Source organism: Cuculus canorus, chromosome 15, assembly GCF_017976375.1.
Source record: "Cuculus canorus isolate bCucCan1 chromosome 15, bCucCan1.pri, whole genome shotgun sequence".
Taxonomy (NCBI): Eukaryota; Metazoa; Chordata; class Aves; order Cuculiformes; family Cuculidae; genus Cuculus; species Cuculus canorus.
In genome coordinates this window covers 8,548,855-8,670,984 of record NC_071415.1, presented here as the reverse complement: position 1 = coordinate 8,670,984, position 122,130 = coordinate 8,548,855, and the positions used below count along the sequence as shown (strand labels likewise).

The following is a 122,130-nucleotide window of genomic DNA, read 5'->3' as shown; positions in this document are numbered from 1 at the left end:
CCAACAGCCACTCGTGGGCAACTCTTCTTGGCTTTGCTGCAAAAATATCAGTTACCAAAGCATATACTCTTGCATCAAACTCTTATCTCAGCCCCAAAGCCAGTTTCTGAGAAGGTCCCCAGTCAGGGACCAGAGTAATTTACAGGAGAGCAATAGAGTTGCCCCGGGGTGGATTTTGTGCACTGGTCCTCCTGTGGTACCTGGCTGGGTGACACTGCACACACTGCAGCCCCTTTGGTGGCACCTGCAGTGTCCTCATGTCCTCTGCAGGGGCCCTGCGTCTTGCAGCGTCCCCTCACTCTGATGCATGACAGCAGCAACAAAGCTGCTGCAATAACATTTCCAGCAATGCTACGAAATCTGGCCATTCCAGTTCATCTCAGGGCAGCGTTCCTGAGCAGGGTGATACACAGCACAGCACAGCACAAAAGGGTGCTTTTATCAACTCTGCTGTTTTGTAAGCTGGAGCAAGCATGACAACCTGACTGCCTCTCACCAGGAGACAACTCCTTCCAATTTAGCTGGTCACTGCTCCAAAGAGGGTCAGCACAGTCTGAGACACCCTGGAGACCAAACTGGGATCCCCAGCTCCAGGCAGCAAAAGTTGGATAGCTCTGCCTACAGCCAAGCCCTCCGCTTTGCTCCACTGCCTGCACACACCAGAGCCTTTTGCTTTCCCAGGCTCTCCCGAAATATCCTCTGGCTCCACAGAGTGAGATAGCAGCAGATGACCACTGACCCCATTTCCCAAATCACCAGCACCTGCCCTTTTCTTCCACTAAGGAACCTCTCACAGCCCTGAGTGGCTGCAACGTTTTCCACCTCCTGCAAAATACCCCAACTCCCTTCCAGGGCTGAAGCCACAAGTCCGTGCTCCTGGGCTTGCTCCCATGCACCCACCAGTGGCTGGGAGGTAGGGGAGACGAGCTCCCGCTGCGCTCCCCAGCACCCCAAACTCCACAGATACTGAGCAGAGCCACTTCACCTTGGCCCAATGCCTGGGCTGAGCTGGTTGCCAAACTCAAACTTGGATCTAGTGATAGATTTTTGTGCTTTGGCTCATGGGTTCTGAAAACGAGAGCTTTAATCATTGCTTGCTTTTATGTGCCGAGAGCCAAAATTGTCTTGTTAAATACAGTAAGTGATCAGTGCTCGGAGTAAAGAACATTTCAATGCCTGCTTGTTTGGGTAATTATTTCAGGCTTGCCTCTCTTTCCCTCTAGAGAAAAATTACAGAATGTGGAAATTATTGCAAAGCCTCTCTGGACATGGAGCATTTTCTGCCGGTTATGGGCGCTTTCTCTGAGCAGCAATTCAGCCTGTGCCTGCATTTTGCTGCCTGGTTGTGCCCTGTCCTGCTCATTGACAGGCACCAGTCCCTCAGCAGACCGTGTCAGGATCACATCCTCCACAAAGCAGGTACAGGACCGGCCTTTAGCTCAGACAGCTCCAGGTAATCCTGATACCTATCCTGGAGGCAACAGGAATCTCTGCTCTGCCAGCCTTGGGGTGAACCTATTCTCCCCCTGCCTGAGCACAGCAGATCAGCACGCATCAGCCCAGACCAGAAAATGATTTTAAGGGTTTCTCTCTCCATTTCTGCATTCCTGAGTGGCAGCTGTGGAACTGTGCTTGGGAGCTCCAGCTGTGCCACAGCCACCATCCAAGGCAGAAACCCTTTTCTAGCAGTGTTTCTCTTCCAGCCCTCTCAATATTACACAAGTAAAATTGCCTTTTAGCTTTTATTGTAACTTGTTTCAAAGATAAAAGAGCACTGTAGAAGCAGAGCAAGCTCCAGCACTGGCCGTGTCACTGCAGTTGACAGAGTGGGAAGTGGGAGTGCTGTGACGATGCTGAGGTACACAAGGGAAGAGGACGGTGCTCAGCCATGCCATCACTCAGCCCCAACTTTGACGAAGGGACCAGGAGAGCAGACTGCAGTGATACTGCTTGCTCTAGCAGTTGGGGGATGTCTTGTTGGAAAAGGAGGATTTTCCCTTTCTGAGCAGTACGCCCTCACATCCTACTCGCAGCCAGGTTTGCATCACCTCCTGCTCTGCAAACACAGCTCCTGGCTGAGAACTTGGCACAAGAAGGAGGAAACCCCTAGACAAGGGATGACTGTCTGTTAACACTAATTATTTCTCTAGACAGAAAGGTTTAGGGTTAGAGATATACACAAAACTAGCTTTTAAACACAGACAGCTCTGCACACAGCAGTTTGGCACCCACAGGTTTCCACTGAGCCTGGAAAGATTGGGAAAGCCCAGCCCATGGAGGAACTGGAGCAAAGGGAATAATCCCCATGCACAAATACATCATTTCCCCTGCGGGCAGCTCTGGCCTCGGTGAGGAGGGGCAATAGAGCACCCCTGCCCACACCCCCATCCTTGGCTGCCAGAAGCTTCAACCCCATGAAAGAGGGGAGGCAAAGTTGGGGGCACCTCTGCAGCCTCCCACACTCGCTGGAGCAGACCACCCCGCTGATACCAGCTCCCTGCATTGTTTATAGAGCATCGCAATGTCCTGGTGTGACTGTGATTCATGGAGCACTTTCCTCCCTTTCATTACACTAATAAATCTTCTGACAAAGCGGGGCCAGCATATCACAGCACGCAGCCGTACCATCCGCGCAGCCAGCAGGCATCCCTGCTCTCACATCCAAGAGATTCTGTACATGGCAATTTTAGTGCTCATGTGTGGGATGGAAGGAAAGGCTTCAGGAAGATTTGGGTGAGTGGATGAAGCTTAAAAAGGCAGAGCAAATCCCTGAGTATTTTCAGCATAAACACCTCTGTGTAGGTTTATGTGCAAAGCAAAATCCATCCCCAGCTGGCCGGTGAGCAAATACTTTCACTCCAAAGCTCATTTCTGTGAATTTATTGCATTAGGAGAAACAAGGCAGAGCCATGAGCTCCACTGGATGCCTGGGTGCCCCACGGAACTCTCATCATCCCTGCCCCGAGGTCCTACAGGTGTGGGCAGAAGGGGCTGGGCAGCACAGCTGGACACAGCAAGAGAGGCAGCACCTCATGGGTGGGAAACAGCATGAGAATTGCAGCAGGAAGGGCCACAATGATACCTTCCCACTGCACCTAGAGGAAAAGCAGAGCAGAAACCTCTCAGGGGGGATTTTTATATATTGCTATATGTAAAACTTACCATAAAGACTGACCTGAAGGCAGCACAGTCCTATCCAGCACCAAGGCATGAAGGACAGGACACTTGCAGAGTGAATCTAAGAACCATCAGCAGACAATGCAGACACATCGCATGGTAAGTGCGGCTCCACAGCACCAAACCAAAAGCAGCCAGGCACAAACAAGAATTTGAAGAGGAGCAAGCAGCTTCAGAAATGCTCCCAACCCTTAGCAAGTTGTGAGGCAGCTCCACAGCACCAGCTCAGTCACACTCATGAAGATTGCTCCAGACTGACCCTGCTGACTTGGGTGTTTTATGTGTTTTGGGTTTTGTTTTAGTTGCAATACAAAAAGCATCAATGCAGCCACAGGTACAGCACAGAGCAGTGTGCTGTACCTTCTTTGCGTGCCTTCTTTGATAGATACTGCACTCACATACATTTGCCATGCCCACCTTGCCAGACAGGACCTCCTGCAGTTCAGGTGTAGCTTTGACCCTCCCCACCTGTCCCCAGGCCTCGCCACAGCCACAGGGCTGGTTCCTGGCACCAATATCCACCACAGAGCTGGATCTGATGCTCCTAATCCAGTGTTTGCATGATGGGCTCAAGACCATGCAGTCCCCTCCTAGCACCCGGTGATGCCACCAGCATGCTTCTCCCACAAACCACCCCAGCTGCTGCAGAAGCTGCTTTAAAGATACTTGTGTGCTACAACCAGGTCTGAGAAACAGGCTTCTTCCCTGCCATGAGAATGGAGGCCTCCGCATCCTCTCCACCAGGGCATGGCCTCGTTTTCCTCTGCCCCATTTTTTCAGAAGGTGGGGGGTACCCATCACCCACACGCATGGACAGAGGGAAAGGAGTCGTTCCCGAAGAGCATTGCTTCTAAACCACTCCAATCTGGCAAGGCAATGTTAACCAGCTGGGAAAATGCTTTAAAGACCCTTAATTAAAGGCTGACTGTTGCACAAGCCCCTTTCCCATCCCCACCAGAAACATTCCCCAGTCTCCCGGCCTCTCCTGCGCTGCCCTACATCCCTCGCACTTTCTTTCCCGCTGGCATCTGCTGGCAGCATGCGGCAGCAGCCGTGGGGCGCCTCTCCAGCAATCAGCTCCTGCTGTCAGATGGAAGTTTGCACTCAAAGCAAAAGGGAATAAAAGTGAAAATTTCTCTCCCAGTTGACTTCCAAGCATAGTTGGTGTCAGCAGCTGCCAGGACTGGGGCACAGCCAGCATAGCCATGCCGGTTTGCTCTTTCCCATGTGCTGGGAGCATCAGCTTCATCACCCAGCTGTGGTCTGTACCAGTCCTCACTGACCACAGCAAATCAGGAGAAACAGTGCTCAATCAGACTCTCTAGTGTCATCACTCACCTCTAACACTGACCCTCACGTAATGAGCCACAGCATCACTCACTGCCCTGGCCACTTCCCTTCTCCTGCCTGCTTTGTGTCTTGAGGAAGGAGAGGTGACCCCACATCTCCCTCCACCCCACATCCACGGGGGTACATGATGAAGGCCTGGGGCTCACCTCCTGCCAGGGGAAAGCCTGCCAGAAAGGCACCAATTTATTCTTTCTATTGATATAAATTGATTAACCATGCAAGGCAACATGTTGCTGTTTCTAATCAAACAAGAATCCAGGGCTCTCCCATTAGCTGTGGGAAGCGCCCAGCCTGTGCAAGGGTGCACAGCCCAACAGGATCTGTCCCCTTCACACAACCAACATCTCCGAGTGGGAAAAGGCTGCTGTTGAGTTAGACCCACACAGGAGGAGGGTGAGCCTGGCACCTTCCTCCTCCTGAAACCACGGCTGTTTAAATACACAGACAAGATTTAAACTTCGCACGGAGCAGCAGCTCGCATTTCCAAAACAGCTCTAAACAATACTTTTCTTGTTTCAAGAAATCCAAATAAACTTAGCGGAGCTCGTTTCCTCCCAGCAGCCACTCCACTTGCACGTCTTTCACTTTTGCTGTCAGGAGCCACCGGGTTTGGAGGCAGCAGGGAGCACCCAGGGTAGTGGCAGAGAGGACTGGGCTGAGAAATCCAGCCCTCGCCTGCAGCAGGACCCCTGGGGACAACCTTGCCCTGGGGACACGCCAGCAGCACACCCTGGCCCAGTTTGGACCAGCACCAGTTCCAGCATCACAGATAAATAATTTTGTTAATTATTTCAGTAAATAACTATTTTCCTAAAACCATCTCGCTGCTTGCAGGCTCTCCAGGAGTGCTGAGCCCATGAGCTGTGCTCAGTTCACCCCAACTCCAGTTAAACCAGTGAACAACCTCACCCAGCAGCAGGGCAGAGATGAACCAAGACAGCTTAGCCTGCTCCTGGATTAGATACAAACACCACATACTTCATTTTCTTCATTACATTCCCATACCCTGGAGCTGCCTACACCTGATGGTGCTTATTTGTGCCCACATGTGGGATCCAGCCTGTGCTCCACATGACTTGGAAGCCACTGCTGGGCACCTGGTTGCAATTACAGTGGCCTCTCTCTCGGCATGGGCATTTTCTTGTCTGTTGGGGAATATGGCACGAGTTTATTCTGTGTATTGAGATCAAGTCAAGATCAAAACCAGAGCAGAAGCCGGTGGAGTTGGCAGCCCCAGATGTTGTTCAAGGCCTGGCTGCGGTGCCGGGGGGGCTTTGCAGGAAGGCAGGACACCGCAAAGGGACCCGCAACTTCCCTCCCAAGAGCTCTCTTCTGTGCTGGTCAGGAAGGGAGGACACCGCAGTGTGCCCTGCGGCAAGAAACAACAGAGCCCCAGGCACCCTCACGGGCCAGTACAGAGGTTTGCAGGCAATGCCATCCACACTACCACTCATTTCATTGGGAAGCCCAGCTGTGTCCTGTGGGGACAACCCCAGCCCTGGCTGCATCCCTCCCATGGAGCCGCTGGGCTCTCATCTTGGGCCAAAGAAGCACCATAGGCCCTAGGGCAAGCACTCAAACACTCAGGGAGGGAGATGCAAGGCTACACCATGGAACAGACAAAGCTCTTCTTGGAGACCCCAAGCACAAACACTGGAAAGCCCGAGATGCACCAGCACCAGTCTGAGCACTGCTGCATGCTGCCATGCCACTCCATCCCCAAACACTACGCCTTCAAACAGCACAAAGGACACCCAACTTCCCCAGCAGCAGCTCCCCCTCATCCTTACCAGCCAGATCCTACTCCCCACAGCAGGACAATCCTCTGCACCCTCCACAGCCTGAGCGGGTCCTCACCCTGCCTGTATTTATAGACTACAGGTGCCCCATTGCCCTGGCATCATGAGCCCCACCTGGGAATTGTGATGTGGGATGGGTGCAGGCACAGAGGCTGTAGCAGGCAGGGAACATGGATGGATGCAGCACTTTTGGGGAAAAGCATGACTTCTCCTGTTATAAACATTCCCAGGGAACGTCAGGATGGAAAGTGTGATTGCAAATCAGCCCCACTGCTGTCTTGCATCTCCACATCTACACAAAGGCAGGGAAGTTTTAATTTCTTCCTTTTGGAGCTGCTTTTTCCCTCCAGCCCCTATTTTTGCTCTTTCTCTTCTGTCCTCCTAAATACTGTATAACAGAAGAAGAATAAATAAAAGTTTTGGAAAGCACTTGCAACTCCGCTCTTCCTGGCTTATGCAGTGGTTGGGATGGAAGAGATGCAAGAGGAGGCCCAGAGCACAGAAACCACAACGTTTCGGATAGCTGGGTTTTCAAAACAAAAATGAGGCTAGAAATGGAAACTGGTTAACTGAGATGGGGATGAAAACTTCATTTCACACTTGGCAGCAAAGCTGGATCTCAATTGCCCTCTTGCTCTGGCTCTTCCCCCATTTAACCTGGTGCCTAAAAGACACTCCTGCAGCGCTGGCAGTGTGGAGCACCTTTCCACCATCCTGTGAGCAAGCAAATGTGGGCACGTCACTACCCAAATGCTCTTGAGAGGTCATTTAGAAATGGAAGTGCCACTATGCACTATGGAAGTGCCAGTGGTGTGCTGCAATGTCAATAGAGAATTGGGTGCTCACCTGAGTTTTCAAGCACCTGCTGTCCTGGGGGAAAACATCACCTTCCAGGTTTCTGGATCTTCAGCAGTCTGAGAAAGGTATAAGAAGGGGAGAAGTCACAAGAGCAGCCAGGTGGGACTGTGTCCCTTGCCCAGCGGTGCACGACAGAGGGCACACAGAAGCACTCAGCACACCTCAGTATCGTATTGATATAAATTTATTTCCAGAGGTCTTGTGAAGGAAGATGCAACAGCGATATCTGGTCCTAAGCTGCTGCTGGAGTTTCTGGGAGGTATTTCTGAACGATTCCTGACTCTGCGGCACCTCCTGTGTGGGGATCACCATCTGCTAGGGTGAGCTGTCAGCCCCCCACTGCCCTGGCTGGATGGTGGTCCCAGCTTCCCACCCAGTTTATCCCACTGGGTGAGACCCCCCCCCACCTCCCGCACAAACCCAGCAGCAGCCTCGAAGTTAGGATCCACACACTGATACCAACTACTACAAAAGACACCGCAATGCGGGTTTCAGCTTAGATTTCGCTGAGAACCCACTGCCTGTTACCAGGGAAAGGGCTCCCAAAAGAGCTCCACCAAAGCACCTACAATAAAGAGGTGGAGTATCTTCTTCCCAGTAGTCCTCAGCTGTTGGCGAGACGGTGCAATAGCTGTGCTGTGCCTCCACCAAGGTGCAAGCTGACACCTTCAGAGAATCAGCTGCTTTTTTTTTAATTAGAGGGTGAGGCAGTGAGGACAAAGGTGGTTTCTCCTCTGGAGAGACAGAAGAAGCACTTGTTGCACTAGCACATGATGGGTTTCCCATCCTTCTGCAGAAGGGAACCACCCCAACCCTGTGGAATGAACCATCACAGTGGAGAACTGCTTGATGAGCACACTGAATGCTGAGCAATCACTGCTTAAGTGATGTCCCAGTCCTTCCCTTGTAGATCTGATGATCCTTGTGGGTCCCTTCCAACTCAGAACATTCTATGATGATGCTACGACAGACTCACTTTTCCAGCAAGAATCCCCATGACACTGGATGGTCCTATACTACAAGGCAGTACAAGTGGGACCTGGGTGTGCTGCATCCCCACGTGCTGCAGATGGCCAGGGAGCAACTCAACACAGATGTCAGCAGAGCCACCAGCCCAGCTGTGGTCCTGCACTGGACGCAGCTGGAAACTCCTCACTCCATTGGGCTCTTTCACTTGAAAGCAACAGAAATGACCAAAAACGCTGCTGCGGAGCACGGCTTTGGTGGACATAGGCGAGCAAGAGCAGGGAGATTTCATCCCTTCCTACCCAAAGCCGCTTTTATTGTCTTGATCTAATAAAGTGCAGACTTCACCTGGACAGACCCATAAGTGGCTCCTCTCGGAGGCAATGAATACAAATACTTGACCTCATGAGCTGCAGGGCAGCAATTAGTTTAAGCAGGGGGTTTGTGTAACACTTCAAAAGTCTTAATCCCTGTGGTCAGCCCTGGCACGGTATTTGCCAGAACCTATTGAGTAGTCTTAATGAGTCTGCAAAGCAAGCTTTCAATACATTTTGGGTCGCTTCAGATGCTTTAAATGGCATAGTCTATATGGTATTGTGCAGCTTTAGAAAGGCCCAGTCTTTAAAAAAGTATGGTTCCCTTTCACAGGGCAGACAGAAACCATCTTTGGAGCTGGGACCCTAACGTTTTGCATATCAATATGCCTGGGGCTGAATGCAGTCACTCAGCTGAGAAATAGGATCACTATCAGCGTTTCCAGGCTTTCACAGGCACTTGGGAAACTTTAAAGCCCTTCGTGAAGAATAATTTGGTCGAATGTCGTGGCTGGAAACAAAACCTAAACAAGCAGAGCGCAGTCCATCATGCGGAGCTGCCAGTGTGGCTGACAACAGGCTCCAGCCGCTCCGACATCCACCCCAGCGGGTCGGTGGCCCGGGAGACCCCACTGGGTGTAGAGTCCCATGGGGCAATGGCCACAGCACTTTGAGGGCTCAGGGATCTTAACCAGCAGAAAGAGTCCTCATTTCAGCTCTTCGTACTATTCTTTTACAATATCCCAGTTCCTTCACACTGGCCGTAAAGCCTCAGGTTTTGGCAGCACAGTGGTGGCATCTGCATCCGTTCCCAGTGCCACTCACACAGCAACACCGCGATGCTCCTGTTTGCACAGAGCAGACAATGGTTGCATTTAGCTCTGACATCACGTTAAGCCCATCCCGCACACATCACTCATCACAGCAGCCACCAGAAGAGCCCAGAGGCTGAACGGGGTGAAGGTGCTGAACCTCAACCACAACCCAGAGCGTTTTCCAACCTTGTGATTCTATGATTCTATTATGATTCAGCAGTGGACAGGTATGGTTCGGCTTGATGATCTCAAAGGTCTTTTCCAACCTAGGCATTCCATGATCAGTAAGGAAAATACATCACCTTCAAGGGGCACAAAGGAGGTGCCAGCTGCCAGGATGCAGGAGTGGGTAGAGCCCTGTGAGGTAAAGCAACACGTGCCAGTCTAAAACTGCTCCAGAGCTGGGAGGATAGGGGCCAGTGCATCCCGGGAGAAGCAGTACCTGCTGCCTCCATCGCCCCAGCCAGCAGCAGCGAGGAGGGGAGGCGATGGCCCGCCTGGCAGGACAGTCAGCTCTGGGATGCTGAGCGATGGAAGAAACCACAGCCAAAGCATATTTGCAAACAATGCAGGGCCTGAGGGCCCTTGAAAAAACATAATTAGCTCATTAAAGAGACAAACACAAGTCACTAATAAGATATCATTAGAGGTTAATTAAATGTTTTCCCCATCTTTAATTAAGGGAAAACTAGTTAATTCTGATTAAACTCATTTCTGCAGCCTCCCATGATTGCCCTCTATGGCTGCAGATTTGAAAATCCATTGAGATCTTTGAACTGAAAGGTCAGAGTTTGGGGCTTTTGTCTGCTTCGCTTGGGCGAATGTGGAGGAAGCAGGGATTTTCATCTGAAGGGTTAGAAACGTCCTGCTTTATCATCTATGTTAATCCAAGAAGATAATGAGCTATGTGATACGCAACTCTCTCTCCCTAACCCTGGACTGGGCATTTATTCAAACACTGCTGCTGTTAGTTGTTCTTCTTAAGGAGGAAACTCCTACAGAATGCTTTCTCTCTGCAAAATACCCCACATTTGGGGGCTGCAGCTCGTCCGGCAATGTCCATCACCTCACGGCAGTCGGTGCCTGCACTCAGCACCAGCATTCGATTTAGCAATCCCCACCACCCCCCCAGCCGCACAGCCCAAAGGCCAACTGGTTTCCAAAGCTTTTATTGTGATGGCAGTGCCATCGTCCCCACCCACACACCCATCCACGCACTCACACGCTCCCACTTGCCACCCGGAATGGTCCCAGTTAATATAGATTAGCAAGATTTATATGGAAGAATATTTAATCTGATCAGGGAGGGGAGAGGGGTCATCTGTGGTTTTTATTTCTTAAATATTTCTCTCTACTCCAGGAGGGTCCATTTCTCACCAGAAAAGGTCCAATATAAATTAGAACGAAGGCAGGCAGTTGCTGGTGGGGTGGCCACAGGCATCCCTGGACCATGGTGGCCACAAGCATCCCTGGACCGCAAGTCCTGGTTCCAGGCACCGCCGAGCAGAGCAAGTCCCAGCACAGCAGCGTGCCCTGTGGATGGCTCAGTCCCATCCAAAGTCCTGCCCTGTCATCTGATAAAACTTCATGTTGAAGGGTCTGTAAAACTCCCGCAGGCGCTGGACCACCTGCATGTCGATTTTGGGGTGCGGCCGCCCCTTGGATTTCCCCAGGCAGCGGGGCTTGCTGCCACCCTCCGGCTTCTTCAGGCAAGGAAAGCCCTTCGTCTCATTAAAATAGAAATGTTTGTCCGTCACCACCCTCTCAAGACCCAAAAAGTCCTGGACGCGGCCCATCTCTCCGGCTGGGTCGCTGACGAGCCTCTCCCCACTGACGAAGAGGAATTTGGAGAGGGGGAAGTACTGCAGCCAGTTGTCCAGGTGCTTGGCGTAGATCCCGATCCTCACTGCACTCCAGCTCGTGTCGATCAGTCCCGTACTGATGTTTTTGAAGGCCAGGGCCTGGAAGCTCGGGATGGTAGGGTTTTTGGAGAGCGTCTGCGTGTAGTCCGAGATGGCGCGGGTGATGGGGTTGCGCACCACCACGATCAGCTTCGTGTCCCGAGACATGTTGTAGATGCGCCGGGGAGCCTCCTTGGTGACAAAGTAGCTGGGGGTCTTCTCCATTGTGATCTGCCCCTCCAGCGTCCGCGGCATCAGGCTCCTGGGGAGAGAAAGGGAAACGGTCAGGGCTCAAGGCACATCTGCTCCAACCTGATGCCATGATAGGGATGAGTCCAAGCCCCAAACCCAGCCAGAAATGCCCAGGGGCTTCTCTCTTCTTCCTCTCCTGCCTTGTCACACCCCACCGGTCACCTCATCTTCAAAAGCCTTCCTAGGAGCCCCTCTGCCCAGGTCTCTCCTTTCTGCTCGCCTCATTTGAGTCTCTCCTTCATCCACCCCAGATCTGTCCGTGGGAAGGGACCACTCGTCACTCTGCTCTGCCAGCAGCACCATCCAGAGGACACTTGCAGGCTGTTGGTCCCACTCAGAGGTCCCTCATGACTCCCTTCCCAGCCTTGGAAATTCCTCCTCCACTCCAGTGATGGGATGGGGCTGGTTTTCATCCCACTCTCCAGACGGATTACATGTCCCAGATGTGCCTCATCACAGGGGTGAGGGTAACCCCAAGCAGGTAGCCCCCATAGCGGGTAACCCCAAGCGGTGGCTGGGGATGCAGACGCCCACCAAGACTCCCACGTCCTCTCCCTCCAGCCAGGAAGCAGTTAAGGCCAGAAAAAGACTGTTTCCTTTTTGGAAAAAGAAAAAGGCAGAAAACCTCTCAGGGCCCAGCCATTGTGCTTTGGAAAATTCACTGCCCTGATTGTTCCCTTGTGCACTTTAATGAAGCATTAATTGCCAGAAAAATTATCCAGCCGTGTCACCCCGTGACTGCAGGGAGCCAGGGGCTGCGGAATGGGTCCCCTCTGCCACCAGCCCCAGAGCCCTTCATGTCCCCCATCCTGGAGGTGGGCACATCCCTTCTGGCCATCCTGGTGAAAAGGGGACTTGGTTTCCCCAGCGCTGGAGTCCCCTGAGCCAGGAGCTCGGTGCGGAGCGCCCAGCTGGGAGGCAGCTCAGGGCTCCCTGCGGGCACAGCCCCCAGCGCATCTCCCCAGCTTGGGATGCCACCAGCGCTGCTGTTGCTGCTCCCCACAGTTTCCAGTCCAGATGCGCCAAGGGGACCAACAGCTCTCACTGCTGCATCCCAGCCACGTCCCACCAGCTCCCTCCCACAGCATCCTGCGCGGGAGCCCTTGCTGATGGACGCTGTATGGACACAGGTGGAATTCGCTCCTCGTGGGGCTCATATGAGATTGAAACAGCTTCATGGCCCAAGCTGTGGTCCCTGTCCCCTTGCTTGGGGTGATCCACACGCTCCCTGGCCACGAAAAAGAGAAGAGCCTCTTGCTTAAAGCAGGCTGGAAACTGGTTCAGCTCGGAGCACAGCTTTGTTCTGCTCAGCCCCTGCTGCCCTCCCGACTGGGCGGGTGTCCTGGCACTGGGGCCATCCTGAGCAGGGCGGCTGCTTTCCCGCAGGGAGGGGACCTGAGGCTTCCAGCGATTTGCTTAATACTTTGGGAAATGACCAAACCACTTCAATAGTTCAGCTGAAATAAAAATTACAGAGCTGGGTGCCGACAGAAATACGTATAATGCACACACAGAGCAAGTCTGTCTTCTGCTCCCACCTAGGACTTCCCGTAGCAGATGGCAGAACATTTAACCCAGGAGCAAGCGCTGGTTTACGAGGGGAAACTGAGGCACCAAGCAATAACATCGCTTGGGTAGGAGCTGCTGTGTAGATGCCTACCCTGATCCAGCCAACAGATGCCCACTATCCTGACACAAAATCATTTGTGTGGGTCAGCAAATACACAGGGATCCAACCTGAGCTGGTCCGTACCCAGAGGCATCCCAGGATGAGCTCCAGGAATCACAAAGTCTCTTCAAAAAAGTACCAGTACTTAAATATTAACTATGATAGGAGATAAAATATAACAAAAAGTCGAAAAGATGTTTTACTTAACAGAAAGGAGAGAGTTGGGACTAGATAGACTCTTTCCTACACGGACTTGTTATTTTGCCTGAACTTGGAAAAACTGCCTACAGGAAAGCTGGGGAGGGGCTCTGGATCAGGGGGTACAGGGATAGGGTGGGGGAAATGGTTTTAAGTTGAAAGAGGGGAGATTTAGGTGAGATTTTAGGAAGAAATGTTTTGCTGTGAGGGTGAGAAGTCCCTGACTCAGGTTGCCCAGAGCGGTGGTGGCTGCCCCATCCCTGGAGGTGTTCCAGGCCAGGTTGGATGGGGCTTGGAGCAACCTGATGCAGGGGGAGGTGTCCCTGCCCATGGCAGGGGGTGCAACTGGATGGGTTTGAGTTCCCTTACAGCCCAAACCATTCCACGATTCTATGAATTCTGGTTATAAAACACAAGGTTCTCCATTGGGTCTCCTCACACCCCTGGGGCTGCTCCACGCTGTGTCCCTTGGGACTCCCTGGAAGGGAGAGGAGCTGCCCCCTCCTGCCTCGTGCATTCTCCCCCCTCACCCAGGCAGGGGTTTTAATGTTGCTTGTCCGAGGCCAAGCCACGCACGCGATGGGCACACAGGGGCAGAGTGAGCTCCAGAACCCTGCTTGGGTTTCCCTGCGGGAATGCCAGCAGAGCAGGAGAATGAGGATGGGGCTTCCCACCAGGCTGTAGCTGGGTCCCGCAGCAGGGCCAGCTCTTGGCAGCAGCACTTTGGGGCAGGACGGGGCGTTTCAGGGATCCCCATCCCTGGAGGCTGTGCCTGGCACAGAAGCTGGATCCCCACGGCAGGAGGGGACGGGGCCACGCGGCAGCCCGGGCTGTGTGTTGCGGAAGCAAGGCTCTGCCCAGCAGCATCTGCTCCTTATGTAATGGGAAAAGGCTTGAGGTTTTGGGGTTTTTTTCCCCTGGACGCAGGAAAGAACACTTTATTAAAAGCATTTGTGAGCAATATTGGGCCCTGCACAACACCCTCCCCCAAACAAGAGGCAAAAGCCACTTGTGGCTTCCCCCCCCTCCAGTCCCTTTTTTTTTTTTTGACAGTGCCAGTCTTTCCAGAGACGTTTTCCATCCTGGCACCACTGCCTGGCAACCCGTCCCCTCTGTTTGTCACCAGCGGTGCCCAGGAGAGCAGGATGCTGCCCTTTGTGGGTACCTGCATCCTGGGGTCAGTGATGGATGGTTTCCCCACCTTTTCAGCACCTTCCCCCTTGCCCCAAACAACTGTGCTCACTGGAAATGCTGACTGCTGGAGCTCCTGCTGGGAATCACCTTCCCAAAGCAGGATGAAGCCCTTCCAGGCCCATGCTCCATTCCCTCTCTGCTGTGCTTGCCCAAAGCCAAGCAAAAAGCAACCACGCATCTGCCACCACCTCTGTAAGCACACCTCCATCCTGCTGCTTGGGCTTCTCCCTGTGAGCCAAGCCAGCAAATCATGCTTAACTACACTCGGAAACCTGCCACAGGGTTTATCATGGAATGGTTTGGCTCAGAAGGGACCTCAAAGCCCATCCAGTTCCACCCCCTGCCATGGGCAGGGACACCTCCCACTGCATCAGGGGGATCACCACCAAGGGATGGTCCATCAGAGACGTAAGCTCTTCAGGCCATCACTTAGACCCTCAGACAGGCTCCAACACACCAACAGCTTTGTTTCTAATAGGAGCAAAAGGTGCATGACCCTCATGGGTGGACACCACTGACTTGCTTCCACACCCTCGATCCCACACTCAGTTAATGCACAGCAAGGGGCTGCTGGGGACAGGATGGTGGCAGAGGAGCTGGGTCCCAGCATCATCCTGGGATTGCACTAGGAACGGCCTCCAAGCAGTTAATTGTGCAACACCTCCTCTTCCTCACTGGCTCAATCACTCCCAGTTACTTGCAAGATAATTAGGCTGTTTCACATTTTCATTAACTCCCTAATACTTTCCCCTAAATTACTCCAGTTAATTATTGATAACTTCTCTCTCCCTCCAGCTCTGGCTTAAACTGGCAAAGAGCCCACCAGGCTTCTGTTTTGCTCCACTTTAGTGTTGGAGACTTTAATTAAATGTACAGTTAATTCTCAGTGACCTTAAGGAAATGCCTTGGGAATGCCAAGCGTTGCCCACAAGTAGGTGGCACTGCAGTGAGGAGCACATTACAAGCCTTGGAGGGAATTTGTATTTCCAGAGGAGCCCAGGAGAAGAAATCATGCTCTTTTACCTTTCTATTAAGATAATAAATCAGAGAGTAAACAACTGGCATTTGAAAGGTATCAGAAATCCTAGAATAGCTTGGTTGGAAAAGACCTTTGAGATCATTGAGTCCAACTGTACCTGTCCATGACTAAACCATTCCTGAGCACCTTGTCTTCCTGTCTTTCAAACCTCTCCAGGGATGGGGACTCCACCATCTCCCCAGGTAGCCTCTGCCAGTGCCTGAGAACACTTTTAGTGAAAAAATGGAGTTTCCTAGGTATAAATGTTCCACGTGTGAAGCTGTTAATGCTTAAAGAAAACAGAAAAGTCATGGAGAGGGATGGAAAATGCCACCATCTACTTCAGAGCTTCCCAGGAGCCTTTTCACTCATCATTTCACTAAGTTTTCCTCCCATTCCCCAGTAACCCATCCTCATCCGCCCTGCACTCTCCAGGGCTGAGGTCCTCTCTCTTACCTCCTCCAACTACTCCCAGCCGAGGCACATTTCCAAGGGCTGCTGGACCTCTCCAGGACATTCCCTCTATTCCAGTCAATGGGAAATTGCAGATTACGGCTGCGCTCCTGGAGGGGGGGGGAGCCCTCATTTAGATTAATTACCTCCTCTGTTGAGGTAGCAAGGTGCAATAACTTACAGCCCTGATAAAAATGCAGAAAGCTGCATTAAATACAGATTAATGGCCAGAGCCGGCAGGTAATCAAAGCAGACTTCAGAAACCTGGGCCAACATAACTTCCCAGAGTAATTCCTCGACTCCGGGATGATCTTGTTGCAGATGAAGGAGAACTCGTCCCACTAGCGAGCTGAGAGCATAAAGTACTGGATGCAGCTGTTGGAGGAGAACCTTGCTGATAAAAAAGGCTCCAGCCTGAGAGCATCCCTGCTGGCCGCGGGCACACAGGGCAGGCTCTGCCCATGATTCACCCACTCCCAAAATGCCAGGCAGCATCTTCAGCACGGATTCTGTGCCAGGAGCGTGAAGGAAAGCCCCAAACCCAAGATAAAACACAGGCATCAGAGCTTGCAGGTTCTATGTTATCACCAAAAGTGAAAGAGAAAAGGGGGAGAAAACTTTTGGAGGGAGAGAGCAGGATCCATTATTATTAAAAAAAAAAACCAAAAAAACAAACAAGCAATGACCAAGAACTCTCCCAGCAAAAGTGAGTGAAAGGCAAGGGGATTTCTGCCAGAAGGAACATAGTTGAGAGCTTTCTGCAGCGCCAGAGAAGTGACTTTCAAGACAATAAGATGGGTGATGGGATGACATGGGGGACAAAACCAGTCCAGCTTAGGACCTCTGGCTCCTGTCACCTGCTCCAGCCCTGCCCTGTTTGGGCAGGGGGCACACAGTGGTGTCCGGCTGTGGTTCCAGGGACCCTTCCCTCAAAGATAGGGTGACAGACTGTGGTTTAGGGGACCCCTCCCTCAAAAGCAGGGTGACAGGCTACCCGAGATGAGGCTCAAATGGGGACAGAAACTTTTTTGTGTAAATGTAAAACAGTTTGGAACCAGGAGAGGGGGACAAGGCTTGGGATAGATTTATTGTCTCCCAGCAGACACCCAGTACCACCCGGATCTGCATATGAATTGCCCCAACAGGCTTATCTCACCCAGCGGGACAAGGCTGCCTTTGTGGCCCCTATGAAGTTGTTAAACTGGAACCAGTTATGTAGACTTCAAGATACCAGTCTTTTCCTTCAAGGCAGATAAAATAACAGCACCTTTGCTGGGAAGCAGGGCACCAGAGGGCAGTGAGTGGGATAGGATGTCCAGAGGGACAGACCCAGCCTTGTGTCCCCCCTCCTGGCTCTGCCAAGGGTGGAGGTGGGACTCCCGTTCCCCAAAGCAGGGTGGGGGACGTGGATGGGCAGCTGTGTTACCCCCAGCCCCATCCCTTCCATCACCTCTCCTTCCTGGAGGAAGCACTGGGGCATCAGTTGAACGTTAGTGCAAGGCACGGAGGGCAGAACTCACCGCCAAGCCGCCCGGGGAGCAAATTAGGCCGTATTCCTTTTTATTTCTAATTACTGTGATATTCCCCCCTCTCTTTCCCCGCTGCCCCTTTGGAGGAGGCAGCGGGTCCTGCCAGCAGCTCGGTGAACAGGCAGAGCCCCCGGGCGCTTTCCATCCCAGCCCTGCTCCATTATTTTTGATTCATTCATGGATTCAAAAAACTGTAAATGAGGCCACGGCTTCCCAATCAGGCCTGGCCAGGAGCTAATTGGCTTTAAGCAGGGAAACCTGAATATGCTAATGATGGCAGTAACAAGCCTGGGATGCGCCTGGAAGGGGAGCCAAGCCCTCGGCTCCGCAATCGTCTGACTCTGAGACACGTCAATTAACAACAAGGAAGATAATTTATTAATGCTCCTTTGCACTCCCCTGCCCTTTGCTCCTAATTACAGTTTGATACATCAAACATCATGGAGGTTTGCTGGGTCCCGCTGCAGCCCCACTCCCAGCTGGAGCATCCCTGAGCAGCTTGATCGCAACCAGAGCATCCCTGAACAGCTCTGATCTCAGCCAGAGCATCCTTGGGCAGCCCTGATCTCAGCCAGAGCATCCCTGAACAGCCCTGATCTCAGCCAGAGCATCCCTGATCTCAGCCAGAGCATCCCTGAGCAGCTCTGATCTCAGCCAGAGCATCCCTGATCTCAGCCAGAGCATCCCTGAGCAGCTCTGATCTCAGCCAGAGCATCCCCGAACAGCCCTGATCTCAGCCAGAGCATCCCTGATCTCAGCCAGTGCATCCCTGAGCAGCTCTGATCTCAGCCAGAGCATCCTTGGGCAGCCCTGATCTCAGACAGAGCATCCCTGATCTCAGCCAGAGCATCCCTGGGCAGCCCTGATCTCAGCCAGAGCATCCCTGGGCAGCCCTAAGCATCTCCTCCTGACCCTGAGCAGCCACTCATGGAGACAATAAAGCCCAGGACCATGACTGGAGGGTGTTCAGCCAACAGACCTTAGGTCTCTCCTACCACCAGACCAGGGAGGATGGGATTCCTGGGCTAGGATTCAGCCAGATCAGGCTACAGAGAAGGCTCAGAGGAGAAGGGAGATGCGATGGGCTGGGTGGTGCCACCAGGCAGGGCTGTTCCCATGGGGTCTGAGCCCCTCTAGACCCTTCCTAAGGGGCTTCCTTGCAGGTTGCAGAGCTTGGCTGCTTCATCCTGTGAAAGGCTTGGACTGCAAAGCAGGAGGGGCGGCAAAGGGGTCTGTTAGGGGATCCTGGAAGGGTCAAGAGCTGAGAAGTTTTGCATTTGGCTTTCCAACCTGTTTAGCATCAAGATGTGGGGGATGTGGAGCAGGGAAAGGGACGAAGCCATTAGCATTTCTAATGGAGTGGCGGCTTTCCAGTCACCCGACACCCAGTTATTAACCCGGATAAGAACTGGGGCCATTTGGGAAACCATGGCTCCTTTGTCCATTGATCCAAACCTCGGTGCACCCCAAGACCCCATCCCTGGAAGGAAGGTGAGAAAAAGGCCAAGTGCCCCCTCAACACCTCAGGGCAGCTGCAGCCCCTGCACCCACTCCCACGCGGAACCAGCCCCGCTCCCTTCGCCGCACAGTATTTGCATCGCGATCGTGCTCATGTTTACGGCTGGGGGTTGCAATTATGGGCAGCTCAAGGCCCTGAAGGTTTTTTTCTTTGCACGGTTATTCCAGCAGGGTTTTTAAGGCCAAAGGGCTCCCAGTGAATACGCATAACAGCATATGATTATGAAGAGCAGAAGTCAGAGTTAATAAGGGCACCTCCTTCCCTGCTTGGGAGCAACAGCACTGGAGGAAGAGGCTGCTTGGCCTCTTGGCAGCATCCATGGGATTTGGACACGGCCCCTCCTTGCCTTTATCGCGGAGCTACAATGCATGCGGTCACCCCAAAAATGCAGAGCAGCTGAACTCCTCATTGATGTCTGCAGGGACCCGTCACAGCCAGCATCGCTCAGCACCTCCGTGCTTGTGCAGGTGCCCCAAGCCAAGGCACAAAGACACGGCTGCCCTGAGCATCAAGCACCCCACGGTCCACGGGGCCATTTCCCACCTCCAGAGCTCAGCCGGAGTCAGGATAACAGCAGGATGGTGCCGCACGCAGCCCTCAGCTGCAGGAGGGGGACCTGAAGCAAAACCAACCTTGCTCCCAGGGGCAATAGTTTGCTTACAACAGGCAAAGATGCGCTTCAAACAACCACCAGAGATAAAGCAGCTGAATCCGCCGCTTGTGTTAAACAAGCTGCGAAACAGAAGTGCTACGTGAATTCCCCAAACCCAACAGAGAGCGTGGGCTGACACGTGCCCAGCCTTGGTGGGACGCCAGACTGGGGCCGGTGGAGGGCAAGGGCAGGGCTGCAGTGGGCACACACAGCCCTCTCCATCCCTCCGGAATGAAGCGTGTCTGCATGGCAGCAATTAGAAATCTTCTCCTCACAGCTCGCTCTCCCGTGTCCCTTTGATTCCCAAGTCCCAGTGGCCCCGGGGAGCACGGGGACAGCCTGTGGCAGGTGTCTTGCCTGTGACTCAGGTCAGCTGAGGGCTCTGATCTCCAAATGACCCTTCGCAGCAGTGAATATGTACCCGCGCTCAAACAGCTTGCAGATGAAGGAGCAACAGACTGGAGATGATTTATTCAGGAATTAAAGGTTCAGTACCCCTTTTAAAGGCTCTGCCTCCACACTGTCAGCCTTCATTGCACACAATTAAAGGGGTTAGCTGCCCCAGCCCGCCACGGCCCTCCTCCCTTCCAGGGGAACGGAATCAAACAAAACCAACCCCCCTGCATGCCCCCACCAAGCCCTGGGTTGTTCCCTCCTGCGTATCTTTGGGGGCAGTGCAGAAGGACTTGCAAACTCATTGCACGAGTGGCCCATAGCTCCAGCCTAGGAAGCTGCTCTGGCTCCATTCTCTGCCAGGAACCACCTCGGCTCAGCCTAGGAAGCTGTTCTGGCTCCATTCTCTGCCAGGGTCCACCTCAGCTCTGCCTGGGATGGGTGGATGCAGATGTTTGAGGTTTCTCCCAACTTACAGGAGAGGATGCTCGGGGCCAGGGGTAGCCTTGGTGCCTCCCATGCAGAGCCTATTCCTGCTGCTGGGGTCTGGCGAGATGTTTCTGGAGCCCTGGAGCAGGAAGGGTTTATGCCTCCTCCTGTTTACACCTCTGGAGAATAACCTGACCCCCTTCCACCAGCTCAGCACCTTCCGGTGTGTGTATGCTGTAATCTCACACCAGCATAACTCAAACATAGGCTTGAATTTCCCTTTCACACCTGAGAGGGGAGATAAGGATAAAAATCAGCATCACCCGGACTATTTTCTTTCTCTTCCAAGTTGTGAGCACTGCTGTGGTGGTTTGGCTGCAGGGGGGCGAGCAGCAGGAATTAGATGGAAAGCTTCCTTCCTCTTAAAACAGAAAAGGAAGAAACCTGCTGGCAGCAGCGCCTGCTGATAATCTCTTTCCAAGGCAGTAAATTTTCCTGCAGCTGCTCGGGCAAATAATCCAGCCGATTATGACACCTTTCAGGGGCATCAACCCTCTGAATATGCCCTCTCCTCGCCACGCACCTTGTGTTTTATGACCTGACTGAGCGCAGTGCAACACAAATTATAGTCTTCTGCAAGCAAAGTAGAGGCAGCAGTGACAGATTTTATCCCTCTGGTAACCGGGATCCTTGGGAGCTGCAAGAAAGAAGGGGAATTCGCTCTTAAAGCCATGTGGGGTTGCCAGGTTGGGGGCTGCAAAGGGGAGGGGAGCCCCGGCTGCTGCTCCAGGTGAGCACCCCCGTGACCCCAGCAATCGCAACGCTGTGCCGAGATGGCACACGCCACTCGGACGGGCGTAACACAATTAACACAGATTAGGTGTTTCTCATGGGCAGCTATTTTTTACAGAGCGGCTCTCCCCAAGCCTGAGCGCTCAAGGCAGGCCACGTGCTTCCGGAGGGTTGTTTGGATGCAAAATTTATTTGAAAAAGAAAAAAAAAAGCCCTGAGATGACTGTAAGTATGTCTGAGTTTTTTGTTTTCAATCAGAAATAAAAATTACACATATTGGTTTTCACTGACTTATCCTCTTGTAGCAATGGGCTGATAGTTCCCAGTTTCCCACCTAGGCAGGGAGTGTGGGAAGGACATAAAAAGCCCACAAAAATCTCATTATTTTCAGGTTTAAAGTTACGTGGCCAGCAGAAATGGGTATTCTTCCACTCCCAAGTGGGAAAAAGGAAAACAGCTCTGGTTAAAAAGCAGCTCCTGAGACACGTGAGAAAGCACAAAGACACCGAGGGCTCTCAGGTCACTGTGCGGTGCAACACTCATCCCTCAGACCACCTCCTTCTTCACCCTCGTGACTCCACCTCACCCAACACAGCTAAACTACGGCCAGATCCTGTCTGGATGCTCCAGGGACGGAAAAGCTGTGCCCACACCATGCCTCGAGCACTGCAGCCACGCTTGCCTCCACCTCAGGAGCTCCTCAGGTGCAGGGGTTCCTCTGAGCATCCCCGTGCCCATGGGCAGATCATAGAATCATAGAATAGTTTGGGTTGGAAGGGACCTTATAGATCATCTAGTTCCAACCCCTCTGCCAAGGACAGGGACACCTCCCACTGGATCAGGCTGCCCAAGGCCCCATCCATCCTGGGCTTGAACACCTCCAGGGATGGAGCATGCAGAACTTCTCTGGGCAACCTGTGCCAGTGTCTCACCACTCTCACGGTGAAGAAATTCTTCCTTATGTCCAGTCTAAATCTGCCCCTCTCCAGTTTATACCCATTCCCTCTCATCCTATCCTCACAGGCCTTTGTAAACAGTCCCTCTCCAGCTTTCCTGTAGCCCCTTTAGTAACTGGAAGGTCACTATATGATCTCCTCAGAGCCTTCTCCAGACTGAACAACCCTAACTCTCTCAGCCTGTCCTCGTAGGGAAGGTTCTCCAGCCCTCTGATCATCTTTGTAGCCTCCTCTGGATCCATTCCAACAGCTCCATAACCTTCTTCTGTTGAGGATTCCAGAACTGGACACAATACTCCAGGTGAGGTCTCACCAGAGAGGAACAGAGGGGCAGAATCCCCTCCCTCACCCCTGCTGGCCACGCTGCTTTTGATGCAGCCCAGGACGCAGTTGGTTTCTGGGCTGTGAGTGCACGTTATTGGCTCACATCGAGCTTCTCATCGACCAGCACCCCCAAGTCCTTCTCTGCACAGACTAGCTCAGACTAATTAGCCAGGGTGCAGTGCCAGCAGTGCCCTCTGTGGCGATGGGTTCCTGGGATCCCACCATGCCTGAATTATGTGGTGCAGGAGAGGGGAACCCCCAGGATCCCCACATTGGACACCTCGGTTCCAGCCCTTGCCGCAGGTGCAGGAGCAGCGGGAGCCGGCGCGAGGGAGGAAGAAAGGAGGAATCCACACATGTCTGCCAGAGCGAGACCTTCCCGCTGGCCAGCGAATTGACAGCTGCTTTGATTTGATTAGCAGATGCTGACGAGGCAGCAAGACAAGTCCCCAGAGCCATGAATAATTTCAGTGCATTTGTGTTTATTTGATCTCAGTATGGGGCTGGCCCCACTGCCTCGCCCAGCCCCAGCCCAGACCCTCGCAGAGAGATGGGGAAGGGGCTGCCGGGCTCTCCAGATGGCAGCTCCGAGGCTGTCTCCCTCCATCCCATGCTCCAGGGAGGACAGCACCCTTTGCCGTGCTCTTTATCCTCCATCCGCATCTCCTGCACACCCATCCCACCCAGCTCAGGGGTGAGGAAAGAAATACCTGCGGCAGCTTTCCAGGTTGAGAAGCCTCACAGCTTTTAATATAACTCATTCCAACATTTTCAAGTCTTTTTTACCTTCCCTCGACTTTTAAATAGACAAAAATGGGAACTTGGCACTCACTGGTTGCTGTACCAGAGCTGGGAGCAGAAGCCACGTGCCAGGGCCACCGGGTCCTGCTGGCATCACCAGGGGTTGGATGCTCTAATGAGCAATTAATGCATGTAATGTATTTCTCCTTCCCACCACACCTTCCACATCCATTTTAAATGCACTCGTTGGATGTGATGACTTTGAAATCAAAGATGCCTCAGGAGAGGCAGCAGTTCGACCCTTGCCATCAGAGTTACACCTCTCCCATCACCCTGTGCCCATTTAGCATGGGGCGAGTCCACTGGCTGCATTTCATGGAGGCTTCTGCAAAAATGCTTTTCCAGCCTGGCTCTCCCCTGCCGAACAAGCACCGAGTCCTGCTCGAAGCTCCAGCTTCAAACTAACCACGAATTGTTCTGAAACGGTTCCAAAACTGTCTCAGTTCTACCTAAGAAAACATAAATCAGTCCTCGCCGATGAACTGGAGCCAGGCCTGAGGTCTGCAACGAAGCCACGGGGATCCATCAGCAGAGTTTCCAGTGACAGTTTTAAGCTTTCTTGGCCGGATCCACAAAGGTATTTGGGAACTAAATGCTTGCTGAAATTGCTGGTGACCGAGCACCTCATTCCCCTTGCAAATGGAATCCCCGACTCCTCTGAAGGCAGAGAACCCAGCTGGTGCCTTGTTCTGCCCCGGTTCCCTGCAGCCTCCATCGCAGCCTGCCACCACCTCAGCCAGCCAGGAGCATCCCCTGCACTGCCCCTGCACGGGAGGACCCCATGGTCCACGATATCAACCCCCCCCCCAGCACCACACGCTCATCACCAGCAGCCGCTGCCGACACCAGGATCTGAGCAAGAGGGTGTCCTGGGCTGCTCGAAGCGAGGGGGACAGAAGCCAGCAGTGCCAATCCTGCCCTCCCTGCCTGGGGCTGGACCAGCCCAGCTCTGCTCTGAGCAAGCAGCGGCTTCGCCAAACAGCCCAAAGCGATGCACGAGCCGTAGGGCTTGGCCCGAGGGAGGAAAAGCTCCATATTGGTGCAATTACCTGGGTTTAGACAAACCTCCACGGGTGCCTGGGCTGGGTTCAAAAGCTGGCAGAAGAGCAACATCATCTGCAACAGCACCTCCTGGGGGGTGCGTGGGGACTCTCTGTGGGGCTGCTGGGGAGCTCAGGGCATGGAGCAGATGTCCTGCAGGCACACAGTCCTGGAGCTGCTGCAGGTGTGGGGCAGAGCCCACAGAGAGGAGGACAGGGAGGCAGCGATGCCGCAGCTGCGTGCAGGCAGGAGGGGCAGGAATGCGCTGAGACAGCAGTGTTCCATCAGAGACCCCCGTAGACCTCAAGCTGCAGGCAGGATCTGGCTGTTCCCATCTGCCCAGTGCTGCTGTAATGCCTTTGACAGCTCGTGCGGGCATCGCTGGGCTGATCTGCCCAGCCCTGGCAGGACGCACGGCTGTACACTGCCTGATGGCCTGGAGCAGGGAACAGCTCTGCAGAGCAGCAGGTTGCACCCATCCCAAGTCAGGGCCCACCTCTTACCCCTTGAGACAGCATCCTGCGAGGAGAAAGGGATGGAGCCAGAGTTGCCCAGCCCTCCTCATCACTGCCTTCCCTACCTGAGCAGGGCGAGGGAGGCGTAACTGCAACTGAAAGGAAAGAGGCTGGAGAGCAAAGCCCAGATGGTGCCTGACAGCCCTCAGGCAAGAGAAAGACACCCCTTTGCCTCCCCCTTCCCCAGAGCTGAGGTCTCGGCAGCTTAGAGTCATAGAATGGTTTGGGTTGGAAAGGACCTTAAGGATCATCCAGCATCCATCAGCCCGAAGTCCTGCATCCCACCAGCTTGCGTGGCAGTTTGTAGCCTCCCTCCTTGGCTTTGAGCACCAACAGGGGAAACTTTGACCTAAAACTCACTTGTGATGGTCACCATCTCTGAACTTGGATGGTTTCTCACCCCCCGGAGCAGCTCCTGGCTCACCCAAAGCACTTGCCACGTGTGTCACAGCTCACAATGGCTCTGAGCTGGAGGAGCTCATCTGCCCTCCTTGCCTTCATCAACAACAAAACCCAGAAAGCCGGCTTGTTTGGTGTTTGTCTCGGGTCAAATGCTCTCATGCTGCTCTTCTTGGGATGGAAATTGCATCCAGTTTTCCACAGAAACAAAAAAGATTCCCCATCTGTGTCAAATTTGTAATACAGCCCGGGGGAAGCTGGGAAACAAATTTAGCTCTGTTTTTTGCTATCAGAAAAAGCCCCGTTTCCTGGCGAAGAACAGAGCTGAGCTTTGCCCCGGAGCACAGTGGTGACGTGAGGCACCACCACTGGTGCAGCCCAAGCTGCTCTGCGCCACCCCATCCTGTGCCGAAACACCGGCCGGAGCTGGGCAAAGGGAACTGGGAGAGGGGTCCTGACGCACAGCTCTTGGCCTCAGAGTGGCTGCCAAATGGTTCTTCTCCCTGACAACCTGCTCAGGCACTTCCATGTGTGTGCAGGGCTTCTCTCCCCAATCTGCAGCCCATCACATGGGAGCTCATAACTGCTTCCTCTGCAGATAAGGGAGAAGCCTCAGAAACCCAGCCAAGGCCGCTCAACGAGGCTTCGGGATGCTGGGGATCATAGAATCATGGAATGGTTTGGATTGGAAGGGACCTCAAAGCCCATCCAGTTGCACCCCCTGCCATGGGCAGGGACACCTCCCACTGGATCAGGGGCTCCAAGCCCCATCCAACCTGGCCTGGAACACCTCCAGGGATGGGGCAGCCACCACTGCTCTGGGCAACCTGGGCCAGGGCCTCCTCACCCTCATTGTGAGGAATTTCTTCCTAATGTCTAATCTAAAGCTTCCTCCCCTTCCATTTAAAGCCAGCCCACCCCCGCTCCCCTCGCTCTGCGGTTCAGCTGGTCCCCAGGCGAAGGAAATCTCCCACCGAGGAGGGAGACGGGGGTGGATTACGCACTTTGCTGCGAAAAAAAAAATGAAACTGTTTCTCCAGCTCTAAAGAAAGGGGCCACAGCGGCACAGGGAAGGCTCGGGATACGGGAGTTTCTCCAGTCCCAGTCCCAGGCTGAGCAGCTCCCAGCTCCCCATCACCCACGCTGGATGAGCCCCAGGTGCCTGGAGATGGAGGGGCTCCATCCACAGCTCGGCAGGTTCAGGTCTCTCCCCCCTCGTGTCGACGCTCCCTTCCTTCCTCCCTCCAGCAGGAACAACTGGGAATTCTCGAACAAAACATTTCTTCACTGGAAAAGCATTGGTTTGTGGCAACTGGAGCTGTTTGTGGGAAAGGACTGGATTTTGATTATTTTTAGCCTGGCTTCCTAAGGAAATGTGGCTTAAGCAATCACACGGTCTGTCTGCCTGTCCGCCCAGCCGTCTGCCCGCCTTCCCCCAGCCTCGGCTGATCCTACCGGACCATTCCAGCCCAATCTGATAGAGGACAAGGATCAAAAATAGGCAGTTTTCACATTGCCATGGAAAGCTACTGCTGAGGCACTCCTGAGATCCCAACTGCTGCCCTCAGCTCAGGGTAAGGCAACTCCAGCACAGCCCAAAACCCAGCAGCCCCATCAGCATCAGCTTTGCTGGGCTTCAGGCTCCCCAGGTCCCACTCACTGCCGGGGTATTTGGGTAGCCAGCATTGTGGAGGAAGGAAAAATACACTCCTTGCAACTAAATCTCACTTCCACAAGTTGCAAAGACTGAATAATCTTCCCATTAAGGCAGAGCCCCCTTTGGCAGCCGTTCCTCCTCACCAAACCGGGCAGAGCTGCACTTGCAAGCAGGAAAGTCTTCCCTGGAGCCAGGGGATGGATTCTGCCAGGTCCTGGGCATCAGTCAATAACAGCAGCCAGACCAGACATCCTAAGGGCCACAGTCCTGACTCCGTGCCCCAGGAAAACACCGGCATGCAGGGTCAGCTCGCTGCTGGCTTGTCCCCAAATTGCCTTTTTCATAAGGAAAAAAATGTGCAAGCATCCCAGCACACAGTAACGCAGGGCGTTTGTGTGTCTCCCTGCCACAGTTTCTCTTCCCAATGGTGAACAGACCCTTGAATTGGGCAGAACGCTGCCTTGCAGGGACTTGCCCAGCCCTGGCGACACAGGGCAGAGAAACCACAGCAAAGAAAGGGCACCGCTGCAAAGCCCCAGAGCTTCAGAAAGAGGGGAGAGGAATTCAAAGGCTACATTATTTGGTCCCAAGTTATTATGTGGCATTGTATAGATTTGAGACAGTCTCGAGCCCTCAGGAGCTGGTGGTCAGCGGAACAGCAGAGGTTGAAGTACAGAGGCTGGAAGAAGCAGAAAGCTGCTCCGCATTTTCAGAGAACCATGGAATGGTTTGGGTTGGAAGAGACCCATCCAGTCCAACCCCCTGCCATGGGCAGGGACACCTCCCACTGGATCAGGGGCTCCAAGCCCCATCCAACCTGGCCTGGAACACCTCCAGGGATGGGGCAGCCTGGGCAACCTGGGCCAGGGCCTCCCCACCCTCACAGGGAAACATTTCTCCCTTAGATTTCATCTCAATCTCCCCTCTTTCAGCTGAAAACCATTCCCCTCGTCTCATCCCTGCACTCCCTGATCAAGGGTCCCTCCCCAACTTTCCTGGAGCCCCTTTCAATACAGGAAGCCATTCATCGAGGCAATAAAGCCCAGGACCACGATTGGAGGGTGAAACACACAGTAACTCCCAGGAGAGGTAAAAACCCAGTTCATCTTTTTAACCCAGCTCGTTTTTATCCTGTGGCACCAGCAGCACACAGGCTGGTGGCCACCTCAGCCACTCTATTAATGACCTGTAGGCCAATTGCTCCAGCACAAAACTGTCTTGGTTAAAAGTGAGTCAGTTCTGGCCGTGATACATGGGATGACCACAGCCACCTGGCACTGGGCAGAAATGGAGAAGCAAGAGCCACGTTCTCCTGGGCTCCTCGCTACCCCAGAGTCTAGCATGGGACCAGGTGGCCCCCCAGTCCCTTACACAGCACTAGGGACGGTTTGGTGTGCCTGGGTGAGAAGGAAAGCAGAAATTCCACCAGCCAGAATATGACCCTTAACTCCTACAGCATCACCACGTCAGCATCCTTAACGAGACAGTTCAATATTTGGGTGACGATGAACAGGTAGAGGGACGATGGATGTGAGCATGCAGCTGGATGGACAGATTGATCCCCGCATCCCTGGTAGCTGCTCCTGATAACCCAGCCCAAGGCGAGGAGCTGCTTTGTGGGTTCCAGTGTCCACAGCAGAGGTCCAGACAGTGTGTTTGGACTGCAGACCTAAGGACACGTGGAGCCAGGCCCATACCAGAAGAACCAGTAGGGCTATAGTTAAAGGACTGGTAACATCAAGGCTTGCAGCGGGTGATGGTCCTGCTGCGAAAGAGTTTCAGGAACAGCTACTGATAGAGAAAAACTTCAGGAAGACCACAGCCATGGAGATGATAAGCGTAGCAGTACGATCTGGGCCGTTGTCTGCTAATACCCAGCGTAAGAAATCACCACAAGGCAGCAGTCATGGAAGCCCCATCCTACACTACCGACGAAGACAGAGAGCACCAGGCACACAAACCTAAACAGACAGCAGCCTGGCTCTCCTGCCCCCGTCCCTGTCCCATCCACAAGCAACTGCAGGCAAAGAGCCGGTCAGCCTGGGTAGGACTGCACGCATCACCCGGTGCCAAGAAAGAACAAAGCTCCCATTTTCTCCACGCCATCCAACGGAATCTCAGCTTCCCTCAGTCAACGAGTGCAGTGCATGCTGTGAAAGCTGCTCAACCCCCTCATGCCAGGGCATCCGTAACTTGGGGGATCCCACCCTGGCTGGGATCTCCTGCCTGCAGCAGCAGAGCCCTCCAGGTCCCCATTCCAATCCCAAGGACCAGCCCAGGAAAGCCTTGGGATGAGCAAAGCTGGAGCAGGGAGCCGGGGACAGGATGGGGGCATTAATGCTGCTTTGTGCTCCATTTTTCAGGGCACTGGGAATGAACGGAGCCCATCACGGAGCCACACTGCTCCCGAGGGGCTGCATGTCCCTCTGTCTGCTTTTGATTGAATCAACCCCTTGGATGGACAGACCGATGGACAGGAAGGCAGCCTAGAAACACTGGCTGTTTCCACTTCAGAGAGAAGCGGGTGATAGGAATGGTTGGACTCGATGATCCAAGAGATCTTTTCCAACCTGGTGGTTCTACAATTCTATGTCCACGGTCCATCCTGGGATGGGGGGTCCCTTTGTGCCCCGGTGACGGACGCTGTGGCCGCTCAGAGCGCTTCTCCTGGGGTGTCTCCCCACGCACCCCTCCTTGGGTGGGCTTTCTGCTGACAGAGGGGACAACGGGGATCCTGGCATCCCACCAGGGCTGGTGCCAGGCGTGGGCACACGCTGCTGACCTGCCAGGGACAGGAGCCAGCAGGCACAGCGACACCACCACCCTGCATCCCACCGCACCGGCCCAGGCTGCATCCGGCAGGAATTCTGCTTCAGAATGAAACATTGGAGGAGGAAAAAAATAGCTCTGAAAAGTCACCTTACAATAAATCGATTTTTCCCTGTACGGCAGCAGCTTTAAAGCAAAAAAAAATACCCAAACACAAAATAAAAACCTCTTTAGGCATTTCAGAAGAGTTTTTCCCAATTATTGTGAAAATTGAGATCAGCAAACGTGTTGGGTAAAATATTCAATTCCCCACAGCCGGGAGAGCCTCATCAAAAACCCATTTGAAGTATTACTCTCAAATCCCTCATGGCAATGGGATATTTTAAGGTCAGTTAAACTTATTATCCACTCAAGATTTTCTTTCAGGTCCCTGCATATTTCAAACAGATTTTTCCCCATCTCTCGCCCAACTGTGTTACAAAAAGCCCTTTCCTTTTTTCTTTTTTTTTCCTGAAAAGGGGGGAAAAAAGTTGTCAAAAGCAAAGCTACTGATCAGAACCAGCTTCTGAGGGCTTAAAACCCGCTGCAGTTTGTACTTGTTGCCAAAAAACATTGATGCTATCTCCAGATCCCCAAATCCCTTGACTTTTAAAGTGCTGAATGGAGCTGTGCTGCGAAAAGAAGAATTAATTTGAATTTGTTTTCTGATTTGCAATTCAGTTTCCTTGAAACAGAGTATATACAGAGATTTTTTTTTTTTACCCTCCCTTCCATTGTGCAAGGAAATAAAGCAACTTCCAAAAGTGCAGCCTGCTTTACTTTTGGATTATTTAGGATTTCCAACTTAACATAACTACAATTTCAGCTCCTGTCACCCCTTTTCCCTCCAAGGACAGTTTTTGCTTAAGAAATAGAAAAAAAGATCACCCATATAATACATTTTTTTAATTTCTGAAGTGTCCCCACCTCTGGGAAGCAGCACAAACAGCTCTGCCAGCAGAACACAAACGCAAGGAGCCTGCTCTCGAATCAGTACCTGCCCAGGGTTCGGCAGGACCTGTTCCTGAGGAGACCACACAACCACCCTGAGTGGGATTTGTCTGGTACAAAATAACAAATATTCTAGAGAAAACAGAAAAAGTGCTATTTTTTACAACCATCCACAGAGACACTTCGCAGCTGATGATGAGGTTCTGAAGTAATGAAAAGATCATCCTTTCCCCCCAAACACAAATGTCCTTTTTCTGCTGAAAGCCTCTCCAGTTTTGAAACACCACGAGCATCCTCTAGTGAAGGTGAGACGTTTGGCCATAGAGATGTAGTGTGGGGAAGATCAGGACATCTAAACAGAAAGCTTGGGCTGGGTGAGTCCCCACAGGGTCTCCAAGTCCTTCCCAGCTTCCAGTGGGGGATCATCAGAAAACGATCCTGAGGAGCCATCAGTAGGAGCATCTCAAGCACTTCTATATTTTCATCCCCAAGGCCCTTCAAACTCATTTTTCCTCCTTTCTTGCCCCATACAACACAGTTCAGCCACTGCCAGGAGGAGGGTGGCACCGGACAGGACCTGGTTTCCATCTTCTTGCCCAGGAAAGACAATTGCTGCAACACAATGGGGTTGCTCTCAGCTTGTCTGTTAAGTCCTACAGTTTGACAGGAGCAGAGGAGAGCCAGTGCAAACATAGAGTCATAGAATCGTTTGGTTGGAAAAGACCTTCGAGATCGAGTCCAACCATACCTGTCCACTACTAAATTACCCCTGAGCACCTTGTCTGCCTGGCTTTTAAACCCCTCTGGGGATGGAGACTCCACCACCTCCCTGGGCAGCCTCTGCAGTGCCTGAGAATGCCTGCAGTGAAGAAATTATTCCTAATACCCAATCTAAACCTCCCTTGGCACAACTTGAGGCTGTTTCCTCTCCTCCTATCACTTGTTACTTGGGAGAAGAGACCAACACCCACCTCATCACAACCTCCTTCCAGGGAGTTAGACAGTGATAAGGTCTCCCCTCAGCCTCCTTTTCTCCATGCTAAACAGCCCCAAGTCCCTGGGGGAACTCAGACCTCACTCTGCCCAAGTTCAGTGGCTGGAACAGCACGTGCTTGTCCCACGGATCTACTTGTGCTCTGACAGCGGCTTTGCTAGCATTTGGCACAGATATTCCAATTTTCAAACTGACCCAGCCAGGTCAGCGTGAACCTGACCGTGAGCCCAGCCTCCCCCAGGACCCGGGTTGTTCAGACCCTGTAAGATATATGGGACTGGGACAGCCACAAAGGCACTTCCACAGCCCCATCTCCCTGGGATGGAGGGCTCATGCTGACAAATCATTGGCTGCTCCCTGAAAGACGGTCCATGTTTACACCCCAGATAATAATTTCACAAATTTATGAAGGTCACAAACGATATGAAGAGCTCAATCCGAAGCAATGCAGCCAACGCAGGAGGCAAATTGAGCAGAGAGGAAAAGATTGCAAGAGCCCATAATCTTGCTCCAGAGAGCAAAGAGTTTAGAAATTATTAAACAGTTCTTAGTATTTCCAGCCATCTGGCCTGCATTTCTCCACTTATTCCATCAGACATATGTTGCTTTTATCGCCACTGCTGCCAGCTCTCCGCTGCTCTCTGAAAACATGTGCATCCTCCTCTCTCTGCTCCTTTTCAGCTCAGCACAAAGCAGAGGCTGTGAGTTGGGCTCAGTGCAGACTTCCAACAAGTGAACATGCCCGTTCGAGCCCCTTCCACCAACAGATTTATCCCACTTGTACCTAAAAACCAGTGTTTGCACAAAGCAAAGCAGCTCTGGCAGATGGAGATGTAATTCCAAGTTGGGCATCCCACTGTTGTAAAACAGCATCGCACCGCCAAAGCCAACAGCATCTCATCGATTCATGCCAGGTAGGGTCTGGAAGAAGAGATCTCCTCCAACTGTGAAGGTGAGGAGAACCAAGTCCAGAAAAGGAGTGTTTTGTCTTGGATCCCACACTGCTCCTTGACCCTCCTACACACAGGTTCTGCGATAACACACCCAGGCCACGCCTGCCAAGGTGCAGCACCACAAACCTTCTTGAGCAGCCCATTCTTTGCACCTTTCATTTCCAGCTCTGATTTATTCCTTCCAACGAGCAGGACACTCATCCGGGGGGGGGACAGAAGCCAGAACTGCAAATAATAGAAAGGGAGAAAGAGGAATGCTGCACTGCTCCAGCAACACAGGCTCCCACCACCTAAGCCAACAGCATTGCCCTGGACTTCCATAGTCCTCAGAGGGCAAGAAAACAGGGAGATGCAGCAGTCTGCTCAAGGACAGACAATGCTGTCGCATTCATGTTGGACCTGGGAAGAGACCTACGAGCCACGGAGGCTGTTTTGGAGCTGTGATCATCACTAACAAGAAGACAGAGCTTTTGATTGAGATGAGGCTGGGCTTCTACCAAGCAAGCAAACTCCAGCTTGGGCTCTTCTGCTGCCTGGAGATGACTGATTTCCCAAGGTACAACTTTCATCCCCCAGCAAAGCACATCTTCATCTTCCCATCAGCTTTGGTTGCGCATCCCTCTTCCACGAGGCTCCTCTGAAGACCGTCCTTTAAGCAGGAACAGTCTCTTCGAGTTCACAACAGGGCAAGGAGTGAATTACCTTTAATTACAGACTGTCCAGGGTCTTAAGTATCAGGCCAAGCGTTACCAGATGTGCAGGGATCACTGTCAAAGCGATCTGCAAGCTTGAATGCCTGTTCGGATATTTAATATGTTGGTATCTGGGGTGTGAGGGTCAGAGCCAGGGTTTTCAGTGCAGATGTTACAAGTCTTTTCTACTCTTACCGTCACCTTTTAATAACACCATAAATCATCAAGCGCTTCTCAGATGACCACATAATTGCCCGTTTGTGTATTCGAGCAAGCTTATCTGGACTCTTACTCTTCCCTGCCATAAAAAACTGCCAGCAAAGGAGAGCTGCTGAGAGCAAACGCCCCGGTTTTGCGTGCCCCGTCTCTCCTTCAACAAGTCATCTCTTGGCATATGTGCCTCAGATGCATCATGGAAAGAAGATGCACAGAAAAGACAAGGAACTGATACAGGAAGATTAAAGAAAGGTTGGCTGGGTCTGTTCCTAATGTGAGCCTTGCTGCTCGCAGCCCTTTGATTGCAGCAGAAATAAAAGATGGAAATTCACTGGAGGCAAAGGAATTAATTAAAAGTAGAATAAAGGAGCATCAGTCTGTTGGAGTCCTGGCATCAAATCTGAGACTGGTTTTGAAGTAGCAACAGTTTTACTTGTTCTTTAAAATTGCTCTTCTCCATCCTCCATCGTTCCAGTACCTGAAGGGGCTACAAGAAAGCTGGGGAGGGACGTTTTACAGAGGCTCGTAGTGATAGGACGAGGGGCAATGGGTATAAACTGCAGAGGGGCAGATTTAGACTAGATATAAGGAAGAATTTCTTCATGATGAGAGTGGTGAAACACTGGCACAGGTTGCCCGGGCAAGTCGTGGCTGCCCCATCCCTGGAGGTGTTCCAGGCCAGGTTGGATGGGAGGTGTCCCTGCCCAGGGCAGGGGGTTGGAACTGGATGGGCTTTAAGGTCCCTTCCAACCCAAACTATTCTATGATTCTATCCTGCACGGTGACTCAGGGAACCGAAGTACAGCATGAGTAGTTTACATGACAGAGACTACAATGTGATCCCTGCTAAGTCCTATGAACACAGCAAGCCCTCACACACTTCCCAATAGATTTTGAAATGGAGAAATCTTATTTTTTAATATACATAACAAGAACAGAACTGATAAGGCTGCCCCTTGTTACCTGCCTTGTAATGAGATCAGGATCTCGGAGAGGACGCGGTGGCTGGGTGACACTGTCACTGTGTGTCCTCCCCACCTGCGTGGTGGGTAATTAGCCAGCATGCCACACTCACAGCCCACACCCAGGCTAATTACAGGGACCTGCAGGGACCCACCCAGCTGTACCAGCAGCCTCATCGTCTCCCCCAGGCTGATGGGCTCTGGCACCACCTCTACTCCTCGTGGGATGCAGCCGAAGCACCAGAGATGAGCTCTGACGCCCAGCACTGGGCAATGCCCACCCTGCCACTGTACCTCAAGGTTTGGGGCACATCTGGGTCATCTTGGCAGCAGTTGACCCTGATGGTCTCCTAAAAGAGCCCAGGCATGCTGCAGACCTATAGTAGAAGTCCTAGTAGGTCCTACAGGGATCTGCAGTAGACCCGGGGGTGCTCGAGACACCCTTCATCATGGGCTGGAAGAAAGCAAGGTTTGTGGCACAGGCACACACTGAGCCCCAGTCACGGAACAAGGAGATACGAGTGACTGGGAGCCATGTGTCAGGGCTGACACCAATGTAGCATCCTTCAACAAAACCATAACCCATCATCCTTCCATGTAACCCACCCCACCTCAGACAAGGTCCGAGCTTCACACCTAAGCGGATACGGATCACCACCACACTCTCAGCAACACTCCCTCTCCACACAAACTCAAAACAAGTAATAAAGCACGACTTCAGCTGCAGAAGGTAGCCAGACGCAGCCTGGACCCCGGGAAAACCTGGCAGGTGAGGGCAGGATGGTGCCCTGGCTGCTCAGCACCATGCGCTGCTGCAGCAGGTTTGGTCCCTTTCCTGCACGTGGCCCTTCCCCAGACTGGGGCACTGGGATGCTCAGCACCACCGCAGTCAGATCCTCATCTCCAATGCATGCAGTGATCCTGCAGCAGCACTCGCCCTCCCTGTGGGGCAGGATCAGGCCCCTGGGGATGCCTTTCTCCCTTCTCTTTCCGGCAGCAGCCTGGCCCCTGCCCGACAGCTCCTTTGTGAAGAAGAGGCACCAGCGGCAGCTCCGCGCCGCCCGGGTGGCAGCAGAGCGGATGCAGGTTGTCACGCTTGGGTCTCTGACACGGCAGGGGGACGTTCAACTCCCTCCCTCCCCCCAAAACAGGCTTTTCATGGAGACAAACGATCCCTTCCCTCAACAAAACCAAAATTCCCAGCCCAAAGTACTTGGCAGCGGCCTCTTGAAATTTTTCTCATGGCTTGTGCGCTTTAGGAACATGACTTTCTGAAATATAAAGGCAACCAGAGGAAGCGGGCAACCCTCTTGTTGAAGAACACCACCCCCTGCGCCGGCTTCGTACGGCGGTCGCTGGGCTGTCGCTTGCTGGGATGGAGCCGACAAGTCCCAGGGGCTGGGAAAAGCTCTGCCCGGCCACCATCAACCAACCCAACCCTGGAGAGCCACCACAACGACGGGGCTGCATCGGTTGGGGACCGGAGGGGTGGTCAGCAATCCCCTCCTGCTCTGCCGCATCTATTGACAAGTGGCAGCGATGAGGGATTGCGCTGACGAGCACCTGATCAATGGCACTTATTGAGCCCCCGCCGTGCTCCCGGTAATTGGAGGATTTCTTTCTCTTCCACTCTTATTGACGTTTCCTTCCTGGCAGGGTGTCCATGGGGGTACGTTGTCACTTGGAATTACAAGGGAGCTTAGGAACACAGGCGGGATCAGGGAAAGTACAGCCTGTGGGGCGAGGCATCGGGCAGAGAGAGGCAGGGGAAGATTTAGGTTGCACCAGGGGAGGCTTAGGTGGGATATTGTGAGGAATTTCTTTACTGAAAGGGTTGCCAAGCACTGGAAGAGGCTGCCCAGGGAGGTGGTTGAGTCACTGCCTCTGGAGGTGTTTAAAAGATGAGTAGATGTCATACTTTGGGACGTGGCCTGGTGGTGACTCAGCAGGGCTGGATCGATGGTTAGACTTCATGATCTTAAAGGTCTTTTCCAATCAAAACAATTCTGTGACTCTGAATGCTTCGGGGCACAATCAGCACCCACAGAGAGACTCAAAGAAGCAAAAAAATGTAATAAAATAACATCAAGTAGGACTGCAGTGGTGGGAGATTTATTTTGGGATCCTACCAGTGCAGGTGTCTACAACCATCTGAAAGGAGGTTGTAGAGAGGTGGGCGCTGGTCTCTTATCCTAAGTAGGGGTGATAGGATGAGAGGAAATGGCCTCAAGTTGCACCAAGAGAGGTTACATTAGACATCAGGAACAATTTCTTCATTGAAAGCATTCTCAGGCACTGGAAGCACTGCCCAGGGAGGTGGTGGAGTCACCACCCCTGGAGGTATTTAAAAGACGGGTAGATGAGGTGCTCAGGGATACATTTTAGTCGTGGACAGGTACAGTTGGCTTGATGATCTCAAAGGTCTTTTCCCACACTAACAATTCTATGATTCTAGACCAGGGAAACAGGACTCTGCTCCGAGATCCTCCCCTCGCTGTCCTGTGGTTTGCTTCGGGGGCAAGAAATCTGCCCGGGCTCACAGAGGAGCCATCCTGCCCTTGGCCGAGTGCCGATGCGAGGAGCAGAGGGGGCCAAACAGCAGCCACAGGCAAACAGCCCTGCCCAGCCCGGACCCCCACGATGGGCGTTCGGGAGGCTGCGGACTCCACAGCAGCTGGGAAGTTGGGCGGCGCAGGAGAGCCCCCACCGAGCGGCACCACGCAGCGCCGGGCAGGAGGCAGAAGTGTGACGTGGCCTCCGGGGACAGGATCTGTCACTTGTCTTGTCCTTTCCCATCAATCACCGGCCGGTCCTTGGGTTTTTTTTCCATTTTGCACAATACGGTACCCACCGAAAGCGGCTGCTAACTCAGAACGAGCCCAGAGGGTGTAGATGGGGCAGGTGAGATGGCCAATTCCTCGTTCTTTCTGCAGAAAGCCCTCCTGTGCACCCACGGGGAGGCGAGCACATGGACACGGCCACGCGCACACATGCTGTTTAGGGGCTAAGTAATAAATCAATAGCAAAGTGGTCAGCCTCTCCCTCAGCAAGGACGCTTAACAAGGTCACAGCCTTATTCTCTCCAGACTAATGAGTGGAGATTACCAATAAGACCTCAGTGACAAGTGACTGTATTAATGTAATTCTCTCCTGCTTGTAATCAATTTTGTGTATTAAAATGCAGAGCGACCTCGGTCGCTTGGGATGCTCGTACCACCCCAGCGATGCTGCCTGGGAAAGAGGACTTCAATTCCCCTCGTGCCCCTGCTGGAACCACAGGGTTTCTTCAACAGAGCACACTCAATCTTGCAAAATCACTCCCAGCAGGGACTCAGCATCACATCCTGCTCCCAAAGCATTGATGTTCCCTACTTAAAATACTCCTGTGCTGGTGTTTTAAGAACCCAAAGAGTGAAAGTTTTCTGCAGCTGCCTGTGAAAAGCCCATTTCAACCATTCCACCCCGCATTTCAGTATCAAACAGTGCTGGTCCTGGTCCCAGCTCTCCACATGCTCCAGGTCAGAGAAGTCCATGACACCAGTAGCCCCAAATGAAGCCACACATGCCAGAACAAGGATGGTCTTTTTGGTCTGCATCTCTAGAGCATCTCTAGAGCCTGGATCTCTGCAGGCTGAGCCATCTCTGCTGTCTCCAAGTATCAGAAGCACACGGCCTTGGGCATTTACAACCCTGCACACCAGGATCACTTGCAGGTTCAAACTCAGCCGAGCACGTTGCTCTGCGCCCTGATTGCCACCCCAGCATCCTGACTGATTGCAATATTCCCCGTTAGCATTTCAAACGACTCTTCAGATCCAGAGTGACTCCCTGACGAGATGCATGAATAATTGGAACCCATTTAGACTTCTGTGATCCCTGAGCTGTCTCTGCACTGAGGGAGAAGGAGGCGACACCAAATGAGTTGCTGTGAATTTTCCACCCAGGACCACTACCATGAAAGGCGAGGATGTAAAACTCGAGCACCCACACATTGATACCTTGGACTCTGCCGAGGGGAAAGAGGAGACTCCCTCAGCCCAGGACACACGATGGATGCTGTAAGGCCAGGCACGCGGTACCCAGGAGTTTAGGCAGAGAAGCATTAACTAACAGCGGTGCAGAATCAGGCCTGCACTTCTCTGGACTCTCGGTGGAAAGCTGCAACACATTTCTTGTGCGCATATTGGTTTTTATTAGAGAGCAGAGCTGGCACACCCTGCTCAGGAGGAATAATTCAGACAAGCTCAGGGTAACACACTCCGCTGAAGAAATCCGAGCAGGATCCTGCAAACCCTGCCTCGTGACAGCAACGCATGGCACCCCCAGCCGTACATCCTCTTGCAAGGACAGACTCATCTTAAACCATCACCCAAGTGGTACCCATGAGCAGACGCGGCCACCCTGTGCCTTCCAGCCACGTGCTTGTCAAAGACCTGTAGAAAGCCTCCCTCTGCTCCTCGCTCGATTCATTTCTAAACAAATACACCAGGAAAATGTAGTGGGAGGCACAGAGGGAGATCCGAGAGCTCTGCTGGCTTCCCCACTGTCCCCCCAGGTCGACATGCTGATGGTTTTGTAACGCTCTGGAGCGGAGCAGGGAGGGCACAGCCGGCAGGGATGTCGGGAACAGCCGGGTGCCACGGGCAGGGCTCGCTGGTGGGGCTGCCTGGGCACGCTGTGTGTCCACAGCGCTGGGTGACTGCGAGCTTCTGGGTCTCCCCCCAGCACAGAGCTTGGCCTTGCTGAGGCCTGAGACATAGCATGAGAGCAAGGGTAGGGATTCAACTGAGCCATCCGAGACGCTCCGTGGAGGAAGGCAGCAGCAAGGACAGCTCGCAGGGCACGGCAGTGGGGAGAGCAGCCCACCCCGAGGGGCTCCAGGCAATGCCTGCCCCATTCCCTTCCACCATCCGGAGGGTTAGAACATAGGGAAGGAGCTCCGGTCTCATTCAGCTCCTGGAGCCCCATCAGCTCCCTGGATCCTGCAGGACACGGAGCATCCCTGTGACGCCGCCCGCCTCCCTAAGCAGGCGGATTTCCAAAGCCCTTTGAAAAGCCATTTGGAGCTAAGTCCTGGTATTAAACCTGGCCTTTCATTAGGCAGGTTTTCAATCTCTGCCCAAGCCTGCTTCAGCAAAAAGTTTTTTAAAAGGTCAGGAAGAAGCTTTTAAGGATCTTTGCCAATTAACTATTGTCGCCCCCTCTGCAGCTCGATGCGAGCTGCCCACTTCCGTCACGAGGGATGGTAATTACTGTTTTATAAATAAGCTTTGAAGTCTCTTAAGTAATAGTCTCCCCTTGCATAAAAGCACCCTCTAAATCCACTGGCCTTTTCCACCTTCTGTCACTGGCTGCGTCTAAAAATACCCTAGGAAAAAAGACTCCTAATACTTTAAGAAACTCAGGAACTCTCTCTTGCTCCACGATGACTCCTTCTCCAGCCCCTCAATAATTCACCCCCCCAGAAACCCTGCAGATCTCACTGCTGGTTGTGAACTTTTTATGGCATCGGACATCATTTCAGAAGTTCTCTGTGATAAAAAAACCATGTGTATGTTTACACCTTTAAATTTCTCATCTCTGAGGCTACAAGAAAGTAACCAGGGGAGCACGAGAAAAAGGGCATGAATGAAGAAGGACTTTTCAAAAGTATTGATTCACATAATTTTCACTTTTTAAACGAGCACCGTGATTGCTGGGTGCCCAGCTTTATATATTTATTTAAGCAGCCTGGGATAGCAACACTGACAGCTTTTAAACCCTTTAGAAACTCAAGTTACTCCTGCACACCCCGCTGCACAGCCTGTATATAAAACCACCATTTATTTCAAAGAGACAGCGGCAGAGAAAGCATTCCTCAGCTGGGAAGAAGACCACGACTCGTTCCACTCCGCGAGTCACAGCTTTTAGCCGAATAAATTGCAGCCAACACCAACACGCAGCTTTAACCACTTCAGTCTGACACCGGCTACGCAACGATGCAGGGAATAACCTGACTTAATTTTGCCTTGCAGCCGAGCCAGCCTGAAACTCAGCCTCGTAAACCTGCTTGTATCAGCAAGAAGCACTTCATCAGCTTCAGCGGGCACTGGAACAGGAACAAAACTCAGGAGCTGCCACACGAAAGCAAGGGAATAACGTCAGCATGAAAGTGGGGGGCAGGAGGGCCAAGCCACGCTCCTTGCCCCGTCACCGACTCAATGCCAGTGGAAAGACACTCCTAAACCAGGCAGGCACAGCCCCTCTCGCTTCCCCTCCCTAACTCCTGCCTAGGATCCCTTCAAATGGTTTCAAAAGTTAATTCCTCATCGTGGCAGTAAAAGCTGGTTTTAATTCCACGTGAAAGGAGTTTGCAGAAGAGCCAACTTTGCGTGCACTACAGATGATCACCTCCCGAGGATGGGCAGGGAGCAGTAAAACAGGGACACACCATGGCAGGGAGACCTGGCCACGCACAGTGCTTCTGCCCTGCCCCAAGTGTCAAGCTGGGACTAAAACCTTGCATAAAATCAGATCCAATATACTTTGCATTAAATAAAAATTTTAAAATATCTTCATAGTTACAAAACCACAGCTTTTTTCTCAGGTTTCCTGCATTTTTTTCTTTGTTTTTCTAAACACGGGGGTGAGGATCAGGGAGGCTGAGACAGAAATGCCCTATTTTTGTAATGATAGTTAAAAAAAAAGAAAGATGGCAAAGTAGCAAAGCCAAGCACGGGGCTGCAGGACTGAGTTTCTGCAAATGCACCCAGAGAAACAAGGGCCGCTTCAGCCGTGGAGCGCTGAAATGCGAGTCTATCAGGAGACCAGATTAGCTGGTGTCAATGAATAAAGATAACGTCCTGGTGCCGCTCTTAGTGCATCGCCATCCGACTCCTCCACGAGATCCTTTTGTCTCTTCCCACCTATGTGTTTCTTAAATGCGCCTGTGAAAAGCTCTGCCTGGAAGGGGATCCAAGCTCCGTGCCAAAATGCAGCCCAGTGACTCCAGCCTAGCCGAAATGTCGGATTTTATTCAACAGCTTATGCTATAGAGTGTCTTGATCTGTCTGTACAATCACAACACACACAAAAACCCCTCAAGGCATCTACTTAGCTCTACTTTTCAGCTGCCAATAACACTCACAGCTAAAGTCAAAAGAGCAACGCTGGAGCCGCGTCCTTTCCCTGCCGCTCAAAGGCTTCGGGGTTGCAAGGTTCGGAGATAACAAAGTCTGGCTCAAGAAATCCTGGATGCCTTTCAAGAACATTATTAGCTCTCATGAATAGGGTTGAAGGAGGAAGAAAAAAAAGCCTCACACGGCATGTAGCTCTGCACTAACCGACCGTTTCCCCCGGGCGCACACACACGCTCCCAGGCTGGGACGCCCCAGCACTGTTTATTGCATGCAGAGAAGCACAAAGTCATGACAAACTGTATGAAAAGTTCCTCCTTCCACATGCAAACCTTCATGTGCTGCAGCTGGTTGAAAGGGGAAAGGACAATAAAAAGCTAAGTTCAGCCTGCAAGAGACTCGGAGCTCTGCGGTATGTGAGGATGCTCAGCAGCAGCGGTGCCCGACCTCCGTGTGCCACCACAGCCAGCTGCAGGGATCCAGTCCGACCACTCTCTGGGAGGCGTTTGCCAACTGTTACTAACCATCCCATGCTACTTTTTACTACTTCTGCCCCAAACTGTAAGCAAATATGGAATTCTTTACAGTTCCTATGAAGTCCAGTGTGTGCCATCACCCACGGTGTGGTTCCCCAGAGCCCAGCACTGCTGTCCTCCAGCGCACATCGCTCGGGGATGTGAAGGGATCTTGGGAGCCTTGGTCCAGCCCCATTCTTGGGCAGCTCTTTCTTTGGCTACTGGAAAAAAGTAGGAAGAGGAAACAGAAAAGAGGGACTCAGCTCATAGATCATATGAGGAAACACAAACCAGAGCAACGTTGTCGTATTGAGCTGATGTTGCTGCAAAGTTTTTGGGGGATGGAGAGAAGGGAACTGCTCTTCGGATGAGCCACACCAGGCTGAATTTTATGCAAATCAGTGCCTGCAAAGAGCCTCCTCTGCACCACTTTGTGCTCTGAAGGTGCTGTGATCCACTGGGTCTCCTGTCCTTTTCCCAGTTACAGCGCGAGGCAGACAGAGAGGGCTGCACCTCCGAGCAACAATCGGGCGGCTTCATGGGAAAGGAGCGCACCTCTGGCAACCAAAAAGGGAATAATTCCACACAAAGATCTCCATTACAGCGTCTGCTGGAGCGCCCACCGGAGCACACAGCCCGCAGCTCGCACGGCAATCGGACAAAGCACAAACCCCCCCGAGCACACCAAATGCCGCCTGCGACCCTCACCCCACTCCCGCTCGCACAGAGAAGCCCCTGAGCCGAAAGCGAGCAGGTCGGACCTGTATTGTTGGCTTTACATCCAACCCACAGCCTTTCTCAGTCCCCCCAAGGCAGGGCAGGATTCGGCCCCGTGCCACCACGCTGAGCATCTCCTCAGGTCTTTGAATGAAGTTCAAAATATCACTGAGAGTCATCTCCGATTCAATGAGCTTCTTAACATTTGCCTTCCCCTACGCTGCCACAAAGCTGATGGACGGACAGACAGACAGACGGTTCCCTTGTCCCAAACAGAACCCTCGCAAACCTCTGCGCAGAAGAGCGGCAGACACCAACGCCCCTTCTTTTTATTTAGGTTTACTTTAAGCAGCACCAAGCGCCAAAAAAATTCAAATAGTGTTTTGCTTTGGGATAAAATATCGCCTCACGCTTGGATCCTCCATTAGGTAATTTATGTGGCAGTCTAGAAAAGGTGTTTAATCTGCTTATAATTAGCTAAACCTTCAGTAACTCCAGGAATTTCCTATGAGATGCTTTTGCAGAGCATTTTTTTTTTCACTACTGTAAAAAAAAAAGTGGACTTTGGGCTATTTCAGATTTAAATAAAACACTCCGCAGCAAGAATGAATGGTTTCAGCTATATGCTATAACACGAACTGCTCAGCAGCCACGAACAGATCCTTCTGCCACAGCAATGACCACTACAGGGCTGAGCTACCAAGAAAGACCAAAATCATTCCATGGTAATATTTTCAAGGGAATATATATTACTTTTTTTTCCACATTTCCTTCAGATAAACATCGACCTACAGGTGCCTTCAGGACAAATATCTTGGCATGAGAAGCAGTTGGTGTAATTTTGGTTTCCTAGCAAGTTCACATATTTTAAACATGTTTACACCACTTTGAGATATTCATTGGAAAAACCTGACCCTTTGTCCAACTCCGATTTCTCTCCACTCCGAACCCACCCCAGCTTTAAATACTGAGCTCTGTCTGGCTTTCCCGGGGAAAAAAAAAACCCCAGTTTAGCAAGATCTTTGTAAGAAGACAAAACAAGAGAAGAGGAAACGAAGGGAAATGGTTGGATGGGTGACTGAGAACACACTCGTGCCGTGCAGTTAAAGCAAAACATCTACTTATTTTTTCCACCCTAGGAAGGATGCAACTTTTTCTCAGCCCAGTGTGCACTTCCCCACGCCACGTCTGGTCGTGCCGAAACCCCTTCCCTGCTCCGTTTCTCTGCATTTACCATTCCCATATGCAGCAGCATCTTAAAACATCTCGCTGGGATCAGGCCAGGCTCCCTGCAAGCGCTTACAGCACCAAAAACTCACTACCCAGCAACCCAAAACTAAGATTTATTTATTCTTCTCTCGCTGTGGTCCACCCTGCAAACGTCTCAAGCGATATGAAAGCGTTCAATCTTCCATAGTTTAATTATGTGCTCAAAGTCATTAAACTCCCGTTCTGCCAAGCGAGACCTATCTTGTAATCCTTGCCCAAAAAAAGATTAGTTATCATCATTATTGTTTCTAGAGCAGCGTAGCCACAAATGGAACTGAGAAATGAGCTAATAAATCACAGCAATATTAATACAGTCATAAAAATAAGTGGACTACTTACTGCGTTTGAAGGTGTGTTGAGTCAATAACTTTACGGCCCAGATGTGGTCGCGCAGAGCTGAAACTCTGCGGGTAAAATTACCGCTAAAATTACACTTTCCATTAAGCATGCCGATTTTCACAGGTTATTATTTAGGCGAGGATCGCAACCTCCCCCAAAACATCGAGAAAGCCCGTAAGAAATAGGAGTATTCCCGCGGGGCCGGGGGAGAATCGGATGGAGGGCAGGAAGGACAGGGCGAGCTACTCCTTTTATTATTTTCAGATGTTTTCCCTGAGAACACCGCAGCGCTTTTATATATCTACACATTTGGACTCTCTTCAAACTAACGGAGCAAATTCTTTCACTGCATTCAAGGGACTCGGCGCTCCGACTCCGTTTGGCCCGGCCGCTCCGGAGTTGGCCGGGAGACGGGAGTTTAATAGACACCACATGCACAGTAGCTGCTCCTCCGAACATTTTATCGCCTGAAGAGTTCAATTCCATTGAAACCCTCAATACCAAACAGCTCCCTCGAATCCATACCGGTCTGCCCTTTGACACAAACCTATCCGGGAATGTTTTTCCCTTCCCCTTCCTTTGCCAGTTCATTATTTTAATGCACAGTCAGGATCAAGCCCAGTCCTGCGCATCAAGGTCTTCGCTCTTTTTATTATTACAAGCCACTTGAATAAAATATTTCCTAATAATTCCTAATATTTCCTAATAATTCCTAATTTCCTCTTGGGGAAACAGTGGAATAGCTGAGAACAAAGCACTAAAGGTTAAAATAGCCAAGTCTGGATAATCAAAAGAGCAAATTTCTGCTGCTGGCTGTCCCGCTCCCATTCACCTGCCTCCCGCCAGCTGAGATGGGACACACTGGGATACAGGGACTGACCAGCACCACCCCCAACTTCAGCAGCACCCCCAAAACACCGACCCCAGCCCCTTCCCCAAGGAGGTTCCCCCCCAACCCACCTGCAGCTCCCTTCGCATCCCTTCCCCCGGGACTTGCATCCCCCTTCTCCCACCCATTCATCCCCTCCTCTCAGCCCCTCGAACCCCCTTTCTCTCCAGGAAGCCAATGTTCCCGCACACGCCTGTTGCGGAACAACCCCATCCCGGCTCGGGAGGCAATTAAACGCGGTTCAGAGCTTAATTAGCCATCGCCATTCCCGTCCCCCCCGCATTACCTCTACCAGCACAGCCCCTTCTCGTATCAGCGGCAGGAGAAGTGGGGCTCAGCCGCACCCCAGGTTTGCATCCTCTCCTCGTTCATCCCCTCCTCGCAGCCCCCCGAACCCCCTTTCTCTCCGGGTCCCGATGCGCTCATACCCGCCTGTTGCGGAACAACCGCATCTCAGCACGGGAGGCAATTAAACGCGGCTCGGCGCTTAATTAACCACTACCTAACGTCATGTGTGTCTTCGCCCCCCCCTCCATGGCGTTACCTGTACCAGCGCAGCCCCTTCTTGTAGCAGCGGTCGAAGAAGTGGGGCGCAGCACCCCGGGACTTGCATCTCCCCCGGGACCAGCACAGCCCCCTCTCAGCCCCTCGAACCCCCTTTATCTCCAGGGTCCCGATGCTCTCGGACCCGCCTGTTGCCAACAACCCCATCTCAGCTCGGAAAGCAATTAAACGCGGCTCAGCGCTTAATTAGTAATCTCTTAGCCGTATCTCCGTCCCGTCCACCCCCCCGCCCCCCGGTGTTACCTGTACCAGCGCGTAGCAGCGGTAGAAGTGGGGCTCAGCCGCCCCCCAGGCTCGCATCTCCCCCTCGTGCACCCCCTCCTCTCAGCCCCTCCGAACCCCCTTTATCTCGGGGGTCCCGATACGCTCGCCCCCGTCTGTTGCAGAACAACCCCATCCCAGCTCAGAAAGCCATTAAATGCGGCTCAGCGCTTAATTAGCGATTGCCGTTCCTCCTCCCCCCCCACACCCCCCGCGTTACCTGTACCAGCGCAGACCCTTCTCGTAGCAACAGTCGAAAAGTGGGGCTCACCCGCACCCCGGGCTTATATCTCTCCCCTTTCAGGCCACCCCCCCCCCCCGAGCCCCCTTTATCTCCGGGGTCCCGGTGCGCTCGCCCCCTCCTGCTGCCGAAAAAACCCATCCCAGCTCAGAAAGCCATTAAACACGGCTCGGAGCTTAATTAGCGATCCCCCAGACGCGTCCCTGCGTGTTCCCCCCCCGCATTACCTGTACCAGCGCAGCCCCTCCTCGTAGCAGCGGTCGAAGAAGCGGGGGGCTCAGCCGCACCCCAGGCTCGCATCCCCCGCTCTCAGCCCCCCGAATACCTTTTATCTCCGGGGTCCCGATGCGCTCGCACTCGCCTGTTGCAGAACAGCCCCATCCCGGCTCGGGAGGCAATTAAACGCCGCTCGGAGCTTAATTAGCGGTTACTATTCCTGTCTCCGCTCCCGCAGCACTCGTACCAGCGCAGCCCCTTCTCGGAGCAGCAGTCGAAGAAGTGAGGCTCAGCCTCACCCCAGGCTTGCTTCCATCCCCCCCTCTCTCAGCCCCCTGAACCCCCTTTATCTGCGGGGTCCCGATGCGCTCGGCCCCCCCTTTTGCAGAACAGCCCCATCCCGGCTCGGGAGGCGATTAAAAGCCGCTCGGCGTCTAATTAGCGACACCCCCTCCCTCGGCGTTACCTGTACCAGCGCAGCCCCTTGTCGTAGCATCGGTCGAAGAAGTGGGGCTCGGCGCCCACCGCCCGCACCCCGGGGTGCGCCCGCAGGAACTCGAGCAGCGCCCTGGTCCCTCCTTTCTTCACGCCCACGATGATGGCTTGCGGGAAGCGCCGGCCACCGCCGCCCCGAGCCCCGAAGGCCGTGTCCCCCCCCGGGACGGAGCCGTCGGGCGGCAGCGGCTCGCAGGGCCCCGGCAGGCAGAGGAAGAAGAAGGTGAAGAGGAGGATCATGGTGAGGAGCAGCGAGGCGCGGCGGCCCCCGGCGGGTGCCAGCAGCCGCCCGCTCCCGCCCTCCCATCGGGGGCCGCCGCCGCCCCGCGCCCCCCGCCCCGGCACGTCCCTCCCCCGCACCGCCCCCCGGGGACAGGGGGGGGACAGGGGACACCCGGGGGGGGGGACACGGTGGGGAGGGCACGGGACATCGAGGGGGGGGACACGGGGAAGGGGGAGGAGGACACCCCGGGGGGGCACGGGGGGGAGGACATGGGACATCGAGGAGGGGGACACGGGGAAGGGGGACACCTGGGGGGGGGGACAGGGGGGGAGGACACGGGACATCGAGTGGGGGACACGGGGAAGGGGACACCCGGGGGGGGCCACGGGGAGGGAGGACACTGGACATCGGGGGGGACACACCGAGAAGTGGGAGGGGGAATGGGACGGGGACACCCGGGAGGAGCACGGTGGGGAGGACACGGGTCATCGAGGGGGGACACAGGGAAGGGGACGGGGACACCCGAGGGGGGGAAGGAAATGGGGCGGGGGGGCACTGGACATCTGGGAGGACATGAGGCGGGGGGGAGGCAACGGGAGGAGGACACAGGACACCCGGGGGGGACCGGGACATCCCGGGGGGACGCTGGGAGAGGACACGGGACATCGAGGGGGGGACACGGGGAAGGGGACGGGGACACCCGGGGTGGGGGCATGGGACATCGCGAGGGGACACGGGGGAAGGGAGGCAATGGGGGGGGACACACGGGACCTCTGTGGGGACACGGGACGGGAGGACAATGGGAGGAGGACACAGGACACGCAGCGGGGTGGAGCACATCATCCTGGGGGGACACACAGGGAGGCAGTGGGGGGGGACACACGGGACACCTGGGAGGGGGACACTGGGGGGGGGGACACGGGACACCCGGGGGGACACGGGGAAAGGAGAGGCAATGGGGGGGCGGGGGGGACATAGGACACCCAGGGGGGACATGGAGAAAGGGGACACGGAGGGGAGGGAGGCAACGGGGGGAGACAACGGAAAGGGAGGACACAGGACACCCGGGGGGGGAACAAGGGGTGGGAGTGGAGGCGACAGGAGGGGGACACACTCAAGAGGAAGGGGGGAGACAACGAGGGGGGGGGCGGACACGGGAGGGGAACATGGGACATACGGGGGGAGGGGGAATGGGACAGCTGGTGGGGAGGACATGGAGGAGGAGGGGGGGAACAAGGGGGAAGGGGGGGGAATAACGCGGGTGGGGGACACGCGTGGAGAGGCAACGCATGGAAGGGAGAGGGAAACACCTGGAGGGGGGGGAAATGTGTGGAGCAGGGCACTCATATGGGCAAAGCAACACCCAGAGTGGGGGATACATGCGTGGGGCAGCACCAGGGTGCCTCCCACCCATGGGCACCCCCACTCGTGGAAGGGACAGCCTGGCCTGGGGCAGCCCTCCCACTCCCTTGCGCCTGTGGGATGCATTTTCCCATGGTTTTCCCCATCCCATTTCCTTTTTTCTCATCTTATTTTCTTCTATTCACATTCAATTTTCATTTTTCCTCATGCCATTTCCTTTTTCCTCATCCCATTTTCCTTCCCTCCACTCTTTTTTTTCTGATCCTGGGGCAGCAGTGGGTGTTCTGAGCCGCTGCATCCCCCAAAGGGCTGCGCGGTGAGGCTGTGCGTGCGGGATCGAGATCCCAGGGAGGAGCAGGGCTGGGAATAAAGAGCCATCACTGCCACGCAATTAGCCAGCAGCACCGTCGAGGCAGCACTAATTAGGCTGCTCAGGCTTAGGCTGCACGGGCTCTCACCGCAGGTGTGGACCACAGCCCCGCTATTCATTGTTTGGGATGAGAAGAGCAGCCCTGGATTTCCACCTGCACCTCCCAAAATAACCCAAAAAGCAGCAGTTTCGGTGTTGTGATTTTAAAATGCGTGTTTTAATGGATGATGGGATGGGGTGAGGTGGGATGGGATGAGGTGGTTTCCCTGCTGGGGAATGCCAGGCCCCCAGCACCCAAAGCAATGTACATCTTGGACGCTAAATAAATCCCATCCAGTGCCGCAGTACTGGTGATGGGTGAATGATGGGACTTGGAGCCCGCAGTGAGTGGCAGCGCAGCCGACATCCCTGGGTGCCACTGGCCAAACCCGGGCCTCGCACGTGGCAATAACAGCATCCCATTCCTCCTGCCCTCCCAGCAGCATGTGCCATTGCCAAATGGCAAAGAGCCAAGGCCGACCCTGCATGCCCATCCCTGGGGGCTCCTGTGGAGCCACCACCCTCGGACCCACTGTGGCATCACGGAGATGCTCCCGGTGTCCGCCCTGCCCCACGCCTTGAAACGCTGAGGCTGAGATTCTCAGTCTTGTGCTAAAGCCTTCCTTTTATTCTATCTGAAATCAGCAGTGTCTTAATTAACTTATTAATATAATTAGCTCTTTTTGTAATTAGATCCCCCGAGTCTTCCAAGAGCGAAAGCGTGGAGGGGAGGGGGAGAGCCTGGCCTGAGAGCAGAGCGGCTGCAGAGCTGCGCCGGCAGCTGCATCAGGAGGCAGCGATGCTCCTGCGTGGTGCCACAGCTGCATCGTGTCCGATGGCACGGCTGCAAGGTGGCATGATGGCACAACTGCAAGAGTGCCTGATTGCATGACAGCATGGCTGTAGGGTGGCTGGGCTGCATGACGGCACTGCCGCAGGATAGCGAGGTGGCAGGGCTGCAGGATGACCAGGCTGCAGGGTACGGGGTGGTCCAGATGCAAGGCTGCAACGTGGCAGAGCTGCAAGGTGCAGAGCTGCAGGGTGGCAGAGCTGCAAGGTGGCAGAGCTGCAAGATGCAGAGCTGCAGGGTGGCAGGGCTGCAAGATGCAGAGCTGCAGGGTGTAGGGCAGCAGGGTAGCAAAGCTTCAGGGTGCAATGGGCAGGGTGGCAGGGCTGCAGGGCTGCAGCAGGACAGGGCTTTGTGCCCTCTCGTGGCTGCTGCTTGTGTGCTGCGCTGAGGCTGCGAGGCCCGTCCTGCACGGCGGCAGCTTTCCAACGGGAGGAAACAACCGCACGAGTGCAACTGGAGATCCTTTCCAAATCGCAATGTGAAACTTCCCCAGGGAAAAGCATAGAGGAAAGATTACGACGAGGAAGAGAATCTGTTATTGGGAGCAGTCTGATAAATAAAAAAACGCATCCAAACCGTGCTGCGCTGCACTTGCCAGCTCTTGTTGGGTTGACGTAAGCAATTAGGAATAAGAACTGTTTCACTCCGGGCGAGAGCGGGTGGGAACGACTCCAGCTCCCTGTTTGGGTTGGGGTTGTGTGTGGTGGTGTTGGAAAATGCCAATTTGTCAAAAGGGAAATATTTGGTAGTAATATATCCATTTTGACAAACTTCCTGTCAAAACACAGCTGGGGAGGCTCGGGAAAGGCAGGCAAGGGAGACTGGAGCAGCTCTGCCACCCTCCTCATCGCCAGCAAGGGGGGCATCCCTCGGGATGCAGGGCTGGGGCTGCACACAGTGAGCTGGTGCAGCTCCCCCTCTGCGCCCCAGGTGCTAATGTGGCTCAGCGCTTGCTGCTGCTCTGGCACAGTCGGAGAAGCAGCGCCTTTTGCTTTCTCATATTCAAAATTGGGGAAAAACACTTAAAATGTGAGCTTGGGGCTTGCTGCTGGGGCTGGGCATGATGAGGAGGGGAGGCACCAAGCACTGTGGGTGCTTGGGCTGTGCCTAAGGCTTCCCCAACCTCCCATCCAGGTCACCCTGCAGGAGGGTCCCTGGCTTCATCCAAGACCCCCCCAGATAAGGGGGGCTTCCTGCCCTGCCAGCAGCTCAGGCAGTTGAGGACAACATGCACTCAGGTCCAATTTTTTAGCAAAATTAGGACATTGTGTTTGGAAAAAAACACATCCTGAAATTATGTTCCCCATACTCAGTGCCCTCGGCAGGCAGCAGACACCGCCGCATCTCTGGCCACCCAAGGACTGTGTGGGACACGGGACGTGCACCCAGGCCAGTGACCCCCCCCCAGCCCCATTGTCTGCCCGGATGTCCTCTGCCTTTCTCCTTCATCTACAGCTCAGATAACTCAGCCTACCCGAGAGCGCAGCTTTCCGAGAGTTGGGTGTTCCTGTCGGCAGGTCTCTCACTGCAGCCGCTCACTGGGCTGCCAGCAGTGCTGGTGGCCACCGGGAGTCAGGGCTGCTGTCCCCAGGCAGGAGCGATGCCACTGCGATGGGCACTGATGTTTTTGCACCAAGGAGCCAAAGCCAGGCAGGCAGCGAGCAGCAGGGTGGAAGCCAGTGCAGCCAGAGAGCCCAATCATGTTTGCCAGCCCTCCATGACACACAGCTGGGAACAATGGTGGGAGGATTTATCCTCACCCTGGGGAGAGCGGGGACAGGCACTGCTGTACCCCAACACCTCAGCTTGCTCCCAAGGCTGGTGCACACCGTGGTCCCTGCCCTGTGTTGCACACTCAGGTGGCACCTGTGGCCCCAGGGGGGTGACAGCAGTGGTCCCACGGGCACCCCTGGGGCATAACAGGTCCCCAGGGCCGCTCACAGCTCGCAGGAGCCGCCAGGCTGCTCTGGCAGAGGGAGATGAAAGTGTTCGGGGCTGTCACCAGCATTATGGATGGGCTGCAAGCGCTGGCAGGGAGCAGCGCACAGACATTGCGGATGTGGAGGGAGCCTCTGCGCTTCCGATCCCTGATTGATGAGATGCAAGTGCCGGCCAGTTCAGTTTCTGCATCATCATTGCCTCAGCTCTCCAACCGGGATGAGGGTGCTTTGAACCCCTGAGACGAATGGCTCTACTGAAGGACAAGAAGGGTCATTTTTCCACCCAGGTTCCAGCAGGAAGCCCCATGAGCTGCCTGGTGGCTCGGTAGCTCCCCAGGGACTGGGGATCTCCAGCAGTGAAGGAACCATGGCCAAGAGGAGGAAGATGCTCCACGGAGGGGCTAGAATATGGTCAAAGCAGCATGCGGTGGCTGCCGAGGGGAAGAGCTGAGACACATCCAAGCTGGCCGTCACTGCCAAGGCATCACTGCTCAGCACCGACCAGTGAGCTGCAAAAGGGGAAAATAAAGCAGCAGAGGGCTGAACCTAGCCAGTGCCAGCACTCCAGGCTCTGGGAGGCACAGGGAGCTACGAGGAGTGTCCTCATCCCATGAGTATGCTCAGCAATAGTTGATGCTCCATCTCTACCAGACCTGCAGTTCACCTCAGGGCCACCTTTCATGGATGACAGGAGAGCCAGGAGTCGCTTGCCTGTGCCTGGGAGGCTCTGGACTGCCTCCTGCCCTACCCAGCTGGGCTGGGTCAGCAGTGACAAGCACTCCCTCCAAACCGCTTGAGCTCTGCCACTACAGCATCCAAGGGGGGAAGCAGGGACCCCCATGGGGAAGCGCTGCTCAGGGTTGTACCTGCCAGCTGCCCCCAGGGGGGCTCAGCCTTGGAGGGAGGAGGCTCTGGGACAGAGCAGACTCCCAGAGCAACCCAAAACTCCCGGTGCCTCATCCCAGGGCTCACCCAGAGAGGAGGGATTAGCCAGCCACTCTGGGAGCTGAAATCCTGGTCCCAAAGCGGGTGAGGTTGGTTCCTGATCCAGGACAGCCAACAAGGGCCAAACAGAGCAACATCAGTGTGGCACCACAAGAGCTCAATGTTCTCCTTGTCTATCCTCTCCTCCACCCCAAAACCCACAGACCTGAGCAGGATAACCCTGGATAACCAGCTGGCCACCCCAGCACCGTGACTCAGCCTCTCCTCCAGAGACCTCCCCTCTGCCCGATGCGTGGGTGCTCAGGGATTTCCCAGAGTTTGTTATTACAAAGAAAGAAAGGAAAGGGCTCAAGGGATCAGTGGGGATGAAAAATGCTTTAGAAACACAGGAGATCATTTAACAGGTCACCTCCACTGCAGAGTTTGCCAAGCTGATAAAGGCAAGCAAACTTATTAAGGCGCGCACAGCTTGATTTGAAACGGCTGCTCCCAAACAGCCAATTACTCCAGGCCGTTCAAATCCAATTAGGAAGGCTGTTTCCCTGATTACGGCGGTGTGTTTTACAAATACAGCCCAACTCCTTGGGTTCAAAGAGCAATCCATAAAAGAGAGCTCGGGTAGGAGACAAGGCAGTGCCTGCAGCCAGGGGAGCCAAACGCCATCCCGGTCCCTGGGGATGCTGGTGTCCCTGTCCCCAGGGATGCAGGTACCACAGGGGATGGGATGCTCGAGCTCCAGGCATGGTGATGCTTGCTGGAAGAGCAGCCCTGTGACTGTCCATAAAGGAGGACAGCCCCACCAGCCATCGAGACAGGATCTCTAAGCTGTGGTCCCCACCAGGAGCTGAGCCCTGGGATCATCCAGATGGGGGATGCCACCATGGTCTTTGTCAGTGCCACCTCTTTGTAGTCCACTCCAGGGTGTCAGTGAAGACTACCTTTTGTCACCCAGCTCAGCTGGTCTGTGACATTAAAACCTTTCCTCAGAGGCCTGGAGAGCTTTGAGGTTTAACCAGTGGGTATTGAAAAGAAAACCTCAACCATGATATATGTCATGGGGGGTTGCCCTGATCCCACTCGTGTGGAGAGGCATAAACCCAGATGGGACCATTAGGACTTTGCCCAGGCTCATCAGGACCAGCCAAGCTGGGAGGGTGCGAGCCTGAAGGAGGAGGAATGAATCCTGTCTCCCTCTAACTGGGGTCATGAGTACTGTATTGCGGTGAGCAGAGCCAATCTCCTCTGGATCCAGCAGGTTCCCATCACCTGGGGCGAAGGAGACACCCACAAACTCATCATCACGCACACACAGAGGATGAAAAATTAACTCGCAAACTCCATCCTTTGTCCAAGAGGCTGAGCCAGGCTTGGAGAACAGGAAGGGCTGGGGCTGAACCACAGCTCCAGCACCTTTTTGTCCATCCAAATTCTCACCACAACCACTCTGATGCATTCACTTCGAAATCCTGGCAGGCGGCCACCTCTGGGGTGGAGCACAGCCCCTGTTATTGAAGTGTGCGACAGCAGCGTGAGATGGAAAGTGAAGTTGTACATTCTCCATCTGAAACTCCAGGAGGAATTTCAAGCAGGGGAATGCAATTTCCAGCCTGGAGGAGAGCCAGCAGCACCAGGGCGAGATTTTTCTTAATATGGTTTTGCAAAACTTGAACGCAGAAAATTGCCCATAGCTATAGCGATAGCAGCGAGCTGCAGACAGCCCTGCTCAGGGAGGAGGCAGCGAGGCAGTTGCACAACAAAAACAACCACCAGCTCCACCAAGTCTGCTGTCCCCGTCACTGCTGGGATGTTTGGCCACCTTAGCTCCCCCTCCAACTTAATCTCTGCTGAGATGAGGGGGCTGAGCCACACGAAGGCTGCATGGACAAGGGCAAAGCCGCTCTCCTGCCCATCTTGGGAAGGGAAAACCATCCCAGGAGCAAGGGGTTCAGCAAGGGAAGCGACGCTACCAGCATCAGGTGATGGCAACTGCTTTGCACAATCATGGAGTGGTTTGGGTTGGAAGGGACCTTAAAGGTCATTGAATTCCAACCCCCGTGCCACGGACAGGGACAGCAGGACACAGCTGCACAGCACAATGCACCGTCCCACAGCAATGCAGGCAACTGAACAGCAACACCGCATCACGCAGAAGGCAAAAGCCAGTGCCGGCAGAGCTGAAGGGAGGACGTGGCTTCTCCCAGACCCTCAGCACTTGCAGGTCTCCACTCCTTCCATCAACCCAGGAGGGATATGGGCTCAACAGCTTCACCTTACTCTCGCAACAGTTGTTGGGGTCCTGGTGGGGCAGCAGCCTCTGCAGACACAAGACACGCAGCCACCCCGCAGTTCTCTGCCCTGCACCAACCCGGGGACCACTGCTTGCTCGCAGCAGCACAGACACGGCTGGCTCCCAGCCAGCTGGAGTTACAAAAGGAGCCTTCCCCCCACTTTCTGCTTTTGATTTAAATAATCCCAATAAGGGGATAAGGCAGCCAAGCACCACTGATTTTTTTTAAAGCTTCAATTTAAAAAATAATATACATGAAATGTGCGATTTTTATTAGAGCAGGCAGAGCTGCAGAGTATCAGACACAGCCTTTCGCTCACCAGACTCCTGTTCCCACGACTCCAGCTATTAAAGCTGCAATCCAGGGTGCTCAGACATCTCCACACAGGGTCCCAGCTCTGCCTTGGCCCTGCTCTCCTTCTCACTTCCCAAATACAAACGGGGCTGGCTGCAATCATTCCTCTATTGATGCCCTCCTGGGTGAAGATGCAGGAGCGACAGGGCTTTCACATCATCCTGGGAGTGGACGACGATAGGGACTGCGAAGAGACACGAAAGCAAAGGTGGGTTTTTTGTGTTTAGTTTGCTGTTACCCAGCATCTGGTCCCACAGGTCTGTGGGAGCAGAGGGATTTCTTCCTCCTGGTTGGATGTGTGGGGCAACAAGGCCATTTCCAGCTGTGAAAGCCCCTCCTAGAGAAGCCAGGTAATGCCACGCAGTTGGTCAGTGAAATATCACTGTTTGCAGGTGGCCAATGGCCACAGTGAGAGCTGACAACACGGAGCCCATCCAGCTGCAGCCAGCGGATGGAGCAGGACTTCCAGTGCAGAACTCAGTTTCAGGGGATTTGCAGCACCAAAAGCCCAGGGATGAGGTGGGTTCAGTGCTGTGGAGGTGGCAAAGTCCCTGTGGGTTTACCAGAGCCACAACCCAAGGGCAAACTGATGGCACCTCTGCCTTTCTCTGGCAGCGAGGGAGCAGGAGGGCTCATGTCCCACCACCCCCCCCTCATTACCAGCCTCCTCGACGCCCCTCAGGTCCCTCGCAGTCATTTCTGCATCTCTGCTACATCAATCTGCACAACGAGCAGTTGACTGACCAGCCAGGGGCACTTGACAACTGCTTACCTGCTCTTTACAAGGAACCATAATTATATGTTCATCGCTGATCTCATTTTAGAGTTAATTACATGCCAAATAGATGTATCTCTAATGTGCTTGGAAGAATCCCAATAAAGGCTCTGTCAATATATCCGTGAACGCAGGTATTCTTTCTGTTGGGTGTTTCATCACTTGGTGCTTATTTGCAGGTCCAAATCAATAGTGTCGTTCTGTCTGGGTTGGGAAGAGATGGGGCATCAGTTCAGCTCCAAGGAAGAAGGCAAATACAGAGGAATCTCTCCTTGCCACAGCGGGTAAGACCCAACCCTCAGCAGTGCCAGAATCAGCCTCAGACTCACCAGCTCTGGTAGCAGCATGGTTTGGAGAGAGCCAGTTTAGCAGATAAAATATCATGCCGGGCTCAAGTACCTAATATCTTTTTTTTTAAATGCCTCTACAATAGGGCTGCCGCACGGTTTAATCCCACTTTTTAGCCTTAAAATGGAGCTGACTCCATCTGGGTCATGGCCCCATTGCATTTCCCTCTCTGCTGCTGGCCTGGGAGCTGCCAGCTCCACCAAAGGCACTGGGATAGCACTGGTGTGGGACTGGGGAGCCTGGAACGTGCGCTGGCACCGCCTGAAATGATGGGGCCGAGGGATGTCAGCCCCGAGCCTTTTCTCGCTGGATCTCGGGGCTAAGCCCATCACAGGGCTGAACCCGGTCAAGCTCTCCCACATGCTGGGCAGGCTTTGTGCCAGTCACAGCTTGTCACTTTGGAGGGCAGAGCTAGGGAATTACATCCTAAACGCTCACAAAATCCAGCTATAAGCGGACAGAACTGTTCCCAATAAAGCAGCAAGCTGGAATAGTTCGGCCACAGCCTCACCACTCGCTTGCTTTTCCCACATTGCAGTCAGCGAGCTTTGTGCCATCTCGCCCATTCCCTGTGAGAACCAGCTTTATTCCAAGCAAATTGATTTACAAGTTTCCTCTTTTTTTTTTGAAAGCAAAACAAAACAAACAAAAACCCAAAACTCCACCACCCCAAACCATTTGGGTGCAGGGGGTGGGTTTGCTTGCTTACCTCCAAAAAATCATGTCCCCAGGTGCAGCTGGCCACGTTTACGAGTCTATGAAGCTCTGGCTTGCCCACTGCTAATTCCACTCACAGGTGGGGGTAGCTTTCATTTGGCTCCGATTCAAGCAACTATTCAGTGGCCAAAGGGTGAAGAAGGTGTGGGATCCAGAATTGGAACACCTGGAGCAGAGCTGAGCAATAACAAACACAAAGTAAAGTTATAAAGAAAGTGTCTCAAGTGGATAGAAGAGAAAAAATGGAGTTCAAAGGGCTCCCTGCTAGCGGCAAGGAGGGAGACAGGCTCCCGGGTGTCCTTCTGGCAGGAGTTCGGTCGGGTTTGGAAACATGAAAATTAGTGGTGTCAAAAGAGGAGGCAAAACCAACCAGCGGATTAAACCCCAGCCAGTTGTGCCCCCAGCAAAACCCACTGTGGATTCCAGAGCTTAATGTGATAAAACTGAATTTCGGAAGTTTTTCAGTAGCAGCAGAGGGATCAGATTGTGGCTTTGGGTCAGAATCCTCACTTTTAACCCCCACAAGACAGGGATGGCCCCATTCCCTGGGCCAGCCTGGAGCTCTCCCTGCATCCCACGGCTGCTCCTGGGCTGCCAGCGGTGGCTGCAGGTGCCCCAGCACCACACGGGCTCCTCTCTCGAGCAACCCCATCAGCAGTGTTCAAGTCATAGAGAGGGGTAATGCATTTTCTTTGTCTGCTTTCATTGTCTATTCCAGTCTTAATCCTGCAAAACCCCTAACACAGCAAAATATGGCACCATTAAGAAGAGCTAATGAACGGATAATGAATCAGGTAATGAACATAATGAGCTAATACTCTCATTCCCCCAAACAGTGGCATGCATCATGTGCACTCATGAATTACAGCTGCTGAAATCAAAGCCCAAGTGACCAGCAGGTCGTGCTGTAGCCATGCATACCAAGCACATCATGACCTTCTTTTCTGGGTGAAAAACACCCACTTTCCAGTAAGACTTTGAATCTCATCTGGGAGCAAAGAGAGGCGAGTGGAACGGAGCCATGGGGAGCACCACTGCCTCCTAGGAGCTCCCTCTGGTGCGAGGGCAGGGTCCAGCCCCGGCTGCCGTGCCTCGCCCAGCAGGCGAGGGCCCATCCCGCTCATCTCTCATCATCTGCGATGCACATGCTGAAGCAATCAGCCGGGAAAGGCTGGAAAGGCTCCAAAAATGAGAGAGGGCGCAGGGTACGCCGGCGTTCCCGCAGCCCTGGGGCTGCAATACCTCCCACACCAATAAAGTGCAGGTGCTGGGGGATTGCGAGCACTTGCCCGTGCACTTCAATAGCATTCGGATCCCACCTCCCGGTACCCCGGCCCCTTCCTGGCTCTCACACAGCAGGGAAATTATGGAGGAAGGAAGCCACATTTAGAGACAAAAGCCTCTTGGTGGTGAGTATGCCCTTTCCCAGGGACAGTAAGCACTAGGTTTCTATAGCACGGGCACTCATGTGTGCTGGGTGACCCCACAGTCTCCTCATCTGCTCCCCAAAAAGGCAGGTCAGCGCTCGCCAGCTCTGTGGGAAGGAATTGGGCTTTTGTCTGGAGCTTGGCTGACAACAGAAGTTTTCAGGCAAAGCACTTGGGCTCTGCCATTCCTGGAAGAGATGGAGCAGGGACCAAATCTGCAGATAACCTGAGGCTCACCAGCCCAAGAGCTCCATTCTGCAGTGAAAGCCACCCAGGGGACTTGGGGACCAGCATCACTCCATGCAATCTCATGGTACTCACCAGCATCCCACGCCTCAAAGTTGCATCTGAATATTTGGAGGCTTGTGCTCCAGCACTCTCCTGTCACTCCCCATGCCACAGCCTCAGGCACACACTGGGTTCAGCTGCAGAGCAGCAGAATCCCCTGTCTCCAGGCCTGGCTCATCCACCCAGGATTTTCTGCCTCTTCTTCTGCCTCTGGCCAAACCCATCCCAAGAGCACCAGCTGCTGCCCCCCGTGGGAACCTCATCAATAAGTCCCCGGAGCCCCAGGGAGAAAAGGAGAGCCAACGACCCTCGCTGGATCATCCCCACCCCTGGTTAGGCTGCAGCCCCCTCCCTGCAGCCACCAGCACATGGTGATGCACATCCCTTGTGCATCACCCATCACCTGACCCAACTTCTGAGCACAGGTAAAAACAACAAGAAAGCCCATAAATCTAAAACTCTGGGAACAGAGGATCTAGGATTGTGCCTTGAGGGTTAAACCCAGGCAGACACCCATCTGTACCACGCATCCCTCCTGTCCAGGGGCTTGTGTTCCCGCTGCACTACCAGGAGGGGACAGGAGCAGCCCAGACCAGGATGTTCTCCAAGAACCTCCTCATGCTGGGGGTCTCGTGTAGTCACAGCCAGGATTTTGCATCCCAGGCTGCCCCGAGGAGGCCAAAGAGTGAGACAGCAGACAAGCCAAAGGCAGCTTGAGGAGCTCAGACACATGGGACATGTCTGGGATGAGCCTGCTGGCATCCCTGCATCCCTGTCGTGTCATCTGCACCTTTAACCCTCGTGCCCATCAGAGCTTCTCAGAGCATCCTCTGCCTCCCTGAATCCATCAAGGCTGCCCAAAAGGGTGCTGAGGGGTGCCTTGGTGCTGGAGCCCTGACAGTGCTCACCCACCTCATGCAGCACCAGGCGCAGTGGCAGGATGTGGGGCCAGACCCCTCCTGCTGCTCCCCCCCACAGCAGGACCAGCCCGCAGGACCCACCAGCCTGGAGCTCATGTGAGCACCCCATGGTCATTTTTAACCTCAGATCTTTGACATTATTAATAATATACATGTGGGTCTCGCTTCCCCTATGGGAGAACATCTGGGCCATATTCATCACGGCCACCGCGGGCTGCAGCCCCCCGCTCTCCCCGTGGAGTGGGATGGGTCACATCTGAGCACCGCGCCGCTTGATGTGGAGTCATTAGCATGCACAGACTTCCAGCCCAATTACTTGACAGATGAAATCAAGATCCTCTGGCCTTATTGTTTGCATCTGGAGCCCTGCATCCGCACACACTCCTCCTGCCTCCTCCTCCCCAACCCCAGCTCAACCACCATTGGCTTCATCTGGATGTCATTTACCACCGCTTGGCCCATGGGAACGCATCACCAATACCGTAACACGATTAGACCTACACAACAGCAATTATCCACAGCACCTTCAGAGAGGAGAAGCATCACTTCCCGATCCTCTCTGTGCAAAGAGGAGCCCCTTCATTTTCCTCCCACATGCAGCTCTCGCAGGAGAAGGTTTATTCTCCCATCGAGCACAGAGAGAAGCCCAGGTGGATCCCACAACAACCCAGTTCCAGTTTTACAGCCAAGCCGCTGCTATTCTACCAACCAATTTTACACAAAGGAACAATTATACTTCATTTCTACTCATTAACAAGTTTGACAGCATTGAGCTTTCTTGAAGAGGAAAAAAGAAGTTGCATCAGAAATATCTGAGATGCTGAAGTCAGCATGCAGGTGTTGGGGCTGCTGCGGCGCCCAGCAGCGTGCCAGCACCAGCCCAAGCAGAAAGCTCCTAATCCTGGCGATTACAGCCCATAAACGTGGGCGTGGGGATGGGGCTCGCAGCCCAGCACACCCTGGCAACTCCAGCCGCTGCAGCAGGTGGGGTGGGCTTTGCCCCAGAGGCTCTCCAGGAGCTGTTAGAGACAGGAGAGAAGGTTAATTCTGGCTACTTGTTTCTCACTGCACTTTCATAGAATCAAAGAATGGTTTGGGTTGGAAGGGAACATAAAGCCCCTCACCAGTTCCATCCCCTGCCATGGGCAGGGACACCTCCCACTGGATCAGGGGCTCCAAGCCCCATCCAACCTGGCCTGGAACACCTCCAGGGATGGGGCAGCCACCACTGCTCTGGGCAGTCTGGACCAGGGCCTCCCAACACGCACAGCAAAATATTTCTTCCTAAGATCTCATCTCAATATGCCCTCTTTCAGGTGAAAATTGTTCCCCAGAGGAAGCCCCAAGTCTCCTGGGCAGCCACCAGGGAAACATTAAGGGTTGGCTACAGGCAGAGAGAAGGGATGGCTCTGGCTGCTGTGGGCCATTGTCCCCACATGGCATTGTCCCCAGCTGGTGTCCCCACAGTGGCTTGTCTGGCATACAGGATGTTGCCCAACCAGCCCCATGGCCAGCACAGAGCTGCAGCAGGACACAGGGCTGCCTCAGAGGCAGGCACCAAGCAGCAGAAGGAATTTGGGTTTCTTTTTTCCCCCCTATAACCCATCTGTCCTTAATTTCTTTGGGGGTTTCACTCCAAATTCTTCAGATTCTACAGCAAATGCTTTGCAGTTCTCAGCTCAGCTCTCCTCGGTGGCTGCCTGGCTCAGAACTACCTGCAACCAGAGCAGAAGGAAGGGAAAATCCCAGCCCCACAAAGTCACCAACCAATGTCCAACCAGCATCACCAGTGGCAACGCAGAGGCAGTGGGTGTCATTACCTGGGGCTGTGGCAGCGTATTCCTCTGCACAGCGGTAGGGGACAAGAGATTTTGTGGCAGGGGACACCAGACTATGCACCAGTATTGTTCCAGCCTCCGTTCATCCATTGCTACGTGCTGTGCTCCACACACAGTGTGAGGGTCCCAAGCTCTGCCCTGTTTTAGCCAACACCTGGTCTAAGCCGTGCTGGTCCTGCGTAGGAGATGCGGGCACTGCCACGCACCCACTGTTCATCCCTTCCCCTCCTGCAGCCCCGAGAACCACGAGGCAGATGATGCCAGAGCTCGGATGGGAGGCATTTCCACTTGCTCCTACCATTTGTAGCAACAGATTGTTTGGTTTGCCCTGTTTTGCAATGATGAAAAGGTAGCGATGGGCTACGAGCACACGAAAATGCCTCAGACTGGGAAGCAAACCAGCATCATACAGGCACTCGTCCCTGTCGCACATGCACTTGTCCCCACGGGAAGCAGCAGAATGGAATGACATCCAGCGCAGTCACTGCTAATTAGCCGCTAATTTTACAGTTCTCTTTATGGTTTGCAGTCATTTAGGCTCCCCATGGGCTGGAGCCCTGCAGCCAAAGCTCTCCTGGTGAGCACCAGGATGGTTCTGCAGCAGCTCCCTGGGGAGAGTGGGGTGGCAGTGCTGAGGGCAGAGCAGGACCCCTGGCCAGCCCTGTCCCCAGAGTGCTGGGACAGCCAGGGCTGCGGTGGGAAGCCCTCACAGCCTGGCAGAGGTTGAGCTCTCAGGGCAATCTCTCCCAACTCTCCAGGACTCTGGGATCCAAACTCTATCTCCCCTGCTTTCATGCAAAGCAGATATTCAGATCCTGCACAATACTGGGCAAAGCCAATCCTGCACTGACGGAGACCCACACAAGCCTATGAACAGGTTCAACTCGGGCCAAGATCTGGAGATTTAAGCAGAGCCTTGCCTTGACACGGGCTGTCTGCGAACGCACGTTGCCTCTCCAGAGCCCGTGTCCAAGGCGCAGGTTCGATCAGGATCAGGATACTGTGCTGGCCTCAGACAGAGAGATTAAACGAATACCTCGCATATTTTAGCGACTCACGCACACAAGCAGCTGTAATCGAGACACGATCCGTCTCGCCCTTTGGCATGTATTGGCAAATTACAGCCCCGTGTTATTTGCCAAGTTTAATCTGCATCGAGGCAGAGGCATTCATCTCGCCTTCGCTCCTCAGCAGCAGCCCAGCTCCCAGGGAATTCCTAGGAAACAAGAAATGCTCCAGGCTTCTCTTTGCCCATCGTGCAAACGCCAGTGCCAAGAAATCCACACTTGCAAGTAGGTGGCTTCTGTGTACCAGCAGAGCCGGGATGCGCAGCGCCAGGGACTGCAGCATGCAGGACGCCGCCTCGGCGAGCCTGGTTACGTGGGAATAAGCAACCACTGGGTTTTTCTTTTCTGTTCTTCCAGGCTAAAGTGGAACAAGGTAGGCTGAAAAAAAAAACCCAAAGCAATCCAAAACAACCCAAGCAAATCACAGCCTGTGAGGCACAGGAGCCGCAGCAGCCACCCAGCTTTGCAAGCAGCCTCCTCTGGCCTCAGGAACACACCCTACAGCAGGTTGGGGTGCACCAACCACCATCCATCACAAAGAGCCCAAGGGACCGCAGCAGCCTCCTTTCCATACCAAACCCAGCAGAGAGATGCAGCTCCACTGGCAGCCCATCAGCGGCCTCACGAATACGATCAGGGATGGGCAAAAGCTCCAGGAACACAGTTTCCCAGGGCTTGCTTGGGCTCACACCTCTCTGAAAGACCCAGGCACCCACAAGGAGAGTACTTATTTGGGGTTGCAGATATGCGGGGGGCAGAGGGTGCAGCAATCCTTCTGAGCAGCACCTCCACGCTCCACCACCCAGACTGGGTGTTCTGCACTGCAGTTCCCACCCCACAGCCAACATTTCACTCCGATGTTCACTAGCATTTATGCAACATCTCTTGTTCATTCTTTTCAATACACAATAAAGTACATAAGTTGAGGATAGAACTCAGGGTTAATATTCAAGTCAGGTCCTGAGGCTTTGCTGCATTCAGCTGAAGCATCCACTCTCCACACAGGGCCACCAGGTGGAGGATTTGCTCCTTCTGACTCTATTAATCTCTACCTGGATGGTTTTGGGGTCACAGCGCTGACTGAGGCACCCAAGCAGCCCCTATTCCAAACCGCAATTTAGTCCATTGCAGGAGGGTCAGGACTGACTGCTCGCTCCTTTAAGCCCTGCTCTGGGTGGTGCCTCAGCCAGGTGGAGCAACTCAGCCCTGTCCGGTACTCACCCACCAGCTCTGCAGGCAGGATCAAGTCTGTGGGACCCCATTTCTGTAGGATTCTCTGCCCCAGGACCCCACAACTTCACGCTTTGACCGATGCATCCAGCTCTGGAAATCAACAAGACAAGGAGGGTTGAGCTCTCCATGCCCATCACCCAGCAATTCTGGGTCTGGAAAGGATGACTTTGACATTAAGAACTGAATTGGCTGCTTTTTAGCAGGTCGTTAATTACTGCAAACTTTAAAGAGGTGGGGAGGCGATGCAGCCAGCCTGACAAGCTTGTGGGCTGTGGACCCTGAGCAGTGGAGAAAGATGAGAGTTTCTTGGCAAAGCAACAGAAGAGGGTGTTTCCCCACCTTGGATTCATGCCAGGGAGCATGTCCAAGGCTGAGCCCACCAGGGGCACCAGCACAGTCCCCAGCTCCCATCCCAAAGAGCTGTGGGGCAATGGGACCACCTAGACAAGCTCCATGGGGGCTGCCAGCCTCTGCCTCACCTCATGGGTGAACTGGGAGATGAGGAGGGTCGGATGGGCAATCCAGGAGGTTCAAAAGCTCTTTGAGCAGCAAACCCATGATCCCTTGGTGCCTGTTCCCATCCCAGCACCATCTGAGCTGGAGCAGCACAGGCAGATGGTCCCCACCCAGTGTTCCCTGCATCCCACCAGAGCGGCCGTGCCGGTTGTTGCCATCCCTCTGCTGTGCGTGGGCTGGACAGGAAAAGTGCACAATCTCTAATATTACATCTTAAGAGCCATCAGTTAAATAAGCTATTTTAATTAAGTGCAATCTAAATTATGTGGTAATGTCAGGAGAGATGATAGAAAACACTCCGCTTGGCCTGGCCAGTGGAGAAGGATGTATTGCATGAGCTTCATTAGCCCATGACCCATCATCGACCTCGTGCTCCTGCACATTTGCACCCACAAACTCTGCTCGCTTCAAGCCAGATTTCCCAGGAAAAGAGTACATGTCTTGATTTCTGTCCTGCCATCCAGGATGGGCTGGTGGAAAGCAGTGCAGCCAGGACTACCTCATCAGGACAAGTGGCAGGAAGCCACACCGTGCATTGTGCCATGCCATGATGGCCTTAGAGGTCTTTTTCCAGCCTTAATGATTCTAATGGTTTAATGGATTTAAATTGGAAGAGGGAAGATTTAGACTAGACATTAGGAAGAAATTCTTCACTATGAGGGTGAGAAGGCCCTGGCCCAGGTTGCCCAGAGCAGTGGTGGCTGCCCCATCCCTGGAGGTGTTCCAGGCCAGGTTGGATGGGGCTTGGAGCCCCTGATCCAGTGGGAGGTGTCCCTGCCCATGGCAGGGGGTGGAACTGGATGGGCTTGGAGGTCCTTTCCAAACCAAACCATTCCATGATTCTGTGTCCCCATGCCTGGACAGAGAGACGGACACAGGACACGGCTGGGAGAAGCAGCACCTCCCGCCTGCCTTACAGCCCTGTCAGAGCCTCGATGCTTAGCTCGCCGGAGCCAGTGGCTTAAATTAATCTGAGATTAACTAGTTTGATCTCTTCCTTTGAATTTTGTGCCTGTGAGATTTCTTTTAAAGCGCAGAGAAGTTAATTGCCAGCAAAGCTGTTGTGCTGCTGGCAGGCGCAGCCCTGGCCATTAAATACCAGCCCCGACTCAAGACGTCAGAGGGGAACAAAGATAGACTGTGATGCAGAAAAGATGCACGCATTTAAAATAATCTCTGAAGAATGTGGCCCAGCCCTGAAGACACATGTCTCCGGCGTCGCTCCTGAGCTGATCTTCTGCTCTTTAAATAGGCTGCACCGCTTCTTCCCTCCCAGTGGCTTTCCACGCTTTAGAAGAGAAGACTCCAGGGAGACCTTATTGTGGTCTTTCCATACTTGAAGAGACTGATAAGAAAGATGGAGATAAACTTTTTAGCAGGGCTTGTAGCAATAGGACAAGGGGTGGTGGTTTTAAATTAAAAGAGGAGAGGGTTAGATTAGATTTTAGGAAGAAATTTTTCACGTTGAGGATGGTGAAGTCCTGGCCCAGGCTGCCCAGAGAGGCAGTGGAGGCCCCATCCCTGGAGACAATCGAGGTCAGACTTGATGGGGCTCTGAGCAACCTGATCTGGTTGAAGATGTCCCTCCTCCTGTTGGACCGGGTGATCTTCACAGTCCCTTCCATCCCAAACCTTTCTCTGATTCTATGATTTTGCATCTAATAACGGTGCAGTTCAAACCCATCATCTCCTCCCAGTCCCTCCAGGAAGCCCCTCACTGAGCACATGAACTCCTCGGAGGTGGCATCCACGCTGCTGTGGAGCACCCGGAGCCAGAGCCTGCGGCCCTGGAGAAAATGTGGGGCTTGCAGAAATTCTTGGCAGTCCGCCCGCGGCTTCCCTTCTCCTGAAATTAAAGGATTGAGCTGCAGCAACCCCTCCATCTAAATTAAAACGAGCTATATTTACTGTTCATGCTAATTGAATTATATTAACTCCAAGCTGGATGATAAGCAGAGCCGTCCCTTACAGTTCCTGGACTTAATATGTTTAGTATTCAGACGAATGCACGCCAGCATGTCATCATGCTCAAAGCAGAGGAATTTGGTCCTGGGCTGTTTTCACCCTGTCCTGACGAGGCTGGCTGGTAAACTTGGAGGTTTTTTGGGGGGGTTGCAGTCCAAGAAGTGCTGGCAAGTCCAGTGCAAATGCAATATTTCTTCCTGCACCATAAATCCCACTGCGGTGGCGTGCATCGTGATGGCAGCACCAAGACAGACTCAGGCTGATGCTAGTGCAGTGCACTGAGCAGAGGGTGGTAGCAGGGACAGGAGCAGCTTGTCGTCCTGGTCCATATCCCCTGCAGGGCTGCAGCAAGGGCAGGACCAAACTTCACCCTCTTGCTGCTGCAGGATCTGGTCCCCACAGTGCTGTCCCCATTGTCCCCATCCGGGCAGGTTCATGGCCAGGTGAGGAGGGAGACAACTCACAGCACCCACATGAAAACTGGGGCAGCGAAGAGGTCGGACTAGGGCAGATCACTATGAGGCATCAGGACAGAGGTATTGGTGAAGGAGGAGGACACACCATCAGCCCTAACACCATCAAGATGAACTTCTTTCAAAAAACTCAGACAGGAGGCTTCAATAAGACCAAAGGACCCTGCCAAGAGTCACACTTCCTATATCGAAGAGCATAAAAGCTGGACATGTAAGACATGAAGAAAGCACTGTCAGGGTAGCCAGTGCCAGCCAGCAAATATATAACAGTGGGAACATGAAATATTAATCACTGGTGCATAAAACAATAGGAAAAACCTGCCTTTTGAGGCAGCCATCAATCCTCACTCAGCAGGGAACATCAAGAGACGCTAATACCATACAGGTTCTGCTTAAATATTTGCCTTCCTTAATGCTCACGCAAGAAGCATTTGCTTTGAAGTTGAAAATAGACTGTAAATGTCTTTTGTGTGAGATGAAACATGATAAGACATGAAACCAGAAGGCTAAACTGTAGTTAATCACGGTGCTTTTACAAGCAACAAATCATTATTGTAGACAGTAAACTGTATTGCTTAAAAATGCATGCCACGAGGATCGCAGAGAGGAGAGTCCTGGCTGGGCATCTCCCACCACGGGTGGGTTTTTGGGTCATGGCCCATTGGGGCGGCCACGGGAGCCACTGCAGTGCTGGACTGATGCTGGTGCAGGCTGGATGGATGCTCACAGGGCTGGAGAGATTATGGTGCAGGGCTGGACCAGTGCTCACAGGGCTGGAGAGATTATGGTGCAGGGCTGGACCAGTGCTCACAGGGCTGGACTGCTGCAGATGCAGAGCTGGACCAATACTTACACAGGACTGAACTTCGACCAGCACAGGTTTGGACGCATGCTCACAGGGCTGGACTGATGCTCGTGCAGGACTGAACCAATACTCACACAGGATCGAACTGTGGCCAGCGCAGGGCTGGATAGATGCTCACAAGGCTGGACTGGTGCTGCATTCCCCAGCAGGTCCTTTCACCAAGGCCACAGGAGTGATGTGTTTTGGGGAGAGTTTATCCAGCTCCACGCTGGGATATGTGGGCATCATCCCTGCGCCAGCACTGCCGTTTTGGAGGCTGGCCCTGTGCACCCACAGCAAGGGCTGGGGTTTGGCTGGGGGTGGCTGGTCCCACTCTAGGCAGAATCTGGGAGATCCACGCAGCGAAGCCTCTTCTGGATCTTGGGATGTACTTGGGATGCACTTGGGCTGCAGATGGAGCCTGCAGTGGACGTGGCTCTTGGGGCACAGGAAGGGCAGCACCGCTGTCAGCCCACTTTGCGTCCCGGTGCCGCCGGCAGCTGCTGCCGAGCACAGAGTGTGGCTGCATTGTGGCACACACAGCCGTCCTGGGACAGGGATCTCCCACATCAAAAGTGGAGCTCGTGATTAGAAGCAGTGTGCACTTAGAAGCATGAGATAAGACCCCAAAGCAAGCATATAAGTATGACTGACTGATTAACAAATAAACCCTCACTAATTACCTTAAAAAGTCAGATCTCAACAGCTGGGAAGGGAAAACAAAAAAAAGGAAGATTTAATTTTTCCTTGGGCTAAACATTTTTCCTGCAGGTTCAGACTCGCTCTGCATGTTTCCAGTCATTATCTCCCTAATTAATGCACACCAAAACCCAAAACCAAATTTCCCTACCTCGTGGCTCTCGGAGGTTCAACTGGATTAAGATCAGCAACCAGGTCAGCAATCACCTCCTGCCCAGCAAGCGGTGTCTCGGGGTTGGAGGCAGCCCAGAACAAGGAGAGATGAAGTTATTATCGGTGAATGAAGTGGAATAAGCCTTTAATTTTCTCCAGCTGGTGGTGGAAGAGCTGAGAGACAGGTGAGCTCCTGGGACAGAGCAGGCAAGCCTGGGGAGATGGAGATGCACCTCACCTCTTGACAGCCCCTGCATCTCGAGGAAATCAGGAGTGTTAGTATGTTTTTTAATTACCATCATTTTATTTTCTATAATCAACATAAAACCAGCTCCAGCCCTTACTGCATTTTCACAGCCCTAAAAGGAATTCAGATAAACCCTTCCAAGCAAACGGATGCTCCAAAGCCCATCACCAGAACAGGACCTCAATGCGGCTCAGGGTCATGGCTGGGGCTGAAGGTGCCCATTTGCCAGGACCAGGCTGTGCTCCCTGCCCCAAGGAATGCCCCAAAACTCCTGCTTTGGGGTCTCAGGGCATGTTTGCAGCCAGATACCCCTCCCTGCCCTCAGCGTGCCACCCTGCCCACGGACCTGCCAGCAGAGAGGAGCCCACAGGCTCAGCTGGAGCAGGAAAAACAGCTGATTGAAGGGTAAAATGAAATAACATAACACAACCAGAAAAGAAGGAGCCCTGCAGAAAGGGATCTGGCGGTTCTGGTTGATAGCAAGTTGACCATGAGCCAACAGTGCTCCCTGGCAGCCTGGGGAGCATCCAGCACGGCATCACCAGCCAAGGGAGGGGATTGTCCCACTCTACACCACTGTCCCACCTTGAGTGCTGGGTGCAGCTTTGGGTGCCACGGGATAAAAAGCATCTAAAACTACTGGAGAATGTCCAGAGGAGGGCATGAAGTAAAGGGTTTAGAGGAGACGCCGTATGAGGAGCAGCTGAAGTCGCTTGCCCTGTTCAGTCTGGAGAAGAGGAGACTGAGGGGAGACCTCATCACAGTTACAGCTTCCTCACAAGGGGAGGAGGTGGAGCGGGCTCTGAGCTCTTCTCTCTGGACCTGAGGGAATGGCAGGAAGATCCCAGAGGTGGGTTGGGTTGGACATTAGGGAAAGGTTCTTCCCCCAGAGAGTGGTGGAGCCCTGGAACAGCTGCCCAGGGAAGCAGTCACAGCACCAAACCTGACAATATTCCAGAAGTGTTTGGCCAACAACTTCAGCCCCACAATGTGAACGTTGGGGTTGTCCTGTGCACGGACAGGAGCTGCACTCGATGATCCTCATGGGTCCCTTCCAGCTCAGGACATTCCATGATTCCACGATCCCTGTGAGCCTGTGCAGCCCATTTGAAATATAAGTGATTTTCAGGTAAGAGCAGAGGAGTGCCTGCCCAGCCGCCTTTCTCCTCCAGGCACTGGCTTCAAGGACCAACAGTAACTAGAGCTTCCTACTGCCTCCAGGTCATTTTGTTTTTCCCTGCATAACGTAATTTCTATAGGACTTGTCTTCATTAGGAGAATTAATGTAAATCTCGCTGGGCTCTGGCCGCTTTGCCGCCCGCCGGAGCCATCCTGAGGAGGTCAGAGGCAGGTCCTCTGCGTGGCATGCAAATAAAACAATTAAAAAATTAAAAAGGGAGGTCAGCTGGAGGCTAGGGTGGAGGAAATGAATGATTTTTTAAACAGCCAGGGAAGTTTGCCTCAGCCCAGCGATGTAATTCGATTTCTGCCATTAAAGCCGCGGGGCTGCCGTGGGGCCGCTTCTGCCCAGCTAAGCAAAACCCTCTGATTAAGCCACAATTGTCATTAGTGTAATCATCAAATGAGAATGGACGGCAGCGGGGAGGCCTGGCTGGAGCCCAGCGGAGGCAATGGGGATGCCCAGGGCTGCAGGGTGAAGGAAGGGAAGAGCAGGTTCCGTGCCACCCTGAGCACCCACCGTGCTCTGGGCAAGGATGGAGAGCCCTGGTGCCCAGGGTGCTCGGCGGAGCTGGGCAGGGGAATTTGCCCTGTACGGCCACATCCTGCCAGGGAAAGCAGTGGAGTCTTCGTCCCTGGAGGGGTTCATCGTGTAGACGTGACGCTTGGGGATGTGGTTTGGTGGGCACAATGGAGTTGTGGTGATGGTTGGACTGGATGAGCTGAGAGATTTTTTCCAACTTTAACAAATCTGTGATGCTATGACTGTGCATGCTCAGCACCAGGCACTGCCAGGATCCCTCCAGCCTCATTCAGCAGGTCCAGGGAGGTTATTCTGCCCCTGGACTCGCCACTGGTGAGACAGTACTGTGTTCCGTTCTGGGCCCCTCACCACAAGAAGGATGTTGAGGCTCTGGAGCGTGTCCAGAGAAGAGCAACAAAGCTGGTGAGGGGGCTGGAGAACAAGTCTTATGAAGAGCAGCTGAGAGAGCTGGGGTTGTTTAGCCTGGAGAAGAGGAGGCTGAGGGGAGACCTTATTACTCTCTACAACTACCTGAAAGGAGGGTGTGGAGAGGAGGGAGCTGGGCTCTTCTCCCAAGTGACAGGGGACAGGACAAGGGGGAATGGCCTCAAGCTGTGCCAGGGGAGGTTCAGGTTGGATATCAGAAAAAAATTCTTCACAGAAAGAGTCATTGGGCACTGGAACAGCTGCCCAGGGAGGGGGTCGAGTCGCCTTCCCTGCAGGTGTTTAGGGAAAGGGTTGATGAAGTGCTGAGGGACATGGTTTAAGGGAGTGTTAGGAATGGTTGGACTCGATGATCCAGTGGGTCCTTTCCAACCTGGTGATTCTATAATTCCACGATAACCCCTGCCAAAATCCCGGCCAGAGCTCCAGGATCCCTATTTAAAGCATCCTGAGGCGGTTTTGCCTCAAGGTGGTTCTTCTTCTCGGGTGGATCCCGAGGCAGAGGAGCCCGAGTGCCCCCTCCCTCCCCGCAGCGCCCGGGGAAGCGATCGGAGAAGCACTTGCGCCCTCGCGTGTCCGCAGCGAGAACTGCAGGGCTGGAGCCCCCCGCAGCCCACCCGAGGGACCAACCACCACGACACCCCCAGGAGGTTTCATTCCACTGTAGCATCTCATGACAACCCCCCCAAAATACCTTCTTTTCCAGTGCCACGGGTGAGGGCAGCGGGGCAGGAGGTGCCCAGGGATAGATGGTCCCATGGGAGGTTCCAAGGGGTGGATTGTCCCACAGGAGGTGTCTCAGGGATGGATGGTCCCGTGGGAAGTGTCCCAGGGATAGATGGTCCTGCAGGAGGTGGCCCAGGGATGCATGGTCCCACAGAAGACGTTCCAGGGATGGACAGTCCCATGGGAGGTGTCCCAGGGATGGATGGTCCCACAGTGCTCCAGGGTGGGAAGCGAAAGGGCAGCTCCTGCCCTCCAGGGCTCACGTAGAGGTCACCAAACCAGGGCAAAGCAGCAGATCAGAGGATTAATTTGTTGAAAAGCAGCTTGAACCTTCAGGTTTGAGCCTGATTACTAATTAGAGCCAGAGGTCATCCTGCACATGAGGAAGGTGGCCAGGACAATTCCAAGGGGTATGAGCCAGCAGCAGGGGAGGAGGGAGATCTGGTGCTCACTCCTGCGTTTCAGAGCAGACTTTACCCCCTTGGATGGGGTAACTGGAGCTAGGCAAAGCTCATGCCAAGTCTCCAGCCTCCATAAACTTGGTATCTAACCCTGCTCAGGTGAAGAGACCTTTGCAAGGCAGAGCAGGGCTGTAGCGTCCAGTCTTGCAGGCAGCTTTGTGCAAAGCAACTATCCTGAGACGGCACTAAAACTCATATTCCCTCTGCCCAAAAGATCCTGCCAGCCCAGAAGGTACCAGAACGCACGCCGAAACCACTTAAAACCAGCTGCAGTTGGGCAAAATTGCTAACTGGAGTGAAAAACAAACCTTCCCCAGTGACAGTTTGGACCCTGGGAATGCCTGAAGGCCTCCAGTGCATCAGCATCCCCATTTCACACAGCAAAACTTGGGGAGCAGTGACTGACATGGGCTGAAGATCTCACCCCATGCACCTCAGAGCAACCCTTCAGGTTGCAGGATGCACCTGGGTACGAGCCAGGAGTGCCCACACCTCAGGCCACTGGGTCTGCAGCTGGAGACATCTGCTCTCAGCCCTCTGGCCAGGGCTTAGTACCTGCATTTGTGCCTCCAGTTCTGGAGTCCTGAGCACACAAAGGACATGGAGCTGTTGAAGCAAGTCCAGAGGAGACCATGGAGGTGATCTGAGGGCTGGAGCATCTCCAGTATGAGGACAGGCTGAGAGAGTTGGGGTTGTTCAGCCTGGAGAACAGAAGGCTCTGGGGAGACCTTAGAGCAGCTTCCAGCGCTGAAAGGGGCTCCAGGAAAGCTGGAGAGGGGCTCTTGATCAGGGAGGGCAGGAACAAGATGAGAGGGAAGGGCTTTCAGCTGAAAGAGAGGAGATTGAGATAAGATTTTAGGAGGAAATGTTCTCCTGTGAGGGTGGGGAGGCCCTGGCCCTGGTTGCCCAGGGAAGCTGTGGCTGCCCCATTCCTGGAGGTGTTCAAGGCCAGGTTGGATGGGGCTTGGAGCAACCGGATCCGGTGAGAGGTGTCTCTGCCCACGGGCAGGGGGTGGATCTGGATGAGTTTATGTCTTTTCCAACCCAAACCATTCCATGATTCTATGGTTTGTGCCTGCCTCACATGCACCCCACCTCCAGCACAGCCTCCCCATCCTTGGAACCAACACTGGGCAAGCGGAGTGCAGAAGGAACCCCACGGCAGACTCGCTGGGGTGCCATCACCAGGGCTTTTAGACAGAAGAGGTTCTTTCTCCAACACAGTGAATCAGTGCTTTATTTTCCATGTTGAAAGAGGTACAAGACCAGCAGTGGGCTCCAGGTACTGAGCCAGTGTATTGCGCCTCTTATTGGTGCTGTCGTAACAGTAGGACTGAGGCAAAATGCACGTAGAGAAAAGCCTCCAATGTGCCCCTTAGCACCGCTGCACCGTAACAGCACCAGCAACAAGTCTACTGTCTTCAAAAAGCCTTGTGGCTTGATCTTGAAGAGGAGGATTTGAAGGGAAGGCCACAAATCAGATGCTGAATGAAGGAGAAATCAGTGCCACAGCCCTTCCGAGCACAGAAGGAACGCAGATATTGATTCCTAAAGCCCAAGTTGTGCAAAGTGCAGCCCCTGAGCCCCATGGCAGCCTCCCTCACACCGGCGTACGGCAAGGAGGAGCCGTCAGTGCCACTGGGGTTCATAGCACAGTGATAAATCTGGTGTAAAGCCAAGGCAGAATCAAACCCAGAGGACAAGGGAAATCTAGAACCATCTCTACTATGTGCAAGATGGGCAGAGGGGTAAAATACCTGCATGCTGTCCAGCAGGATCATAAAATCATCGTTGCTCTAGCACCCTGGAAGGGTTTATATAGGGCAATTCATACAATGATCCCAGCCCAGAATAGCACCAGAGATTAACCCAGGCTCTGACCTCAGCTAATCCCATGTTACTCCCTGGAAATGCCAGCGGAGTGACTCTGGATTGCATCAGTGCCACGGTGGAATTGGTCCCTCCTGGCTGTGATTTCAGAGTGTCCTGGCTCGGCTGAAGTCGACAGCAAAACCACCCCAGAGCTCAGCAGAGACAGGACATCTCTGTGCTGCTCCCATGGACAACACCAAAAGGAGGCAGGAGTAGCTGCTGCCGGCAGAGGTGAGGATGCTGGGGAAAGCAGATGGCTGAGGAGAGGTGTAAGTAAGGGTGGGTAAAATGAAGATCTGTAGCTTTTCCATCACCCCAATTTGTGTGGAAGACCCTCTGACACAGGTCACACAATCTGCCACCCAGCACACACAAAGCTCCAGCAGCTCCCTTTCCCCTTGCCTCCTCCAGCTCCTCTTGGTAACCCAAATCGCAGCAACCCTGAGAGGGAACCAGCCCGGGGAAACCAGGAGCTTCTTCGGGGTTTCTCTTGCTCCTGGTATCCCCTTGGCTGGACAGTGAACACCAAGGTGTGAACGCAGGATCAGCCCAAGAGCCATATGTCACATAGAGCAGCTCGCTTACTTCTCCTTCAGGTCCTTGTCTGCTTTGCCTAAAAGAAGGGAAAGAAAAATCAGGGCTTGTATTTCTTGCTCCAGAACTCCCAGCCCCTTTTACACAGTTATTTTGCTATGCCCAGCTGAAATATCACACCCATCGCAGTCCAACAAGTGAGACAGCAAATCCTGGCTGGGTCCTGCCCTGAACGTGGCCTCTCAAAGCCTTTTTTTGACTCAGCGGAAGCAACAAGCATGATAACAACAGCGAGAAGCCCTGCCCTTCCCCGCAGCCAAGCTCCATGCCCACAGCTGCAATCTTTGCAGCTCCCGACTGACTTAAACGAGGGCTGAACCAGCAAACTCACCCAGCCTGGTTTTGCCACCGCAGGAGCTCCCTGCCCTTACCCTGCACCATCAACAGAGCCCCCCCTTGGCCCCCAGCCAGCCCACAGACACGGTGAGAGCTGCGGCTGCATCCAGGAGCTCCAGCATTTCATGGAGGGAGGGCAGGGAGCCTCCAAGCAGCCTGCTGAGCAGACGGTGGCATGTGAGATCTTTGAGGATGCAAGTGGCTCCTTGGCTTATCTGAGTCACCAGCTACACAAGCCGCAAGCACAGCATCGCACACAGCGTAGCCGGGCTATCAGCTTCCTCCAAAAGAACTACAAGGGCTGAAGCAGCCGCCAAGCCTCAGCCTTTACCTTTTGGGACGAACTTGAGCGAGCTGCTGAATATTCAGAAGCGGGACTGCCCCATCTTCGGGCCATCGTTGAGGAATTCATGGCCAAGCCCGTTGCCACACTTGCCACAAGACACCTAGAAGGGCAAAGAGAGGGTTTGACAACAAAAAGTTGTGAGAAAAAGCCCGTGGGGTTGGTTTTGCTGCTTCCCAAGCGTTTCAGGATCAGCACCTTTAGCGCCCCTGGCCGCTCCTTGCGCTTGGACACGCTGTCCTCGTGGACGGTCTCGGTGAAGGCTGGCCATGGGGATGAGTGCTCGTACTTGGCACGGCTGGAGAAGAGCTCATGGCCACACTTGGCACAGACGTAGATGCCTGGAGAGGGTGGCAGGAGAGGGGTCAGTGCTGGTGGTGGCAGCGGGGACACGTCAGCAGGGCGACAGGGGGGACACGTGCTGGACTTTGCCCATGGGGCAGGAAACACACTTCCTAGAGGTGCTCCTCTGTAGGATGCGTCCCCTCCAAGCCAGCCCAAATAGGGACAGCCCTCCCCAGCCCCACCTTTGCAGGCAGCGTCTCCTGCATCCCCCAGTCCCATGGAGGGATTCTCCCACAAGGACCCCAGAGAGTGGACCCCTTCCGCATCCCCATAGCTGGAAGATGCCCTACAGGAAGGAACCTCCATCCCACTTCCCTGCTGACCTCAGCCCCTGCTTCCCCCATCCCAGGCCCCAAGTGGGGGATCCCCCAAAAGAACTCCAGAGAGGGAACCCCCAACTTGGTCCCAGAGAGGGGACCCCCAGCTCCATCCCCAAGGCTGGAGGATGCCCCACAGGAAGGACCCTCCTATACACTCCTACCCTGGAGACCTCACCCCCTGCCAGCCCCCCCACTGGCCCCAACGGGGGTATACTCCCAAAGAACCCCAAAGAGGGGACCCCCATCCACCCCCACGGCTGGAGGATGCCCCACACAAAGAACCCCCCCCCATTCACCTCTACCCTGGGGACCTCGCCCCCTACCAGCCCCCCTAGACCCCACGGGTGGGGGGAATCACCCCAAAAGGACCCCAGAGAGGGGACCTCCATCCACCCCCATGGCTGGAGGATGCCCCACACAAAGGGCCCCCCAAACACCCCTGTCCCGGGGACCTCCCCCCGGCTCGGGGGCTCCCCCCGCCCCCCCGGGACCCTGCAGCCCCTCGGGGAGCCCCCCCCCGTATCTCTCACCCGGCTGGAAGTGGTCTTTGAACACCTCTCCCCCGAGGAAGGAGCAGAAGGACATGGCTGCACCCTCCGCCCGGGAACCGGCTCCGAATCCCCGCCCCGGACCCGCCCCCGGTACGGGGGGAGCCGGCACGGGGGGGGGGCAGCTCCGCCCCGACACCCCCTATGGAAATCCAAGTCCCTTCCCCCATGGGAATCCCGGACCCCCAGAGCCCCCCGGGTGGGGGCAGCCCCGGAGAGAGGGCTTGGGGTTCCGGGACTGGGGGGGCAGCTCCGTGTGTGTGTCCCTATGGGAAGAGACACCCCCGCCATGGGAATCCCCAGCCCCGCAGAGCCCCTGGCTGAGCAGGGGGCGGGGGGGCAGCCCGGGAACGGGGTGAAGGGTCCCGGTACCGGGGAGGACCCCACCCCCCCTGCCCTAGGAACCCCGCAGAGCCCCCGGTGGGAGGGGGCGGGGGGACAGCCCCGGGCGGGGGCGGAGCGGGGGGGGAGCGGGGCGGAGCGAGGAGCCAGCGCGGGGCTGCGGATGCTCCGGCCCCGGCGGCTGGAGCGGGGCGAGCGGCACTGGGACCGACCCTCCCCAGCCTCCGACACCGGCTCTGCACCCCCACATCCCGGCACCGACCGCCACTCCCGGTACCGGCATCCCCCCCTGCATCCCGCTACTGGCATCACTCCCGGTACCGGCATCCCTCCCCGCATCCCGGCACCGACCCTCCCTCCCGATACCGGCATCCCTCCCTGCATCCTGATACCAGCATCCCTCCGCGCATCCCGGCACCGACCGCCCCTCCAGGTACCAGCATCCCTCCCCGCATCCCGGCACCGACCAGCCTCTCCCGGCACCAGCATCACTCCTTGGATCCGGGGACTGGCCGGCCTCCTTCAGCACCAGGACCATCTCTTCATCCCCAGCACAGGGTCCAGTTCTTCCCCACACTGGGACAAATCCTGCTCCTTTCCCCACTGCCCGGCACCGGCACCGGCACCGTTTCCCTGCCAGCACCGGGACCAGCCCATCTTCCCAGCAGCTCCGGGACTGTTGATCCTTTTCCAGCACCACAACCAACCCTTCTCCAACAGCACCAGGACTCCCATCCACCTCAGGTACCAGGGGACTAGTGGGTTGGGGTCCATGGCAGGTGCAGCCCCCCAGCAGCGCCGCCCAGGGCGGGCGATGGAGCTTGGGCATCTCCTGGGGGGTCACGGAGCTTCTCCACCCCACACCCACCAAAGGCTCCGTGGATGGGGACCACCCGTCCCAGCACCCCGGGACACAGGGCCAGGGTGACCCTGGGGACCCTCCCCAGGCGGCAATGCGGGCGCTGAGCTGCATCCCTTCATGGGGTGCATGGGACGCCTGGAGGAGGTGGCAGCAGCCCCGCATGCGGCAAGGTAAGGGCTTTGAAGGTGAACTGCAGGCAGCAGCTCCTTGGCAGGTGATGAGCTGTGTGCGCGGCTTCATTTTCCTTCTATAAAAACAGGCAACACAAGTCCCTTCTTCCCTAGTTTTATCTGGATGAGTCTTCATCCAGCGGGCTCTGATGGAATGCGCACCTTCCTTGGTGCAAGAGCAAAAATGCCAGCACCCTGTCACCAAAGCCAGGGACTGTCCCAAGGACCCAGCCCTGTTCCTGGAACCTCACAGCCCACAGCAAAGTGCTGCGATGGGTCCCTGTTCCCTGATGCCAATGGATATGTCCATCAGCCACGGGCTCAGGCCAGGGATGCGCCCAGCGTGGAAAGCCCTGCATGGGGCCAGCGCGGGCGATGCTGCTGCCCGCTGGATGCTGCCGGTTTGAATTAGGTCAGGCTTTCATCTCGGGCAGGCTCAGCTCCCTGCTCCAGCCCCGGGGATTGATGATTTGTGGCAGGCGCTGGAGCAGGGGGAGGAAGGGGCTCTTGCTGCTGCACCGTGGGGCGGTGGGAGCCGAGGATGCGCCGTATCGCTGCGTCGAGAACAAGTGATGTGCTGTTTGGAAAGCAGCTCCCTTCTGATCCTCCAAGATCAAACGAGCCGGGTGTCAGGAAAGGCTCCAAACAGACTCGAAGGCTGTGTACACCTTCAGGGTGCAGATTTTCAGCCAGTGGAAGGAGTCGCAGCGGCTGCTGGGACCTGGTGTGTCAGCAGAGTCGTCTACCTGGACGCCTGCTGCTGACCAGGAAGCCTTTTCAGAAGGTGAAGCTGTGCCTGAAAGAGATGTGGGAACCAGCCAGGCCCTTCCCTACGGCCGTGTCCTGGTGGATCCAGGGCTGAGAGTTCTCCTGTGAGCTGCAAGGGCCATGCCATTAGGGATGCAAAGATCTCGGGATGCGAAGGTCTCAGGACAGCCCAAGGTCTCTTCGTTCCTTGATGGCCACCCCATGTTAGAAGCTGCTCTGGGCATCAGCAACCCTCTGCAGGGAGGTGTGGGGAGAAACAGGCAGAGGACAGGGACGGTGGAGAGGTGATGGTGAAGCAGAATCTATGGCAGAGGCAGAGCTGGGCTCCAGCCCTGTAACAGCATCGAGTGGTGGGGAGGCTTCAGGAGGGGATCGCTGGGGAACCTGAGCTGGTGCTGGCTGGCTCTGAGCATAGAGTCATAGCATCGTTAAGGTTGGAAAAGCCCTCTCAGCTCATCCAGTCCAACCATCAGCCCAACCCCACCATGCCGACTGAACGGTATCCTGAAGTGCCACCTCTACACGCTTTTTGAACCCCTCCAGGAATGGAGACTCCCCCACTGCCCTGGGCAGCCTCTGCCAGGGCTTCACTATGAGTAAACAAAGTTTTCCTGATACCCCATGTAAACCTCCCCTGACAGAACTTGAGGCCATTTCCTCTTGTCCTATCACTTGTCACTTGGGAGAAGAGACCAGCACCCACCTCACCACAACCTCCTTCCAGTGAGCTGTAGAGAGCGATGAGGTTCCCCCTCAGCCTCCTCTTTTCCAGGCTAAACAGCTTCAGGTCCCTCAGTCTCCTCACAAGACTTGTGCTCCAGACCCTTCCCCAGCCTCGTTGCCCTTCTCTAGACCATCTTTGGGTGCTGGTGGTGCAGCCGCGGCACCAGTGGGGTCTGTCCCCAGCTCTCCCCAGCCTCTCAGGCACCCATGCTCCCCAGAGGTGGCTGCATTTCAGCAGCACATCTGTAGTCCCCACTGTACTTGGCATCTCTGCCAGATGAGAACTCCCATACAAGCCCAGGCTATTATTATCTCCGTCTTCCACCGTGCTAATGGTCTCTCAGGAAACAGTCATCCTTTTGCTTTTTTTTTTTTTTTTTTTTTATTTTTTTTAGCTCTTAAAACCCACGAATCTCAGAGCGGTGGTAACGAAGAGCTGAGCACGGTGGAGAGGAGAACCAAGCCTTCCTCAGGCACAGGGGAGCCAGCATCCCTTTAATCTGGCAGGGGTGGCGAGCGGTGGCCAGGCAAGACCAGCCAAGGACCAGCCCCAGTGCTTTCAGGTAGGCACTGCCGAGGGCGATGGGCAGCACTGGGGATACTGGGAATGGCAGTAGACTAAACATAAGGAGAAATTTCTTCACCATGAGAGTGGTGAGGCACTGGCACAGGTTGCCGAGAGAAGTGGTGGCTGCCTCATCCCTGGAAGTGTTCAAGGCCAGGTTGGACGGGCCTTGGGCAGCCTGATCCAGTGGGATGTCCCTGCCCGTGGCAGAGAGGTTGGAACTAGATGATCTTTAAGGTCCCTTCCAATCCTAACTATTCTGTGACTGCGTGATTCTATGGCATGGGGCCGCTGGGGAGCCTGAGTGACAAGGGTCAAATGGGGGTCCTGGCTGCCCCTTGTCTGCCATCCTTGGACAGGAGGTGTATGGAGCCCCGTGGTGTTGGGGAAGGGGTTCCTCTCAAGCCCAGCTCTGCTGCTTATTTTCCTCTGCCTGCTCCCATTGTGCTGTTCCGGTGCTTTGCCTTGTGCCCCAGAACACTCTTTCTGCCAGCAGGTACCAGTGGTGCCGGCAGTACCAGCAGCCCTGCTCGTGGGCTGGGTGGCTCCAGCCCCACAGCCAGAGTGCTGGGTATCACCGGGGACATCTCCTGTGGGTTGTTTGGGGCTAACAAGTGGCTCCTGTAAATTCAGAAGCAATGCCAGAGCCACGAAGTGTGAGATTACATGAACGGCGCTGAAGGCAGCTGCAGCACAGCCTGTAATTAATGCGTGGCAGTGAAGGGCTCTGAGGATCCAGGGCGGCACAGATGCCGGGTGTGAGACAGCCCAAGGGTGCCGGATCCTGCCTAGCCTTGGCTCCTACAGGAGGGTTCCCTGCTCCTGCCACAGGGATACTATGAGGGGCAGGGGCAGAGGTGGAGCTCAAGCACCCAATGAGCCCTCTGGGTGCTGGGCTTGGCCCCGTGATGGCCCTGCAGAGCCCATCCCGCAGCCCCTGTCCTCCTTCCCCAACCCACGGGCATGGCTCAGGAGCAGGGCTAGCCCCGAGGCTTTGGCAGGAGGGCAAGGAAGGAGGAACCACGGTGGCTGTTGGGGACAGGACAATGCTTTGCCATGGCTGGGAACAACTTCAGGGCTACAGAGACTTTGCATCTAGGAAAAATTTTGTGCCCCTTCAGTAAAAACAGAAATTGCCCTCTGCCCCTCTTCCAGAGCATCCTCCTGCTGGGCTGGGGCTGCAGCGTGGGTTCTTTCCAAGTTTATGCAGTGCATTAAGCAAAGGCCAAACCACTGCTGACTGAGAAACATTTAGAGGAGTCCAAATCTTGCCCACTGGCATTGCATCCCTCCTCACAGCCCCCAGTGGAATGTCGTGATGCAGGAAAAATCCTCCTTGTTTGGTGCAGACCTGGCTCCTGAGTCCAGGTTCTTGGAGGCCTCATTGCTGGTTGCCCAGCTGGGTTTTATCCTTGTACAAACCATTCCCCACGGGCTATGATGGAGCTCATCTTACTGTGGTTCTTGCTGTCCCATCCCTGCTTGGATGTGCAGGGAGAGCCCACGAGCCTCCTGTCCTCTATCAGCCCAAGGCCACAGGGGCATCCCAAAACAGGGAACCCCCAGCCTGTGGTGACGGGATCCCCGCTCCTGCTTGGTGGCTCATGGTGACGCTGATGGGCACTGCAGGACCATGGCAGGGACACGCTGTGCCTTGAGGTGGCACAGAGCTGAGCTGCTTGCTCCCTTTCCCCTGGCAGCAGCGGCAATGCGAGCGATGGCAGACCAGGCTGCAGCGGCGGCGGAGGCCTCTCCAACCTTGGCACCATCCCCCGGCTCGCCTCGGCGCGGTGACAGCGATGGGCTGACACCTCACCCCACCAGCATGAGGGAGGACGGCAGTGGCCAGGATGGCTGTGGGCTCCTTTTCTCCGTGGATGGGAGCACGAAACTTCCCCCATCGCCCCAGCCAGGAGGGATGCTCCTGGCTGACCTCTCACGGGTCCCCCAGCCCCGGTTAAGCCCTGCCAAGTCCCACACAGCCCCGTCCTCTCCCAGCGTCTCCCCATCGGAGAGCCGTGCTGCCCTGCTCCGGCTGCGGGAGGCCAGGCTGGAGGACACCAAGAGGAGGCTGTCGGAGGCCGTGCAGGAGCCCCTCAACCGGCTCAGCCGCCTCATGGCCGAGGAGAGCAGCCCCACATCCCGGGTGAAGGCAGGTGCTGGGGAGCAGGAGGTGGGGGGCCGTGGGGCTGGGGGACGCCGAGCACGGGACTGGAGCCCCTGGGAGCCCACCCTGAACTGCCGCTACGAGATCTGCTCCTACGGGGATGTGATCCAGGTGGTGGAGGTGGCACAGCGGGATGCTGAACCCCAGCTGTCACCCCCTGAGGAGCCACCGCCAGCACGGCCAGGGGGCGCGGTGCCAGGTAGAGCCCTCGCCTCCATCACCCTGCTTGCCTACGGCTACTTCATCCTGCCGCTGCCGCCCTACGCCGCCGGCCTCTGCCTGGGGCTCATCTGCGGGCTGGTGCTGGGCTTCCTCGCCATCCTCCTCCTGCTGCCAAAGACTCCACCGGTGGCACGGGGACCACGGAGCTGCCTGCGCCCCGAGCTGCTCCCGAGGGAGCCGCGGGAAAACCTCCACCTCCAGGTAGGAGAGGAGTGATGGGAGATGGGGTGTTGGGTGGTGGCTGGAGGGGAGCTTGGGCTGGACGTGCAGCACCGAGGGGGTGCTGAGCTTGCAGCAGGTGCCCTGTATGGCACAGCGGGAAGCAGCCAGCTTGCTCTCCCCACCCAGGGCTGGATGAACCAGCTGCACGCCTACGACCCCGAGCTTTTCCACCCCTCACTCATGCACTCAGTACACGCCACGCTGGATGGGGCCACCCTCAAGCTTTCCTACCCCAAGAGCAACATCCCGCGCCGAGCCACCTTCGAGGAGGAAATCATTGACGTTGCCTTCATCAGCCACCGCTGCTATGATCTGACCGATGCCAAGGTGAGCCCAGCGGTGCTGAGGACCCTCCCATGGGACTGGGGACCCTCCCCTTGTGGGGACCCACAGTGCTCTGGCCTCACTGGTGCTCTTGGTGCTGCAGGTCTTCCTCTGCCCCTCCAGCCTGGCCCGGAAGAGGACATGGAACAAGAAATACCCCATCTGTGTCCTCCTCTCTGCCCCGGTGGATGTGGAGTGCAGGAGCAGTGAGGAGCAGGACGCAGAGCTGCAGAAGGGTGAAGGGATGAAGAAGGCACCAGCACCGGGGCAGGATGTCCCGGGAGACTGCAGGGAGAGGTGCCTCTACCTCTTTGGGCGGACGGGGAGAGATAAGGAGGAGTGGTACCAGCACCTCGTGCGAGCCTCCCGTGGGACCCCTGGCAGCAGCTGCAGTGAAGCCAGGGCAGGTGAGATGGGGCCGTTGTGGCTTCTGCTCTGCACTGGGACTGATCCGAAGTGGGAGCTGATGCGTGCTGGGAGGATGAGCCTTAGTAGGTAGCAGGGAGAGCGGGAGGAGATGGAGGAGCTGTGAGCATAGCCAAGAGCATTTGCAGCAGCAGGGAGAGCCCTGAGGATCCCCCTCGCCAGCACGGGGTGGTGGCCTCTCACTGGCATCGTGGCCGGGCAGTGTCACCTCGCACTCCATCCTGACCTACTCGTGTTCCCAGGTGTGGGACCGACTCTTCTGAGCAGCGGCAGCAGCAGTGGCGGGAGCGCGGAAGACATCCCCTCTGCCATCCCACCCAAGGACCTGGTGGGAAGCGTCCGACAGAAGATCTTCCTCGATTACAGCACCTACATGGCGCAGTGCCTGCCGGCGCAGGCGGGCAGCCCGGAGCGGAGCCCCTCACATGGTGCGCTGGGCAGCCCCATGCCCACAAAGGTGAGTGGGACAAATCCAGCGTGGGGAATGGGACACGAGTGCTACACAGAAGGTGATGGACTTTGTGTGCTGCCACTTCCACTCCTGTGGTTCATCTCCTCCCTCCCGGTGCTGTGGTATGAGCAACCAAGCCACAGGACATGGGAGCACCTGGCCAGTGGGTCGCACTGCCCATGGGGCCGCCTCGCTCCAGGGACTCGTGGGTTCTGGAACAGGCTGCCCAGGGAGGTGGTCGAGTTCCCTGGAGGTATTTAAGGAAAGGGTGGATGAAGTGCTTAGGGACATGGTTTAGGGAGTGTTAGGAATGGTTGGACTCGATGATCCAGTGGGTCCTTTCCAACCTGGTGATTCTCTGATTCTGTCCCTAAACAGCTTGGTGAGGACACAGCGGGGCGCAGCGAGCCGTGCATGGCCTGGATGAATGCGCTGGTGGGGCGCATCTTCTGGGACTTCCTCCGGGAGCAATACTGGGCTGAGCAGGTCTCCAACAAGATCCAGAAGAAGTTGAGCAAGATCAAGGTGAGAGGCAGGAGCATCACAGCACCCAGGAGAACCCCAACCCCACAGCCCCATGGCAGGTGCCAGGCTCAAGTGACTGTCCCCATGTGGTTTTCTTCCATCAGCTCCCGTATTTCATGAACGAGCTGACGCTGACAGAGCTGGACATGGGCACATCCATCCCTTCAGTCCTCAGCGCCTCCAACCCCATCATCAATGACCGAGGTAAGAGCCCCACCGAGTAGCAGGAACCCCAGGGCTGGCTCCATGGCAGCTGCTATTGAGGTGCTAGCCTGGTCCCCAAAGCAGGGAGGCTTCGGCAGGCACAGGAGCGGCCCCTATGGTGCTGACAGGGGCTCAACTCATCCCTCTCCCCAACAGGGCTCTGGGTGGACATGGAGGTCACCTACAGCGGCTCATTGCAGATGACACTTGAGACAAAGATGAACCTCTGCAAGCTGGGGAAGGAGAGTGCTGCAGAGGAGAGCAGCCCAGCAGAGGCAGGCGGAGAGGGGTAAGGAGACCCATGGCTGGGTTCCATCCTCCTCCTCCTGGAGCTAGATGCTGGCCCCCAGGGCACTCCCTGATGCTCCTTGGGGCTCGCAGGGCCAGGCCACGGCTGATCCTGCTGGCAGACAGCGACGCCGAGTCATCCAGCGCCGGCTCCTCCGATGAGGAAGATGTTGCCACCACTGAGCCTGCAGGAGCCCCAGGGGAGCGGGTCCCACCACCCGGCACTGAGGGGTAAGGGGTTCTTCGGGAACCATGATTCAGGGTGTTTGGGGAGGTGCTGGAGATGCACGGCATGACACTGGCACAGGGGCTTGGGGACAGATTCCCTGGGGAGGCACACACCCCATGACAGCCCTTCTGAGGGACTCCTGTCCCCCCGGGGAGCTGGGACAGGCGCTGGGGGATGCTGAAAACCAGCACAGCTCTGGGTCTCGCCTCGCTGCTGAGCCATGGTGCATCTCACTTTAGCCACATCAGCGGCAACAGTACGAGCCGGAAGATCCTGCGTTTTGTGGATAAGATCGCCAAGTCCAAGTACTTCCAGAAGGCCACTGAAAATGAGTTCATCAAAAAGAAGATTGAGGAGGTTTCCAATACGCCACTGCTGCTGACGGTGGAGGTGCAGGAGCTGGCAGGCACCTTGGCTGTGAACATCCCCCCACCGCCAACGGACCGTGTCTGGTACCAGCTCTCCTTCCTCCCGTGTGAAGACCCCCCACATACACCCTCCCTCCATCTCCCCTTGCTCCTTCTGGCTCAGCCAAGGAACCAGCTCTGGGGCTTCGGCTTCTTCTGAGGCACCAGCAACCCAAGGCTGTCCTCCCAGAGGGACTCCCACACCTCAGACTCATTTCTCCTGGCCTCCAGTCACTCCAAGATGGGATTTGGGGACCCAGAGCTCCCACTGCAACACGGCCACCTCTGCAACCCTAAGACCCAGCGCTGGGGCCACAGGGGCTGCACCACGTGTTCGGGATGCGATGCTTTTTGCCTCTTTCCTTGCACAGGTACAGCTTCCGAGTCCCACCCCAGCTGGAGCTGAAGGTGCGCCCAAAGCTGGGCGAGCGGGAGGTGACGTTCCTCCATGTCACTGAGTGGATTGAGAAGAAGCTGAAGCATGAATTTCAGGTGCCTGCTCTATTAAAGGGCTCAGCAAACCCTGCTGAAGCAGGGACATCATTGCTGTGGTAATCAGAGCTCTGTTTTGACCAGGGTTGTCTCTACATAAAGCCAACATCTGACTCAATCTGTCCAACCCAGGACAGTCAAAAAAGACAACCTAAGCAGCGAGCTCTGAGGGCTGCTGCTCTGAGCACTACAGTGCTTGAGAAAAGTGGTTTTCTCCTGGTCTGTGCAGCCCTGCCCCAAGCAGGGAGGGTTGACAGCAAGTTTGGGAGATTTCCCATCACAAAGTCAGGAGTCTCCCATCACAAGGTACCTGCTGGTTTGTTTTCAGCCTCTCACCTTTGAGACCTCTCATCAGAGAGCAGAAATGTCTCCACAGATGTTTAGGTACCCAAATCCTCCCAAAGAACTGACCATTTGAATGGCTTCAAAGTGCTGGTCTCTGCCCTCTGCTGTGACCACTCTTGAAGCCAGACATACAGGTAAGCAGGGTGAAAGAAAACTGCTCCTGCTTGTCCCCGCCCCAGGATCTCCAGAGCTGGCAATCCTCTAGGACCAGGCACAGTCAGCTGCTGATGAGGGGATGGGAGCCCGGGACCTTCTGTTCACGGCCCCAGTCTCGGACCTGAGCTCCTGTGGCTCCTGCCATGGCCACTTCTCAGCAGATGTGTCACCAGTCAGGTGCTGGCATTCAAAACCACTCACTTGTTATTCTGGATTCCTCTTTTCAGAAAATTCTGGTGATGCCAAACATGGACGATCTCATCATTCCCATCATGCGCTCTGGCCTGGATCCACAGCCGCCCACTGAGGGACCACCCAGGGACCTCCCAGCCAAGGCAGAGAAGAGGCTTTGAAGCACAACGAGCAGGGCAGAGACACTGCACAGAGCTCAGGGACCTCACTGGGACCCGGAGCAAGCCATGGCCTGGTGCTGGCTGCATCCCAGGCTACGCCAGGGGGTCTAAGCTTCTTGGTTCATCTCAACCTCAGCACTTTTGTAGACAAGCCTCCTCCTTAAATACTGCAAGCACATCTTCAGAGCCGAACCAGCCCCAGGGCAAGGGGTTTTCTGGAGGCCCAAGAACTTCATGCACCTCCTACCAGGTTCCCAGGACTCCTGGTCAAGGGGGCAACTCTGGACCACTGGAGGGCTTGCCTTTCCACTGTCTGGTTCCCAAAGAGGGTGCAGGACGCCCAGACCAGTTCTGCACCGAAGGAGTTGTGATCACCGCTGATCCAAGGCATCACAGCTCCAAGACGCATCACACCCTCCCCGCAGGCAGCTGGACTGCAAGGAAAACATGGGTGCAAAATGAGTCCCAAATCTGAATAAATCCATCACTGACCTCTTACCTCGCAGCCATCTCATTGTACACACGTTCCCAGATCTGCTGAGGATGCCAGCTGGGATCGCGGGGCTTTTTGCGGAGAGAAGTCCGTGGGTCATACCTCCAGCTCAGCACAAGCAGTGCCTGGGGGTGCGTGCGTGCAAGGGGAGGGGTGGTCAGTGAGACCAGGTAGGGGCAAGTGCCAGGGAGGCCCAGCATTCCCAGTGGAAACCAGGGTGGAAGGGCCAGCACCGGCTTTGGTCTCCTCTGGAAGAGTGGAAGGGGAGTCTTCACCATGGTTTGGGGGAATGCAGGCAGTGGGAAAAAAATCACTGGGCAAAGGAGGGGGAGAAGCCAGAGAACAGAGCAGACACTTGGCTGTCCGCGTTGGTCTCTGTCCATGTGGGCCAGTCCCAAGTGCTATTTGTTCCATCCCCACCTGCTGAGGAGCCCCTGGGACATGCTCTGCCCAGGACAGCACTGAGGACAGGCAAGATGTCCCTCCAGAAGGAAGAAAGGCAGCAGGAATGGCTTCAACTCTTTTTATTGAAGGTGCCCAGTCAGGTAGCCTTGCGTATCTCAGCCCTCACAGGTCTTCCTGCGCTCCTGGCTTGCTTTTCACCAGGTGTTTCTTCTGAGGGCCCTGGAAGAGAGCAGAGAGGAGAGCTCTCAGTGTCAGTGGTAGAAAAAACGGGTCTACAAGGCTGCATCTGAGCTGTGGGGAGCAGGAATGCAGCTCTGGTCCCTTCCTACTCTGCTGGGCTGCTCCTGGTCCCTGCTCCCCATCTGGGAGCTCTGTGCTGTCATTCACCAGCCACCTCCTGGAGTAGATTCAGGATTAGAACATCACTGCTCTTGCACAAAGGGTTTCTTTATCTGGACACCTCAAAAGCATCCAGAGAGCGACAATGAGTGACCTCCTCCAAGCCGGCCGGGCTGGCCTGCAGTCAGGGCTGTGGAGGGGAGAAGTGACAGTGCTCCACCAGGAGCCCATGGTGATGGAGCGCTTTCGAGCTGCTGTAGGAGCCTTGGAGGAGGCAGGTCCTCCCACAGCCAAAGGCACAGGTTCTTGTCAGCCACCTCAACAGAGCCAGAGGGGTTTCCACCAGCTAAGAAATGTGATTTTCTTGGACCTTGAGAGCAGATGGCAAGGGTTACTGACGTGCCTACTTCCAGCCACAGGTAAATGTTTACATGGGCGAAACACCCCACAGTAGAAAATGGTAAAGAAAACATCTGCAACCAGGCAAAACCACCTCCTGTCACTAAGATCCATGTCACAGCTGCTCAGAACTTGCAGCAACGCAGAACGCAGAACAAGCTCCTAACACCAAGATAAAGGAGAACAGCTTAACCTCAAAAGAGCTCTGCAAAGGCACGGCCAATCCCCCTGCCAGGGCTAAGGAGGCTTAGCCAGTTCCATAGGGGATTTCTTGCTGACAGGCCAGATTCAGACACACTTTATGGCTGTGGGGCATCCAGGCAGCACTTTCTTTCATGTCTGCTAGCTAAAGGCCTGGCTTATTTAGCATTTCCTCCATTTCATAGTCAGGCTTATGCACCAGCCGGGTGAAGGCTGCAGAACTATTAAAGAAACAATGCTTGTTTTGGATTTAGTTAGGGTGATTTTTTGCTCTGGATTTAAGAAAAATACACTGCTCAGCCTATCTAAAAGCATCCTGACAACAGAATCACAAATTTGGGTCTGAATTTGACCCAACCTTTTCCTCTTAAGAACACCAAGGTCATAAATCATTCCAAACAAATCAAAAAAGTGCACAATTAGGAGAGAAAGGGACCATATGCCCAGGGCAGCGCCTGCCAAGTTAACCGCTTGTTGAAAACATCCTGTGGTGAATGGAAACTGGTGGGCCATATGGTGGATTGTTTGCTACTTGGGTTGTCTTGGATCGCTCACACAACCATCGTGTTCTTCCTTAGCATCATTTCTGCTGTGTGAATTGAATTCATGCCTGGCTTTTACACAAGACGGTCCTGATCACTCATTTGGCTGTTGTTATTGAGAAGCAGATGCTTGGTTGGAGTCAACCAGTTGCTTTAGTCCCAGCTGCAAACGTGGCCTGGGAGCTAGAGCCAGCGCGGAGCGTAACTCACCATGAACGCCCGCTTCTCCTGAGCTGTCTGGAAACAGCCGTGGCCAAACTTGGAGGTGGTATCGATGAATTTGAGTTCAATGGCTTCCTGAGCCCGGCGGCTTGTATGCACCCGAAGGGACTGGAAAAGAGGAGTTATGATGCATCAAACCTATCTTTACAGATAATCCAAACATCTCTGATGGAAGCAGGTACACCCATTAGATAATTATCTCCACAAAACTCTGCTTTCTCAGAGAAACCACCCTGATGCTCGTACAGAAGGTGATGCCTTGCATTTGCAGGGCAGCTCTGAAAGGAGCCAGCTCTGCACTTAGCATTTCATTAGCTTACAGTCTGCTTACGGCCAATATTTCCCATCCAGCCCTCAAAGGCTTGCAGCTCCCGTCTCCAGAGAGAGCATCCGACTGCACACTGCCACAATCTAACTGCGAATGGTCTCTCTGAGCACCACATTCTCATGCCCTCTGTAACTCAGCACCAGCGACCCGATCAGCCTCCCTGCCCAGCCTTTGGAGGCAGTGCCATTCTCCACATGGCGCATCTGTTCCTGGAGAGCCACAGCTCATCCCTCCCCGGTGCCTGCTGCACTCTCACCTTTCGGAGGGTGAGCACTCGCTTCTTCGTGCCCACAACGCAGCCTTTCAGCATGAGGAAGTCGTTGTTGACCTCGCCATAGTGAGGAAAGCCACCCTGTGGGGAGAGGCAGAGAGGGTTGGCAGGCAGGAGAGCAGGATGGGGGCAGATGTGTCCACAGGTGGCTTTTTTGAGGGAAGGAGAATGTAGTGACCGACAGTCCTTCCAGCTAATGATGCTCTGCACCCTTCAGGTCTCCTTCTCAGGACCACCAGAGTCTGTCAGCTATGCTGACTGCATGATCCCAGCTAAACAGCATCCTGTAAGAGCTGAGGAACCAGCAGCCCTGCCTCCTTCTCTGGAGGACGTGGGTGAACAGGGAGCAGACCTGGTGAGACTCCCCAGTTTGAAGATTTTAATAAGCAAAAGCAAATTTTTAAATCAAGTAAAAATCCTGTATCTGTTGACAATCAGATTTTTAAGGTCATTTGTACTTCTTTTTGTTTTTAAACAAAGTTCTCAGTTCCTGCCCAAGTTATCTTCTGAAAGTTAAATGTTTGAGTCTACCAACGGGCCTAAACATCACCTCATAGAGATTGTTTTCCATGTCCAAAACATGAGGAAAGGAATCATTGCATTTATTTCAGTGAATTTCTTTCAAATCACTTCCTTGGCTCTCTCCAGCCAAGGAATGACTTCCTTGGCTCCGATTCCTTCGGCCAGGGCCAGTCACAGCCATGTTACCCCCTCAGCCCTTACCAGAGGTGTAATGGTCTTTTCAGTGATGTCGTAGTGCGTCGAGGCATTGTTCTTCACCACCTTTCCGTCTTCCACGTGGATTCCACGGCCAATGCGGTAAATCTAGGAATGGAAGGGAAACGGAAAAGGTGACATCCCTGTTCCTTCACTGTGGGACGACATGGTTTTCACTATGATGTTCCCGCTATTGTGTGTCCCTCAAGCAGGGAACCAGCACCGGGAATGACATGGAGAAGAACAACACTACAGATCATTATGGAAACATCTGAGAAGCTGCAGGGAACAGAGGTTACAGAGCAGAGGATGGAAGCAGCATGGGAGGAAGGCAGGCAGGAAGGCACAGTGGTGCTCTGAGGGACCCATACCTTCTTGTTAAGCTCCGTGCGGTGGTGGTAGCCCTTTTGGCCAGCCCGAGCAATGGAGTAGCCAACCCGGGCTGGGTGCCAGGCTCCGATGCAGGCAACTTTGCGCAAGCCCTTGTGTGTTTTCCTGGGGAGCTTCTTGGTGTGCCAACGGCTCGTCACCCCTGGAAGTGTGACCAGACAGAGCAATGAGAACACCGGGGAGGTTCAGTTCTAGTGTCTGAGTGCTGAGGAGTGGAGAGTGTCATCATTCTTCTGCAATTCTTGGAAGACGCCATGTTGGAAGGAGACCAAGAGCTGTCACCACCATGAGAGGCCAGAGCACAGAACAGTTCTCACTTCCCATGGATCTGATCAGACTGTGATATCTTCCTGCTGAGCACATCCATGCACAGACATTGAACACCCACACCTCCACACACATGAGTTTTGTGAGAAATGCTTTACAAACTCGTAGTATGTCTGAGCCTCCTTGGAGGACTCAGCACGGCTGACAACAGGGCCTTTACTGAGATTAAGGAAACCAAGTTCTGCTACAATGGAACTGTGTGTCATGATTGAGGTCCGGAGGCTCTTTGCTACTCGCTGTGCAATGAGTTGGTGGGTTCTCAGCACGGCTAACACTCCACTTCCCTAATGCTACCTCATGGCAGTGCCACATGAGAAGGACAGAACCAAACCCCTGGCAAGGCTCTCCATGCTCTGTACCTTTCATCCCGTGCCCCTTGGTCACGCCAATGACATCAATCATCTCGTTCTGGCTGAAGACACTGTGCACGGAAATCTGTTTCTCCAGCCTCTCACGAACCCAGTCAACCTTCTCGGCCACTGTCCCACCATTTAGCTGGATCTCCATCACGTGGGCCTTCTTCTGCCGCAGTGGGAGCAGCTTCATCTGCATTAGACAGCGTGTTAGGGCAAAGCGTTGCCTCTCACCTCTCAGGCATGAACATGAGGGCAGAGCCACCTCACCCACCACAGTGAGGGCCACAAGGGTTGAACAGAGTCAGCTCTCCACTACCACTCCCTGGCACACCATTAACCCTTTCATAGCAATGACCTGGGTCAGGACGCCTATGCATCTCTTGGACCCAACTCCTTGTCCTCGAGCTCAACTGCTGCATCCTAGTGCCCCATTCCAGGCAGGAGCTGATGCACATCTTTTCTCCAGGGAGCAGAGAAGCAGGCCAGCCTCTTCCTACCCCAAGAGTTAAAAGGTAAATGCCCCTGAGGGGCATCACCAGAGCACCACATGTAGGTGAACGCTGTGACCAGCCAGGATGCAGCACTGTACTCCAAGCCAGAGGCAGCACCTCTCCTTTGGTCGAGCTCCACCTCTGCCTCCAGCCTAAGCAGTCATTTCTAATTCCCACCAAGAAATGCCTCTGCTCTCTCCCAATCCCAGCTCCCTGTGCAAAGCCCCTGCCAAATCACCACAGTGGGACTTTGAGGGTCTCTGCCAGCCACAAGTGAAAACTTGAGCCAGCTTAGCTCTGCCCCAGACTCCAAAGCAGCTGGTTTACTCCAGGGATCAGCATGAAAATGGGTGCTGTGAATCCAGCAATCAGCATCTGGCAAAACTCTGCCTGTCCCTGGGCTATTTTTGCCCAAACATTTGACACCAGTTACTAATTTGAGGTCATCACGGGGCTTAAGGTCCCGTGCTGACACAGGGCTCACCACCTGCTGAGGCTCTGCCCCAAGTCTGCTCCCCACCACGGAGCGTGTGGGCTCCCCAGCCTGCGGAGCCACAGCCTCCTCTGGCAACGCCCCAGCAGGGACTCTGCTGAGCCTGGCTCAGAGGGACCAAGTTGGTGTCAGGAGGCAGTGGGAAAGGTCAGCCAGCACCTCCCATGCCTACATGCTCTGTCCCACACCCTCTGACAGGCAACTGCCTGCTCAACCTATTCTGACCCCACCAAGACCTGGGACGCACCACCCCAGCTCCCAGGTCCTCTCCATGTTCCCAAGCTGAAGAAGACTCTGAGTCCCCCATGCCCACCCCCAGGGCTGAGGCTCTGACCTGCGTGTGCACAATGACGCGAATGACCTTGCAGTACTTTTTCATAGCTGCAAAATCCTTCTCCAGCTGCTTTTTGCCATCCTCATCCTGCCATTTTTTGCAGTACTTGGTGAACGCCTTCTTCTTGCTCTTGTGCCTGTGACAAAAGTGTTCAATATCCAGCAGAGCTGCATGGCAAAGAGATTCCCCGCTTCCCTGTGTGCGCTGTTTCAGGACAGGTGTGGGGAACAAATCCCTTGCCAGGGGTTTCTCTGGAGGCACAAAGTACCTACAGGTACCTGAACCTCACGTGACTGTCAGGGCCACGACACGAGGATCTGAGTTGGGAAGAGGAAAGCGAATAATGAGCTGCAAAGAAGGGATGGAAATGCAAACCTTGTTGCATGATAAATCCAGTTGTCTCCCACTGACTGGCCCAGAGCCATCAAAATACAAGCGCAAAAGCAGAGCTAAATGAAGAAAACAGCCTCCAACAGGGATCAGAGGCTGGTGGTGGGTGGATCTCAAAGGCACTTTTGCAGGAGATATGATTCCTACAGTCACGAATTTAATGTTTCTGTTTTCCTCTCTGCTAGTTTGGGATTTGGGGTGTTGATGTTTATATGGACCAGGGGTCACATTGTGCATCAAGTTTCTGGTTTTACTCCTTTCCTTTGGTGCCTCAGCTCAAGTATTGAGTTTAACGGAGAGTAGAGGGGGCCCGACCTACACTAAGGAAAACGAACCTGCAGCACGCGCTGCCATACGATATTGTGGAGAGAGTGAACTTTGTCCAACCCCTAGAATAAATTTACATATGCATATGCCGATTCCCAGCGTTGAGCTGTTGCGGTATCTCTATTCATGACTAAATAAACAGCAGTTTTGCTCCATCTCAGAGCTGCGAGGTTTCTAGTGGCTGGGCATCACAGAAAGGCTACGGGGAGGACCTGCAAGGGACCGTCCCCAGTCGCAAGGCACATACCAGTTCTTGTAGAAGCGCCGTCTGCACTCATCGCTGATGTGCTCAGCAAAAACAGTCTTGAAATTCCTCAAGCCCTTTGGCGTTTCTATGTACCCCACGACTCCCACCACCACCAGTGGGGGGGTCTCGATGATGGTCACGGCCTCCACCTCCTCCCTTTTAGAAGTCTCTGCAAGACAGCAAAGGGAAATGGTGCTCAGCACCATCTGGGATGAGACCATTCCCTGGAGCTGATTGTGGGCCATGCTGTTATAGCAACCAAACCTAAATCTATCCATCTCCCACAGCCACAAGCCCTGCTAGAGGACAACGCAGGGTTTGACCCCCAGACACTGAATAGGTCAGACCCTGTGGCCCAGCACACTCTAACCCATCTTTCCCAGCTTAGGGGAAGCAGTCCATGGGATGGTTCCTGCCCTGGAGTGTGGGCATCCCATAGGGTAACAGATAAACTTCCCCAGCAAGCCACTTCAAGCCCAGGATTTGGGAAGTAGTTACCCTGCAGGGTCCTTCTGGATCAAACAAGCCACCAGCCACCATACCAGTGTGGGGACTTCCAAGGAACCTTCAGACTTGGCTCACGCTGGCTGTGAGGTGGCCCTTGGCCATCCAAAATCTGGATGGCATCACAGGAAATGATAGTTTGGATTCTGTGTTCTGCACCAGCCACTCCCAGGAGCAGCCTTTCCCACTAACAAGTCTGTTCCCTCATTTCCCTCCAGGATGTGGCTCCCTGCTCCCATCAGCCAAGCCTTACTGAGTCCAGGCCTGTGCACCTCTCGCACAGTGTGTGTCATGCCAGCTTTGTAGCCCAGGAAAGCTGTCAGGTGAACTGGTTTGCTGGGATCATCCTTAGGCCACGACTTCACCTTCCCTCGGTGGCGTCGGCTTCTCTTGTGGGGGAGGAAGCCCAGGTGGCCATGCCTGGGAGCAGAGAACTTGCGGTGCGACTGAGAACAACAAAAAAGATCAGCTTTGCTTTCAGGTCCCAGAAGATACTGAGACCCAAAGTACAATGGGAAATCTCCCCATTAACATCAGAGAATGCTGGAGGGATTCTGGGCTCTTCCTCAATCCCAACATGAGATAAAAGAACATCGAGTAGGAAGGGATTTTGTTCAAACTTCCATCATGTGCATGGCAGAACTTAGTAACTTTCCGGTCAAATGATGCCAAGTAACTAAAAAAAAATTAGTGTGACCTCCTCTAAGAGACTCCCTCCCTCTGCTTGAGGATTTAGAAGGAGAAATATGTTCTTTACTAGATCTGCCCTACTGCAACATTACTTACAATGACTTATTCTGTATTCTGCAGCACCGAAAGGGCCTGTTCAGAATTCCTGGACTTTGTGTTGTCAAGGCAAATGGCACCAAACAAGCTCAGGCAACAATCAGAAGAACTGGGAAAGGATGCCCAAAGGAATCAGTAATAAGAACATGCGCAGGTTAAATATGCACCTTGAAAACCAAATTAGAAGAGCTAAATATATAAACCCCAACCGCAAGGGCATGCTGAGCCAGGCAGCAAAAAGCAACAGCACTTTAGAGACATGGACAAGTCGCACACGACTGGCTTCAAGGCAGGGAACCGGGGCCAGCCCAAGCAGCAAGGGGTTAGATCTACATCCACCACGACTCCCTTCTTGCCGTGATCCATCCCAGCACCTGGGTGCACTTTCGGCCAAGCTTATTTTGCATCCCAAACAGAGCCCTGTCAAGAATGGCCCCATGGCAGCCGCAGCCCAGCCCTGCTCGCTGTCCCTCCGCACGCAGCCCAACAGCGGCAGCGCCGACTTTACCAACCATGGGACGCCTTCACCCCGGCAGAAGCAGAGAGAGGCTGTCGGTGCGTGCCTCCCCTTGTCTTATACTCAAGATGGTTATCAGCCCAAAGACACAAATTTAGCTGCTGGCTTCACCCGCCGCTGTATCCATTTCGCCCTGGGCTGAGCTGGCGGGCTGGACAAACAGTTGTGGTGTGGTAAAGGTCAATGGCCGGTGTCTCAGTTTACTCCTCTGGCTCCCAAACAATGCAGACATCGATGGCAGTGACGAGGGAGGCTCCCAACAGTGACCGAACCTGAGGTGTGAGGGCTGCACTGGACCGCTGCACCTCTGCAGCTGGTGGGAAGGGTGGGCTACGCTGCCCTCCATCAGCTCACACAGCTGTCCATCAGCCCAGGTCAGGCAGACTTCATGATCCTGACTGGAAAGAGTCTTCTCTACTCCAAGTTGAACATCTCTAACTCTCTCTGCCTCCCTTCACAGGGGAGGTGTTCCAGGTCTTTGATCATTTTGGTGGTCTCCTCTGGACTCACTCAGACTCGTGTCCTTCCTGTGCTGAGGGCTGCACAGTTGGACACAGCATTTCAGGTGGGGTCTCATCAGAGCAGAGCAGGGAGACAGAATCCCCTCCCTTGCCTGCTGCTCCCATTGCTTTGGATGCAGCCCTGGACATGGTTGGTTTCTGGGCTGCAAGCACACGTTGCTGGCTCCTGTGGAGCTTCTGGTTCACCAGCACACCCAGGTCCTTCTCCACAGGGCTGCTCTCAATCCTTTCGTCCCCCATCCTGTATTAATACCGAGGGTTGCCCTGACCCAGATGTAGGACCTTACACTCACCTTGTTGAACCTCATGAGGTTTCCACAAGCCCATTCCTCCAGCTTGTCCAAGTCCCTCTGGATGGCATCCGATCCATCACGAGTGTCACCCACAAACATGCTGAGAGTGTCCTCAATCCCATTGTCTATGTCATTGATAGAGATATTAAACAATATCACTTTAAATTGGAAGGGGGAAGATTTAGACTAGACATTAGGAAGAAATTCTTCATGATAAGAGTAGGGAGGCCCTGGTTGCTCAGAGCAGTGTTGGCTGCCCCATCCCTGGAGGTGTTCAAGGCCAGGTTGGATGACGCTTGGAGCCCCTGATCCAGTGGGAGGTGTCCCTGCCCATAGCAGGGGGTGGAACTGGATGGGCTTTGAGGTCCCTTCCAACCCAAACCACTCTGTATTTATCTTTGTTTATTCTTTCTAGCTCTCTGCTCTGGCTCGTTTGCAGCACGGTCCATCCCGGTGCTGGCGGCTCCCTGGGAACCTGCCCTCATTAGAGCGAGGATGGACCAAGGGAAGCTTTGCCTGTAGGGTGCAGGACCGCAGGGACCGCGAGGACTACAATTCCCAGGGTGCACCGCGCGCCAGCGCATGCGGAGGGCGGGACCACGTGAACCCCGTCGTGAGAGGCGCCGCCATCTTGCCCGCCACCACCTTTCGGGAGGGCCCGCGCCGCCGCCGCGATGCCCGAGGACCCGGACTGGAAGGCCTACAATGTGCCGCCGACCCGCACCCCCGTCGGCGAGAGGGACACGTCGGTGCCCAATCCGGTCGATATCTTTCAGACAGTCTTTAACTACGTCGTCGATGCGCCCGTCACCTTCGTGCGAGGTACCTGCCCCTCAGAGCGCGGCGGGGGCGGGACCGGGACACCGGGACGGGGACAGGGGACACTGCACGGGCACAGGGACACACATGGGGACATGGGACACAGGGACACAGCACAGACCCAGGGGCAGCACAGACAGGCGGACAGACACGGGGACATGGGACACAAGCACAGAGGAACAGACACGGGGACATTAGACACAGGGACACGGCACAGACACGGGGACGTTGGGACAGACACGGGCGTGAGACACAGCAACACAGCATGGACAGAGGGCAGAAACAGGCACAGCAGAGACGGAGACAGACACAGGGACATGGAACACAGGGACACAGCACAGATACAGGGACATGGGACACAAGCTCAGGGGGACAGACACAGGGACATTGGACACCAGAACATGGGACACAAGCACAGAACGACAGACACAGGGACACAGAACAGACATAGGGACATTGGGACACAGCACAAACACTGGGGCATGGGACACAGGAACACGGCACGGACAGAGGGACACGGACACAGGGACACAAGCGCAGACAGAGGGACAGACACAGGGCCGTGGGACTCAGGGACACAGCATGGCACAAACAGAAGGACATGACACAAAGATGGGCACAGCATGGACAAAAAGACCGGCACTGGGATGTAGGACATAGACAAGGGCAAAGCACAGACATAGGGCCATGGGTCACAGCACAGACAGAGGGACAAGCGCAGGGACATGGAACACAGCCTAGACACTGGGAAACCTACTGGGACAGACACAGGGATGTGGGACACAGAGAAGGACAGAGGGATAGACACCAGGTGGGTGTGCAGGAGCCGGGAGCCCTGAGCTCAGCACAGGCTCTGGCACTTGCTGTGGGCCAGGGTGTCTGACTGTGGGCTGTCTCCATAGAATGGATTGAGCGGCAGCAAGCCAAGAACAAGTTCTACTATTACCACCAGAAGTTCCGCCGCGTGCCCGACCTGAGCGAGTGTCTGGAGGGCGACTACCTCTGCTTCTACGAGGCAGAGGCACAGTGGAGGAGGGACAGGTAGGGCGGCTGGCACCGGGTGACACCGCAGCAGACCACACTGCTCTGGGAACAGCAACCCTTGATTTAACTCACTACATTCCTGTGGAATTTGAGGTGATGAGGCAGCAGCTCCTGCCCATCCCATTGCAGAATGCAATGATGATCCTTAAGGTCCCTTCCAACCCAAACTATTCTATGCCTGTTCTGTAGCCCTGCAGCACTCCTGAGCCAAGCAGAGTGGCAATGGGGACACATCCTCCTGCACTGCCATGTTCCTGCTGCAGGGCTGTAACAGCCCACAGGGGTTCATTGCCCCTTATTGTGGCTGTCACTGCATTCCTCCCTATCTTTCCCACAGAATGGTTGATCAGGAGATCGTGGAGATCATCCGGGAGAGGCTGGGTGCGTGCAAGCAGAGGGAAGGACCCAACCAGTTCCAGAACTGTGCCAAGGAGGCACAGCTGCTGGCGCAGGTCACCAAGGCCTACCAGGACAGATGTGAGCAACAGCCTGTAGAGCTCACAGGGAATGGGCTCTCAAGCCTCATCCCTGACTTCACAGGGAATGGAGGCTCATTTCTTGTTAGCTGGGCATTCCTCAGATATTTACTTGCTTTTCAGATGGTGATCTTGGCGTCCATGGAAATGCAAGGACATGCCTGATGAAGCAGAAGCACAGGATGATGGAAGAGAGGAAGGCGCAAGAGAACCCCTCTCAGCAGAGCTGAACAGTTGGGAGCTCCCTTGTGGTGCTCGTGTCCCACGGTGCATGCAGTGTGAGCAGCAGTGCTGCTGCCGACCTCCACAATAAACGCACAGCCCAGGCAACTGCCATACACCTAGAATCCAGCCTCATTCTTTGGAGGGTTCTGCTGACACGTACGGAGTCCTTCCTTCTCAGCTCTGCATTCATCTCGGAATTGCAGTGCTTTTATTACTGCCCTCTGAACCATGGTCAGCCCTTGCTCCGGGCACCCCTGGGTGCTCCAGCTGGCATTGCCCCTCTGGAGCTCTCCTCCAGCCCCATGAACCAAGACACTGCTGCTCTGCCATGGTGGGAATTCCCTCCTTTGGGGTAAAGGACAGCACGATCCTCAGAGCTGGTTCCAGACCCAGTTTGGATTAATACAGGATTAACAGGGTCAGGGTAATGTAACACACCATTTCATTCCACAGATGTTCAAGTTCTGTCCGACGGACTCGAGCCCACCCAAATCCCCTTCAGGGATCTCATCCCTCTGCACACGGCATTAACTGCCCATCAAACCGATCACAGTTTTTCATTCACTGATCACTTTATTGTCTTGTACAAAACCCACTTAGGTCGTTGCCACTGCAGCTGCCTGGGTTCGCTGCACCGAGACTCTGGTGTGGGTCTTCGCCAGGTGATCCGTGAACTCCTGCAAAAACCAAACAGGGTTTTATTTCCTTATGGCACTGTCACGGTTCTCAGCGCTGCACCCCTTCCCAACGAGACATTTTCACGGGGTTGGGTAGTTCAGACATTTTAACTTGGTAGCTCAGAGATTTCCTATTTTCTTTTTTCATGGAATGCCATTTTCAACTATTATTCCAAACCAGGGGCTGACAGATCCCGCTCCAGCTGGCAGTCAGCTCTGACTGCAGCCCTGCTCTCCCTGCTACTGAAATGCAAAGCCTTTGGGTCCAGCAGCAAAATTCCACAGGGAAGGGCTAGATGGGAGCTGCTGGCTGCAGCCATGCTCTTACCTGGTACGGGGACTTGGTGAAGACAGTCTCTTTCCAGAGGTCCGGAGTCAGGTAACTGTAGGTCTTGGAGATGGCGTCGAAGGTGGCTTTAGCTATGGAGAGAAGCCAGGTATTGCACAGTGCAGCCACGGGCACCCACTCGCCCGCACCTGCCACACAGCTCCAGTGTAGGATTTGGGAGGGAACAGGGAGCCCACGGCAGGGTCTCTCTGATGGACACACACAACTCCAGTTTCTTTCTCTCTCCAGTTACGACAATTACACTACGTCACACAAGTGCAATCGCGCAGATTGGGAGATTCAGTATCCATGCAGGCATAAAAAGACAATTCCTTATAATTAACTGTGATGGAACTCCAGGATACTCCACAGCCAGCGTAACCTGCACTGTGAGAAGTACCAGCAGGAGACTCTAATCCCGTGTGACCACTAGGAGCTTTTCCTTCAAAAGACTAAAACCACTACAGAAATGGGTTTGCTGCATTCCTGTCAGTGACAGACACAGCAATTCGTATGGCTATGGTACAACACAAAAGCCTTGAGCTCACCGAAGTTGCCAAGGGTGGCAGTGCAGCCGCGGGCCGAAGTGTAGCAGTCATCGATTCCAGCCATCATCAGCAGCTTCTTGGGGACCGGGGCAGAGACGATCCCTGTTCCACGGGGCGCCGGGATCAGACGCACAAGGACGGAGCCGCACCGGCCAGTGACCTGGGCAGACACAACACGTTGCAGCTCCCACACATAACGAGCACTGTCACTGTGGGCCGGCCCCGCAGCTCGCTCTCACCTTGCACGGCACAGTGTGGGGCTTGCCGATCTTGTTCCCCCAGTAGCCGCGGCGCACAGGCACGATGGACAGCTTCGCCAAAATGATGGCCCCACGGATAGCAGTGGCAACTTCTTTAGAGCATTTAACACCCAGACCAACATGGCCGTTGTAGTCCCCGATGGCAACAAAAGCCTAGGATTGAAAGGAAAGCTTTTAGTGGTGGCTGTTCTGCACAGGAACACTTCGGAGGACACAGGCTAGTCTACCAGGGACAACCGAGGTGGGTGTTCAGCAGTGACAGTCACCAATTATTGGGCCCATATGTCCCCTGGAGCTCATCCTTCAGCTCCCACCAGTTGAAGAACAAGGGCTCAAGCTCCTGCTACAGCCTCACACTGCTAAGAACTCCTGATATATCCTCTCTTTACACCTGAGACTTCTCTCTTCACCACAGCCCTTGGGCAGCCAACACTCCTGCCAAAGCATCAGTTAATTTCATTAACTTGTAATTAACTCCACACCAAAACACAGAAGAAAATAAAGGTATCTGAATGAGAATCACAGAATGGTTCAGGTTGGAAGAGACTTTAAAGTTTCAAGCCCCTGGATCAGGGGGCTCCAAGCCCCATCCAACCTGGCCTTGAACACCTCCAGGGACCGGGCAGCCACCGCTGCTCTGGGCAACTTGGGCCAGGGCCTCCTCACCCTCACAGGGAAACATTTTTTCCTGAGATCTCATCTCAATCTCCCCTCTTGCAGCTGAAAACCATCTCCCTCATCCTATCCCTGCCCTCCCTGATCAAAAGCCCCTCCCCAGCTTTCTGTGGGCAATGCTAATTTGTTAGTTTGATAACAGAAAAATACAAGACACTACAGTACTCAACACAAGAAAACAGAAACAAAAGGCTACCTTAAACCGGGTACGCTGACCAGCACGTGTCTGCTTCTGCACAGGCATGATCTTCAACACCTCATCTTTCAGAGAAGACCCCAGGAAGAAATCGATAATCTCTGACTCCTGCAAGATCCAGTCGTTCAGTCACACAAGAATATATTGTTTAAACAATATATCTTACAAAGCTCCTACAACCCACGTTAAATAATCCTGTGCACAGGTATTTCAAGTGATGAGCAATTAGGTACGTGTGATTTTGCAGGCATGTTTCCAGCAGTTGCGAGGCAGTCCAACATAGAATTATAGAATGACTTGAGTTGGAAGGAACCCAACAAGGATCAAACTCCTGTCCCTGCACAGCATAATATTGCAATAACTTACCATTTATTCTATTACTGAGCAGAACTCCTAGAGAAAATCTTCAGCAACATGCTGTCACCTCCACATACAGAACCCATCACACTTTACCAAGCAGGAACTGCACAATTTCCTCAGCCACTGCTAATTTATGTCTTTAACTCAGACACGCTGAACTCGAGCATCCCGAGCTGCAAACGCAGCCACCAACTCTGCAGCTCAGGCCGGGGTCCTGCCACACAGGGTGCTCACCTTGATGGGAAGCGAGAAGAGATAGATCTCCTCAAGAGACTTGATCTTCATGTCCTTCACCAGGCGGCCGAGTTTGGTGACAGGAATCCACTAGGGAAGGAAACCACAGAGAGGGTGAGCGGCAGCACCGAGAACGAGCCTCCCGCCGAGTTCCTTCGGTAAACACCTACTTCCTTATCCTCGGCCTTGCCTCCGCGGGCCCCGCGGCCTCTTCCTCGGCCCCTGCCGCGGCCTCGCCCGCGGCCCCGCAGCCCGGTCCCGAAGCCGCCGCGGAAGCCCCCTCGGGCCGCCCCCGCGCCTCCCGCAGCACCGGCGTCGTCCGCCATTTGCTGTAACAGAAAAAGCTAACGTTGAAGACTCCGCCACCGCTTGGGCAGGAAGCGGCACGGCCCAGAGGCGGCCGATGGCGCCGGGAGCAGCAGTCCCGAGCCACTGGCGGCCCCGATGGGCTCGGATGCCGCGCGGGCCGCACCGCGATAGTGCTCGCCTCACTTACGTGTTCTCTTAATCTAGAAGGCCGGGCCGACGCGCCGAGCGCTTTTTATACCCCGCGAAGTCTCGCGAGAACTTGTCCCTTCCGGCTCTGCGGACCCCGCGGTATGAATAAGGAATACACTGCGCTGCGGAAGGGCGCTAACCGCTCAGTTATACAGGGTTCGGGGCAAAGGGCTCGGCGGCGGCTCTGCGCATGCGCAGAAAACTTTATATAAAGGCCGCGCTGACGAGTGGGGCTCAGTGTGAGGTGAGGTTAAGGTGTGTAGTGGTGATTGGTGTTTTGTCCTATTCTGGTACGGGAGGTGGGCAGGAGAGGGTGGGGGGATGGGGAGGGGGGGATACCAGGCGCAGGCTGAAAATCACCTGGGGTCTCTGTGGCCCCCGGTGAGGTGACTGTGCCAACAGTATAGGGAACATAAAGCTTATTCCTCACAGACACGGGTGGGGAGTGAAACCCATGTTCCTATAAGCCTTGTGGTCACTTGGGGTCAGGCTATAACTGAGGGGGTCCTGGCTGTGTGTCTAAGCACTCTCTTTTCTCTGGCTGCAGGTGCTGAGCGTGGTGCGAATGGATGGGATGGACAGAGGAGGATGGACCTTGGCCCTACCTTTCTGGTAGCGGCTGCTGGCTGTGCTGCACCATGTGCGTCCTGAACCCTCGGAGCGCTCCTTCCTCTGTGACGAGTAAATTGGGGGAAGTGGCTCCTTTTTGCAGTTCTCTGATTTCTTGTAACAATCGTGGTGGTGTATATGCAGATGGAACACTGGAAGGATTGGCTTATGGATTTTATCAGCAATAAAAGATTAATTACTTAAGTCTTTGCTATTCTTATTGATAGGGAGAATGCTGGCAAATAAACTTTCAAGACTCATTTTGGAGTTCTAGAAAGCAAATGTCCTTTGTTGGGCCTGGGCAATGTGGGGAATTGATTTCATGTGCAGTAAGACGAGCTGGGGACAGAATATATTTCCTGCTTAAGTGTATGTTTGTAAATTACTCTGTTACTATAAATTATTACTTCCTAATTTCTGATTTTAGTGCTATTCTGAGCTTCACGACAGCCAAAACTTGATAATTTGTATTTTCAGAGCCAGCTCTGCCTGACCTTGTGTTTGAGATAGGGAAATGCTATGGAGGTGATTGCAGAAAAAGACACATCTGTTTAGCACAGGTCTTGCTGGACACGAGATGTCATCAGCTCCGAACAACGAACAGAGTCTGGAAAAGCACTTCATAAAAAAAAAAAAGTGCTCTCAATGACATTCTGAAACTTTCAGAAATACAATTACTTCGATGAATTCAAACTCTCCCGATTTTTGTAATAGTAACTACTTCTTGTGTCGTCATCGCCTCCCAATCCCACTTTTCTCTGCACGCGGGGCTGAGAAGCGGCTCCGCTTTGCGAGGCTGCCGCCCCACCCCGCTTGCCCACAACAAACATGGCGGCCGCGGCGCGCGTCACTGGCGTGCGCCGGAAGTAACAATGGAAGCGACGCCGGAAGCGGGCGGCACGCGGCGGGAGCAGGCATGGAGGCGGCGGCTCCCAGCCCCTTGCGCTTCAAGAGCAAGTGAGGGGCGGCGGGGTCGGCTGGGCTGGGGCGGGGGGCGGCAGAACTGGCCGGGTTGGGGCGAGGGGCGGCCCTTCCCAGGGCGCTGCCCGTCGGGAGCCAGCAGGCCGCCCCTGTTCCCGCTTGACCACGCTCCTCTTTCCCTTCCAGCTATGCCGTGTCGAGGAAAATCGAACCGTTCTACAAAGGAGGGCGAGTCCAGGTACGGAGGCAGGCGCGGCAGGGCTGGGAAAGCCCCATCTCCCTGTTGTGCGACGTTCCTGGTCTCTGTTCCCTCTCCTCCAGATAAACCGCGATGGGAAGTATATGTTTTGCCCCTGTGGGACCAAGCTGAACGTTATCGATGTAGAAACAGGAGCCCTGCACAGCCTCCAGCAGGTAAGGAGACCACCGAGGCTGTCTTGGGATGGTTTGTCAGCGGCTGTTGTCTAAGGCTCCCAGGAGCCAGAAGCAGTGGGAGGAGGGAATGGCTCTAAGTGGAGTTTCTGTGGTGTAGGAGCTGCTGGGTGTGTCCTGGCAGAAGCGTGCAGGGAAGGGAACTCTAAGAGCACGCTGCTTCTCAGGGGTTTAACTGTGGGGTTTTTGCCTCTTGTGTTTACAAGGATGAAGAAGAGGACATCACTTCCTTTGTTTTGAGCCCCGACGACGAGGTACGTGCTGGTTTTGTGGCTTTCTGTGCTGCCCTGAAAGACCCAGTGAACACTGAAGGCTGTTCCACCTGGAAGCGCCCTAAAGTTCTAGAGATTCCTGCAGAGTCTTTTCAGGCACTTCTGTCTGTCTGCTTGTGTGGGTTCAAGTCAGACAGAAAAGCTGGGAGATGGAGCTTCAGGAGCATTGTGGCAGCTGGCATTCCTGTTCTTTCTGTGTGGAAATTGAAATATAATGAGCGGTTAACAGTGCTTTCCTTCACTCTGCTTGTGCATAGATCCTCGTGACGGGGAGCCGAGCCCTGCTGCTGAAGCAGTGGAACTGGCGAGAGAACAAGTGCGTCCGGATATGGAAAGCTGTGCACATCGCACCAATTGCTACGATGGCCTTCGACTCCACGTCAACGTTGTTGGCCACAGGTATGGCTCTGTGTCACTGTCACGCGGTGCGGATGGCACTGACTGAGCCCTTCTGCTCCTGAATGGTTCAGCTCAGCTGGGCAGAGCCTGCAGTGGAGATTGCCAGAATCTGGACAAAGTCAGAAGAGGTTGTAGATGAATAGAAGTGGGGTCTTGACAGATGGAAATGGATCCTGTCACCATTCTGTCTAAAATGTGCTTGGTAAAATGCTGATACATAGCGGGGATCCGTGAGACCCTGGTGCTGTTATCCCAGGGGCTCTTGGAGCGGGAGGAGGGCAGGCCTGACCTGTAACTCCAGTGCACACCAGGTTTCTTGTGAGTGAGCAGTCAGGTTTTGCCCAGCTTCCTGAAGTAGCAGGTTGTCTGTGAGCTTTCTTGGTGCACATGGTTGTTATTGCATTCGTTTTTCTTTCTGCTGCCCTTGCCTCCCATGAAGTTTTACAGTTGCTGATGTGTTGGGCTTCCTGCGTCTCCTCTGTCACAGGAGGAGAGACTTTTTATGTGCCTTTCTTTTCCCAGGCGGCTGCGACAGCACCATTAAGATTTGGGATATGGTCAAGCAGTACTGCACACACAACCTGAAAGGATCTTCAGGAGTTGTACAGTAAGGACGAGTCATCTGTGTTGGTCGCTAGTGTTAGCGCGAGGCTTGGACGCTGGGGTTGATGTGAAATGGGTTCAGTTAATGGAAAGGCCCGTTCCAAGCAGATCCTGGCCCCTTCTGTTTCCTGATTCTTGAGGTGCCCTGTGAAGGAGCAGGGCTATGGCCAACTTTAGCCTGGAGAGGAGATTTGATCATGAGACTGTTGGGACCTAAATGGTGTAGCTGTGCTTGCTAACTGATACACGTAGAGAACAGAAAGACTGGCAGCATCAGTTGTGAATATTCCTGGTGGGTGGCAAAGGACTGAAGTCCTTCAAAGCAAATCCTCTTGTAAATTCATGTCCGTTGATCTGTGGAACTCTGTGTAGGATGTATGTCTATTTAACGGTTTGTCTAATATCCGGTAGTTTATTCTTGTCCTGTTCTGAGTGCCTCTCTTTCTGCCTAGTCTTGTTGAGTTCCACCCCGATATCTCCCGCCTGCAACTCTTCTCCTCCTCGATTGACTACAAAATCCGCATCTGGGACCTGAATTCCAGCAAATGTATTGCTGTGCTGGACGGCCACTTCAGCGCCGTCACCTCGCTGGCATTCGCAGATGGAAACACACTTCTTAGGTAAAACCTCACAGAGGCTTCGCCTTTCTCTTCCCATTCTCTCTGCCTCCTGCCAGGGACTGCGCAACTCTGTAGGCCCTGGAAATGTTCTCCTGTGTGGAGGAGGACAGCTACAAGCATTTCAGTCTCTGCCTGACCATACAAGCGAGTAACTGAGGGTGTGGGGACCTGTGTTTCTGGCGATACATGGTGCTGCCCCACAGAGGGCTGTGCTTTCATTCCCATAGGCCTCTTCAGAGTGGTGTCAAACTCCCACAATCCCTGATTTGCACTCAGAGCCCAAATTGAATGGATTTAGCACTGAAACTGCTCTTTTAAATTGCAGTTCTGGCCGTGATAAAATCTGCATGGTGTGGGACCTGAAAACCAGAGAAAGCAAACGAACTGTCCCTGTCTATGAGGTGAAATTGTATTTCTTTGATTCCTGTGAGATCCTTTGTAGTTCCGAGGTCACCGCTTGTATGATGCCTCTCTCTCTTTATGTTCCTGTATATTTTGAAATCAGGTTTCTCTCCCTTATACTTTGCAGAGTTCTTAAAGCTCTGTGCCTAAAGCTGTTTATTTTCTTAGAATCATAGAATAGTTTGGATTGGAAGGGACCTTAAGGATCATCCAGTTCCAACGCCCCTGCCATGGGCAGGGACACCTCCCGCTGGATCAGGCTGCCCAAGGCCCCATCCAGCCTGGCCTTGAACACCTCCAGGGATGGGGCAGCCACAACTTCCTTGGGCAACCTGCTCTGGTGGCTCAGCTCTCTCAGTTTTCCTCCTCTCCTTGCCTCAGTGCTGCAGAAAAGGGCAGGCAGTCACAGAAAAAACTCTGTATCCTCCTGCGTGTCCACAGGATCCACGCAGTCTGGGGCAGTAGAGGTGGGGATGCCTGTGGGCATTGGCTGCTGAGCTGGGGCTCAGGTCCCTGGTGCTCAGCTGGTGTTCGGCCGTCTCTCCTGCAGAGCGTGGAAGCTGCTGTCTTGTTACCTGAAAAGGGAGATTTCTCTCAGCTGGGTGTGAAGAAACGAGGACTGCACTTTGTCACAGCTGGCAGCAAAGGTGAGTGTCCTGGCGTGTTGCTGCCGGGTCTGGAAGCCAAGGAAGGACTGGGTATATGACACTGTGTGCCGTTATTCCTGGGATGTGCATTCGTTGCGTGGGAGAAGCTTTGGGCTGGAGAGCAGCGCCTTCCCCTGTCTTGCTCTGGGTAAGCAGGGGTGATCAGGCGCTGTGAAGTTGTAGCTATGGGTGTTTTTAAGCTGCTTGATTTGGACTGAAGAAAGAAAACTTTGTGGCCCTTGGTGTCACTGCAGTTGGATTTCTTCACAGTCCTGCCCTAAAGCTGTGTTGCTTTTGCTGTGGACAAGGACAAGGTGTGATTTATATTCTTTGGGTAGTCACTGTCTAAAATAATAGCTCTGATGGGTGATTTCTATCATCTCTTTTGTTAGGCGTCCTGAAAGTCTGGGAGGTCGCCACGGCTGCCTGTGTGTACACCCAGCCCGTGCCCTTTGAGTTGAAGGAGGAGGCCAGTGAGCGCAGCCTCACCCAGTGCATGCTTGTGCCCGCGAGAAACGAGATTGTCACAGTCTCTGTGGAACACAACATCATTTTGTATGACGCTCAAACTCTTCAGCTTAGGAAGCAGGTAACAACCCTCAGCTTCCCCCCTACCTTTATCTGTACTCCAAGATCAGCTCTGCTTTGAGAGAAAGCATTGTCCAGGGGTGCCCTCCTTCCTGCCTGCTCTTGAACTCCTTGGGTTGTTTGGCGGAGTATTGCACAGACACAAACATAGGAAATGGAAAGCAGAACAGGCCTAGCCAGAAATCCCTTCCGGGCTCCAGTTTATCTCTAATACAATATTGTAAGTGACAGGTATCAGTAGCACAGCCTCACTGAGCGTGGTGCCATTCGGTACTTTCCTAACCAACTGGCTTCTCCCTCTGAAACTGTTTGGGTTCTGTCATCCTCAGCTCGCAGGTTACAATGATGAAGTTTTAGATGTGAAGTTCCTTGGGCCTGATGATTCTCACATCGTTGTGGCTACCAACAGCCCTCAGCTGAAGGTATTTGAACTGGCCACCTCGCACTGCCAGATCCTCTACGGCCACACAGGTGGGTGGGGTCAGCTCTGATGTAGGTGGGAGGGAGATGTGCCGGTGTTGCTTTATCCGGCTTCTTTCACAACTCTTACATGGAGATGTGAGTCCTTGAATTCTCTGTGGAACAGAATTGTGTGTATTATAGATATATTGCATTGTCCTCATTTAGCAAACGCTAGTTTTCTCTTTCCACGTCAGTTCAGTCCCTTTCAGTAGCAGTGAGATCGGTTTAAATTGGAGCTAGAGCTGTGGGGGTGCGAGTTTGAGCTCTGAGTGCTGTTTTGGGACTGCAGGTGACAGACTCGTGCTGATGCCCTAAGCAGCCAGTTGCTCCATAGTGAGCATGGATATGTTGTGTCCTCAGTGTCCCAGACCTGTCCCAAACCTGTCCGCCAGGCAGTAAGCAGTGGACTCATTAATTTACACATTTCTGTTGTTGATTTTTCAGTATTACTTTGTATCCATCTGTTTTTTTGTCTTCTGTTTAGAAACAATTCTGGCTTTGGATGTCTTCAGAAAAGGCCTGATGTTCGTCAGCTGCGCTAAGGTGCGTTAGTTTTCTTCTTTTAACAAAACTCTTCATTTAATGAAACTCCTCATTTCTAGCAATCTTTACAGGCAGAGCTGTCATCTTCCTTTTAGGGGGTCCAGAAAGGAGCTTTGTTCAGATGAAATTGCTATCTGCCACATCCCCCAAATATCCACTGTCCCTTTGTAACTTTGTCCTTGGGGAAATTCAATTAATTTTTATTTTATTAGCCTGAAAGGAGATGTCTCATTCTCCAAGCATCTTGCTCTGGTGTTAGAGTTCAGAGATGTTGCCAGTGTGAGACCGATAGGAAGCTGTGTGCTCCCTATCAAAGAGGTGTTGGAAGAAAAGGTGCCGACTACCCTGATGCACCCAGAAATAAACCTCCTGGCTGGAATCCCAGGCTGCAGCGCACCATGTTTGTCTGTGTCTGCCCTCACCCACACTGACAAAGGCAGGCAAAGATTTAGGCTTGAAAATAAATGAATAATCAGGCTCACATATGTAGGAATGCACGGGGAGCTGATCTCTTGTTGAAAACCCACAGCAGTTTGTGTCCTCTCCCATCACAGGACAAAACCCTGCGAGTCTGGCGGATGCACAAAGACGGGAAGGTGACCTGTGTTGCCCAAGGACTGGGTCACGTGCATGGGGTGGGCGCTGTCTCTTGCTCAAGGTAATAAAAACTGGACAAGGTTTTACCTTGCAAGCATGAGTCCTGGCTGCTTTGCTGCCCCTTGGGGTGTTTGGGTGGATGCCTGCCTCTGAGCCATGTCAGTTGGTCTCAGTTTGTCCCAGCTTCTTTACAATTGAGATTTTATTTCCTTGCAGACTGAAAGAAAGCTTCATAGTAACCAGCAGCCAGGACTGCACAATCAAGATCTGGAATATCCCAGAATCCCTTACTTCCAAAGCAAAAGCAGCTCTGATCTCCAGTCCAGAAATCCTTCACGCAAGCGTGACTGAGAGGGGTCATGACAAGGTAAAGTTCTGCCTGATGTAAGAACATGCTTTTAGCACTTAAATCTCTCTCTCGTGTGTTGTGTCCTACATTTGTTACCTGTCTGATGGCAAAAACAGAGACCGAAACTGCTTCTGTACTTGTTTGTGGGCTGTAGGACATCAACAGTGTGACAGTTTCTCCGAACGACAAGCTGATTGCCACAGGCTCGCAGGATCGGCTGGCCAAGCTCTGGTCCTCTTCCGATTGCTCTTTGCTGGGTGTCTTCACTGGACATAAGCGTGGAATCTGGTGTGTGCAATTCTCGCCGGTGGATCAGGTCTTGGCCACCTCTTCAGCAGATGGGACTCTGAAGCTTTGGGGTCTGCGGGACTTCAGCTGCCTGAAGGTGAGGAGAACCCTCACTGCCCCATGCTCCAGGCACCCCTTGCGCGCTGCAGGGATTGATTGAGGCTGTTCTAAAATGCATGTGCTGGTTAGTGCAGCTGAAACATAGCAATGTGGCCATGCTGAAGGAAGGGTTATCCCTGTCTAGCCTTGTTCTCCAGGATCTTGAATGCTTGACTCACAGAACAGTTTAGCCTACAGAAGACCTTTAAGGTCATTGAGTCCAACCCTTAACCTAGTACTGCCAACTCCACCACTAAACGCTGCCTCTAAACACACAATCCACACGTCTTTTAAATCCTTCCAGGTGTGGAGACTCCACCACTGCCCTGAGCAGCTTCTTCCTATGCTTGACAACCCTTTTGGTGAAGAAATTTTTCCTAATATCCAACCTAAATCTCCACTGCTGCAACTTGAAGCCATTTTGTCTCATTGAGCTTTAAATTTCATGCACTCTCTTGTCTTTCCAGCCCAGTAGTGTTTCACTGAGCCCACGAGGAGGCAGTTGCTGACTCTGGGCCGCATCCTGCCTGGCAGTGTTGCCTCACTGGGTGGGTGCTGGGTGTCTCCTGTGGTGTCCAAGGAATCAGGTCTTTGAGGAGACAGCGTGTGCGTTGGCTTAGACCAATTGACCTTGGCCAACAAGGTTAAGTTTAATTTTATTAAGAAATTATACAGGACAAGCCATTCCCAGTGCCGCCCAGTACCTGAAGGGGGCCTGCAAGAAAGCTGAGGAGGGACTTTTTACAAGGGCCTGTAGTGATAGGACAAGGGAGAACGGCTTTAAACTGGAAGTGGGAACATTTAGATTAGACATTAGGAAGAAATTCTTCACAATGAAGTTGGGGAGGCCCTGGCCCAGGCTGCCCAGGGCAGAGGTGGCTGCTCCATCCCTGGAGGTGTTCAAGGCCAGATTGGAGCCCCTGATCCAGGGGAGGTGGCCCTGCCCATGGCAGTGGATGGAACTGGATGGGCTTTGAGGTCCCTTCTGACCCAAACCATTCCATGATTCACTTTCATCCTAAACTAGGAGAAAGTCCCAAGGATAGAGGCCGCTTTTTGGGACTTGCCTATTTGGTCTTTGGAAGTGTTACCTCCTTGAAAGAGGACTCTGAAGAGTCGACAGCTGTAATGCTTTTTAGCTTCTTTTCTGTTTTCCAGACTTTTGAAGGTCACGATGCCTCTGTACTGAAGATCATTTTTGTAAGCCGAGGAGCACAGCTGCTCAGCAGGTACGCACCTGTGCCCGGAGTCCAAGGGAGAGGCCAAAGCTAACGAGAAGCAAAATTTCTTGGCTGATACAAACAGCAAGAGGGAAGAATTGTGCAATGTAAAGACTGACAGGAAGATGCTGTGTTCATGCCAAGCTTTCTGCAGAGGCTCACTTGCGTTCCTCCTCTTCAGTCACACTGTGGGTTCCAGTTAGCTGTTGGTGACGTATGCTGAGGTCAGGCAGAGCCAGGGGTGCCGCTTGCCCTGCTGCCTCTGGGAGAGGGTGAAGCAGCCAGAGCTGAGCAGTTACCAATCTCTGCCACGGGTGGGTTCTCCGGCTGCTGGTAGGGGACGATCCTGAGCTGCCCTTTCTTACAGAAAGGCTGGAATGTGATGGGCTGGAGGCACCACCAGAGCGTTGAGGAAATGTTAGTAATAGGGTTTCCTAAGAAGGAGTGCTGGCCGTACTGGGAACTGCTGGCTTGGGATTCTGAAGCTTTCTGGATGGTTGTGTTTAATTCTGCTCCTGTTTGAAGGGCAGTGGAATGGGACAAGTTTATCTGATATCTGAGGTGGGGCAGAGCAAGAATAGACCTATCCAGTGATTGTTTTTTCATGTTTCTGTCTCTTCCAAAAGTGGTTCTGATGGCCTATTAAAACTCTGGACGATTAAGACAAATGAGTGTGTGAAAACACTGGATGGTCACGAAGATAAGATCTGGGGTCTTCACTCTAACAAGCAAGATGACATGGTTGTGTCTGCGTCCAGCGACTCCTGCATTACGCTGTGGAAGGTGCTGTATGGGGTCTTGCCTGGGTTTGTGTTTGAGGTAGGAATGAGAATGCAGTTGGAGAGCTTCGGATCCCAATGGCTTGATCCTTGCTGTTCCAACAGGACACATTCTCTCTGCATTTTTGCCCTCTGGAATTGGGTCTGTAAGGTGTATCCTAGGGCTCAGGGGTGTTTGGCCATGCTGCTTTTCTGCTGTAAAGGGAACACCAGATGGGCCTTGGCAGCCCAGCCAGGCCGGGGCTCTGGGGGTGATTGAGAAGAAGGGAGGGATTGTTGGTTGTAACACCTGAATTTCTTGACCTGGAGATTGTGCTTCAGAAACTAGTCTGCTAATCACTTGATGGCTAAACATAAATTAATCTGTATTAAAGCAAGATTTAACAAAGTTATGTTCTGGTTTTTTTAATAGGATGTTACTGAAATTGAAGAGATGGAGGCACAAGCTAAACAGGAAGAGCAGATCATGAAGTGAGTTGATCCGATGCAATAATGAGCTGTGAAAGGCATCCTGTCCAGAGAAACTGTCCACACCTCCAGCCGTCCAGCTCCATTTAATCCAATGTTACATCACTTAGCTATTCTTTGGCTGTCAGGCACACTAGTCTCCTTTATAGTTTCTCTTCAGTTCCTCCTTTATAGTTTCTCTTCAGTTCCTGCAAAGCCTTTCAGCTTGACAATTGATTGGTTTCGTGTTCATGTACTGTTAAGATAAGCAAACCACAGAAACCTGCTTTCACTTTCTCCTGCTTCAGCCAGTGCTGAAGACTTCAGGGAGCCCTTGAACGTGCCAGGGTAATTAATCTGCACTTGAGGGCACCAAGGCGGTCATTGGCACACGGTGTTCTCTGATTTAAACCTCTGCGCACTGCTATTGCCAAATGTGTTGCTTTCTCTACAGCATTTTGTTCACCAAGCAAGCGTTTGTCTCACTCTCTTCACCCTGACTTGTTTTCCAGAGAGCAAGAGCTTTCTAACCTACTTCACGAGAAAAGATACCTCAAAGCTTTAGGGCTGGCAATCTCCCTGGATCGTCCGCACACGGTGTTGATGGTGGTCAAAGGTGAGTCCACATTGTGCTCTGAAGGCATTTTTCTGCCCTCTCTGATTTCCAAAGCATCTCTCCCAAGTATACAGACACTGCAAAGTCCAGTGACTCAAGAGCTTCACTTTTCCCTTTCTCTTGTGGCTCCCATTTTCCTAAGTAAATTGTAGAATCACAGAATGGTTTGGGTTGGAAGGGACCTTAAAGCCCATCCAGTCCCACCCCTGCCATGGGCAGGGACACCTCTGACGGGATCAGGTTCCTCCAAGCCCCATCCAACCTGGCCCTGAACACCTCCAGGGATGGGGCAGCCACCACTGCTCTGGGCAACCTGGGCCAGGGCCTCCCCACCGTCATAGGAAAGCATTTCTTTCTGAGATGTCGTCTCAATCTCCCCTCTTTCAGCTGAAAACCCTTCTCCTCATCCTATCCCTGCACTCCTTGATCAAATTTTCCTCCCCAGCTTTCCTGGAGCCGCTTTCCATACTTGAAGCTGCTCTAAGGTCTTCCCAGAGCCTTCTCTTCTCCAAGCTGAACAACCCCAACTCTCTCAGCCTGTGAAACTGCCTTGATAACAAATGCTTTCCCTGCTCTGAGCCCATGTGTGGGCTCCTGCAGGAACTCTTCAATTCTCTTTTCTGTAGCCATCCTCAAGGAAACTGATGGGAGGAGGCACTTGGAAGAGAACATTGTTCGGCTCCGGAAGGATCAGAAAGGTTTGTTGCAATGTGGTTTAAGCATTAAAACTATTCAGGTTAGGGGCTTGTTTTCTCAACTGCAGTTAAAAGGAGAAGCTTCTTCCTAGTCTCAGAGTTTACCACTGAGCTTCTACCACTCTCGAGCAGCACTCCTGCCCCAGACCAGCTTCTCAGTTGTGATACTGCTTGTGGTGTCCAACACCGACTGCTCTGAGCTGTCCTAAGGGGCTTTGCCACCTCCTCTGGCCCTGTGACAGCTTCAGAAACAGCTCAGTCTGTGGTTGTTTGGCCCTTCCGGGCTCATCAGCCGCAGTGTGTGGGAGCTGATCCTCTTTTTGAGTAGAAAAAAATGTTCTCTACCCTGGCATGGTGTGGCCAGCACGTACAGATTCCCTTCCTCCCTAGAGGCTGTGTTAACGTTCTTGGTGACATGGAACACAAACTCTCGGAACTGCCACGAGGCCCAGGCTATCGTTGAGATCCTCCTGAAGCATGAAGCACCAGACAACCTTCTGCAGTACGCAGGCATTAAATCCGCTGTGGAGTCCCTGCTGCCCTACACCGGTGAGTCACGCCAGGGCCGGGCTGTCAGCCTTGTCAATGCTTCGTTTGCCTTGCTTTAAAGAGAGGAGAGATTTTTGTGCCCCATTCCAGTGAGCTTTTCTGCTGTGATGCTGACTGCTGGACCTGGGCATGGTGGTCAACAGCAGCTGAACACGAGCCAGCAGTGGCTCAAGTGGCCAAAAAGGCCAACAGCTGCTGGCTTGGATCAGCCAGGGTGTGGCCAGCAGGAGCAGGGCAGGGATCGTCCCCCTGGACTTGGCACTGCGTAGGCTGCAGCTTGAATACTTGGCTCAGTTTTGGGCCCCTCACTTCAAGAAGGACCTTGAGTGGCTGGAGAACATCTGGAGAAGGAAATGGAGCTGGGGAAGGGTCTGGAGAACAAGTGTTATGAGAAGTGGCTGAGGGCCCTGGGGCTGTTTAGCTCTGAGAAGAGGAGGCTGAGGAGAGACCTCATCGCTCTCTGCAGCTCCCAGAAAGGAGGTAGTGAGGTGGGTGTTGGTCTCTTCTCCTAAGTAACGAGCAATAGAATGAGAGGAAGTAGCCCCAAGCTGCGTCAGGGGAGGTTTAGATTAGATGTTAGGAGAAATTGCTTCAGTGACAGAGTGGTGAAGCCCTGGAAGAGGCTGCCCAGGGCAGTGCGGGAGTCTCCGTCCCTGGAGGGGTTCAAAAACCATGTAGACGTGGCGCTTGGGGGAATGTTTTAGTGGCCACGATGGGATTGGGCTCACGGTTGGACTGGATGAGCTGAGAGCTTTTTTCCAATCTTCGTGATCCCATGATTCTGTCCTTGCAGAGCGCCATTTCCAGAGGCTGAGCCGGTTGCTGCAGGCCTCCATGTTCATTGATTTCATGTGGCAGAACATGAGACTGGCTGATGCAGCCCCACAGGAAGAGCTGACGTCGTAACCTCCTCGCACCAGTTGCTCCTTCCAGAGGGCAGAGGCTGACCTTTCCCACCAGCTACGCAACTGGACCGTCCCTGTATTTTATAATAAAGTTTTAAGTTTGGATTTCTAAAACCAGGCCAGCACTCAGTCTCCTTGGGGCTTCATGAAAGGAACAGGTCATCCCTGTGGCCGAGCTCTGGTTTCCTTTTCACACCCTGGATTTTCAGGCCTAGACGTTCCAACGCCATCCCTGCAGGGGTTTGGAGAATGTCAAGTTGTGGCACTTGGGGACATTGTTTGGTCGGCATGGTAGGGTTGGGCTGGCGATTGGACTGGATGAGTTTAGAGGTCTTTTCCAACCTCAATGATTCCATGATTCTACTTAGTTTAAAGAAGAGGCAAAACCTGGCTCTGAACAGGCATTTGGTCTTTACTGGGGATTTAAAGACATTACAGAGTCAGGAGGAGCTACTGGCAGTGCCGTGTCCCCTCCCAGACCCCATCAGTGCTGTCACTGAGTTTTTTCTTTGCTCAGACAACACCCAGCTTGGCCAGGGCAGGTCTCTCACCTGCACCCGCCTCGAACCTTGGTGCCCAGCAGGAAGATAAGTGAAGTTTTAAGTATAGAAACCAAGCAGTCTTTGTAGGTGTTTACATGTCTTTTATTTTAGAGACACAAATGTATAAAATCTAGAACAACAAAAACACCTCAAGTTGTTTAAATTGCTTATTCTAAAAAAAAAAAAACAAACAACAGATAAATGGGAAAATAACTAACATCAAAGGGAAGAATCTCTGTAAAAGGCTAAAGTTTTCCTGTAACTATACTTCTAACTCAATTCTAGCAATTAAGTTTCAGTAACTGTCACCCCTCACTGGAAAGGGAATGTTCTGTTCACACACACACGAGCTTGGGGCCTTGACCCTGCTGGGAATTGAGCTGCACTGCAACCATTCCTGTGTCTGCGCCCGCGCAGGCATCAATCACTGCAGGAGCAGCTGGAGATGAGCAGCCTCACCACCAGGTCTGTTTGTTCCCACAGCCTGCAGCACTCCCAGCCAATGCACATGTTGGAGGGCCGGTTCTCCACTTAAAAACCTTGAGAAAAAAACCCAAAGCACCCCCAACAAACACCGAAAGTCAGAGTTTAAAAAACATATATAAAAGAGGTGTTCAGATAAATGCTGTTCACCTGGCAGCACCAACACAGGATGGATTTTGTGTCTGACTCGCTGGATCTGTCTGAGTTTCCCACTCTGCCAGTGCGCCCCGGAATAACGCTGGAATTCTCTCATGCTGCCCTGCAGGATGGATCCCTGCCTGAGGGAGAATTAACTGAATCCAAGTGACCTCTAATGTAGGAGCTGCCGTGACTCACGCAGCAGCGTTACCCAGCGAGGCAGTGTCTGGGTTCTGTCTGGATCGAGCCGTGTCCTTGGAAAGCGACGGTCCCAAGCCCCAACGCTGCCCGTGGCTCCCGCAGGACGTGGGCGAGGAGGTGCCTGACTCTTGGCCGAGGTGCCAGCGCAGGGCTGGGTCTGAGCCCCGCTGGGGCGTTAGTGCACGCTTGGGAGAGGGAGCAGAGCCTGCAGGGCCGGCCGGGGCACCGACTGCTGCACGGCTCGCTTCGTGATGGTGCTGCACTTCTGGAGGATCTCATGGGCTGAGGGCCGCACAGGCACCTTGGGGACACAAGCAGCTGAGTCTGGATCAGTGAAGGAGGAGCTCAGGTCAGCTGTGGATGACTCCACAAAGCCAGAGTCGTTCCTGTCCTTCTGGGTGAGGCGAGGAGACTTGGTGCTGTGTGTGGCCAAGGTGGGTGCCAGGGGAGAGCTCTTGGCCTGCTCCACCTCAGGCAGAGATCTCGACAAGTCAGGCTTCCAGCTCAGCCGGCCGTCCTGCTCGCTGCCGCTGCCAGAGCTGAGGGACAAGCTGTCTGAGTCCAGGTCTGAGGTGGAGCTGACCCTGGGCAGAGACCTTGATCTGCTTCTCGAAGAGTTTGTGTCCTTTTCCACCTGGTCCAGGGAAGAGCAGGGCTGCACCTCACACTGTCCCGTAGCCTCATCCCGGGGCTGGGAAGCCACCAGCGAGGAGCAGAGGTTGGGGGTGGAGATGTTGAGTCCGCAGCTCATGATGGTCTGGAGCTTGTGGTGAGGGTTCTTGTAGGGCTGGAGGCAAATGGAGGGTATGTAGCCGGTGCAGCCATTGTATCTGAGGGGAGAAGATGAAAACCAATCCTGAGAAGATCTGTTCTCCTGCCTCAGACCACGAGGAGGGAGCAGAGCACCCGCAGAAGCAGGTGGGGACTCAGCCCAGTGCTGTAAACTCGGCATGTGGAGAGGGAAGCCATCCCAGCTAAGGGCAGTCAACACAGTGGGAGCTCTTCTGCTTGAAGAGGAGCAAGAGGCACCTGCAGCAGGCAGCCAGCTCCCTTGGGGAACGAGAGCTTCAGAAAAGCCTCCTTACCGGACAAACCACCAGCCATTGTCGGATTTCCTGACCACCTCCACGATGACACCGTTGTTCAGCGAGAGCTCGTCTGCCTTCTGAGCTTCGTAGGTCCGCACAACAAAGTACAGGCTGCCTGCAGGGACAAGAGAGGGGCAATTGAGAAGATGCCTCCATCCCTGTGAGGGACCAGCTCCGTAGCCCTGGGGAGCAAGAGCTGCAGGGCGAGTGTCCCTGTGAGCCACTGATCTGCTTGGAGACCCACAGGTGGTGGCTGAGCTGCTCAGCAGAGTCAGAGCTCCAAAAGTGCAGGCAGGGCCCATGAGTGATGGTTAAAGTGGTGGGGGTTGTGCAGAACCCATTTTTTGAAGGAGGAATGTGGTGTCCCGGGGAGCCAGAAGCAAACTTACCCTCCTCCTTTGAGCTCAAGGCCTTCTGGATGTCCTTGTGGATGTCAATCTCTTCCAGGTATGAGGCTGGGAACCAGGCTATCTGCTTGTCTGAGTTTTCCACCAGCCACCACCCTGCAGCAAACAGCAAACAAGGGGGTTTGATGGGTGACAGGATCCCTGGGGAGGGGCTGCTCTGCCCCAAGTGACAGGACAGGTGTTCTCAGAGCAGGTCGGTGGTGGCCGCTGCCATGCTGATGCTTTGTTCTTGCCCCCTGCATAAATCCAGATAAGCACTCCTTGCGTACAAACCCCCGTGATGCTCCCAACTCGGCATTTGCTGAGCTGTGAATCCCATCTCCCCCATCTGTCCTTGAAATTAAGCATCCCTTCCCACGTACCCGTCATGTCCTTGATTAACACCTCCACAATTTCCTTCTTGGCGACTTGGAAGGTCTTGTTCTTCGTGTCTTTGGTTTCAAAGGTTTCTATGCATCGGTAGCTCTGGGATGTCTGGGGGTGCGTAATAGAGGGGAGCTGCTGCCCTCCCTGCTTTTTCTTCTCCCCTCCAATCTCTGATGGCATGATCACAACACTGAAAAGTAAAGTTGAGTGTCTGTTTACTGAAAACTCCCTTGGAAAGCTGAGTTTAGCATTAATTTTGGTAAAATCATCTGTGCAGCAGGCTAAGAAAAGCTCGGGCATCAGAAATAAGATAAACACACAGTAAAGCACTCAGTGGAACTTCCCTGCTCTGCTGTTCCAATGCAAAAGTGTTCTTTCTCTTCTACCCCTGTTCCATAACATTTCTGTTTCATGATGTCGCATACAAAAAAACCTCACAAAAGTGGTTTCCTACCTGTCTTCAGGAAAGCAAGGGTCTAGGTCTTGGGTCTGCGCCTTGAAAAACTGAATCACATCTTCACCCTTGGAGATTTTAGCGTCGGTTTTCAGCAGTTGCTGGGAGTAAATTTCCAGCAGTTTCAGTACCTCCAGGCACCTGCTCAGCTTCCCGCTCCTCCTCTGCTTTGCATTTGCATCTTAGAAATAACAAGAGCAAGGTTGGTGTGAGACCCCAAGGGCTCTGGGTGCCCTGAGAGTGGCATCTTGTGCTTGAAAGCAGGAGTGTCCACCCCTCTGCCGTTCCCACCCAAGCCCAGGCCATCAGGAGACGAGACAGAACCCCCTTCTGCCTCTCTGTCATTTTTAATTGGGCCTGACACAGGTTCTCACTATCTAAAAAATATCTTTTTTTTACATGTAAACTTTGCAAGGAGCTCTGGGTCAGTATTTAAAGCGTAGTATTAATCTACCAATTATCTATTTAAAAAAACCCATCCTGGGTTATTTTAAGTCAGTAACAGACTCAAGCGCATTGATGTGACCCCACAGTGCTGCAGGCAGGAGTGAGCTGTTCTGTTTCAGAGGAAGGTCAGACTCAAAGTCTCTGTCATCAGTTCCTATCCCCAACAGCTCCAGCGTGTTCATTGCTCCATCACAGATTCATTCTCCTTACCTTTAAATCTGGGTATTGTCCGGCTGGATCTGCTGAGGGAGCCGCTCTCGATGGGGAATTTCTTCTTCAGCTCTTTCTAAAAGCAAGAAGGAGAGATCGGTGATGGTTCAGGAGAGTATGGTCATGCTTCACCATCCCAACATGTGGCCGGGCTCCTTCCCCCTCCCCAGGAAAGGAATCTTATTTTCAGGGCAACATCCTCTTACGTGTAGTCTCTTAAAGTCTTCAAATGTCCGGTAGATGAGGATGTTGTTCTGATCTGACCAAGACACAAACATCATGTAGTTCTGGAAAAACAAAAGGGAAAAGGAATGCATTTTCCAGTCGTGGGGTTCAGTATCAGATGCTTTCAAGCAATCAGCCTTTTCCAGGAGCTGCGGGCTCATTCTGGTTTTGGGCTGCCACAGTAAAAAGTGGAATCAAACATTAGACCCACAAAAATATTTAATTTTAGGGCCCCAGCTGGCTGATCGTTGTTCAAACAGAAGCAATTGATGACACGGTGAACAGCAAGGCAGCAGAACCCAGGATAACTATTTTCTTGTAATATTAAAACCATTCAAAGATGAGTCCAAGACCCCTTGTCTGAGATCACAAGGCTCTAATCCCAACACTGTGGGGAAATGAGGAAGTGTAGCCCTGTGAGTGTAACTCAAACTCCTCTCTCGTTTCTCGATTTCTAGTTATTTAAGGAGAAAAAAGATCCAACAATTAAAGCATTGAAGTACCTTCTGCTTTCTGCATTGCATCAAGCCTACAGCCTTCACGTCCACCGGGTACCTGGTGCAGCTCATGGTCCCCACGCCTGTCCTCCTCCGTGGCCGGAGCAGAGATGCAGCTCCGGGCATGACTCCCGGGGTTAAATACACCAGGGCAGGAGGCAGAGCTCAGGCAGCCACGCTTCCTCCTCCGCCCAGTAACGCTGGCAGAAATTCCATAATTTGGCAAACTACCGCGTGCCTTTTACCTGCCCTCCTGCGTCTGACATGCAAATGCTCCGGGGTGCGGGTCAGGGGCTGGGGAGAAGCACCTTATCTTATCACGTCCGCACAAGGCGAGCCTGGCCCTGCGGCCGGTCCGTTTATCACCCCTGGGTGTCAGGAGGTCACGGGGGCAGTGATTCCTGCTGTGAACTGAACCGGTTCCCAGGGATGGAGGCTCTGTGATTATGGCTGTATTGTGTGGGTGCATCTGGCTGCGCTCACCCCAGTCCCAAAAACCAATCATAGAATCATAGAATGGTTTGGGCTGGAAGGGACCTCAAAGCCCATCCAGTTCTACCCCCTGCCATGGGCAGGGACACCTTCCACTGGATCAGGGGCTCCAAGCCCCATCCAGCCTTGAACACCTCAGGGATGGAGCAGCCACAGCTTCTCTGGGCAACCCGTTCCAGTGCTTCCCCACTCTTATCGTGAAGAATTTCTTCCTAATATCTAATTTCAATCTTCTCCCTTCCAATTTAAAGCCATTCCCCCTCATCCCACATGGCCTTTAAGGCACAAACCAGGCACAACTTGGTGCGTGCTGGCTGTTACATA

The 122,130-nt window shown here is 53.9% G+C and overlaps 9 protein-coding genes and 1 non-coding gene across 14 annotated transcripts; 4 read left to right on the top strand and 6 right to left on the bottom strand.

The window, feature by feature from the left end:
• Positions 1 to 10,568: 10,568 nt before the first annotated feature.
• On the bottom strand, positions 10,569 to 47,669 carry HS3ST6 (heparan sulfate-glucosamine 3-sulfotransferase 6). The gene is made up of 2 exons (XM_054080902.1): positions 47,140 to 47,669; positions 10,569 to 11,442 (listed from the first exon to the last, which is right to left on the bottom strand). Exons 1-2 carry the CDS (start codon positions 47,667 to 47,669, stop codon positions 10,824 to 10,826), a joined length of 1,149 nt encoding a protein of 382 aa, XP_053936877.1. The 3' UTR covers positions 10,569 to 10,823.
• A 1,070-nt stretch (positions 47,670 to 48,739) lies between these two features.
• On the bottom strand, positions 48,740 to 64,597 carry LOC128853736 (uncharacterized). Its single transcript, XM_054080832.1, has 2 exons — positions 64,141 to 64,597; positions 48,740 to 56,518 (listed from the first exon to the last, which is right to left on the bottom strand). Exon 2 carries the CDS (start codon positions 50,876 to 50,878, stop codon positions 49,949 to 49,951), a length of 930 nt encoding a protein of 309 aa, XP_053936807.1. The 5' UTR covers positions 50,879 to 56,518; positions 64,141 to 64,597; the 3' UTR covers positions 48,740 to 49,948.
• Positions 64,598 to 73,599: 9,002 nt separating this feature from the next.
• MSRB1 (methionine sulfoxide reductase B1) lies at positions 73,600 to 76,869 on the bottom strand. The gene is made up of 4 exons (XM_054080833.1): positions 76,723 to 76,869; positions 75,726 to 75,868; positions 75,516 to 75,630; positions 73,600 to 74,867 (listed from the first exon to the last, which is right to left on the bottom strand). The coding sequence occupies exons 1-4, from the start codon at positions 76,775 to 76,777 to the stop codon at positions 74,836 to 74,838; spliced, it is 345 nt and encodes a 114-aa protein (XP_053936808.1). The 5' UTR covers positions 76,778 to 76,869; the 3' UTR covers positions 73,600 to 74,835.
• Positions 76,870 to 77,214: 345 nt separating this feature from the next.
• Positions 77,215 to 87,492, top strand: LOC104060408 (testis-expressed protein 2). Of its 5 annotated transcripts, none has more exons than XM_054081087.1 (14): positions 77,215 to 77,355; positions 77,635 to 77,826; positions 80,024 to 80,168; positions 81,871 to 82,760; positions 82,908 to 83,108; positions 83,209 to 83,512; positions 83,774 to 83,988; positions 84,361 to 84,507; positions 84,612 to 84,711; positions 84,868 to 85,000; positions 85,093 to 85,230; positions 85,468 to 85,680; positions 86,007 to 86,127; positions 86,856 to 87,492. In XM_054081087.1, exons 4-14 carry the CDS (start codon positions 81,879 to 81,881, stop codon positions 86,979 to 86,981), a joined length of 2,580 nt encoding a protein of 859 aa, XP_053937062.1. In that variant the 5' UTR covers positions 77,215 to 77,355; positions 77,635 to 77,826; positions 80,024 to 80,168; positions 81,871 to 81,878; the 3' UTR covers positions 86,982 to 87,492. The 5 variants fall into 5 exon arrangements, with proteins under 5 accessions (XP_053937062.1, XP_053937061.1, XP_053937065.1 ...); XM_054081086.1 differs by having other exon boundaries at positions 80,001 to 80,168; XM_054081089.1 differs by having other exon boundaries at positions 77,221 to 77,355; positions 77,640 to 77,826; positions 80,001 to 80,168.
• A 474-nt stretch (positions 87,493 to 87,966) lies between these two features.
• Positions 87,967 to 96,208, bottom strand: RPL3L (ribosomal protein L3 like). Its single transcript, XM_009562170.2, has 10 exons — positions 96,056 to 96,208; positions 95,011 to 95,203; positions 94,254 to 94,422; positions 93,290 to 93,425; positions 91,975 to 92,161; positions 91,270 to 91,430; positions 90,905 to 91,006; positions 90,167 to 90,262; positions 89,571 to 89,690; positions 87,967 to 88,098 (listed from the first exon to the last, which is right to left on the bottom strand). The coding sequence occupies exons 1-10, from the start codon at positions 96,056 to 96,058 to the stop codon at positions 88,042 to 88,044; spliced, it is 1,224 nt and encodes a 407-aa protein (XP_009560465.1). The 5' UTR covers positions 96,059 to 96,208; the 3' UTR covers positions 87,967 to 88,041.
• Positions 96,209 to 97,470: 1,262 nt separating this feature from the next.
• On the top strand, positions 97,471 to 99,563 carry NDUFB10 (NADH:ubiquinone oxidoreductase subunit B10). Its single transcript, XM_009562199.2, has 4 exons — positions 97,471 to 97,696; positions 98,596 to 98,734; positions 99,075 to 99,214; positions 99,337 to 99,563. The coding sequence occupies exons 1-4, from the start codon at positions 97,549 to 97,551 to the stop codon at positions 99,441 to 99,443; spliced, it is 534 nt and encodes a 177-aa protein (XP_009560494.1). The 5' UTR covers positions 97,471 to 97,548; the 3' UTR covers positions 99,444 to 99,563.
• Positions 99,564 to 99,987: 424 nt separating this feature from the next.
• On the bottom strand, positions 99,988 to 103,078 carry RPS2 (ribosomal protein S2). Its single transcript, XM_009562197.2, has 7 exons — positions 102,887 to 103,078; positions 102,717 to 102,806; positions 102,123 to 102,230; positions 101,231 to 101,404; positions 100,992 to 101,151; positions 100,444 to 100,535; positions 99,988 to 100,115 (listed from the first exon to the last, which is right to left on the bottom strand). Exons 1-7 carry the CDS (start codon positions 103,040 to 103,042, stop codon positions 100,035 to 100,037), a joined length of 861 nt encoding a protein of 286 aa, XP_009560492.2. The 5' UTR covers positions 103,043 to 103,078; the 3' UTR covers positions 99,988 to 100,034.
• Positions 103,079 to 103,450: 372 nt separating this feature from the next.
• TBL3 (transducin beta like 3) lies at positions 103,451 to 116,362 on the top strand. The gene is made up of 23 exons (XM_054080793.1): positions 103,451 to 103,469; positions 103,762 to 104,780; positions 104,931 to 104,982; positions 105,066 to 105,158; positions 105,383 to 105,430; positions 105,706 to 105,847; positions 106,370 to 106,454; positions 106,903 to 107,070; positions 107,396 to 107,471; positions 108,023 to 108,119; positions 108,512 to 108,708; positions 109,037 to 109,178; positions 109,654 to 109,712; positions 110,267 to 110,370; positions 110,526 to 110,676; positions 110,813 to 111,043; positions 112,204 to 112,274; positions 112,892 to 113,048; positions 113,457 to 113,515; positions 114,004 to 114,107; positions 114,734 to 114,805; positions 115,193 to 115,351; positions 116,145 to 116,362. Exons 2-23 carry the CDS (start codon positions 104,506 to 104,508, stop codon positions 116,255 to 116,257), a joined length of 2,655 nt encoding a protein of 884 aa, XP_053936768.1. The 5' UTR covers positions 103,451 to 103,469; positions 103,762 to 104,505; the 3' UTR covers positions 116,258 to 116,362.
• On the top strand, positions 103,559 to 103,682 carry LOC128853775 (small nucleolar RNA ACA64). The gene has a single exon (XR_008452529.1). It is a non-coding gene; the product is annotated as a small nucleolar RNA ACA64 (small nucleolar RNA).
• A 644-nt stretch (positions 116,363 to 117,006) lies between the features above and the next one.
• NOXO1 (NADPH oxidase organizer 1) lies at positions 117,007 to 121,504 on the bottom strand. Its single transcript, XM_009562195.2, has 8 exons — positions 121,321 to 121,504; positions 120,799 to 120,879; positions 120,593 to 120,668; positions 119,936 to 120,116; positions 119,478 to 119,671; positions 119,098 to 119,211; positions 118,706 to 118,823; positions 117,007 to 118,450 (listed from the first exon to the last, which is right to left on the bottom strand). The coding sequence occupies exons 1-8, from the start codon at positions 121,438 to 121,440 to the stop codon at positions 117,796 to 117,798; spliced, it is 1,539 nt and encodes a 512-aa protein (XP_009560490.2). The 5' UTR covers positions 121,441 to 121,504; the 3' UTR covers positions 117,007 to 117,795.
• Between the last annotated feature and the right edge of the window lie 626 nt (positions 121,505 to 122,130).

Coding starts and splice junctions, on each gene's coding strand:
- HS3ST6 (XM_054080902.1), bottom strand. CDS start 47,669: ATGTCCCATGTCCTCCCCCCCGTGCCCCCCCGGGGTGTCCTCCTCCCC. Junction 11,443..47,139: donor AAGGGGCTGCGCTGGTACAG/GTAACGCCGAGG, acceptor TTCTCTCCCCAG/GAGCCTGATGCCGCGGACGC.
- LOC128853736 (XM_054080832.1), bottom strand. CDS start 50,878: ATGCCCCCCTTGCTGGCGATGAGGAGGGTGGCAGAGCTGCTCCAGTCT.
- LOC104060408 (XM_054081090.1), top strand. CDS start 81,879: ATGCGAGCGATGGCAGACCAGGCTGCAGCGGCGGCGGAGGCCTCTCCA. Junction 84,712..84,867: donor CCCCATCATCAATGACCGAG/GTAAGAGCCCCA, acceptor TCTCCCCAACAG/GGCTCTGGGTGGACATGGAG. Junction 85,681..86,006: donor CCGCCAACGGACCGTGTCTG/GTACCAGCTCTC, acceptor TTCCTTGCACAG/GTACAGCTTCCGAGTCCCAC.
- RPL3L (XM_009562170.2), bottom strand. Junction 92,162..93,289: donor GCGTCATTGTGCACACGCAG/GTCAGAGCCTCA, acceptor TGTCTAATGCAG/ATGAAGCTGCTCCCACTGCG. Junction 91,007..91,269: donor GCACGGAGCTTAACAAGAAG/GTATGGGTCCCT, acceptor TTCCATTCCTAG/ATTTACCGCATTGGCCGTGG.
- NDUFB10 (XM_009562199.2), top strand. CDS start 97,549: ATGCCCGAGGACCCGGACTGGAAGGCCTACAATGTGCCGCCGACCCGC. Junction 98,735..99,074: donor GCACAGTGGAGGAGGGACAG/GTAGGGCGGCTG, acceptor TCTTTCCCACAG/AATGGTTGATCAGGAGATCG. Junction 99,215..99,336: donor CAAGGCCTACCAGGACAGAT/GTGAGCAACAGC, acceptor CTTGCTTTTCAG/ATGGTGATCTTGGCGTCCAT.
- RPS2 (XM_009562197.2), bottom strand. CDS start 103,042: ATGGCGGACGACGCCGGTGCTGCGGGAGGCGCGGGGGCGGCCCGAGGG. Junction 101,405..102,122: donor GTCAGCGTACCCGGTTTAAG/GTAGCCTTTTGT, acceptor TTTCAATCCTAG/GCTTTTGTTGCCATCGGGGA. Junction 100,116..100,443: donor TCACCAAGTCCCCGTACCAG/GTAAGAGCATGG, acceptor TGGTTTTTGCAG/GAGTTCACGGATCACCTGGC.
- TBL3 (XM_054080793.1), top strand. CDS start 104,506: ATGAATTCAAACTCTCCCGATTTTTGTAATAGTAACTACTTCTTGTGT. Junction 105,848..106,369: donor GTCAACGTTGTTGGCCACAG/GTATGGCTCTGT, acceptor TTCTTTTCCCAG/GCGGCTGCGACAGCACCATT. Junction 109,713..110,266: donor TGTTCGTCAGCTGCGCTAAG/GTGCGTTAGTTT, acceptor CTCCCATCACAG/GACAAAACCCTGCGAGTCTG.
- NOXO1 (XM_009562195.2), bottom strand. CDS start 121,440: ATGCCCGGAGCTGCATCTCTGCTCCGGCCACGGAGGAGGACAGGCGTG. Junction 120,117..120,592: donor GACAATACCCAGATTTAAAG/GTAAGGAGAATG, acceptor GTTATTTCTAAG/ATGCAAATGCAAAGCAGAGG. Junction 118,824..119,097: donor CTTGAGCTCAAAGGAGGAGG/GTAAGTTTGCTT, acceptor TTGTCCCTGCAG/GCAGCCTGTACTTTGTTGTG.